Genomic DNA, 118,017 nt, shown 5'->3' with positions numbered 1-118,017 from the left:
ATTATATATACAGATATAAATTCCTGTTATTTATTTTCTACGTCTTTTTAACCACTTGTCATACTTCTTGTTACAACTAATTTTAGAAGACTGTACTTCATCAGCAAATGACATTCGTTGCTTCATGAATCATACCACATTATTCATTCGCTATGTTCTGCTGATGTGAAGGTGATTTTGTTTTCAGGATGTAAATGTTCCAATCCAGTGGTGCCTGTCACGAAGTTGCGCTCCTCTTCAAAACATGATTAGAAATCAGTACTAAGTATAAACAACTTTGTTTATCAATTGAAAAAGGTTTTTCTTAAGCTATCTATATTTCCAATCAAAGTCTCCAGTACAAAGTATCACTGTTAAACTTAAATATGTTTCTCGAGTCAAAAATGTCCTTTAATTTCCATCCCTCTTTTTCTGAACTCTCCAATATGGAGGTAAAATGATAACTTCAAATTGTCGTCTGCTTAATCAAGGATGTCCAAATTTGTCGTCTGCTGACAGTTAACTTAAAAAGTGAAAATGGATGTTTATGAAGAGTGAGTACATATTTCTTTTATATTTCTTACAGAAGCAAAACAACATATACTTAACTTGATTTATCTCATGAAATACCATACCAGTAATTTGGAAGATGAGATTTACTCATTGAAGCATCATCACTTAAACATTACCTTAAACATTAAAGCTAAGAATAACTTATATTGTAAATATCAATGGTTTATATAGACTTAAGCATGCACATGTATATATCAAGTATACAAGTGTTCTTTGCAGAAGGATTTTATGTATACAAGGGCATGTACTTTATTAATTGAATTCCAGGAAATGGTGTCTATTTATGACCATGGGTTAATCAGGATGTTTGTCAGTGTTTCGAATCATTCATGCATGTAGTTTTAAGCTATTTGCATACATAATTTGCATAAATTTGCATACTGTAAATAAAAGACTGTTTCAGAAGGTCATATTCCATGTTACAGTAAATGCATGATCATGTATAAGCATTTCATATTGTGGGGTTAATTAGGTCTTTATCAGTAGAGGCCGATATCTTCTACACATCCATATAATTACACCCCTTGGAATCAGATAGCATTAAGCCACCCTATTATAATATTCCTTGTTCAATAGGCTCTGCCAAGAAAATTCTTCAGCATTTATCATTGTAACTGCTCAGCCAATAGTCTTAGAAAATTCTCTTGATGTGGAACCAATAATTGGTTGGCAGCATTTATGTGATTGGTTCTCGAATTCTCTACAAGACTTTTTGATTTGCTTAGAGGTAGTGGGTTTCAATAATCAGAAAAATCTGATTGGTTTCTGGCAATGGTGATCAATAATATTGTTTTAACTTTATCTGTGGGGAAATTCCTGGCATTAAATATGAAAATATGTTATGGAAATTGTATTATTCCTATACTCTTAGGGAATTGATTGAAGAAGAAAAAAATGAGCCATGTTCTGCTTACTTTTATCAATGTCTGGTGACATATTCATTCAGAAAATGATGTAAATAATTTAAAGTGATTTAATTGTATAAATTAGCAAATGAATATGAATGAAATATATTGATTTCATGAAAGATTTTTTTTGAAAATGTTACAATTCATTATTTAAGAATGATAAAATATTTTATGTAAAGATCTTCATTATTGACTTAACTAACTGTTTAATCTTGTATTCAGATGAATGAAGAAAAACAGAAGCATTTGGGAAGGTGCAGAGATGAAAAAATGATGAATGTCCCTGGAGCTTCTAACATGCAATGACCTTGACACTGGTGAGTTAAAAACATGCGTAAGTTTTGTTTGATTATCAAAGTATTTTGGCTCAAAGCATTATCAGATGTGATAAGCGAGACCATTTTTGAAGTTTTTCGAGGAAAAAACATTGAATGTCAATGTCATAGTCTTGGTGTCACATTGACATTCAATTGGCGTCTGTGTCATGCAATTTTACTGGTGGCCTTGAAGCCAAAAAAAACTTAAGATATTTAAATTAAACTTGGTATATATGTTGACAAGAAACAATGTGCAGTTGTAATGCAAGACCCATAACTCTGACTTGAATTATTATTGAGTTATGTCTGTTCAACTGAAAAAAATGAGAGTTGATGTTTACCCCCCTGGCACCCTTGTAATATTTTCAGTTTGTGTATGTAAAAGTCATACACAAGAAATCACAACCAAATAAGCTTATTCCGAAATTATAAGCGAAAAAACCCAAACACTTTTCTCTTGTCAGTTTACCCCAAAAAGTAAAGAATAAATTACTGCTGCAGAAACTTATTCTGATTAAAATTCCAAGCCAGATCTTTCTTTAACGCATGACATGTGACGTTTTTTATTATGAAAGATCACAATCACGCTGTATAATTTCAGCAGACAGTTGATATTTGAAATAGATGGAAATAAAATTCATTTTCAGGCGGAATTTGTTTCGCTTCAGATTTCTTCCTTAAAATTAACATACTCTGGTTCCTAATTCAAATTCTATTTGACTTTCATTATGGAAAACTATTTAAATGAGAACATTTTTAGTCTTAATATTGCCAAAAATATGCAAAAGATGGTTGTTGTTTTTTTCTGTTACTTTCCCATAAGGTATTATTGTCTACATTTCTTTTGCTGTAAAATGATTTACTACTGCTTGCCTTGAGAGAAAAAAAAAGAAATAAAAAAACATCACGATGAGGACGATCCATTAGCATTTATGTTGTACACAATTCAATGCTGTTTTAAGTGATCGTTTCATGGAGTCATCTGCTTAATATAAACGGCAGGTGAACATAATATCTCTTTATGACAACCAAATATATATAGTCCTGCTTCTATATACTATATAGAATGTGCTTCATAATTTAAGGAATTTAAGGAATTAATTTTCAAATATTTGTGAAATGTTTATTTTTTTGTGAAAAATACTGAAGTCTTCACAAATTCTCTGCTACGCAACATTACATTTAATGTATTGCATTTTAGAAGCTTAATTTCTGTTTCACAGTCAGTGGAAATGTTTTCATGCTTTGTTTTTTAAATTTGAACATATTGCTTAGTTTTTTTGTTTTTTTGCTTATACATACGCATTGTGACAGCGCTTTCAAACCTTTTTTCCACTAATTACTTCTGTGGTAATATTTAAATTGATTATGTTCCAAAGTTAATTTTGGAAACATCATCGCGCGAAAGGACAAAAAAATGGTTTTAATGATTCATAATTAAATCCATAAGATAATTCATTAAAAGCATTGCAAAATTACATATTACATGAATGATGTAAAAACTTAAAAGATTAATTAAGTTCTGTTTCTCATGACGATCTTCGGGAGAAAACCACGGCTTTTAACGTTAAACAACAGTCATAAGAAACCAACAAAGACTTGTCTGATATTGGCAGATTCGATTTAAAGAGACACTCTCATATTTTATTTGTTGGAAACTGGAATTTTTATTTTGTTTGTAACATGTAGAATATACTTAGTTTAAACTATATTTATTTGAAAACGATTGTGAAGAAAGTTAAATAAACTTATATGAAATATGAATTCAGTCACTCTGGTTGGCACACTGTTTCGCGATTGTGTGGTCTTGTGCTTTTGGGGAAAACAAAAAAACTGTAGAAAACCCACTTGTCGGGCTTGGTGACCACCAACCAAATGAACCCAGGCTGGGAATTGAACCCATGTTGGCTTAGTGAGAGAAATATAGAGATATTTTGTTTATTATTGCTGAAACATATGGCAGAAAATATTTTATTTTGCTGAAAAGCTTTGGAGATATACCTTAAAATTGAATGGTTTTTAATCTTCAATTTACAAATATATGTAAAAATACATGTCTTCCTGATGATGATTGCTGTTAATTGATACAAATATAGAAAGAGCCATTATTTGTACAAATTTTGAAAACATATGTTCTATTTGTCATTATGTTTGAGAGAGTAGCTTTAATGAACACATTAGCCTTGTTTAACCGCAGTGACACGAGAGTCCTAGGCAGACATTTGCGATGTATACAGGTACGCTTTTAATTACAAACACACCTGTAGAATTTATTTCCTACAATATAGGATGAAATTTTATTCTAAGAAAGTATTCTTGTCATGAACCGAATTTTGAAATTAAGAAGTTAACAGATAAAAAGGCTGACTCATTTTGGTGTTTGTATGAATATGACTGTGCTCTTTTATAACAAACATATATTAAATAAAAAAATGAAAATGCTTAAGTTAAATCTTTATCTCAAACTACTTCTGATTTGGAAATGTAATAAGCACTTTTTAGTTCTGCCATTTATTTAGATATGATTTGTGTTATCAATATAGATTGTTTTTTCTTGTTAGTTAAAAAATAAGAAAAAAATCATTTTGAACACTGCTTTCAAATTGTGATATATCGTGAAAATATTACTTAGACATCAAAGGGCATCTTCTTTTAATGTCACGTATTTTGATGTCCCACTTGTCAATTTTCTATCTCTCATAGATCACGCTTTACTTATGGTAAATGTCTGTTTATAATAAATTATTTGTTAAAAACAAAAATAAATTTTGAAGGTTGCATTATTAGTAATTGATTAATTAAAAACATGCATGAAATTATGATGTGATTGCCTCCCTTTGGTTTTCAAAATTGTTACTTTAGCTCATTAAGGCCTGAAAAAGTGTGGAATAGAATCCGTCTGACAATTCTTTACAAAACCAGAAACTTTGACATCCTGTTATAATCACCTTCCAAACTTGGTCAAACTATTTGACGGGGTGGGATAAAAAATGTACTATCTGCTGCTTTCTTTGATGCCATATAGGACCTTACGGCTTTCAGCCTTTAAGACCTGAATAATTGAATTAGAAGAACTGAGTTTGGTTGGGGTAAAGCTTGAATAGAAATTGGGGAGAAATCTTCCCGTCTGTTACTAGGGGTGCCTTGTATTCTGAAAGAGCTTTAATTCCTTCGCTGGATTTAATGAATGCGATGGATTCTTTTACAAAAGACGTACTTGTTGAATTTTACAGCAAGCTAGAATCATTAGGGTTTTAAAAGCACATAAAAATGTGCACATCTGAAGCTAAAAATATTATACTGAAGAAAAAGAAGCATTAAAATGATAATGATTTAAATCCCCGTATTGGTACATTTTATTATGCAGAAATAGGCAACTAACTCAGAAATATGCTTATGTCATTAAGTGTAGAAAAACGTGATGGTTTTCATGCAACGTAGATAGGAGACACCTGCAGATATGCAAATTGATCGGTGGGACAATTTACGGAATAAAAATAATACCAGAATTAATATGTTCCCAAATGTAAACTTCATCTTAGAGAAATAAAATATAGCTGGTTGATGGGGCATCAGCCTATTAAGGCAGCGTGCTACAGGTGCATATAATTTATGCGAAGGCATGTAGTATGTCTGGTGATACTCTGTGTGACAGGGGTTTTGACAGAGAATTATTTTTGGCCATGAAGGAAGATATCCATTTGTTGGGATGATTTCCTTGGGGGGTGGGGGGAAATTTGATGGGTTGGATTTAGGGAAGGTGAAAAAAAGTCACAAGTTATGTTTAATTAAGAACTAGATTAATTAAACCATTTTTGGCTTTTTCCTTAAAAAAAATGCAGGGTTCATCGTTAAATCATCTTATGCTGTCTCGTGATATCAATAATTCTTAAATATTTATATACTCATCCTATATTATATTTATTATATATATATATATAAATATATTATATTACTGTTTTTGCGTTATAGATGTTTAATTTTGAACAAGTTTGGAAGTTTTTTTTACCTGGATTCTGCAAAATAGATCGTCTTTCAATAAAATGAGTAATCATGAGAAGAAAAACAAAGAGTGTAGGAAGAAATCTAATGCCTTTTGTCATTTTTTTTTTATATGATACTACCTTTAAGGTAACCTGAGTGGAGTGAGTACTTTGAATTTGATATGAATATTGTTTGCAGATTTTAGGATGTGGTAACGATGCTTAAGAAAATACAGAGTCACCTGTAGGCTGAGCCTTTTGAGACATTGTTGAGCAAATGTTCCGGTCAGGAAGGACAAAGATCTGTTCTGTTAAAATGCAAAAATTATTATCAAATATTACTTAGAATTGTTTCAGCCTTATATTCTTTCAGCCTTATATGCATTTATTATATGGAAATTAAAATTGTTTTATGTAGCTTGAGTATGCAGCATGATCTCTTTTTAAACATTTCACTACATAGCCCCCACCCACCTCCCCCACCCCCAATACCAAGCCTAAATACCCAGCCACAACTCTGATTTTATTAAAACATTCAATCGCCACCTGATTTGCAGAGTGTTTTGGCATACTAGCAGATCCTAATGTTTATTTCTATAAATATATATAAAAGCTGCTATGATAAAAGCAATGCCAGTGTCTCTTACAGAGAGTGCTTGAGCTTGCCAAGTGCCGTAAATGGCATGAAATGGCACCCCACTTCACGCAGACGTGAAAATCACATGACAGCAATGGAATTTTATGGCACTCTATAATAAATTTCCCATTTGCAGACTGGTATAGGAATCATAGCAGGTTTTGAAGGAAGTTTATTATGAAGAGTTGGTTTGTTGTGAATGTAAGTTTCAGAAATGTTAAAACTTTGAATGTTCTAGCTCTGTTTTTGGGATTGTGTCAGGGATATCTTACTTTTAGATTAAGATGTTATCATAAAAGACCATAATTATAATGTAAGTACTTCTTTTTTCATTTTCTTCATCACAAGTTTTAATTCTGCTATAATGTACTTTTAAAGAAGATAAATGCCATGAATTACAACAATGATTTATTTCCTGTTGACTCATTTTTTAATTGAACCCAAAGAAAGCCATGCTTCTTATAACCATGAGAGCTTTACATGTGATGGGAAATGGTCGCAAAATCAGTTTCACCTGAGAGAGTTCTCATTTCGAACTACAAAGAATTCTTCTGTCCAAAATTGTGTTCTATATTTAGACATAAAAGACGCTTTTATGTTTACGATCTCTCTCATGAAGCCGTTTTTGTCGTCTGCAAAAGTTAATACCTGGCGGTTTGCATCTTGGCTGTTAAGTGCCATACTTCAATTACCTTCATTAAGTGGTAAATAAACGAGCAATTGTGGCCCATTCGTGCTTGGTAGTTAAACGTGGCAATGTAGCTGTATCGCTATGTAAGCTTCTCTCCCTATATGGCATTGTCACGGCTCACAGAACAAGAGGTGATTTAAGTATTGGTTCTTTTTCGATCTCATGCAGTCTTCACGTCTTTTGGAGATCAGTAGATTGACTGTCTAGGCATTTTTTCCCACGTTTTGGGTTTGTGCCTTTTGATGCATTACTGGTAGGCTGTCTTTAGACTGAAATTTAATAAGATTTTTTAAGAGAAAGTGATGAATGGGTGAGGTTTAGCAGATTTCTATGGTGATATAGATTGCTGATGGGTTTTGAAATTGCTCCTTTGATGGAAAGTCTCAAAATATGTAGTTATGACAAATTTATTATGATTTTATGTTGAATATATTTGGGATGATTGAACTCCATATTTGGTAAGATATTTTGGATTGTTTAAAATGTACTTTCCCTGGATGATGATGATAATGATGATGGTGGTCACAGATAATATATACAGTAAAACTGCGGTCATTCGAACAAGCGGTCATTCGAGAACCGGCGTTCCCTCGAGGTCGGAGCTTGGTCCAAAACTTTTTTCCTTCTATTTTCATATAAAATATACCTACGCTGCATCGAAACCTAATTATGTCGAAGAGTCAAGCAATATTCTCGGTCCCAAGTACACAAATCATGCACAAAACCTTATGGCTCCCTTATTATTAAGGTAATAATTTCACACTTTTTCCCCCCGAACACAAACAATTGCTAGGTATTAAGATTTTCGCAAGTTGTTCAAATTGCAATGACAGTTGAAAGGCAATTGCTAAGGTGTGAAAAGCCGTTAAACACTGTTAACGCATGACCGATATCAGTTCATATAGGCATTTTAGAAGATAATTATGAGAAGTAAATGACGAGCAGTTAATTGTGAGAAATGCAAACGAGTAATAAAAATATGAATAAACACTACCATATCGATCCAACATCGGGATCTCTAAAATAATTCCTTTTTGTCACTTTGCTTTGCATTATGGCCATTTTGTAAAAATAAAATCGATTTATTGATATATTTATATTTCTGTAACATTTCATATTTATTCTACATATAGTAAACGACAGCCTTTGAACATATGAGCGATTTTTACAATGCAATGCATAATCGGTGTCTTAGTAAACAGACCATTTCATACTTGAAATACACATAAATATATTTCATAACAGACTGGAGAAAATTGAAAATCGGGTCGTTCGAAACATCGGTTCCCTCGAGGTTAAGGCTAGGTCCCCGGCGACCTCGAGCGATCACAGTTTTACTGTACCTTATTAATTACGTTGATGATGGCAGTGCTAGTATTATTAAGATAAGGATGAATTTTAGTGTGGGGTGTAGCTAGCAATGCCCACATATGAATATCAGATTTAAAAGTGAAAAAAAAAAACTATTTCCAAAAATTGCATAACTATGGAATGAGGGCTGTAGGGGAGAGGGTTAAATGGTGGTAGAGTCTCTGTGTGACCAGAAAAAAAACAAAAAAAACAAGCATAGTAGCCCATGAGTGATGAAATTTACAGAAATGATTTCAACTGGAAACTTGGTAGTTGTACCTTTAAATACCCCCTCCCCCCCCCCCCCATTTGATGTATTAGCAATTGATATTTTTAGACGTGCTGTATTTTGAAGACAAAGTATTCTGATACTCACTGCCACCTTGGTGTCACCAATTTCATCACTTTAACCTCGGCCATAAGTAAAAAAACATTCAGGATATTCAAATGAAACTTGGTATACATGTTTCCAAAGACAATACATGTATGACTGTTTAGGAAGGCCCATAACTCAGGCTTTGATACTTGTTGAGTTATGACCCTCGTTTGACTGATACAAAACAACAGGTGAGTGTTGGTATTCTCTCTGTGGTGATTTTGCTTGTAACACCTGAACTTCTGATATGACCACACTGTAGCCTAATCAGGTGAATTAAGATATTGGAGACCTTCCAAGAGATATCTCTTAAGACTTGCAGAATTAACATGACACTGGTTGTCAGTCAATCTTTCAATTGAGCAATAAACAGATCATATTTTGTCAATAAATAACAGCACATGATGTGTAATCTAACGAATTACTTTGACCACATGGACAAACAAAGTACAACAAGTTGAGCAGGTAGAGCTAGTCTCCCACTTCCATCATGTTATTTGCAGAACTTGTGCCTGATTATTCTTCGAAGCTGTAAATAATCATTAAATAATTTGTTTAAATTACAACAACTCCTCAGAATTGTGTCTCTTCAGTTTCTTTAAATGTATGCATAATGTGCGTTATGTCTGGGGTTGATGTCTGATGTGGCCAACTGACTGCTGATTTCAGATGGCAGCGAAAATGTCAATGTCCTAATCTATCAGAATAATAACTTGGAAAGGTTTTGCACTGCCCCTCATTAACAGCTCACTTGTTGCAGACAATTCCAGCCAAGCTGCCACACAGACAATAACTGTTTGTCTCATAATTATGTAAAATCGCATTCATTTTTCAAGGACTTTGAAAGTGCAAAATGTGGACAGCCCAATTCCCATGATGCCAAAAGAGAGGAAACTCGCAGGACCTGTGAACAATCATTTATCAGAGAAGGCAATGTAAATTGTTCCCAATTGCCAGTAATAGACCTTTTATCCCACCTAAGACGTGCAGGCAGCGTGAGGATGCTATTGGAACAAAATGTCAGTCAAATGTCACATTGTCATTTGTCCTGGAATTATGGGTCAGTAAATGGCCCAAGAATTGCCTGAATTGTTCACTCTCTCAGGAAATAATGACCCCCAGGGCTGGGAAAGTTCTCACTGCTGGGTTATTGATGTGGAAAGTTTATAAAACAATTTAGGCATTTTTTTTTTTAACACAGTTTGCTTTGTGAAACTATTATGAGATAAGGATTTGTGCAGAAATTGGTCATGAGGCATTCCTAGTTACCGACCATACAGCATCCCCGAGGGGAGGGGGAGGTCTTTTCTATCTGGACTGGAAATGCACAGATTCATCTTTTCACTGGTGAAGTAAAAAGGAGCAATTAGCCAAATAATAACCTGTAAAGTAAAAGCTATAAAGAAACTGTAGCACCCCCCTCCGCCCCCTCACCCTTATAATGTTCTTCCTACACAGCACTAATGATTTATATATCTCGTTTTGTAATCCATTTTCTTTTGTAAGAAATATTTTTTAAGTTTCCACTATTGAAATGCCATAATTTATGTTTCATAAACTTAATAATAAAAGAAATAAAAAGTGCTGTGTTATTATGCCTCACTCATCTGGCATGGATTTAATTGAATTTTCAAGCCCGGCAATATTCATCGAAAAGGCCTATCCAGTGTGCAAAAAGAACTGTTGGCAAAAATGATTGTTTTCCTAATCATTTTAAAGTTTACTGAAATTAGTACCATGCATTGATTGGATTCTGACAGCCAGTTAGAAGACGTTATTAAAATGATGTTGAATGTTTTTGTTGCAACACAATTTACTTTCCCATCCAGATCTTGGAAAAGATCCTATTTACATCTTGGAAAAAACTCTGAGGTTACATTATGTGTACATAAATCGGGTAGAGATCTAGCAGTCTCTCTGATAATATGACCCCCGCATACTTATGGCGAACCTCTCTGATATACATTCCCATTGTAAAGAAGCGCTATCAGTCTCCTATCATGATCTGGGCAGATTTGTGAAATTTGTCAACGGTTTCAACCCTTATCTCGAGGTTATAAACTCAAATCTGGCACAGAGGCTTACATTCCTTGGTCCAAACTCCGAACTCCGAGGATGGTTACAGGTACTGGTCTGATAAGGGTCGTCCCTCCTGATAGCCTGGGTTTGAATCTCGGGCACCTACAGATAGGTCTCGCACCTAACACAGATAGGTATCGTCATGTGACTTCCAAGGTCTACGAGGCATGTGATGGACTGTCGTCAGCATGTTTAAACACATTTGTTTTTAGAAAACTGAGGAGTGCTACAAGAGTTCTTGTTTTGGTCACTTATTCATTTTTATCTGCTTGTTTGATGAAATGTTGGATACATGGCCTATAATAATGATCAGTCATTCCGTAGGATTTTCTATTTGGGAAAATCAACATGAATCTTCGTTCTGTTAGTGTATATATTTGCTAGTGTTCCATTTGATTTTGGGCTGCAGCAGCCAATATTTTCCCAGCAGTCAATTATAGAAAACTTGGTTTAAAAATTTCTAGCTAATTTGCTGGTTTTTGCTTCTAAAGGTGAAAGTTATGAGTTTGAGAAAACTTTTTGATCTATCTATGCCCCGACAACAGTTCTGTAGACCCCTCCCCCCTAGCTGCTAGGGTGGAATATAACGAAAATATATATTTGATCTTGCTTTGCCCAGGCAACAGTAACTGTAGACCACCCTTCGCCCTAGCTGCCAGGGTGGAGTTTAAAAAAAACATTATTTTTTTTAATTTTAGCTATGCCAAGACAGTTGTAGACCTCCCCCCCCCCCCCCCCCCCCCCCTCCTTAGCTGCCAGGGTGGACATTAACGAAAATGTATTTTGATCAAAGTTGGTCCAGACAACATTTATTGTTGACCCCCCTCCCCCCTAGCACAGCCAGGGCGTACCTTCCAGAACCCCATCTCCACTAGCTGCCTGGGCAAACTTTCAAGAATGTATTCTGTCTGATCTAGTATTGCCTAGACACCTGTAGACCCTCCCTCCCCTCCTCACTATAGCTGCCAGGGCAAACCTTCTAGAATACATTCCGCCTGATCTAGTTATGCCTAGACACCTGTAGACCCCCCTCCTCACTTGCTGCCAGGACGTTCCTTCTAGAATACATTCTGTCTGATCTAGTTTTGCCTAGACAACTGTACTTTTGAAACTAAATTATATAATTACTCGACTTCCTTGTATTTCTATATCTAGCAACTATTAAGTGTTACAAGTTTTACTGCATTTATAATTTGCGCACATTTCATTTCTTAAAAATGATAATATTATTGTACCTGTCCCTCGCCATTGTTTTCATTAAATGGGTCTAAGTAATCAGTTTATGATAGCTGTTAATCAGCATGCTGACAATTAAATGATAGTTATCTGCCTGGGTATCTTATTAACATCAGTTATGCCCAGGTAATAGGCAACTTAAGGGTCTGCTGTCATCTTCTGCAAGTGGCTTATTTGCTGCCAGCATTCTTCTTGGACACAGTGGTTTATGGGCGCTTAGGTTCTTGAAATGTTTATTGCTTTATGAATTATAGTCCTGCAAGTGATTGCTAAAATGATCTATATGAGCATTAATTAAGAAATCTGATAAGCCCATGTGGCTCTCAATTGGTGATTTGATAATTAAGCTGGTGCCTATTTTGCTCCTCTCTCCTGAAGAAAGATGAATTAGCAGCTGGGTGAATAACATTTACCATTCTGACCTCCTTTATTCTGTATTTGGTGAAAATGACTTGTACCCACAAAATTGACAATGAGAAATTGTTTTGATAATTTTTGATAATATTTTTTTTTGTATTATACTGAAAAAAGATCTTAAGTGTAAAGAATACCTGAAATATGACTTGTATGCAACATTTTTACTGAGCATTCGTGCCATGTGTCTTGTATTAGCCAATTATACCGGGAATCAAGTTTGTTTTTTGTGCAAGAAAATTTCTCAAAACTTAAATATGATAAGACCTCTATTACAGAACATCTCCATTTCCCTTCCCCATCCCATGTTTGCATTTCAAGTTAATCCTTGTCAGTTCTATTGAAGTACCCAGATACAAAGAACCAGCCCTAATCAGGATGTCCCAAATTGTTTGACAAATATTCCTTTAAATCTGGACAAGTTTGAAAATCAGAATAAAATCTGCAGACATTATGCAGAAACCAACTATATTCCATTCAAAGTATGTGACTTTAATTCATGTTCGCTCTGATCGAAGTTTATAGAAGATAAGGTACCAACATCAAGTACCTATGGAAGAAGGGAAAAACCTCTTATCTATAATCAAGTACCCATATATCTGATGGTTTTAGGGTTTTGCCAACTTGTAATGAACCCAGATTATGTTTGCATTCCAGCCCTGTGTCAACTCACAGAGATGTCATCCGGCAAGCCAGTGTCTGATTCATTCCTTAAGCTGCTGAAGTCCGTGGGAACGAAACTATTTTCAAGGTAACATCCTTACGAAGATTGCTGCTTCCAAATGTTAAAACTGCTTTTTTGCTTGTTGGTACAATAGGTTGATTATCATCTTTTACTTCATCAGATTTTTTTTTGTCTTGAAACTCATGTATGATTTTGAAACCAATGCATTGCAACTGAGGAAAAAATATATTTCTCCCTCCATCCTTTAGCTTTGGAAATATGAAATCTAGGATATAAAATATATATAAAAAAAGTTGTTTTAAGTATTTGCTGAAATCTAGGATATAAAATATATATAAAAAAAGTTGTTTTAACTATTTGCTGAAATTTTGTGTTAATAATTTGCTTTTCATTACTTTATTATAAATACATAAATTTAAAGAAAATAGTATTTATATATATATATATATACATATGGTCAGTTAAATGATGCCTGCATTTTTTTTTAACTCATTGCTTTGAACAATAATTTTTTCAAAACATTGTTCAGAATGAATTTTCAGAAAAGACTGATACATTCGATGAAAACAGTTTACGTCTGCCCTTTCCAAGAAAATGTTTGTCCGGACTTGTTGCAGACAAATTTTGGACTTTCATTATTCTTGTCAGTTTTAGCACTGAATTCAAATCAAGTACCCGTAATTATCTACCTGAGCTTAGCCCAATTATGATTGTACAAACACGTTTATCAGTTGGAGACTGCCGTCACATGAGCCACGTTATCTTGGAAATCAGCAATTATTTAAGAGACAAGTTCCATACTTGCGAGAGAATGCCTCTTCTACAATTCTTTGCCAATGTTTTTTACCTCCATGGCGGTGCTGGCACATAGTTGAGATTCTTTCGTATGACAAGAGAGCTGAGCCTCGGGTTTGGTCTTGGAAAAACCATAAAAGTCCGGAGTGTCAATAAGGTGATTTCTATCTAACACCTCTGGGCTTATTATTTCTTATTTTGGGAATGGAAGTAAAAAATGTATGTATTGCATGCATTTAAATTGCCTTAAAATTCATTTAATGATTTCAGTATAGCATAAATCATGCTTAAAATTATAATATATGATGTTGTATTAATATCTCTTCTTGTTTTAAAGTATATAAATTCAGTGCAAGTTTTAAAATCAGTGCATGTTTACTGTTTGTTTTTTTGGTTATGACAAACAAATGAAAAACAATGATGTTGACAGTTTGCAGTGACAAATTGTACAAGTGATAAAATTATGTTGATAATTGTTGCAATTGACATTTTATTATCTGATGAACAAGATAGTAATTATTATATCTGATTGTTATTTTGGGGCATTGATGACTTGACATAAAAAATTAGTGTTCAAATTATTTTTTGTCTGATGGGAAAGCAGTGTTTTTTCATTTATTTTGTAAGTCATCAGTTTGCTGTTATTGATTTTAATCAGGTGAATTGGTACATTTAAACTGAGGCTGGGAGAGTAGATAAAATATAATATCAATCACTAAGCTGGTTAAATGGTTATAAGTATGCATTTAGCCAAATGAATAAGCCAAGTGTCTGAGACAGTCAGTTGTCCGCCTCTCAAGGTTGTGCGTTCAAGCCCACAGCTTTTCCTAGCTTTTAAATAAAAGGAGCCACACCCATAGAAAGAAAACTGATTGTGTCATAATTGATCACATTAACTTATAAATAGCATTCTTCAGAATTAAGGTAAAATATTTGTATCAGCTATCATTATTAGTGTTTAGCTGGGAACTTATGAATGATAAAGGTCATGACCAATCCATCAAGGTCAAAGTCACAGGCAACCAGACTACTTCTTCATTCTGTCATTCTGAAGTGATATGTCCTTTAGATTTTTACTAAAGATCACCAAGTACTCAAATATGAACCTTATCATGTATACTTTCAAAAATCTTTAAACATAATGCCTAATACTACATGTCAAGCGAAACCCAACAATCTGTCATGGTTGTCACTGGCACAAATAGCTGGTAACTTCGGTACTTCGTCTTTATTTTTTTAAAAGGAATTATGTTAGATATCAACATATCTACCCTTGTAAATATGTTTAGGGTATAGATCATGTACAGCGACTAAAAATATGTATGCTGTTAAAGAGAACGAGTATCAGGGATTTTAGGAATAAGTTAGTTTAATTTTTTATACAAGAACTAATTATAAATGATATAAATTGTATATTATATCAATGAAACTTGGGTTTAAAAATAGATTAATCAAGTATAAGGTCAAGCTCCATTAGACAAACCAACTCGGTCATGTACATAATAAACAAAATAGAGTGCACAAAAAAACTTGGCTCTCAGATTGGCTTTTTTTTTAATTGATGCACTATAATAAACCACCGTACAGTACATTAAACTCCGCCATAAGTGATACTGCATGGTACAATATAAAAGTTTTGCAATCCGCTTTGAAATTAAAACTGTTCGATCTTGGTGTATATTAAATGTTCACCTTCTTTGCACTATTTTAACGGAAAATATGATTTAATAAATCAGAAAAAAAAATAGAAGAATGAGTTGGAAAAGACCTTGAAACATAAAAGACTGAATTAACACATTAAACAATTATATCTGCAGGGGTGCTTTATACAATGGCAATTGATGGAATTACCATTTGAGGAACTGTCAAAATCTTTTTCTAGCTGTCTGTTTTTCTCATGGTTATCTTGGCTGAAGGTGCTACCCTCCCTCTGAGGTATTTCGCATATTTGTTCCAGTTATTTTTTACAGTTATGTGATAATCTGTTGAAAATGTGTAATTCTTCCTGTGACAAATACCTTCAGAATAATTGTGCTAATTTCATAGAAAGAGCTTTTATGGGTATTATATTGGTTTTCCGTAAATGTGTTAACTGCTCTTCAGGATGAGATTGTTTATTTTTTTCCTTTTATTCTGGTCTCTAAGCAACCGTTAATAATTTTTGATAACATTTCACATTTTGATGTCTGTTCAGAATCCCATGCTGGGTGTCATCAGCTTTTATGAAAATAGAAAATAAAGATGAGATTATTTTACATATGTTATCAGCGGAACTTTTGATTCTTCCCTTAAATTGTTGCAAAACTTTCCTCCTGTTATAGAAATCTCGAGTGAATCTGCTTCAATATTGGTTTTGAATGGGGGGACAAAACTTCCTGTATTAGCTGGAGATAGCTACAAAATTGAAAGAAAATCTTGAAGACACTTTCGGTGTCCTAGGCAGCGATGTTGGGATGCTGATATGGTGAAAGTTTTTTTTGACGGCTTCCTCATTTCCTATGTAGGAAGTTAAAAATTTATGCCTGAACAAAGCTTCGTTGTTGCATAATGTAAATACTTTTATAAGTTGACAGTTAATGGTTGCAGTTCAGTATTTTTATATCGGGTGAATAATAGAATTGAATTGTCTGTGTGCTGGTTAAAGAAACAAAGTGTCAACGTTGACCAGAGTGTCGATCCCCACCCCCTAAAATTGTCCCAAGTGAACAATACAGGCCAGGGGATACAAACTATGCATAAATTTCTCCACACTGCACCATTTTAGGCTAAAACATAGCCAAAAGTTTTCCAAACAATTAAGATCTGTTCTATTGATAGTTAGCGTATATGAATGAATAGAATGCATTGATACCAAAATCAGCTGATTCAGAGACAAAAAATGAAAATTAATGTCAAAACTGTCAATCTGTGAGAGTGTAGCTTTAAATAAGATTGGTAGAATCACTCCAAACCAATAATTATTTTGAGATGCCTGATCTGAGATTCATTATTTGTCCTGCCATAAAAGGTTCCGGCATTCCCATTATTATAATATAATATGTCTATGTATTGTATTGGTGACAAATGAATGTATACTTCTTTTATTGTAAAAATAGAAAGAAAGCAACAATTTCTGTAAAGAGAAACAGTTAAACGCTTAAACAAACCCCTTCACAAATTTTTCGGAAGAATTTATTAACATTGATGAAATTGATTAGCATACAATGCAACTTCCTATTTTGGAAAATACTTTGTAGCAGTCAGAGATCTTAAGTTCCAAAATCAAACGAGGTCTTTTCCTTTATGTTTAAAAGATTAAAATCAAGCCAGTTTGAAACTGTATCCTTTTTCCGCTTTCAGGATGTTTTTTGCATTCTTCAACCTTAAGGCAGCATTATATTGTAATTAGGCTGCTTCAACAGAATTTACTTTGTTCTAGCTTTGAGAAAGGGAAGTTTAATAAAAAAAGGAACTAAAACTCATAACATGGACATTGTTCTGTGTTAGACTTGTAACAGACTCCGATTGTTGCCTTTAAGTTTTATTGTTAAAAATCTACAAGAAAAAATGTTTGGGAAAATTCAACGAACAAAGTGTTAAAAGATCATACCCTAAAATTATGGAGGCCCAAATTTCTCGAAATTTTTTAAGCATAACAAGCCATAGCTAAAGGCATTCAGCCAAATATCTATCGTAATTTTGATTTTAATTAAAAAAAAAAGTGTAATTATTGTCAAGATAATTTCCTGTTGAAGTCAAAACCTCTTCAAAATCTAAGTATACTAGTAAGGTTGGCTTAATCCTGTTATATTACGGACTTCAGATGGTTCAAGAAATTGGAGCCTGCTCTTTAATGGTCAAGAGAAAAACAATAGATACATTTTTACTATCCTGATTTTTTTAAAAAATGGAGATTTTTTTAATTGAAGTGTATATTAGGTATTTATGTTTAAATTTTAGCCACTTTTTTTTCTCTTTTTTCATATTAAACTTTTTGCTGAATCCATTTATTTTGGCAAATAGTAATAAGTTTTATTTAGGAGGTTTCCGATATCAAAGCTGGTTGATATCAAAGCTGGTTCGGGACAAATCAATCTTTCTGCGGTACCATAGAAACTGGAGATCCTTTGGACACATACATTCCTGTGGACCCTCTGATAATGCAATCGTCATCTCTAAATGATCAAAGTCCAGAATTGATGGTGATTAGGGGTATTAATAAAGGGGCTAATAGGGAGCTTCAGGATCCATCAGAATTGGTTAGATAAGGCACTTTGAAGCTGAGAGGATAAGTAAATTAGAGAATAATTAAAGATAAGTAATCACTGGTCTCAATTCTACAATTAGAGAGGCATGTTTCCCTAATTTGGAACCAATTAGTACGCAGATAGGGATTTAATTGGGATGTGCCTTCATTCCGAAATGCTAGAAGGTCATTCTGTTAGATTTTCAATAATAATACATCTAAACAAACCATAACTGTATATTCACATCGTGTGAAAATATATTGTTTTTTCTTCCGTTAATACAGAACAAACAGAATATTCGTCCTGAAAATGATTCTTTGGTAATTGGCATGACCCCCCCCCCCCCCACCCACCCACCCCAGAACACAAATATAAATGTGAAACCATTGATGGAAAGATTTACTAGTCTTATGATATCCCTGGACAACCAATGAATGTGGACTTGGATTTGATACATCCTGTTGTAAAGCAATTTTTTCTTAGAAGGCAATAATCGACTGGGCCGTCTTAATCCCATTTCAGTCATGTCAATTATTATTAACACAGAAAATGACCACTTATCAAATGTTCTTTAAAATCTCAATACAACAGGCCGATTTTTCAAAACTTTTTTTAAAGTTAACAACGTTGTTAACATGATTGTTGTTTAACTTTTAAAGCTTTACTGCTCTGTAAGTTTCAAGACAATTACCTGTGATATGCAGTATTTTTAACAGTATTTGTGGTCAGCCACAGTGCTTGTTTTTTTAGAAACATATCGTCACCTTAGTGCAAGAACTCAATATCTGCTTCTATTTCTATATGCAGTTATTGCACTAAGGTAACAATATGCACTAGCGGTTCCAGGGGCGTGGAGAGGGGGCACATGTGGCGTGTGCCACCCCTTAACTCATCCAAGTATATTTTTTTTAATATAGGAGAAAGCAAGTTATGAAATACGACCTAAATGCACAATTTCAGACTGGAAGTCACCTAAATTTTCTTGGGGGAGTACCCCCCCAAAAAAAACATACCAAACATTTCGGTTCAGAGATCGGAGCGCAAGGTTACGCCCGCTATGTTCGCCCCCTCTTATGTTGAATCATGAATCCGCCCCTGATATGTGTATAGGATAAAAAAATCATCTTTAACAAAGATGTGATGCCATAAACGTTAACTTTATCATCCTTCAGAACAAACAGCTCAATGTTTGTCTATAATGGGATAATGCATTTTCAGGCTAAGTTATTATAGGAGGTTTCTTTTTTGAAGATGAGCCAAAAAGCACAGCTACATCTTATTATCAGCATTTAAATTGCCCCCACGATCACCTGTAGCACTCTTTCTTCTTGACAGATGCTTATAAAATGTAAATGACAAAATGTCTCTTAGATGAATTAATGAAAATAAATTGGCTTCAAAAGATGAATCACCATGGAAAATGTCACGGTTTAGTAAGTTTTGGTGAAGATCTTGCCAATTTTTCCACAGGTATTTTAAACATCGCCAAGCACCATAAATTGCAATTATTGACAGGTATTTCGGTAATATGGTCGTCCCTATAAGGAAACAGTTCGAGATTGTTTATTCTGATGGTAAACTCCCGTGCTATTACATGAAATTATTCCTCGGGGCTATACTTAATTACTGTGCCTGTGATCTTATAGTGGAGTCGCCAGTCAAATATGTTTGCGTTTGGTTTCAGGGGCCGTGATTCTGTCAGTTGGTGAAAAATGATTGAGTGCCTATGGGCGGCACGTCAGTTTATAGGAGTCATTCCTTACTCATAACGAGTGCTTACATATGTATGGGACTCTCTGTGGCTTTTTGATACGTAGCGTATCTTTATGGTCACTGAATATTTAATGCATGATGCAGGAATATGTAGCTGTTTTTAAATAAATTTCTTACAATTTATGAGTACTGGTCCTTTATATACTGCCCGAAAGGTCATTATAAAGTAGAAATAAATGCAGTCAATTTCTTTAATGAATGTTATATATACATGTAGCAATCTGATCAACACTATACTTAAAATATTCCCTTTATTTATAAATATTTGATCAATCTGTTTTTAGTTTAAAAAATGGCTAATTAAAGTTATCATTTTATTTAATTATTATTGTATTTATCTACTGACAGTATTTGATGGTGAACTATGCATTTACTGCTTATATAATCTACATTTTATACAGTCATTTCAGCATATTCTTCGAATCTCTTTAAAATGAATGGGAAACATGATTTGTTTATGAACCTATTAATAAAATAACAAATGCCTCAAATATACTTCCTACTAAGTTCCAATTATAATGAAAACTTAAAACCATAACAGTTTTTTAATACGAACAAATACTGAAGTTTTCCATTAAATGGGTAGGGCTGCAGCCAGTGAGTGAGGCTGAGTGACATCAGAAGACGGAAGGATTCTTGCATTGTTTTTAACTGCTTCCTCTTCTGGTGTTATATGTAATAAAGAGTTCTATTTTAACAATGACACCACTATGACACTGAAAAATTGTGGAGAAATTTCAGTCCTAGTGGCCAGAAGAAGATGAAAGTACATGAAGACGAAGGACTCTGTTATCTGCCAGTTTCCAGCCATCTGTAACCATTTCGTCTCCAGGTGTTATATATGTTAGCTTTAAGAGTTCTAATTTAAACTAAGACATTTCTATGACACTGAAAAAAAGTGGAGAAATTTCTCTTAGTGGCCACACAGCAGAAGATATTAAAGTACATGAAGACAAGGATCCTGTTATCTGCCAGTTTCCAGCCGTCTGTATCCATTTCCTTTCCTGGTGTTATACTGTTTAAACAATGACACCACTATGACACTGAAAAATTGTGGAGAAATTTCTCTTAGTGGCCACGCAGCAGAAGATATAAGTACATGAAGACAAGGACTCTGTTATCTGCCAGTTTCCAGCCGTCTGTAACCATTTCCTTTCCATATCCGCAACATTATTGTTCTCCACAATGGCATCATTGAGTTTACAATTGTCCCCTTCTAGTGCTAAACACTTGAAGCGCTGGTCCCCAAGTGCCCAGGAGGCTGTACTTGTTGCTTTACAGATTCCCGGATTCCAGCTTGGTGATTGTAGTAAAAGATCCTGTATAGATATTGACACTTCTTAAGAGTTGTAGAGGAACTTACAAGTTAAGAGTTGCTACTTGATATTGATGTTTTGATTTAAGCTTTGATAGTACTTTATGTAGAGCATCAATCAATCTGGTCGCTGTAGATTAGGAAATCTGACCCTTGAAGTTCTTACGGTTTGGACTTTTGTCTATATTTGGAAGTGCGAAAGATGTGCCAAATACATGATGATTAATGTGTGACGGACGTAAGAAGCTGAACAGATAATAGATGTATAGATCATGTATTGAGTGGTTTATTGTGTTGCCTGCTTAGCTTTGCAGAAAGATAGGGATCATGTTTACTAGCATTTATATCATCTACGTCAATGTTAGCATCCCAGCCTCTCTGTTTCCGTGTATTTCCACTCTCCAACTGAAAACAATTTTTCTCCAATCTTTTCAAAACTTGTTAGCAATGCTTGACATAATCTGAGCTTGATTACTAGCAAGATCGCCATTGTTGTTTATTGACATTATAGCTCATCTAAGTTTAATAAGCGTCATCTAGTTTTATGGAACCTGCATTGTCAAAATAATGGGTGGTCCCGCGGACATACTTCTGATTCATGGGATTCTAGTATGAGTATGAGAAAAAATCAAGATTTTAAGAAATTATTAAGTGTTAGAAGTATCATGGATACTTTAAGACTGACATATTTTCCTTAAAATTTTCCAACACCCAACCAATTAGATACATGGTCATCAACAATCAGACGCGACACACAACGCAGCCTATACGCGATATACGCGGCTGAACCCACATGATTCTGACAAAAAAAATCAAAAAAATCAGCCTAAGTTGCAGTATGCGTACTAGACTACATGATCCTAAAATTTTCCGTTTTCCAGAAACAGATTGCATCATGGGTTTCAAAATGTTCTGAGGGGGCATCCCCCGAACCCCCCTAGCAAAATTATGCTACGCCCCTGACAATCATTGTGATATTTAACTGTTTTATATTAAATTAATTTGTAGCCATTTGTGGTAGTGTCTGAGTTTTAAAATATTACAATAATATTTAAATTAAGCTCACTGGCACAATGTTACATAAGAATATGTGTGATATTGTGTTTTGTGGAAATAACTGCCAATCAAACCTGGCCCCCTTAATCATACCCCAGACACCTTATTTAGAAGTAATTATTGTGCTTTCTGTAGTCATTGAGTGCCCCTTAGTTGACCAACCAAAATTCTTCTTTTTGCTATTGCCTCAGATTTCGCAGAAAGACTTTAGTAGACAATAGGATAATGAAGAGTCTAACGGTACTTATAATTACTTAACAGGAACTTAATTCCAATTACTATGGTATTATGGTAATCCCAGCACTCTTGGGACAGTTGCATTGTGGGACAGCTTTATATATAGTACCTTGTTAGACAAGATTCTCTCTTTATGATTCAAGAACTGTTGATTCCAGCAGAAGATTGGAAAAGATCGAAACTCTAATTTGGACTGTGCAGCTTATAATTTAATTTGTGATGGATTTGGATTTGCTGTTTATGAGGTGTCAATGTAAGTAAACTTATTAAAATTATTGTCAATTTAATTTTTATAGTTATATGTAGATTCTTTCATTTTGGAGCGTCTTGTGACCATAATGTCTTTCATTACCTGCAGGTGCGCCAATGCTTTTGAAAAACATTCAACTTGGCCCCATAACTTAAAAAAACAAAACTATTAAATATTTAAGCATGAAACTGTTTACATGTTCGCTTGACTATGACGAAAAGGCACACTTAAAGTTAAAGTCCCATAACTCTGGCACAGTTAATTTTTGTTGATTAATGCTGCTGGCCGAATGAAAAAAATGGTTGCGTGTGATTCCCTTGGTCAGAGAAAAGTGTTTGAGCTATTGACTTCTTTTAAGGAGAATTTATATCTTTTAATGTAAATAAAAATAATTAAATTAATCATAAACCAATAAACTATAATTGACTGCAGGCATAATACCATTAATTCGTATTGAATCCCTCATAAAGAAAAGAAGAAAAATGGTATTGAAAACAAATGGTTATAAAAGCAAATTGTTTTTAAGTATAACAGGATACAAATAGAGCTTCCAAGAATTGAATGGGTTTCTTCAGTGACTAGAAGAGATAAGTGACAGTGACGAATGTTTTTAAGTAGCTTGCATCTTTGCTACTAGTATTTATCACTTCCAAAGTATTTTAGGAAGTTGCAGATTATATGTTATTGTCAGTATCAGTTAATAAACAGTGTGGAATCCAGAACGCAGTTCTGTTGTTTACTAATATTATGTTGTTATGCACCAGTCAATTGTAACCACAGCCCCACCAGGTCCGGTGAATAGCGGGGACTATGACTTTCGGTCAAGCCAATCCCAGGTAAAATTCCCGTCCTGCGGGGACAAACTGCTGGTAAAATCCCCGCCAAATGTCCCCGCACCCCGGGGACATCCTAGGTAATGCCTATTCCCCGCTTATAATGTAATGTTTGGCGCAAAAGCAAAACCACTGCATTCACTCAGCACTGCAGGGCCACCTCGAAAGTAAAAACATGGCCCATTTCCCCTGCTATCCCCGATATACCCCTGGGCCGGGGGGGGGGGGGGGGGGAAATTGGGGCGTAGTTACAATTGACTGGTGCATTACATCAGATGGATTTTATTATTTTTAAATGTTACCAAAAACATACATTAAAATAAATGAAAATGGTTGTCATGTCATAAATGCCAGTATCAGCTTATTTAGATAGTTATTAAACTCATAGATCCCCTCCCGACACAACACCTGCTCATCCCCCCATCCCCCATCCCTTCCCCCAAACAGTATTGATATTGAATTTAGCCAAAAAGTAACAGTTAGATAATCAAAATTGTAATGTATGTTTTAAGGCTAGTATTTATGTATATATATAAAAGGAAATAGAATATCTGTTTTCATGATGGTAGCGGCCAATAGAAAGCCATAAAGTAAAGACATCAACATCTCAACCTGCCTGAAGGCGAAATCCGGCTTCCAAATTGTGATCTATGAATCAAATCTGGGAAGGTCCGAGCTTCCGTATTGTCACCAATGTTTGGAAATTGAACAGCCTTGAGGCGAAACATGTGTTGTCATGGTAAATTTAAGATGTGTGCGTTGATAGACGTTGACTGATTGTATCGCTAACAGTTCAAGAAGTGACTGTATTGTACATGGATTGTGTATTGGTGTTTTTAAAAGAACTCAGGCCCCAGATTCTTGAAAAATTCTCAAGTTTTTAAACATTTCAGTCCACTATTTAAATTCTGTGTGTATTGTAAATGGAAATCCAATAAAAACCTTGTTCTTTAAATTAGATTTTATTTTTTATTTCTCAATATTTAAAGGGACTAGACACCAGAAGATACAATTGTAAGAAAAAAGAGAATAGTTAAAAACTTAAATTTACATTGTTGTGTACAAAGCATTGAATCTTACTTACTGATGTATCATATTGGTTACATCACATGCATCTTTCACGCTTTGTGCATTTTTCCAAATTGAAATTCACCTGTTTTCAAATACAGTATTTCCTCTAAACAAGCCTAGAATTGTTAATGCGGGCTAGTGTGAGGCCGATAAATTTTACATGATGAAAATAGTGAACAGCACCATCATGTTACTGTCTCATTTGTGTTTCCTCCTTTAAAAATAGTGCATAATGATTTCCCAGTTTATATCATATCTGTTTTGTTATGAGTGCAGATAAATATTATATGTAACTGACGCTATTTTTAAACTTACTGGGATTTGCATATTCTTAACCTTCTAAAAAAAATCAGGAAAACAAACCATTAATTATTTGTGGCCTTAATTAGATATTAAGGAACATATTGTAATAAAGAGGCCCAGTAATTGCATATGGGAAATACAAAAAGTCTAATTAACCAGACCACACAAAAAAACTATTTAAGGAAGAAAGATCATTTTAAAAGAAGTTCAATTGCTTTATTTTTGTGAACAGACAGGTTACATATCGTATAACCGGTTACATATCGTATAACCGGTTACATATCGTATAACCGGTTACATGAATGTTTCCGAGAATGTAGACAATGTTGAGTTGACAAGGCAGCACAAGACTGGTAGGTCACTGGACACCTCGGAACTTTTACAGTTTTGATAGCGGTTCGTGTCAGCTCCAAATCTTTGTCATTCATGGTGGGATTTTGAAATAATTTCGCAATACGGCCACCATAAGATTATACAATATGTAGCCTGCAAGACCTGGGCCTCTGGCTTTAAGGTCAAGGTCATAGCCATTAACTGGTGAACAATAAGAAATTTAGTATTTATTTTAAGTCTTTTAAACAATAAGTCAGAGCGGAGCTGTGCCGGGCTTGCAAATGTAATCGCTCAGAAGACCAAAATTAAACTCCAACTTTTTCTTCATAGTCATAATAGACCTTGACCCTGGACCGCCTGGTACCTCAGTCTTTGCCTAAACATTACTTGCATAATCATTTTTAGCCAGCTTATTCATTAAAAAATTATTTGTTATAGAATGGTGATAGCGGGGCGGGTGGATGGTCAGGTGGGCTGTCGATGTAGTTATCAACTTAGGGTTAAAGGTTTTACTCAATGTTGTCATAAATTCATTTTTATCCAATTATTATGAAACTTGGTCAGTCAAATTCTTTTTCTATTTTTAACAATGACCTATGAAAAGGTTTTTTGACACTTGAACCATGAATGACAAACTAATTTAATTTTATGAAAAAGACAATTATGAAACGATGTTGACCCACAGTCTTCCAGCTCTTTCGCCAAAATTGAAATTGAAATTTGAAAATTCCTTTGCTGCCACTGGCCCGTTAGTAAGTTTGAACACCAAGTGAATATCATATGATAAAAAAACGTCTTAATTCTATAGTAAAAGAAAAAATGAACTAGCTCTCTTGTTATTGAAAGTAATGTATGCGGCAATTACATGTTTATATTTTAAGTAACCAAGCAGTATAATGAAAAATGATTATGCCTTCAAAGTTAGTTTCCTTTTCCTTAAACAGAAATGTCGGTTTAGCGAATCTTTCTCACCTGAGATTGGTACTCTGATTAAATTACCAGGTTTGGTGGCATAGCGTGTTCTATTTTGGCCTCAGGTGTCATGAACAAGGATGAGATCTAAGATAAATTACCTGTGGAATCTGTGGTCCAAAGACAACCCAGCCATACAAATGTTTACACATGAAGAATTTCAAGTTGAAGAGGTATTAGGATGCCTGGTTTTGTCAACATGAGGTCCAACAAGTTTTATATTAGGATGGGTAAATGTCTGAGTCACTTAATTCAGCTGGATTTTAAATACTTGGCACCAAATAATTATGGGCCCAATTCATCATTATCTTTGTCTCCAATGGCACCTTATATATGAAATTTTAGGTGCATTTTTTTAGCAGTTTTTTTCCAAATAAATATTTTGATAATTTTATTAAAGCAAACATTCTCCAGTTTTAATGCTCTAGGTTTTCTAAAAATGAATATGGAATTTCTTGGAATCAATTGTATTCTTTTTAAAAAGGGGGGGAGTGCACTTTGTGAACTTGAAATTTACTAGGGTTGTCTACCACGTAAATCCCAATAAGTTAAAAAATAAAGCGTTTGTATTATTATCTGTACTCATAAACAGGTATGATTTAAACTGGGAAACCATTATGCGCTATTTTTAAATGGGGAAACACAGATGAGACAGCAACATGATTGTTGTGTTTATTATTTGAACCATGTTAAATGATGTATTTTCAACAATGATGTATTATTTGACAATTCTAGGCTTGTTTTGAGGAAATACTGTATTTGCTGATTTTTGGACCATCTGGTGTCTAGCCCCTTTAATAGATCTAAAAACATTGATCCACTCCATAATTGATAAAAGTAAGGAAAATTGACCTTATAGAATGAATGTAAAGTTGTATCACCTATTTCCCATCCCCCTTGACCTCCCTCTCCCATCCCCTCACCATTTCCAAGTTGCCACACCCCTGTTTTGGAGGCTGCTATATCACGATGGAGAATCGAGCCTTAATATTCACCATCATAATCGAGTAAGTCCGCTCAATTTGAAGTAAATTATAAAAAAAACAACGTCCTTGACCTCCCTCTCCGATCCCCTCACCATTTCCAAGTTGCCACACCCCTGTTTTGGAGGCTGCTATATCACGATGGAGAATCGAGCCTTAATATTCACAAACATAATCGAGTAAGTCCGCTCAATTTGAAGTAAATTATAAAAAAAAACGACATATTTTTTATCTAAAAAGCATGATCAATGTTCACAAAATGTGCCTCAATTAACCATTCAATCACTAGAACCATTCAATCACTAGAACCATTCAATCACTAGCTTTTTTGATGCTCAGAATGGTGTCGCTCAGGTCCTGAAAGTCAAAAATGGTGTCTTAATATTAATAAATTGAAGTCACAATTCTTTAACCGACAGTCAAGAATTTACCTTTGATTTTCAGGACCTAATGACACAATTCCAGCGACAAAAAAAACAAAACTATTAACTTTAATGGTTTTAATAATGCACATTTGGGTGCACAACATATTGTTAAGATTATTAAAGAATATATATTTTAAAATACTAATCTTCATTTCAAACTTGAACGTGCCTGCTCCATTATATTCCGTAGTTAGACTACGGCTCGATTCTCCATTTTGTATAATATTATGATTATGTCTGGAACTCGCTAGCATGATCTTGCGTACAGCTCCTCTTAAACTGCAGACGTTTTTAAAGACGCTGTCACTATGCCCATTTTTGAATGATTTTATATTTTTTCCTGCTTTTGGAAGGCCTTGAGTTTTGAAAGTCGAAATTACAGAATGGTGGAAGTGAATTCTTCAAAACACTCTAATAATAATAGCAGATAGTCACAGATGGTTGAATTATAAAGGCATTTTTCTAACCTTGAGGCAGAAATCTTCCTTGTTGCATCTTCATGTTTTTGGTGTCTGAAATATGAGTGTTTATCTTTTTTCCTCTACCTGCCAAAGTTAAACCTGACTTTATAAGGAACTGTAGTCTGCTGTCATTTTGTATACACTATGCAAACTCAGGTGTATAAGATAGTTGGGATGGAATTCACAGGTAAATTGTGTCTATAAATAGCTGGTGCTTTGGACTGTCACTTGCTGTTACCTGAGCTCTATAATTTGGCACCCCAGGCAAAAGTGGTGGAATTTTTCACGACACTTGAATACAGGACACTGTCTTTAGCAGTTTAGCAGCCAGCATTGAATACAATAGTTGAGATTAATTCTTAGAGATTGAATTGAAGAATTGTAAATCTGATTATTGAAAAAAGGACAGGATTTTTCAAGACTTGAGTCTGATAAGAGACAATTTTGGGGTTTTAAGAGCCCAGGAGTGGAAAAGGCAGATAAAAGAAAACTGCAGGCATGCAGATATGTGACATTTCCTTCACGACTTCAGATTTCTCAAGTTTGTGTTTTCTTCTTTTAGCAGGTAAGGGATGCTTTTTTCGTAGATAATTGGTTTTGGGATTATTTTTTGGAAAGATATTTATATTTGAGAAGTCTTTAGAAATCCACAATATCTTTTATGATTTATTTGTAGTGGAAGTGAATATTCTTTTCTGATATGGTCATTCATGCATTTTATACATGATATGGGTTTACGTAGTAATTGAGGTAATTATGTTGAGATGTTTATACCTTCGACTTTGACTTAGAACTTTGAACCAGGATGATGTATATACGTTTCAATTTATGTATAAGTTGATATCTTCCGTGTGGAATTTGCCATTTGATATATAGGCTTTTAATTACTTACTCTGAGGTCGTATGAATCCAAAGGTAGCTCTTGTTTTGTTAAAGATACTTGTTCATAAAACCTTAAAGGATTGTATGCAAATTCATTTTAAGTGGGGTTTTTGCAGCTAAATAACTTATCTGCATTATTTTTTTATCTTAAACATGACAATATAAAGTTACAAGTTTCTGTCGTTTAATTCAGATCCAGTTTTCCATTTAATATATTAAATTATGAAGTATTAAAGTTAATGTTCCAAAGTGTCAAAATTTAAGTCTGCTATACTTATGTTATAGCAGTTTTTATTAGCCAGAGTGAAAATCTTATATCAAGTTTCTGTGGATGGTTCAAGTTTAAAGAGAATCTGAGATTGGGTGTTGGTCGTCTGGTTTAAGATACTCTATACTTGTTGCATGCTGTCAGATGAAGCACATGATCATATACGTTACCATGGCAACATTTAAATTTAATCAGAACTTTGCATAATAAGAGACTAAATACAATCTTGGGCATAAAGTTATAAAGAATTAATAAAATTTTAGACCGTGACATCAGCAGATTGAGTCCTTCCTGATTTTGACTATATGTTTCTTATCTCGAAAGCTTGCCATTTGTGGAAACGTAGAAAGACAAAGTTTATTTTAATACCATTGTTCTTTTAAACCTGACAACCGCCTCCTCTACCCTCGTTGGTCCTGTATGGAATGCCTGATTCTCCATGCGTTTACCAGCCTAAAGGATGGCAGACCACAGGATATTTTTCTTCTTCTCATAAAATCTTATCTCTTCCACATATTTGTCATGTTATTTACTTTAGAATGAATGACACTCTTAGAAACCACCCTATTCGATATTCCGCCTAAATAAACGTGACTGGCTTTACCAGTGGTGCCTACAGGCACTTTCAGTGTATTAGAACTACATTTCCAAATTTATTGTCCCCTATAAACCGAAAGGCTTTGCTTCGCTCTAAACACAGCCAATTATGGCTAAAACCATTCCAAACTTTATTCCACCGAAATGTAAATAAATCAGAGACACCTTGGACAGCTGATGCAATAAAACTTTACAAGAATGATATAACTTTTAACAGATAAGACAGTTTTGATGTTGGTCTTATTAGGCAGATTATAAAAATGCAGGTATATCTTAAGAACTTCTGCTAATATGTCTCAAAGATCTAGGAATTGCAGAAAATTGGCTTAAAGATTTTGAAAGGCATGCTTTGTTGTGCTGTCTTTTGTGCCTTTGGGCAAAATCAATGTTTGGAAAGTTTGACATCAGCTTTTGTGTATAATTCGGGCTAATTTAGATTTTGTTTTTGGCTTTACTTCAGACCCTGCGGAATTATCAGTCATAGAAAAAAAGCTTAATTTATTGCAAATGCGTATATTATCAATCAATTTGGCCACAGTAAGGAAGTCTAACAATTTTATGTTGTGCCCACAAGCAAAAGGTAAGAACTGTATGTGAATGACAGAGATTTATGTATCATGAGTAAATTATCATTTAGCAGGTGGTTAAATATGTCCGTACAACATAAAATTATACAATTTTGATTTTTTGGCAGACTGAACTTTTATGTGATGTGATTAGTAATTTTAGCTTAATCTTAAAGTGCACGTTCATCTTTAAGTACATATGTACAATGTTTCAAATTAAAGCATTTTTTAAGTCTAAGAACAGAACAGTATTTTATTCAGGAAAACGAGACAATTTCTTGTGATAAATACAGAAATTTCAAGGGACTGGCTCATGGTTTTGTAAAATGCATTTTTTTTTGTATGACAAACTCAAGTGTGGCAAAGCATTAAGGAGTGTTAAATCGAAGACTGGAACCCTTCAGCAAATGTTGATATTTGCTCAAATATTGTCTTTGAAGACCACAATTTTCATAAGCATTAATAGGCGCCATAAGCATTATCACATGATGTTATCAATGTATTATTTTAAGGTCAAAATATCCATCACTTTAATATAAGTCCTGGTGGGGCAGTGGTTATGGCGTCTGTTTGGTAAATACTGTTTATTACTATAATTTATTTTTTTCTGCAATTTCATATCATAGAGTAAAAAAATAATGTAACAAATGTTTTCAGATGCATTCAGATAAACTAATTTTTTGGCCCAAAACATGAGTGAGTCCCTTTTAAAGCGTTATTTCCATTTATGTTTCTTCCAATGCCTACAATTGAATGGTGTTTGTTTTGTCATACATGGTTTTAATTGGCTTTTAATGTACACTACAAGTCATGCACGCATATTATCAATTAGAAATGATGAATCCATTTTGAGTGGTATTTCTGTTTACTGCATGCATGGTTTCATCAAAATAATGTTGTTCTTTTACATATTTCCCGTTCCTCGTCTAATTTGGTAATAAATTCAACTCTTGTCTTTACATCATGTTTTAATATAAATAGTTTGATAATCTGAAATTTAAGAAAAGAACCAGAAGACATTTAAGACATTCCGAAGATATATGGAAAATATTTTTGTTGTTGAATGTCTGAAGATTCCTTTTCAGAAAAAAGGTTTTGAGTGATGAATTATGTGTCACATGTTTGCCAGGAGGGCTTGGACCCTGAAGTGACATAAAGAGAACATTCTTTTAAAGTAATTAATTTGGCAGCTACCAGATGAACTTCATGGCAGTATAAAGCAAATATTTTGAATAATTCTACAAAATGTATTCTATATATTTCCGCAAAGTCATGGCTGAGGAGTGAAATCTTACTGATGAGTCGTCTGAGATGTACAAAGATTGTCAACACCAAAACATAACGATGTGGTCCATTAGACAAACCTTCGTTGACGTTTAATAGTTCTTTGATTGTGTGAACCGGTGCTTAACGGACATCACAAACTCTTACTGGCAATTTTCTTCTGAAATATTTGCCTGACATACTAAACAATGAACAAAGAAACATTTTATGACTTTTTTGGCAATAAACAAGCATACTACATCAATTTTGGCCAGCTATTGCTCCCAATGAACGAGGCATTTACCTTGTTTGTACAAAAATGCCATCATGTTTTTACGCGGTTTCCACTTGTTCGATGTCTGAGGATATTGACTGTGTTGTCTTTGAAGTTCGTGCCATTTTACATTTACTCCCAAGGTCTAGATTCCAATGTTAACACAAACAGCCAGACAAAGTGTCCGCCTCGGATGTTTGCTTTGAACTCTTAGATTTATTTGAGAACATTTGGACAAATTCTTCTATAAAGCTCCATATAAAACTTGTAATTGATTTTAATTTTCTAACAGAAAGTTGCACTGCTTAAAGAGTTGTTTATTAGTTACATGTACATATAGTATATGTATACATTTGAATATTTTTTTTTGTCAGAACATAACCATCTTGTAGAAAGAATGCCATAAAAGAGTGACAACACATAAAGTACATAGCAATAAGAATATGAAGTTATATATACTAAAATTGATGAACAAAAATTTGTGAACATTTTTTATCATATTTAGGATCAAAACTTGATTGAGCGGACTCAGGACTATAGGACTAATAAATGTTAAGTATGGTTCTTTTTTTCATCACTTTTTCAGACATTCTTATTCTTGACTATTAATGGCATTATGGCATACATGGGGCTATAGACCTAATAAAAGTTAGCACAGGACATTAAATGCCAACTTGTACCTGTCAAACTCCATAGTGTACATTTAATGGCTGTGGTGTGAGCTACATAAATGACCAATAAAACGCTCCACTATTGGTCTACAGGCCCTGTCTAAAATGAGGTAATATTGACAGACAAATGCCTGCTGGCAAATATGATTTCTTATCATTTATTTGATCTATGACATTTCCTGCAAAGGTAAAGATCCGAGCTGTCTTTGAAGATGTTTTACAGGCCAGGTAAATCAACAGATGTCAGGAAATGCAAGCCTTATTTGAAAAGAACCATTCACTGAATATAACACCTACATAGCATATTTTTTTGTGACATACATTAGGCCGATTTTTCAGAACTTCGTTAAAGTCAACAACATTGTTAACGACACTATTGCTATTTATTAAAGGTGAATTAATTTATGATGTGCTGATAATATTTAAGTAAAACATGCATAGCTGAATCTGTTGTCTGTATATATATTAAGAGTATTGCAGATTAATTAGATGTGTGTACAAGAAACATTCAGAGTATTAAAGATTTGAAAGTTAACAACGATCAAGTTAACAATGCTGTTAACATTAACAATGTTCTGAACAAACAGCCCATTGTTGCTCTTAATTCAGTAGTTGTTGCTGATGATTCCAATGTAGCATAATGAAACGAAATTGAAATTGAACAAAAAGGAGGATAATCCACTCTTATATTCCTAAATTTTGGTGGGTGTTTTTTCAGTCAGCACATTCAAGTCATGGGGTAAATGGCAGAACTTAAATGTACCAAGAGACATTCAGATATAAAAAGTTTGGGTACCTTATGGTATTAACTCTGCAAAATCATAAACCAAATCAATTGCTGCTTTTAAACTAAATATTTATATTCAAAAGCAACTGTTCTGTTATATTAAATGCCTTTTTAACATTATGAATTATTAGGGGGCTTTACTCTGCAAATATGGCAGGGCCAGTTGGCAGAGAATATTTCCATAGTTATTTAAAAAAATGTTTAGCTTTGCCTCTTTTAAAAAACATTAAACCTTATAATTTGTTTTCCTTTAGTTTCAATCAAATTATTAATTCGTGTCACTGCATAAACACTTTCACTAAGTTTAGTCACTGCAGGCAATATTTGTCAATTTTCCAAAACAACTCACAAAAAAACAATATGAAAAATATAAATGAATGAAATCCATAAGCATTTTCTGAACTCAACTTTTAGATTTTCAGATTTATTATTTTCAAGATTTAAGAATTTTATCAAGTTCTGACAATAACAATCTTAACAGTTATTATCTTGGGTTCCATCTCACAAAGTGATGGCACCTTAATTGAATTAGGGAGGAAATTGATGCTTTAATTGTTAGGCCCCAAACTTGATATAATTGTTCCTTAATTGATGAAAATCTGAGGAAATAATTATCTTAAAGACAATCACCCTGAGTAGATAGTTAGACACCCCTATGGCATTTTAAGAGTATATATAACTGGACAGGTCCATTCAGTGGTCACTTCATTTCTAAAACAGAATCAGAATTGAGAAGTTGAACATTGAGCTCTTAGCTATCTGTGGTGAACAGATTCTAATGGAACTTGGCATAATTTATTCAAGTCACAAACTTCAATTGTGATTGTGCTCTTGTGACAGGCTAATTTGAATGTGTTCAGTCAGGATTTCATGGGAAATATTCAGAACTGAGAGACTTAGAAGAGGAATATCAGTATCTTCATTTGCATAAAACATTTCAACTCAGTCATGGATTCACAGGTGGGGGAGATTTGGTTTTCTTTCTATGACTCTCTGTTTAATATTGTTCTTCAGTTGTCCGAGTTATAATCTCCTTGTCTGAGGTTCCAAGATTATACATGTGCATGATAATGCATATATTACCTTTTTATTAGGGAATATTTTGATTATTGAGTAAATCTTCAGTAAAATAATATGAAGCATTTTAATTTGTTCAATTTATAAATGGCATGGGTACTGTAAACATTTTAAAGTTTAAATGCATAGAAGTCTTTATACGTCTTCATTTTCAAGTTTTTGATAAATTTCATAAATAAACATATAGTGTTTTGGTAAATTAGATACATGTATGCCTTAAAATAGTATTTTCTTGGATACTTCCTGTATAGGCAATTAATTTTATATATATTTAAGGAAGCATTAGTTAATTATCTAAATAAAATAGCTTCAAGTCTTTTCAATTTATTGAATGTCATTATGATGGATGTGTTAAGCATCATCATTGGTTAAGATGGAATATCTTTATAACCTGTGGGCATTTTGAGATTCGAATCTGTCAAAAATAAAGATATGATTTGATACTGATGCTCTTTAGATAGAGCAAAAAAAAACTTCTTCCATTTCTTCAGATATTGCAAGATTTTATCTAAAAATAAATTGTCTCCAAAACAAGTTAACCAGCTCACCCAAGTTTCCTGTTTTGAAAAATCTGGGAACAAAAGGACACAACCTGTGGCTATTTTTAATCTCTAAATCCGCCCGAAAAATCTGGTCTTTTATGTGTCGTCTGCTTTAAAAAGATGAATGCCAGAGCACCTGAGAGCCACAGGTAAACCTAGCATGCCACTTTTATGTTCAAAAGATTAATGGAATTTTCCTTAGGGGGACTTGAACGCTGAGATTCAAGTTTTGTGACTTTGCCCATGTGGAATGGACATTGCGTTTACGTATTTGATTGATCGCTCTCCGTCTGCTAGCCGTGACTGTCACCACAAAGCTAATTACAGGTGTATCAAAAGAAATTCTCCCTTGTAAATTGTGCACACTTGTAGACGTGGGCTGAAAGCTGCGTAGCAAGACATACTTGGCATGCTTCCTTGTTTTATCATCGTAATGCGGAATCCAAAAACTGATATCATCAAACATCTTGTCTCTAAGGCTTTTAGCGTACCTTGTTTGGTAAAAGAAGTTACAGAATATTTCTCCTAGGAGTATAAAGAATCTTGAATTGGTTTCGTTACAAACTTCCCTCCAAAGTTTTTTCCTCCCACAGAGCTTATCTTCTGGCCTCTCAAAATTGGAATTTAAGATTCAGAAGTTTTCAAAGAGATTATAAATGATCATGTTTGTACTGCAGACTATTTTAAACGTATTTTTTTTTTTTAAACTCTTCTTACTTTCTAAATTTCACAATTAAATTATGTTTTATTTTATTTAAAACAAGACAATTTAGAATCAAAGTTAATGTTATATTTTACTGTTGTTGGCGTAATATTTTTTACATGTTCAAAGAAAGAATTCTTTTCTTTATAATTGTGACGCATATTGCCTGTCAAACAAGATACTTCACTTAAAACATAATGTATGGCCACAATAATTCTACGCCTTGCCAGTGAAAGGAATAAATTGAGAGAAAAGCGCCTCGAGGCATTGATGTATTTAGACGTAGACAATTATTTTCCTGAAGTAGCGAACATTAAGGCAATGTCTCGGGACTGTCATTTTCTACAACACCGTTTACCTGTGCTGTCATTAAGTTTGCCAATCCCACAATCCTTTAGTCCCATGTCGTCTCGTACAAGACGATTTCTTCCGACCCTGCAGGCAATCCTTACCTGTCACATAATGTGTCATTGGCAATGATGGGACGGGGAACTTGGAATAATATTAGATGACCATAGGCATTTATGGCGGCCAAAAATGAATGACTTGCACGATTTTGTGTTATGGGGATTCTTGGCCTTTATAGAAATATATTCCTTTTTTTGGCATTAACACTTTTGTCCCATTAAGTATTAAAAGTATTGCTCCAAAGATTGTAATTAAGCGAAATTTCATACAAGGGTTGCTGTATTTTTCTAGATCATTGTAAAGATAAGGTGAAATGATCCCTCGGATTTTTAAGAACAGTATGGGGTATCACGTGTAATTACATGCGTCTTTGGCAACAATAACTCTAGATCTCATTCCATTATTCACCTCCGATGCTTGAGTGGCCATCTATTAAATAAAAAGTAGCAGGAACAGAAAATGGAAACATTAGAAACCTTAAACCCCCCAAGGGCACCTCAGTAATTTTGGCAGTGAAGGTCCACGATGCTATTTATTATTGTCCCAGCTTGACAGAATAATGGAATTTCAGACAGGTCGTTTAGATTTACAATGACAGATAGTGGCCACGTTAAATGACCAATGTCCCACAGGTGACATGTACATTGGTTGGACATTCTACCTGTCCATAATATACAGGAGGTGCTCTGAGCTAGCTGAAGAAGAGGCCTTTCTTTAAAATGGTTTCTATTCCTTATTGATGCTCTTTTATTTAGACAATTAAGATTTTCTGCATATAATTGTATTGTTGCTGTAAATGTCTCAGGTTTTGGTGACTGACCTTGTTTTTCAAGTTCGTGCTGTGTTAAAGTTTAAAATAACAGCGTTACTTCCAAATGATGCTTTTGATACATATTCTACAAACTTAGCAGGCTATTGTTAAGGAAATGAATCTAGATGTTTATATTTGATCCAGTAGAAACCATTCGGCCACCCAGTTACATAAATGGAAGCTTTCAATTTTAGCGACCACTGCCAAATTTGCTGCTGGCATTTTATGGTTTTACATCTAATTGCACTCGAGCACCTTACAGAAATTACAAAGAACCGATTTATAAATATCAATTTCTTGTACCTGATATCAGAAAACAATTAAGCCACCTTCTTTTAACGTTGAAGACTGAAATTGAAAACCGGTTTCATGACGGTAGAATATTTTTCATTTCGTTCTGATCATAAATTCCACATTTGGGGTTGAATTAGCTCTTTTAGGAATGTATGGTCTTCGAGCCTTGAAACGTAAAACTTGAAAACTCAGTCAGAGCGAACACAAATGTTCACTGTTTTTTTGAAAAGATGTATTGTATAGCTGCCGTGATGGTATTGATGTGGAATAATTCATGCTTACAATGGCCGAGCCTTAATTCGGGGATGAATAACCAATGGGGACGCTTTCTGTCACAGATTAAAGTGCCAAAGTTTCCATCGACATGCACTGTAGCAGTGCTGTATTCAAATTCGTGTTTCTACAGTGCCTGACTGGGTTTGGTTTAAAGGATAAGACCCAATATTTTAAGACCCTCCAATGCAGAGGAATTACCCCCATGGCATTTTGTATTGGATGGTGACACTTGATGCATCCGCTATCGGCTTTCAGAGTTACCGCTGAATTCTAAAGTTTGATGCTTTTAAAGGATTCTTATGCAGAAATTATTGGACTATATATGGCAAGTTTTTGTTTTATTTGGTAATAATTATGCAAATGGATGAGTTTATTAAAGAACATTCTACGCAGGCTTAAAAATAAATTTCAAGAAAGATAATGCAACGAATGCTGTTAACTAGCCTCTATAGATTAGTTTTCTCAATATGAAGTTAAACATATTTTATAAAAACAGTTTATAGAATCAGTACCATCGAGGGAGCCCATTATATTTAGTTCTAGATTAGATTGTAGCAGTCAAAGGTAATGTCTAAATGATAATGATTCTGATAATGCATTTGTATAAACCTGTTAACATTATTATCTCCCTGATTTTCAGACCTAGCCCTGTACTTTGAACATTTAAGGTGTTTAAAGCCCATCATTTCTTAGCCTCTCTTTAACCTATTTATCAATTGAAGTATAGTATTTCATTTACATGAACTTACAAAAAGTGATGAGGCTTTAATAAGATATTTTATTTATACAACGATTAGTATTCTAACCCGCAGAAAACTCGTACATTTTCATCCTAATCAGTCTCTTTAGTGGAAATGATGTTTTTGTTGTAGATTTAGAAAGTTACGAAAAAAACTTAAGTATGCTTAATTTCCATATACAGACTCATTTAAGTAATAAACAGCAACGCGCGCTCACATCTCTATTAGTTCATTCTTTTCTGACGATATTTGCATGCCCGAGTTCACAAGATGAAGATAAAAGTCGTGATTTGGCAGTGTTTAAACGATTCCTGAACGCAGATCTTGCCTGAGGCTAGCTCGGTTTTGCAATCATCGCCTATATCTCTAGCCAGCTTTAATGTTCTTAAATTGATGGCCACGATTCTTTAAAAGTGGAGTCGGAAAGTCGTACAATTTGTCTTTTAAAGGCAAAGAAATGTAAACATGGATGATATTTACCAGAGCGATCTGTTTTCAGGCATGGAGCAATGATTTTTATTAACAAATCAACAAGTTTTGATATTAGAATACATGTACCTGTTGATTGGCAATTAATGTCTGTACCTTCCTGAATTATATAATAGATAATGTTTTTAGGATTAGAGGAAAAGATTTTCAAGTGCAACCGCAAATAACATGTATAGGTGAATGTTAAACATGCTTTTTCTGCTAGTTAACAATTGTTACTAAAATCCGCAAACTGTCGTCTAAGATAACATCTCTATTATCTTCCATCCGTCAACTATAAAAACATCGGCTGCTTTTGGCACAGATTTCTTTTGTCAGCCGAAGTTTACCTAAATAGTCAAGTTTGAAAGATGGCTCCTTAACTGATGGAATTTTATCACTGTGGTTGCAAGAAAGAATCAGAATAGCAAGCCTGTGTTTCGAAGCAAGTAAAGCGTGACCGAATCCATCTTTACAGAAGAAACGAGATGTCACCAGTTATAGAATACTTATTGCTTCAGGGGACATTCATTTATTTCTGTGTTCTCCATAGGAACGTATAGGACAATTTCTTATTGACAGTTAGCGAGAAAAAAATATACTTCAGAGAATGGATGTTATTGTTGGCTCGTTATGGGAGGGCGTTGCCATTTACTGAAGGTGTTTGTGAAGTTTTGAGGAAATTTAGAACATTGTCACTTCTTTTCTCACAGGTATTCTATTTTTGTGTTGCTTAGTGGTCATTTCTATTAATTTCATTTTATCTGTTTTGTCTTCATTGTGTTAAAGGTATCAGTTGTGGAATGTGGTTTTCAATTATCTGATTGTTCTATGAACATAAGTACAATGACAAGGGGAGTAAATAATATTATTATAGTAATTATATAATAGTAAAATATATTAGTAAATTTATTTTTATTGAGAATTCTTATTAAAGATCAATATAACATAACTTGTTTCTATATGATGCTTTAAAGTGTGAAATAATTTAAGTGGTACACTAAGACGGCCCATATGTTTTTACTGAAAACTTCTTAATGCATCGCCAGAGGAACGTATTTTACGATATCCTTTTAGATGGCTGTGATAGAGCGCCTGGCATATCGCGCATGAATAATTATTGTTGACAAAAATGATGTACGTAGAAAGGTGCTTCTACGCTCTAATGATCTTACATATCACGAAAATTAGAACCAATTTCATAGAGTCACTGATTTATGAAAAGGCGTTGATTGCCACTGGTGACTAAGCGTGGAAAACAAAATTACACTCCCTTTTTACGTCTGATGGAAAGCATGCCTTATTTTTAAGCTCGTTCAGATTTTTTTGGATACACATCTACAGGTAAAATCAATTAAGTCGGAGAGAACTTTTTGGTGACAGTTTAAAGGTAGTAGCAACAGGCTGGAGGGCTATTGGGTAAATGCTGGGCCATGATTGGTCGAATTTGACAGTTCTGTAAAAAGGTTGTCTGCTACAGTCATTTATGATTGGATGAATTTCATTTCACAATATACTGGTGCAGAAAGCGAATATTGGAGCATATTGTTTTTATCATTGAGAATTTGATTAGTAGGAGAAGTGTGATTGGACTGCTTGCTAAGTGATGGGGAGTTTGACATGTGATAGAAAGTTACCACTGTGTTGATAGTAATTAGATAAGAGATATTAAGAGGGATACTTAAAACTTGTCAAAATTTAATGACAGTCAACAATTGATGATCATTAGTTACTGAGTGAGACTCTGTTATGGACACTTAGTAATATTTATTATACTGGAATATTTATATACCATTGGAATTTTGTGATCAGTCATATTACTATAATAATTCACCATTGGAATATTATAAATCATAAATATGGTAAGATAGTTCAAGAATTTAATTAATAAATTATTTATATACCAATAAAGGGTTTAATAAAGAACTTAAAAAGAAAGATGAAAGTAAAATTGAAAGTAGTTAAATGCATCTATATTTGATTGACTTATTAACTTGAAGGTTTATGTTCTTATTTTTAATTTGTTTGCTTTTTTCTATTTATTTTTTTTTAAATAGATAAAGTGAATAAACTTTAATAATCAATTCATTCATTAATATTTATTGTATTGTTAAAATATAGATACATATTTGAAAATATATTTCAAAGGAAATTATGAGGTATGGATAAAGGGGGCTAACTAGAAGATAGTTGAAATTTATAAATAGTAGATACAGAGTTGTCTTTCTTTTTTCTTCTCAGAAGCAAAGCTTTAAAGTTTAAAAGTTTATGAAACCCAAAAAGTATTTGAATATTGAAAGCAATTAGAATTGATACAATTTCTCAAGTACAAAAAAGTGCAATGGAATTAACACTGGCTTCAGTATTTTTTTTTATTTTTTTTCAAAGACATACTTAAACATTTAAATAAATTCAATAAATTAATTTAATAAGAAATATACAAGTGACTAATTGCAATATTCTGAACTGAAAATATCTTTATTCATTTAAGATATATTAATGATAATTATGCATACTTAAAAGTTTAACTTAATTCTCAAAATGTTTATCTTTTGCATGATTCCTAAAATGCCTCTTTATTTGTTTTCAGGCGGGGCCTAGCTGTATAATCATCGCAACATGTCTGATGGTGCCACAAAACTTGATGATGATGGCAGTGTGCAGTCAGGCATAAAACGAGCAGGACGCACCAGAATCTGCAAACAGTGCAAATACACCACTACTGATGTGCGTGAATTTTCTAATCATCGACTTCACGCTCATGCTGATGAAAATAACGACGAAAGTAAGACTGTGACTCGTAAAACCAATTTGAGGAGAAAATCGTCTGCTGCAAGTGAAAAATCTATCGTGACACCTACCGAAGTTGACTTTGAAAAGGATTTATTGAAAGAGGATAATAAATCCACAAAAACTGACTTTGACATATCAGTTGAACAAAAACAAACAATGGCTAGTGAACAAATTTCACCAGAATTACTGAGCAGTTTAGCGTTAGCTCCACGAAAGACCTCTGTAAATGACTCGAATAATGAGTCAATGGAGCGAGCCACTATTGAGAATATGAATGGAGTTGGAGAAGAAGTCTTGATGGAGAAAGACGATGATCAAGACGATGAGCCTAGACTCATTATTGCAGACGCAAGTGAAAATGGTGACATTGCCGAAAGTGAACTGAACAATTCAGATGGACTTGCCCCTAGTCGTAGTGGAAATATTCAAAACAGAAATTACCTCTGCGGAAATTGTGATTATAGCACTACTAGTGCTAAAACATTTCTTCACCATCAGCGTGATGTTCACAATTCTGGAATAGCTATTTACGAATGTGACTTTTGTGACTACGCCACAAAATATAAGCAGAAACTTCCACGTCATCGCCGCCTGCATTTCTTTGGCAAAGATGGCTTACAGGAGTCTGACTTAGAAAGCAGTCTAACTGATAGAGAACTTAGAGAACATATGAACAATACTAGTGTTAACATGGAACTGTTGAATGGTGAAGAAGACTTAGATGATGATGCTGAGATGTATGATGAAGATGATGAGGATATGGTTACATTGTCATCTCGTGAAGAACAGGTTGCAACCCCTGGTGGGTCCATTGTGGGTGATGTTAAGAAAAAGAGGATCAGACAGGAAGTTGATCCATTAAAATACTATGAAGTTGTTGACGACGTTGGCGTGAAGTATGCCTGTTCTAAATGTGGCAATGTGTACAAATGGCGAAAGTCCTTGAACAAACACTGGAAAGAGAAGCATTGTGGGGAGACGCCAGATCTCACAAAACCTCCTGCAACTCTGCAGAATTACACACTATATTCCCGCTACAAGGCCAAGTATGGGGGCCAGCCACCCCCACCTGCAGCCCCAAATGTTGTGTATGGGGCAGCAGCAGCACCCCCTGCCAACCAGATCAAACACCGGGGAACACCAACATCCAGTCACAGTGGTTCGAGTCGCCTTGACGAGGATCAACTCCAATCATTTCAGTCAGTCTCTAGTCTGTCCAATGTTGTCATGCCTCGAAAGATTGGTCCATTCATTGGAGGTACCAACTCCAACAACAATTCCATGTTCAACCCAGCAGTCACTCTTGCCAGTCTTGCCAAGGGCTCGCCAAGGACTGCTGAAAGCCACCACGATGTTCGACACATGATGCATGAATCCATGGAAGCCAGCCGAGAGAAGGCGAAACTCATCGAAAGAGCTCGAGAGATGTTTAGCCAGCAAAGTAAATCAATGACAGCAGGAGATGCCCAACAGATGGAACCCCTAGATTTTTCCAAGAAGTCATCAGACTCCAGCAGCAAATCCGAGACAAGCGCTAGGTCTGAGCATTCCTGGGGCGATAACAATAGTGAGAGCGACAGTCTAACAGAGATGCCTATATCAATGATGGTATCTCAGGCCAACAATCAGATTGCTGCTGCCATGAAGCAAAGCCAAGCTATGGAAGTTGATTCTTCAGTTCTGCAATGTGGAAAGTGCAACTTCACTGCTAAGACACTCACTGATTATAGTTCACACATGACCCTGCATCTGAACAAACGTGCATTCAAGTGTGCTGAATGCCATGCTCATTTTACGGGTATTGAAGAGCTGAACCAGCATTTCCTTGACAGCCATTCTGAGAAGATTCAGGAACACAAGGAAGCCATTCAGAAGATTCCCCATGGACTACAGCAGACATACCATTTGCTGAGAATGCCACTAGACTCCATCTCCAATCTTTCTTCACAAGAACTGGCATCCAATGAACCGAAGCAGCTTAAATGCAACATGTGCAGCTTTGTCGCTAAATGGCCAGCAGAGCTTCAGAAGCACGCTGTCTCACACTCAGAAGAGCGTCCGTTTGTTTGCATGGTCTGCGGGTCAACATACAAATGGAAATGGGACTTGGTAAAACACTTTGAGAAAAGCCACAGTTCCCTACCTAATCCCTACAAGCGGCGCGAAGGCGGTGGGGTAATGGCTGCCAACTCACCAGCCACCCCTCCCCCAGATATGATGTCTACCCCAAAGCAGGAACCACCCATGATGATTGACATAGCTGCAATGCAGGCTGGGTATGCTGATAATGAAATGCCCCCTGCTAAGAAACGCCGTCTCTCAGAGTCTGAGATGCAACAAGGTACTGAACATTACTTCAGAGAACTTGTGGAGAGGCAGATGCAAGCTAGGCATGAACTTGGTCAGCTTGAGCTACCTCCTCATCTTAAAATGCATATGCAAAACAGAGGTGCGTTTTCCGACCCCATGCCCAAGCTGAGGAATGAAGTGATGAGAGATGAGCTTGAAAACCAGACGCCTAAGAGGAATGTTCATGAAGCCCTGAAACAGAGACTTAACAACGGCAACAACAAGATGGACATTATAACTCCTTCCCCGCCTTCTTCACTCAAAGTTGAAAAGAAGACTGACAGTAAGGGCAACGAGGTGATGCTGCCGTATAAATGTACAGTTTGCGAGTATCGAGCCAGGTGGCCATCTGAGATCTCCCAGCACATGAAGAACCATTCTAATGAGAAGCCATTCCATTGCCCACGCTGTAGCTACAAGAGCAAGTGGAAGTGGGATGTTGTTAAACACCTTCGTCGATGCGGGGGCGGGACTGTGCATGATGTCATCGACACAACCAAGGTCAAGAAGATGGCTCCACCCAATGTTATGGTTATGCCCGCCTCTTCTGGCCACCAGCAGCAAAGTCCATCAATGAATTCTCACTCAATGAAGAAGCCAAGTCCAAACCAGCCAGTCTTCCCAACATACAGCATGAATCTGCCCATATCTCTACCATCTTCAGTCAGCAAGAGCCTTGCAGCAAACTTTAGCATGGTCAAGAATGGCCTGGACAATAGAGAGAATATGGACATCGATGGCAATAACAGGTCGGCCTTCCGCAGTCTCACCTCTCCCAGTATTCATGGCTGCCCTGAGTGTCCATTTGTTGGCAACAGTCCAACAGAACTGAAGCGCCACGCCTTGCTTCACTCCGAGGCGAAGCCATTTAGCTGCCACACATGTGGTTATAGCACACGCTGGAAATGTGACCTAAAAAAGCATATGAAGAATTACGGCCATGCCAATACCACAATAACACTTGACAGTGGTGACGATGAGATGGAAAACAACCATGACGAATTCACAGAGATGTCCGATTTAGACAGTGATGAGGACCAGTCCACCCTATACATGTGTCCTCAATGCCCATACAATTCATACAAGAAAAAGGCGTATGAGCATCACCTCAAAATCCACGGCGGATGGAACAGTATGAATGATGATACCCCTGATAAGATGTCAAAGCAGAAAGAAAGTTCTTCCAAGTATAAGTGCTCTAAATGCAGTTTTCATGGCAATGACTTGTCGTCATTCCTCCAGCACAAGCGATCTCACCAGGCTGAAGAAAATGAAGCTCAAGACAGGAGCGTTACACCAGTCAGTGATGTTTCAAACAGAACTATTCAGTTGAAACATCGCAGAAAGCCAGTGAAGCAGTTGAAATGTAGCCAGTGTCCCTATGTCTGTTTCAAACAAGCCAGTCTAGACATTCACGATGCCATGCATATCATCCGAGGCTCAGAGACCTGTCTGTGTCTTTATTGCACTTATAATGTGTTCAACAAGTCCCTGCTCTTGAAGCATATGAGACTACATCCAGAGTACAACCCAGCTGAGTGTTCCGAAGCTGAGGGCAAGGTCACTGCTGCTGAACTGATGGAGATGGAAGACCTCGAAGAAAAGGAGATCAACGGTGATGATTCTGAAAGCTCTGACGAGAATAACTTTGGTGACTCTCAGAATGAAGATGACATCCTGGATTTCTCAGCAAATGCTTCACGAACATCTACACCCGTCAGTTTACCTAATGGTAGTGGTAACGGTAAGCAACAACCTTCACCTACCAATAACAATTCCATCCTCAGCAACATGAATAACAATGAGAAGACTAGTCCCAGTTCAGGCATGAATCTGCCCTGTGAGTGGTGTTCAGCAACATTCCCGAATGTGGTTGCACTTTATCACCACAGTCAGAGCTTGCACCCGAACCAGTTGCAAGCCCAAGAGGCTGGTGATGTCGCAGCCCGACAGGCTCCCAGCAAGGAGTCCCCGCTGGAACAGATTGTAAGGGAGAGGCAGCGGGAGTACCAGGTGTACCATCAGTTTATGGCCCGTCAACAGCCCCAGATTGCCCTCCAGATCCAGAGCCAGCTGCAGTCTGGAGCCCAGGGCTCTTCTGATCTCCTCCGCAAGCTGGTCCCCCTCGCCCCCAAGCCCCAGACGTCCACCACACAAAGCCCTGGAGGACAGACGCAGCCACTGGATGTCAACATTCCGATGGATGTCTCGAGCCAAGGTGAGCAGCTTTCACCTAATCAACTAGCAGCTCTTCGAGCAAGAAAAAGTGTCAGTCTTCAGAAGAAAGCTAGATCATTTCAATGTACAAAATGCACATTTACAGCTCCAAATGCAGTCACTTATCTTCGTCATATTGAACGCCATGGTAGCAACTGTAAACATACCTGTCTTTACTGTGATTACAGCATAGATCGCCTGAACCTGTTGTACCAGCACATGAAGGGAACGCACCCATCCAAGTGGTCTGGCACTACCGAGGAGAAGATCAGTCTGAGTGTAAACGCAGAGGACGGCAACAATAACTTCATTGAGGAAGCTGAGGACAATGCTGCAGAAGATCCGGACGCTGATGCCAGTGCAGAATATCTCAATGGCAGAGAGGCTGCTATCACTGAAGGTGGCGCACTGTTCGATTTCCAGACACAAGGGCTCAAGCCGACCTTGGTGTTACTAGATGAGACCACTTGGAGAGGTGTGCAAATTCAGGTGTGTAGTCTCGATGGTAGGAGACATTTCAAGTGCCTTAAGTGTATGTACATAAATTCAAATGCAGCAAACACTGCCAACCATTCCCAGCAGCATGGACTGTTTGCATAAATTTGCATACTGTAAATAAAAGACTGTTTCAGAAGGTCATATTCCATGTTACAGTAAATGCATGATCATGTATAAGCATTTCATATTGTGGGGTTAATTAGGTCTTTATCAGTAGAGGCCGATATCTTCTACACATCCATATAATTACACCCCTTGGAATCAGATAGCATTAAGCCACCCTATTATAATATTCCTTGTTCAATAGGCTCTGCCAAGAAAATTCTTCAGCATTTATCATTGTAACTGCTCAGCCAATAGTCTTAGAAAATTCTCTTGATGTGGAACCAATAATTGGTTGGCAGCATTTATGTGATTGGTTCTCGAATTCTCTACAAGACTTTTTGATTTGCTTAGAGGTAGTGGGTTTCAATAATCAGAAAAATCTGATTGGTTTCTGGCAATGGTGATCAATAATATTGTTTTAACTTTATCTGTGGGGAAATTCCTGGCATTAAATATGAAAATATGTTATGGAAATTGTATTATTCCTATACTCTTAGGGAATTGATTGAAGAAGAAAAAAATGAGCCATGTTCTGCTTACTTTTATCAATGTCTGGTGACATATTCATTCAGAAAATGATGTAAATAATTTAAAGTGATTTAATTGTATAAATTAGCAAATGAATATGAATGAAATATATTGATTTCATGAAAGATTTTTTTTGAAAATGTTACAATTCATTATTTAAGAATGATAAAATATTTTATGTAAAGATCTTCATTATTGACTTAACTAACTGTTTAATCTTGTATTCAGATGAATGAAGAAAAACAGAAGCATTTGGGAAGGTGCAGAGATGAAAAAATGATGAATGTCCCTGGAGCTTCTAACATGCAATGACCTTGACACTGGTGAGTTAAAAACATGCGTAAGTTTTGTTTGATTATCAAAGTATTTTGGCTCAAAGCATTATCAGATGTGATAAGCGAGACCATTTTTGAAGTTTTTCGAGGAAAAAACATTGAATGTCAATGTCATAGTCTTGGTGTCACATTGACATTCAATTGGCGTCTGTGTCATGCAATTTTACTGGTGGCCTTGAAGCCAAAAAAAACTTAAGATATTTAAATTAAACTTGGTATATATGTTGACAAGAAACAATGTGCAGTTGTAATGCAAGACCCATAACTCTGACTTGAATTATTATTGAGTTATGTCTGTTCAACTGAAAAAAATGAGAGTTGATGTTTACCCCCCTGGCACCCTTGTAATATTTTCAGTTTGTGTATGTAAAAGTCATACACAAGAAATCACAACCAAATAAGCTTATTCCGAAATTATAAGCGAAAAAACCCAAACACTTTTCTCTTGTCAGTTTACCCCAAAAAGTAAAGAATAAATTACTGCTGCAGAAACTTATTCTGATTAAAATTCCAAGCCAGATCTTTCTTTAACGCATGACATGTGACGTTTTTTATTATGAAAGATCACAATCACGCTGTATAATTTCAGCAGACAGTTGATATTTGAAATAGATGGAAATAAAATTCATTTTCAGGCGGAATTTGTTTCGCTTCAGATTTCTTCCTTAAAATTAACATACTCTGGTTCCTAATTCAAATTCTATTTGACTTTCATTATGGAAAACTATTTAAATGAGAACATTTTTAGTCTTAATATTGCCAAAAATATGCAAAAGATGGTTGTTGTTTTTTTCTGTTACTTTCCCATAAGGTATTATTGTCTACATTTCTTTTGCTGTAAAATGATTTACTACTGCTTGCCTTGAGAGAAAAAAAAAGAAATAAAAAAACATCACGATGAGGACGATCCATTAGCATTTATGTTGTACACAATTCAATGCTGTTTTAAGTGATCGTTTCATGGAGTCATCTGCTTAATATAAACGGCAGGTGAACATAATATCTCTTTATGACAACCAAATATATATAGTCCTGCTTCTATATACTATATAGAATGTGCTTCATAATTTAAGGAATTTAAGGAATTAATTTTCAAATATTTGTGAAATGTTTATTTTTTTGTGAAAAATACTGAAGTCTTCACAAATTCTCTGCTACGCAACATTACATTTAATGTATTGCATTTTAGAAGCTTAATTTCTGTTTCACAGTCAGTGGAAATGTTTTCATGCTTTGTTTTTTAAATTTGAACATATTGCTTAGTTTTTTTGTTTTTTTGCTTATACATACGCATTGTGACAGCGCTTTCAAACCTTTTTTCCACTAATTACTTCTGTGGTAATATTTAAATTGATTATGTTCCAAAGTTAATTTTGGAAACATCATCGCGCGAAAGGACAAAAAAATGGTTTTAATGATTCATAATTAAATCCATAAGATAATTCATTAAAAGCATTGCAAAATTACATATTACATGAATGATGTAAAAACTTAAAAGATTAATTAAGTTCTGTTTCTCATGACGATCTTCGGGAGAAAACCACGGCTTTTAACGTTAAACAACAGTCATAAGAAACCAACAAAGACTTGTCTGATATTGGCAGATTCGATTTAAAGAGACACTCTCATATTTTATTTGTTGGAAACTGGAATTTTTATTTTGTTTGTAACATGTAGAATATACTTAGTTTAAACTATATTTATTTGAAAACGATTGTGAAGAAAGTTAAATAAACTTATATGAAATATGAATTCAGTCACTCTGGTTGGCACACTGTTTCGCGATTGTGTGGTCTTGTGCTTTTGGGGAAAACAAAAAAACTGTAGAAAACCCACTTGTCGGGCTTGGTGACCACCAACCAAATGAACCCAGGCTGGGAATTGAACCCATGTTGGCTTAGTGAGAGAAATATAGAGATATTTTGTTTATTATTGCTGAAACATATGGCAGAAAATATTTTATTTTGCTGAAAAGCTTTGGAGATATACCTTAAAATTGAATGGTTTTTAATCTTCAATTTACAAATATATGTAAAAATACATGTCTTCCTGATGATGATTGCTGTTAATTGATACAAATATAGAAAGAGCCATTATTTGTACAAATTTTGAAAACATATGTTCTATTTGTCATTATGTTTGAGAGAGTAGCTTTAATGAACACATTAGCCTTGTTTAACCGCAGTGACACGAGAGTCCTAGGCAGACATTTGCGATGTATACAGGTACGCTTTTAATTACAAACACACCTGTAGAATTTATTTCCTACAATATAGGATGAAATTTTATTCTAAGAAAGTATTCTTGTCATGAACCGAATTTTGAAATTAAGAAGTTAACAGATAAAAAGGCTGACTCATTTTGGTGTTTGTATGAATATGACTGTGCTCTTTTATAACAAACATATATTAAATAAAAAAATGAAAATGCTTAAGTTAAATCTTTATCTCAAACTACTTCTGATTTGGAAATGTAATAAGCACTTTTTAGTTCTGCCATTTATTTAGATATGATTTGTGTTATCAATATAGATTGTTTTTTCTTGTTAGTTAAAAAATAAGAAAAAAATCATTTTGAACACTGCTTTCAAATTGTGATATATCGTGAAAATATTACTTAGACATCAAAGGGCATCTTCTTTTAATGTCACGTATTTTGATGTCCCACTTGTCAATTTTCTATCTCTCATAGATCACGCTTTACTTATGGTAAATGTCTGTTTATAATAAATTATTTGTTAAAAACAAAAATAAATTTTGAAGGTTGCATTATTAGTAATTGATTAATTAAAAACATGCATGAAATTATGATGTGATTGCCTCCCTTTGGTTTTCAAAATTGTTACTTTAGCTCATTAAGGCCTGAAAAAGTGTGGAATAGAATCCGTCTGACAATTCTTTACAAAACCAGAAACTTTGACATCCTGTTATAATCACCTTCCAAACTTGGTCAAACTATTTGACGGGGTGGGATAAAAAATGTACTATCTGCTGCTTTCTTTGATGCCATATAGGACCTTACGGCTTTCAGCCTTTAAGACCTGAATAATTGAATTAGAAGAACTGAGTTTGGTTGGGGTAAAGCTTGAATAGAAATTGGGGAGAAATCTTCCCGTCTGTTACTAGGGGTGCCTTGTATTCTGAAAGAGCTTTAATTCCTTCGCTGGATTTAATGAATGCGATGGATTCTTTTACAAAAGACGTACTTGTTGAATTTTACAGCAAGCTAGAATCATTAGGGTTTTAAAAGCACATAAAAATGTGCACATCTGAAGCTAAAAATATTATACTGAAGAAAAAGAAGCATTAAAATGATAATGATTTAAATCCCCGTATTGGTACATTTTATTATGCAGAAATAGGCAACTAACTCAGAAATATGCTTATGTCATTAAGTGTAGAAAAACGTGATGGTTTTCATGCAACGTAGATAGGAGACACCTGCAGATATGCAAATTGATCGGTGGGACAATTTACGGAATAAAAATAATACCAGAATTAATATGTTCCCAAATGTAAACTTCATCTTAGAGAAATAAAATATAGCTGGTTGATGGGGCATCAGCCTATTAAGGCAGCGTGCTACAGGTGCATATAATTTATGCGAAGGCATGTAGTATGTCTGGTGATACTCTGTGTGACAGGGGTTTTGACAGAGAATTATTTTTGGCCATGAAGGAAGATATCCATTTGTTGGGATGATTTCCTTGGGGGGTGGGGGGAAATTTGATGGGTTGGATTTAGGGAAGGTGAAAAAAAGTCACAAGTTATGTTTAATTAAGAACTAGATTAATTAAACCATTTTTGGCTTTTTCCTTAAAAAAAATGCAGGGTTCATCGTTAAATCATCTTATGCTGTCTCGTGATATCAATAATTCTTAAATATTTATATACTCATCCTATATTATATTTATTATATATATATATATAAATATATTATATTACTGTTTTTGCGTTATAGATGTTTAATTTTGAACAAGTTTGGAAGTTTTTTTTACCTGGATTCTGCAAAATAGATCGTCTTTCAATAAAATGAGTAATCATGAGAAGAAAAACAAAGAGTGTAGGAAGAAATCTAATGCCTTTTGTCATTTTTTTTTTATATGATACTACCTTTAAGGTAACCTGAGTGGAGTGAGTACTTTGAATTTGATATGAATATTGTTTGCAGATTTTAGGATGTGGTAACGATGCTTAAGAAAATACAGAGTCACCTGTAGGCTGAGCCTTTTGAGACATTGTTGAGCAAATGTTCCGGTCAGGAAGGACAAAGATCTGTTCTGTTAAAATGCAAAAATTATTATCAAATATTACTTAGAATTGTTTCAGCCTTATATTCTTTCAGCCTTATATGCATTTATTATATGGAAATTAAAATTGTTTTATGTAGCTTGAGTATGCAGCATGATCTCTTTTTAAACATTTCACTACATAGCCCCCACCCACCTCCCCCACCCCCAATACCAAGCCTAAATACCCAGCCACAACTCTGATTTTATTAAAACATTCAATCGCCACCTGATTTGCAGAGTGTTTTGGCATACTAGCAGATCCTAATGTTTATTTCTATAAATATATATAAAAGCTGCTATGATAAAAGCAATGCCAGTGTCTCTTACAGAGAGTGCTTGAGCTTGCCAAGTGCCGTAAATGGCATGAAATGGCACCCCACTTCACGCAGACGTGAAAATCACATGACAGCAATGGAATTTTATGGCACTCTATAATAAATTTCCCATTTGCAGACTGGTATAGGAATCATAGCAGGTTTTGAAGGAAGTTTATTATGAAGAGTTGGTTTGTTGTGAATGTAAGTTTCAGAAATGTTAAAACTTTGAATGTTCTAGCTCTGTTTTTGGGATTGTGTCAGGGATATCTTACTTTTAGATTAAGATGTTATCATAAAAGACCATAATTATAATGTAAGTACTTCTTTTTTCATTTTCTTCATCACAAGTTTTAATTCTGCTATAATGTACTTTTAAAGAAGATAAATGCCATGAATTACAACAATGATTTATTTCCTGTTGACTCATTTTTTAATTGAACCCAAAGAAAGCCATGCTTCTTATAACCATGAGAGCTTTACATGTGATGGGAAATGGTCGCAAAATCAGTTTCACCTGAGAGAGTTCTCATTTCGAACTACAAAGAATTCTTCTGTCCAAAATTGTGTTCTATATTTAGACATAAAAGACGCTTTTATGTTTACGATCTCTCTCATGAAGCCGTTTTTGTCGTCTGCAAAAGTTAATACCTGGCGGTTTGCATCTTGGCTGTTAAGTGCCATACTTCAATTACCTTCATTAAGTGGTAAATAAACGAGCAATTGTGGCCCATTCGTGCTTGGTAGTTAAACGTGGCAATGTAGCTGTATCGCTATGTAAGCTTCTCTCCCTATATGGCATTGTCACGGCTCACAGAACAAGAGGTGATTTAAGTATTGGTTCTTTTTCGATCTCATGCAGTCTTCACGTCTTTTGGAGATCAGTAGATTGACTGTCTAGGCATTTTTTCCCACGTTTTGGGTTTGTGCCTTTTGATGCATTACTGGTAGGCTGTCTTTAGACTGAAATTTAATAAGATTTTTTAAGAGAAAGTGATGAATGGGTGAGGTTTAGCAGATTTCTATGGTGATATAGATTGCTGATGGGTTTTGAAATTGCTCCTTTGATGGAAAGTCTCAAAATATGTAGTTATGACAAATTTATTATGATTTTATGTTGAATATATTTGGGATGATTGAACTCCATATTTGGTAAGATATTTTGGATTGTTTAAAATGTACTTTCCCTGGATGATGATGATAATGATGATGGTGGTCACAGATAATATATACAGTAAAACTGCGGTCATTCGAACAAGCGGTCATTCGAGAACCGGCGTTCCCTCGAGGTCGGAGCTTGGTCCAAAACTTTTTTCCTTCTATTTTCATATAAAATATACCTACGCTGCATCGAAACCTAATTATGTCGAAGAGTCAAGCAATATTCTCGGTCCCAAGTACACAAATCATGCACAAAACCTTATGGCTCCCTTATTATTAAGGTAATAATTTCACACTTTTTCCCCCCGAACACAAACAATTGCTAGGTATTAAGATTTTCGCAAGTTGTTCAAATTGCAATGACAGTTGAAAGGCAATTGCTAAGGTGTGAAAAGCCGTTAAACACTGTTAACGCATGACCGATATCAGTTCATATAGGCATTTTAGAAGATAATTATGAGAAGTAAATGACGAGCAGTTAATTGTGAGAAATGCAAACGAGTAATAAAAATATGAATAAACACTACCATATCGATCCAACATCGGGATCTCTAAAATAATTCCTTTTTGTCACTTTGCTTTGCATTATGGCCATTTTGTAAAAATAAAATCGATTTATTGATATATTTATATTTCTGTAACATTTCATATTTATTCTACATATAGTAAACGACAGCCTTTGAACATATGAGCGATTTTTACAATGCAATGCATAATCGGTGTCTTAGTAAACAGACCATTTCATACTTGAAATACACATAAATATATTTCATAACAGACTGGAGAAAATTGAAAATCGGGTCGTTCGAAACATCGGTTCCCTCGAGGTTAAGGCTAGGTCCCCGGCGACCTCGAGCGATCACAGTTTTACTGTACCTTATTAATTACGTTGATGATGGCAGTGCTAGTATTATTAAGATAAGGATGAATTTTAGTGTGGGGTGTAGCTAGCAATGCCCACATATGAATATCAGATTTAAAAGTGAAAAAAAAAAACTATTTCCAAAAATTGCATAACTATGGAATGAGGGCTGTAGGGGAGAGGGTTAAATGGTGGTAGAGTCTCTGTGTGACCAGAAAAAAAACAAAAAAAACAAGCATAGTAGCCCATGAGTGATGAAATTTACAGAAATGATTTCAACTGGAAACTTGGTAGTTGTACCTTTAAATACCCCCTCCCCCCCCCCCCCATTTGATGTATTAGCAATTGATATTTTTAGACGTGCTGTATTTTGAAGACAAAGTATTCTGATACTCACTGCCACCTTGGTGTCACCAATTTCATCACTTTAACCTCGGCCATAAGTAAAAAAACATTCAGGATATTCAAATGAAACTTGGTATACATGTTTCCAAAGACAATACATGTATGACTGTTTAGGAAGGCCCATAACTCAGGCTTTGATACTTGTTGAGTTATGACCCTCGTTTGACTGATACAAAACAACAGGTGAGTGTTGGTATTCTCTCTGTGGTGATTTTGCTTGTAACACCTGAACTTCTGATATGACCACACTGTAGCCTAATCAGGTGAATTAAGATATTGGAGACCTTCCAAGAGATATCTCTTAAGACTTGCAGAATTAACATGACACTGGTTGTCAGTCAATCTTTCAATTGAGCAATAAACAGATCATATTTTGTCAATAAATAACAGCACATGATGTGTAATCTAACGAATTACTTTGACCACATGGACAAACAAAGTACAACAAGTTGAGCAGGTAGAGCTAGTCTCCCACTTCCATCATGTTATTTGCAGAACTTGTGCCTGATTATTCTTCGAAGCTGTAAATAATCATTAAATAATTTGTTTAAATTACAACAACTCCTCAGAATTGTGTCTCTTCAGTTTCTTTAAATGTATGCATAATGTGCGTTATGTCTGGGGTTGATGTCTGATGTGGCCAACTGACTGCTGATTTCAGATGGCAGCGAAAATGTCAATGTCCTAATCTATCAGAATAATAACTTGGAAAGGTTTTGCACTGCCCCTCATTAACAGCTCACTTGTTGCAGACAATTCCAGCCAAGCTGCCACACAGACAATAACTGTTTGTCTCATAATTATGTAAAATCGCATTCATTTTTCAAGGACTTTGAAAGTGCAAAATGTGGACAGCCCAATTCCCATGATGCCAAAAGAGAGGAAACTCGCAGGACCTGTGAACAATCATTTATCAGAGAAGGCAATGTAAATTGTTCCCAATTGCCAGTAATAGACCTTTTATCCCACCTAAGACGTGCAGGCAGCGTGAGGATGCTATTGGAACAAAATGTCAGTCAAATGTCACATTGTCATTTGTCCTGGAATTATGGGTCAGTAAATGGCCCAAGAATTGCCTGAATTGTTCACTCTCTCAGGAAATAATGACCCCCAGGGCTGGGAAAGTTCTCACTGCTGGGTTATTGATGTGGAAAGTTTATAAAACAATTTAGGCATTTTTTTTTTTAACACAGTTTGCTTTGTGAAACTATTATGAGATAAGGATTTGTGCAGAAATTGGTCATGAGGCATTCCTAGTTACCGACCATACAGCATCCCCGAGGGGAGGGGGAGGTCTTTTCTATCTGGACTGGAAATGCACAGATTCATCTTTTCACTGGTGAAGTAAAAAGGAGCAATTAGCCAAATAATAACCTGTAAAGTAAAAGCTATAAAGAAACTGTAGCACCCCCCTCCGCCCCCTCACCCTTATAATGTTCTTCCTACACAGCACTAATGATTTATATATCTCGTTTTGTAATCCATTTTCTTTTGTAAGAAATATTTTTTAAGTTTCCACTATTGAAATGCCATAATTTATGTTTCATAAACTTAATAATAAAAGAAATAAAAAGTGCTGTGTTATTATGCCTCACTCATCTGGCATGGATTTAATTGAATTTTCAAGCCCGGCAATATTCATCGAAAAGGCCTATCCAGTGTGCAAAAAGAACTGTTGGCAAAAATGATTGTTTTCCTAATCATTTTAAAGTTTACTGAAATTAGTACCATGCATTGATTGGATTCTGACAGCCAGTTAGAAGACGTTATTAAAATGATGTTGAATGTTTTTGTTGCAACACAATTTACTTTCCCATCCAGATCTTGGAAAAGATCCTATTTACATCTTGGAAAAAACTCTGAGGTTACATTATGTGTACATAAATCGGGTAGAGATCTAGCAGTCTCTCTGATAATATGACCCCCGCATACTTATGGCGAACCTCTCTGATATACATTCCCATTGTAAAGAAGCGCTATCAGTCTCCTATCATGATCTGGGCAGATTTGTGAAATTTGTCAACGGTTTCAACCCTTATCTCGAGGTTATAAACTCAAATCTGGCACAGAGGCTTACATTCCTTGGTCCAAACTCCGAACTCCGAGGATGGTTACAGGTACTGGTCTGATAAGGGTCGTCCCTCCTGATAGCCTGGGTTTGAATCTCGGGCACCTACAGATAGGTCTCGCACCTAACACAGATAGGTATCGTCATGTGACTTCCAAGGTCTACGAGGCATGTGATGGACTGTCGTCAGCATGTTTAAACACATTTGTTTTTAGAAAACTGAGGAGTGCTACAAGAGTTCTTGTTTTGGTCACTTATTCATTTTTATCTGCTTGTTTGATGAAATGTTGGATACATGGCCTATAATAATGATCAGTCATTCCGTAGGATTTTCTATTTGGGAAAATCAACATGAATCTTCGTTCTGTTAGTGTATATATTTGCTAGTGTTCCATTTGATTTTGGGCTGCAGCAGCCAATATTTTCCCAGCAGTCAATTATAGAAAACTTGGTTTAAAAATTTCTAGCTAATTTGCTGGTTTTTGCTTCTAAAGGTGAAAGTTATGAGTTTGAGAAAACTTTTTGATCTATCTATGCCCCGACAACAGTTCTGTAGACCCCTCCCCCCTAGCTGCTAGGGTGGAATATAACGAAAATATATATTTGATCTTGCTTTGCCCAGGCAACAGTAACTGTAGACCACCCTTCGCCCTAGCTGCCAGGGTGGAGTTTAAAAAAAACATTATTTTTTTTAATTTTAGCTATGCCAAGACAGTTGTAGACCTCCCCCCCCCCCCCCCCCCCCCCCTCCTTAGCTGCCAGGGTGGACATTAACGAAAATGTATTTTGATCAAAGTTGGTCCAGACAACATTTATTGTTGACCCCCCTCCCCCCTAGCACAGCCAGGGCGTACCTTCCAGAACCCCATCTCCACTAGCTGCCTGGGCAAACTTTCAAGAATGTATTCTGTCTGATCTAGTATTGCCTAGACACCTGTAGACCCTCCCTCCCCTCCTCACTATAGCTGCCAGGGCAAACCTTCTAGAATACATTCCGCCTGATCTAGTTATGCCTAGACACCTGTAGACCCCCCTCCTCACTTGCTGCCAGGACGTTCCTTCTAGAATACATTCTGTCTGATCTAGTTTTGCCTAGACAACTGTACTTTTGAAACTAAATTATATAATTACTCGACTTCCTTGTATTTCTATATCTAGCAACTATTAAGTGTTACAAGTTTTACTGCATTTATAATTTGCGCACATTTCATTTCTTAAAAATGATAATATTATTGTACCTGTCCCTCGCCATTGTTTTCATTAAATGGGTCTAAGTAATCAGTTTATGATAGCTGTTAATCAGCATGCTGACAATTAAATGATAGTTATCTGCCTGGGTATCTTATTAACATCAGTTATGCCCAGGTAATAGGCAACTTAAGGGTCTGCTGTCATCTTCTGCAAGTGGCTTATTTGCTGCCAGCATTCTTCTTGGACACAGTGGTTTATGGGCGCTTAGGTTCTTGAAATGTTTATTGCTTTATGAATTATAGTCCTGCAAGTGATTGCTAAAATGATCTATATGAGCATTAATTAAGAAATCTGATAAGCCCATGTGGCTCTCAATTGGTGATTTGATAATTAAGCTGGTGCCTATTTTGCTCCTCTCTCCTGAAGAAAGATGAATTAGCAGCTGGGTGAATAACATTTACCATTCTGACCTCCTTTATTCTGTATTTGGTGAAAATGACTTGTACCCACAAAATTGACAATGAGAAATTGTTTTGATAATTTTTGATAATATTTTTTTTTGTATTATACTGAAAAAAGATCTTAAGTGTAAAGAATACCTGAAATATGACTTGTATGCAACATTTTTACTGAGCATTCGTGCCATGTGTCTTGTATTAGCCAATTATACCGGGAATCAAGTTTGTTTTTTGTGCAAGAAAATTTCTCAAAACTTAAATATGATAAGACCTCTATTACAGAACATCTCCATTTCCCTTCCCCATCCCATGTTTGCATTTCAAGTTAATCCTTGTCAGTTCTATTGAAGTACCCAGATACAAAGAACCAGCCCTAATCAGGATGTCCCAAATTGTTTGACAAATATTCCTTTAAATCTGGACAAGTTTGAAAATCAGAATAAAATCTGCAGACATTATGCAGAAACCAACTATATTCCATTCAAAGTATGTGACTTTAATTCATGTTCGCTCTGATCGAAGTTTATAGAAGATAAGGTACCAACATCAAGTACCTATGGAAGAAGGGAAAAACCTCTTATCTATAATCAAGTACCCATATATCTGATGGTTTTAGGGTTTTGCCAACTTGTAATGAACCCAGATTATGTTTGCATTCCAGCCCTGTGTCAACTCACAGAGATGTCATCCGGCAAGCCAGTGTCTGATTCATTCCTTAAGCTGCTGAAGTCCGTGGGAACGAAACTATTTTCAAGGTAACATCCTTACGAAGATTGCTGCTTCCAAATGTTAAAACTGCTTTTTTGCTTGTTGGTACAATAGGTTGATTATCATCTTTTACTTCATCAGATTTTTTTTTGTCTTGAAACTCATGTATGATTTTGAAACCAATGCATTGCAACTGAGGAAAAAATATATTTCTCCCTCCATCCTTTAGCTTTGGAAATATGAAATCTAGGATATAAAATATATATAAAAAAAGTTGTTTTAAGTATTTGCTGAAATCTAGGATATAAAATATATATAAAAAAAGTTGTTTTAACTATTTGCTGAAATTTTGTGTTAATAATTTGCTTTTCATTACTTTATTATAAATACATAAATTTAAAGAAAATAGTATTTATATATATATATATATACATATGGTCAGTTAAATGATGCCTGCATTTTTTTTTAACTCATTGCTTTGAACAATAATTTTTTCAAAACATTGTTCAGAATGAATTTTCAGAAAAGACTGATACATTCGATGAAAACAGTTTACGTCTGCCCTTTCCAAGAAAATGTTTGTCCGGACTTGTTGCAGACAAATTTTGGACTTTCATTATTCTTGTCAGTTTTAGCACTGAATTCAAATCAAGTACCCGTAATTATCTACCTGAGCTTAGCCCAATTATGATTGTACAAACACGTTTATCAGTTGGAGACTGCCGTCACATGAGCCACGTTATCTTGGAAATCAGCAATTATTTAAGAGACAAGTTCCATACTTGCGAGAGAATGCCTCTTCTACAATTCTTTGCCAATGTTTTTTACCTCCATGGCGGTGCTGGCACATAGTTGAGATTCTTTCGTATGACAAGAGAGCTGAGCCTCGGGTTTGGTCTTGGAAAAACCATAAAAGTCCGGAGTGTCAATAAGGTGATTTCTATCTAACACCTCTGGGCTTATTATTTCTTATTTTGGGAATGGAAGTAAAAAATGTATGTATTGCATGCATTTAAATTGCCTTAAAATTCATTTAATGATTTCAGTATAGCATAAATCATGCTTAAAATTATAATATATGATGTTGTATTAATATCTCTTCTTGTTTTAAAGTATATAAATTCAGTGCAAGTTTTAAAATCAGTGCATGTTTACTGTTTGTTTTTTTGGTTATGACAAACAAATGAAAAACAATGATGTTGACAGTTTGCAGTGACAAATTGTACAAGTGATAAAATTATGTTGATAATTGTTGCAATTGACATTTTATTATCTGATGAACAAGATAGTAATTATTATATCTGATTGTTATTTTGGGGCATTGATGACTTGACATAAAAAATTAGTGTTCAAATTATTTTTTGTCTGATGGGAAAGCAGTGTTTTTTCATTTATTTTGTAAGTCATCAGTTTGCTGTTATTGATTTTAATCAGGTGAATTGGTACATTTAAACTGAGGCTGGGAGAGTAGATAAAATATAATATCAATCACTAAGCTGGTTAAATGGTTATAAGTATGCATTTAGCCAAATGAATAAGCCAAGTGTCTGAGACAGTCAGTTGTCCGCCTCTCAAGGTTGTGCGTTCAAGCCCACAGCTTTTCCTAGCTTTTAAATAAAAGGAGCCACACCCATAGAAAGAAAACTGATTGTGTCATAATTGATCACATTAACTTATAAATAGCATTCTTCAGAATTAAGGTAAAATATTTGTATCAGCTATCATTATTAGTGTTTAGCTGGGAACTTATGAATGATAAAGGTCATGACCAATCCATCAAGGTCAAAGTCACAGGCAACCAGACTACTTCTTCATTCTGTCATTCTGAAGTGATATGTCCTTTAGATTTTTACTAAAGATCACCAAGTACTCAAATATGAACCTTATCATGTATACTTTCAAAAATCTTTAAACATAATGCCTAATACTACATGTCAAGCGAAACCCAACAATCTGTCATGGTTGTCACTGGCACAAATAGCTGGTAACTTCGGTACTTCGTCTTTATTTTTTTAAAAGGAATTATGTTAGATATCAACATATCTACCCTTGTAAATATGTTTAGGGTATAGATCATGTACAGCGACTAAAAATATGTATGCTGTTAAAGAGAACGAGTATCAGGGATTTTAGGAATAAGTTAGTTTAATTTTTTATACAAGAACTAATTATAAATGATATAAATTGTATATTATATCAATGAAACTTGGGTTTAAAAATAGATTAATCAAGTATAAGGTCAAGCTCCATTAGACAAACCAACTCGGTCATGTACATAATAAACAAAATAGAGTGCACAAAAAAACTTGGCTCTCAGATTGGCTTTTTTTTTAATTGATGCACTATAATAAACCACCGTACAGTACATTAAACTCCGCCATAAGTGATACTGCATGGTACAATATAAAAGTTTTGCAATCCGCTTTGAAATTAAAACTGTTCGATCTTGGTGTATATTAAATGTTCACCTTCTTTGCACTATTTTAACGGAAAATATGATTTAATAAATCAGAAAAAAAAATAGAAGAATGAGTTGGAAAAGACCTTGAAACATAAAAGACTGAATTAACACATTAAACAATTATATCTGCAGGGGTGCTTTATACAATGGCAATTGATGGAATTACCATTTGAGGAACTGTCAAAATCTTTTTCTAGCTGTCTGTTTTTCTCATGGTTATCTTGGCTGAAGGTGCTACCCTCCCTCTGAGGTATTTCGCATATTTGTTCCAGTTATTTTTTACAGTTATGTGATAATCTGTTGAAAATGTGTAATTCTTCCTGTGACAAATACCTTCAGAATAATTGTGCTAATTTCATAGAAAGAGCTTTTATGGGTATTATATTGGTTTTCCGTAAATGTGTTAACTGCTCTTCAGGATGAGATTGTTTATTTTTTTCCTTTTATTCTGGTCTCTAAGCAACCGTTAATAATTTTTGATAACATTTCACATTTTGATGTCTGTTCAGAATCCCATGCTGGGTGTCATCAGCTTTTATGAAAATAGAAAATAAAGATGAGATTATTTTACATATGTTATCAGCGGAACTTTTGATTCTTCCCTTAAATTGTTGCAAAACTTTCCTCCTGTTATAGAAATCTCGAGTGAATCTGCTTCAATATTGGTTTTGAATGGGGGGACAAAACTTCCTGTATTAGCTGGAGATAGCTACAAAATTGAAAGAAAATCTTGAAGACACTTTCGGTGTCCTAGGCAGCGATGTTGGGATGCTGATATGGTGAAAGTTTTTTTTGACGGCTTCCTCATTTCCTATGTAGGAAGTTAAAAATTTATGCCTGAACAAAGCTTCGTTGTTGCATAATGTAAATACTTTTATAAGTTGACAGTTAATGGTTGCAGTTCAGTATTTTTATATCGGGTGAATAATAGAATTGAATTGTCTGTGTGCTGGTTAAAGAAACAAAGTGTCAACGTTGACCAGAGTGTCGATCCCCACCCCCTAAAATTGTCCCAAGTGAACAATACAGGCCAGGGGATACAAACTATGCATAAATTTCTCCACACTGCACCATTTTAGGCTAAAACATAGCCAAAAGTTTTCCAAACAATTAAGATCTGTTCTATTGATAGTTAGCGTATATGAATGAATAGAATGCATTGATACCAAAATCAGCTGATTCAGAGACAAAAAATGAAAATTAATGTCAAAACTGTCAATCTGTGAGAGTGTAGCTTTAAATAAGATTGGTAGAATCACTCCAAACCAATAATTATTTTGAGATGCCTGATCTGAGATTCATTATTTGTCCTGCCATAAAAGGTTCCGGCATTCCCATTATTATAATATAATATGTCTATGTATTGTATTGGTGACAAATGAATGTATACTTCTTTTATTGTAAAAATAGAAAGAAAGCAACAATTTCTGTAAAGAGAAACAGTTAAACGCTTAAACAAACCCCTTCACAAATTTTTCGGAAGAATTTATTAACATTGATGAAATTGATTAGCATACAATGCAACTTCCTATTTTGGAAAATACTTTGTAGCAGTCAGAGATCTTAAGTTCCAAAATCAAACGAGGTCTTTTCCTTTATGTTTAAAAGATTAAAATCAAGCCAGTTTGAAACTGTATCCTTTTTCCGCTTTCAGGATGTTTTTTGCATTCTTCAACCTTAAGGCAGCATTATATTGTAATTAGGCTGCTTCAACAGAATTTACTTTGTTCTAGCTTTGAGAAAGGGAAGTTTAATAAAAAAAGGAACTAAAACTCATAACATGGACATTGTTCTGTGTTAGACTTGTAACAGACTCCGATTGTTGCCTTTAAGTTTTATTGTTAAAAATCTACAAGAAAAAATGTTTGGGAAAATTCAACGAACAAAGTGTTAAAAGATCATACCCTAAAATTATGGAGGCCCAAATTTCTCGAAATTTTTTAAGCATAACAAGCCATAGCTAAAGGCATTCAGCCAAATATCTATCGTAATTTTGATTTTAATTAAAAAAAAAAGTGTAATTATTGTCAAGATAATTTCCTGTTGAAGTCAAAACCTCTTCAAAATCTAAGTATACTAGTAAGGTTGGCTTAATCCTGTTATATTACGGACTTCAGATGGTTCAAGAAATTGGAGCCTGCTCTTTAATGGTCAAGAGAAAAACAATAGATACATTTTTACTATCCTGATTTTTTTAAAAAATGGAGATTTTTTTAATTGAAGTGTATATTAGGTATTTATGTTTAAATTTTAGCCACTTTTTTTTCTCTTTTTTCATATTAAACTTTTTGCTGAATCCATTTATTTTGGCAAATAGTAATAAGTTTTATTTAGGAGGTTTCCGATATCAAAGCTGGTTGATATCAAAGCTGGTTCGGGACAAATCAATCTTTCTGCGGTACCATAGAAACTGGAGATCCTTTGGACACATACATTCCTGTGGACCCTCTGATAATGCAATCGTCATCTCTAAATGATCAAAGTCCAGAATTGATGGTGATTAGGGGTATTAATAAAGGGGCTAATAGGGAGCTTCAGGATCCATCAGAATTGGTTAGATAAGGCACTTTGAAGCTGAGAGGATAAGTAAATTAGAGAATAATTAAAGATAAGTAATCACTGGTCTCAATTCTACAATTAGAGAGGCATGTTTCCCTAATTTGGAACCAATTAGTACGCAGATAGGGATTTAATTGGGATGTGCCTTCATTCCGAAATGCTAGAAGGTCATTCTGTTAGATTTTCAATAATAATACATCTAAACAAACCATAACTGTATATTCACATCGTGTGAAAATATATTGTTTTTTCTTCCGTTAATACAGAACAAACAGAATATTCGTCCTGAAAATGATTCTTTGGTAATTGGCATGACCCCCCCCCCCCCCACCCACCCACCCCAGAACACAAATATAAATGTGAAACCATTGATGGAAAGATTTACTAGTCTTATGATATCCCTGGACAACCAATGAATGTGGACTTGGATTTGATACATCCTGTTGTAAAGCAATTTTTTCTTAGAAGGCAATAATCGACTGGGCCGTCTTAATCCCATTTCAGTCATGTCAATTATTATTAACACAGAAAATGACCACTTATCAAATGTTCTTTAAAATCTCAATACAACAGGCCGATTTTTCAAAACTTTTTTTAAAGTTAACAACGTTGTTAACATGATTGTTGTTTAACTTTTAAAGCTTTACTGCTCTGTAAGTTTCAAGACAATTACCTGTGATATGCAGTATTTTTAACAGTATTTGTGGTCAGCCACAGTGCTTGTTTTTTTAGAAACATATCGTCACCTTAGTGCAAGAACTCAATATCTGCTTCTATTTCTATATGCAGTTATTGCACTAAGGTAACAATATGCACTAGCGGTTCCAGGGGCGTGGAGAGGGGGCACATGTGGCGTGTGCCACCCCTTAACTCATCCAAGTATATTTTTTTTAATATAGGAGAAAGCAAGTTATGAAATACGACCTAAATGCACAATTTCAGACTGGAAGTCACCTAAATTTTCTTGGGGGAGTACCCCCCCAAAAAAAACATACCAAACATTTCGGTTCAGAGATCGGAGCGCAAGGTTACGCCCGCTATGTTCGCCCCCTCTTATGTTGAATCATGAATCCGCCCCTGATATGTGTATAGGATAAAAAAATCATCTTTAACAAAGATGTGATGCCATAAACGTTAACTTTATCATCCTTCAGAACAAACAGCTCAATGTTTGTCTATAATGGGATAATGCATTTTCAGGCTAAGTTATTATAGGAGGTTTCTTTTTTGAAGATGAGCCAAAAAGCACAGCTACATCTTATTATCAGCATTTAAATTGCCCCCACGATCACCTGTAGCACTCTTTCTTCTTGACAGATGCTTATAAAATGTAAATGACAAAATGTCTCTTAGATGAATTAATGAAAATAAATTGGCTTCAAAAGATGAATCACCATGGAAAATGTCACGGTTTAGTAAGTTTTGGTGAAGATCTTGCCAATTTTTCCACAGGTATTTTAAACATCGCCAAGCACCATAAATTGCAATTATTGACAGGTATTTCGGTAATATGGTCGTCCCTATAAGGAAACAGTTCGAGATTGTTTATTCTGATGGTAAACTCCCGTGCTATTACATGAAATTATTCCTCGGGGCTATACTTAATTACTGTGCCTGTGATCTTATAGTGGAGTCGCCAGTCAAATATGTTTGCGTTTGGTTTCAGGGGCCGTGATTCTGTCAGTTGGTGAAAAATGATTGAGTGCCTATGGGCGGCACGTCAGTTTATAGGAGTCATTCCTTACTCATAACGAGTGCTTACATATGTATGGGACTCTCTGTGGCTTTTTGATACGTAGCGTATCTTTATGGTCACTGAATATTTAATGCATGATGCAGGAATATGTAGCTGTTTTTAAATAAATTTCTTACAATTTATGAGTACTGGTCCTTTATATACTGCCCGAAAGGTCATTATAAAGTAGAAATAAATGCAGTCAATTTCTTTAATGAATGTTATATATACATGTAGCAATCTGATCAACACTATACTTAAAATATTCCCTTTATTTATAAATATTTGATCAATCTGTTTTTAGTTTAAAAAATGGCTAATTAAAGTTATCATTTTATTTAATTATTATTGTATTTATCTACTGACAGTATTTGATGGTGAACTATGCATTTACTGCTTATATAATCTACATTTTATACAGTCATTTCAGCATATTCTTCGAATCTCTTTAAAATGAATGGGAAACATGATTTGTTTATGAACCTATTAATAAAATAACAAATGCCTCAAATATACTTCCTACTAAGTTCCAATTATAATGAAAACTTAAAACCATAACAGTTTTTTAATACGAACAAATACTGAAGTTTTCCATTAAATGGGTAGGGCTGCAGCCAGTGAGTGAGGCTGAGTGACATCAGAAGACGGAAGGATTCTTGCATTGTTTTTAACTGCTTCCTCTTCTGGTGTTATATGTAATAAAGAGTTCTATTTTAACAATGACACCACTATGACACTGAAAAATTGTGGAGAAATTTCAGTCCTAGTGGCCAGAAGAAGATGAAAGTACATGAAGACGAAGGACTCTGTTATCTGCCAGTTTCCAGCCATCTGTAACCATTTCGTCTCCAGGTGTTATATATGTTAGCTTTAAGAGTTCTAATTTAAACTAAGACATTTCTATGACACTGAAAAAAAGTGGAGAAATTTCTCTTAGTGGCCACACAGCAGAAGATATTAAAGTACATGAAGACAAGGATCCTGTTATCTGCCAGTTTCCAGCCGTCTGTATCCATTTCCTTTCCTGGTGTTATACTGTTTAAACAATGACACCACTATGACACTGAAAAATTGTGGAGAAATTTCTCTTAGTGGCCACGCAGCAGAAGATATAAGTACATGAAGACAAGGACTCTGTTATCTGCCAGTTTCCAGCCGTCTGTAACCATTTCCTTTCCATATCCGCAACATTATTGTTCTCCACAATGGCATCATTGAGTTTACAATTGTCCCCTTCTAGTGCTAAACACTTGAAGCGCTGGTCCCCAAGTGCCCAGGAGGCTGTACTTGTTGCTTTACAGATTCCCGGATTCCAGCTTGGTGATTGTAGTAAAAGATCCTGTATAGATATTGACACTTCTTAAGAGTTGTAGAGGAACTTACAAGTTAAGAGTTGCTACTTGATATTGATGTTTTGATTTAAGCTTTGATAGTACTTTATGTAGAGCATCAATCAATCTGGTCGCTGTAGATTAGGAAATCTGACCCTTGAAGTTCTTACGGTTTGGACTTTTGTCTATATTTGGAAGTGCGAAAGATGTGCCAAATACATGATGATTAATGTGTGACGGACGTAAGAAGCTGAACAGATAATAGATGTATAGATCATGTATTGAGTGGTTTATTGTGTTGCCTGCTTAGCTTTGCAGAAAGATAGGGATCATGTTTACTAGCATTTATATCATCTACGTCAATGTTAGCATCCCAGCCTCTCTGTTTCCGTGTATTTCCACTCTCCAACTGAAAACAATTTTTCTCCAATCTTTTCAAAACTTGTTAGCAATGCTTGACATAATCTGAGCTTGATTACTAGCAAGATCGCCATTGTTGTTTATTGACATTATAGCTCATCTAAGTTTAATAAGCGTCATCTAGTTTTATGGAACCTGCATTGTCAAAATAATGGGTGGTCCCGCGGACATACTTCTGATTCATGGGATTCTAGTATGAGTATGAGAAAAAATCAAGATTTTAAGAAATTATTAAGTGTTAGAAGTATCATGGATACTTTAAGACTGACATATTTTCCTTAAAATTTTCCAACACCCAACCAATTAGATACATGGTCATCAACAATCAGACGCGACACACAACGCAGCCTATACGCGATATACGCGGCTGAACCCACATGATTCTGACAAAAAAAATCAAAAAAATCAGCCTAAGTTGCAGTATGCGTACTAGACTACATGATCCTAAAATTTTCCGTTTTCCAGAAACAGATTGCATCATGGGTTTCAAAATGTTCTGAGGGGGCATCCCCCGAACCCCCCTAGCAAAATTATGCTACGCCCCTGACAATCATTGTGATATTTAACTGTTTTATATTAAATTAATTTGTAGCCATTTGTGGTAGTGTCTGAGTTTTAAAATATTACAATAATATTTAAATTAAGCTCACTGGCACAATGTTACATAAGAATATGTGTGATATTGTGTTTTGTGGAAATAACTGCCAATCAAACCTGGCCCCCTTAATCATACCCCAGACACCTTATTTAGAAGTAATTATTGTGCTTTCTGTAGTCATTGAGTGCCCCTTAGTTGACCAACCAAAATTCTTCTTTTTGCTATTGCCTCAGATTTCGCAGAAAGACTTTAGTAGACAATAGGATAATGAAGAGTCTAACGGTACTTATAATTACTTAACAGGAACTTAATTCCAATTACTATGGTATTATGGTAATCCCAGCACTCTTGGGACAGTTGCATTGTGGGACAGCTTTATATATAGTACCTTGTTAGACAAGATTCTCTCTTTATGATTCAAGAACTGTTGATTCCAGCAGAAGATTGGAAAAGATCGAAACTCTAATTTGGACTGTGCAGCTTATAATTTAATTTGTGATGGATTTGGATTTGCTGTTTATGAGGTGTCAATGTAAGTAAACTTATTAAAATTATTGTCAATTTAATTTTTATAGTTATATGTAGATTCTTTCATTTTGGAGCGTCTTGTGACCATAATGTCTTTCATTACCTGCAGGTGCGCCAATGCTTTTGAAAAACATTCAACTTGGCCCCATAACTTAAAAAAACAAAACTATTAAATATTTAAGCATGAAACTGTTTACATGTTCGCTTGACTATGACGAAAAGGCACACTTAAAGTTAAAGTCCCATAACTCTGGCACAGTTAATTTTTGTTGATTAATGCTGCTGGCCGAATGAAAAAAATGGTTGCGTGTGATTCCCTTGGTCAGAGAAAAGTGTTTGAGCTATTGACTTCTTTTAAGGAGAATTTATATCTTTTAATGTAAATAAAAATAATTAAATTAATCATAAACCAATAAACTATAATTGACTGCAGGCATAATACCATTAATTCGTATTGAATCCCTCATAAAGAAAAGAAGAAAAATGGTATTGAAAACAAATGGTTATAAAAGCAAATTGTTTTTAAGTATAACAGGATACAAATAGAGCTTCCAAGAATTGAATGGGTTTCTTCAGTGACTAGAAGAGATAAGTGACAGTGACGAATGTTTTTAAGTAGCTTGCATCTTTGCTACTAGTATTTATCACTTCCAAAGTATTTTAGGAAGTTGCAGATTATATGTTATTGTCAGTATCAGTTAATAAACAGTGTGGAATCCAGAACGCAGTTCTGTTGTTTACTAATATTATGTTGTTATGCACCAGTCAATTGTAACCACAGCCCCACCAGGTCCGGTGAATAGCGGGGACTATGACTTTCGGTCAAGCCAATCCCAGGTAAAATTCCCGTCCTGCGGGGACAAACTGCTGGTAAAATCCCCGCCAAATGTCCCCGCACCCCGGGGACATCCTAGGTAATGCCTATTCCCCGCTTATAATGTAATGTTTGGCGCAAAAGCAAAACCACTGCATTCACTCAGCACTGCAGGGCCACCTCGAAAGTAAAAACATGGCCCATTTCCCCTGCTATCCCCGATATACCCCTGGGCCGGGGGGGGGGGGGGGGGGAAATTGGGGCGTAGTTACAATTGACTGGTGCATTACATCAGATGGATTTTATTATTTTTAAATGTTACCAAAAACATACATTAAAATAAATGAAAATGGTTGTCATGTCATAAATGCCAGTATCAGCTTATTTAGATAGTTATTAAACTCATAGATCCCCTCCCGACACAACACCTGCTCATCCCCCCATCCCCCATCCCTTCCCCCAAACAGTATTGATATTGAATTTAGCCAAAAAGTAACAGTTAGATAATCAAAATTGTAATGTATGTTTTAAGGCTAGTATTTATGTATATATATAAAAGGAAATAGAATATCTGTTTTCATGATGGTAGCGGCCAATAGAAAGCCATAAAGTAAAGACATCAACATCTCAACCTGCCTGAAGGCGAAATCCGGCTTCCAAATTGTGATCTATGAATCAAATCTGGGAAGGTCCGAGCTTCCGTATTGTCACCAATGTTTGGAAATTGAACAGCCTTGAGGCGAAACATGTGTTGTCATGGTAAATTTAAGATGTGTGCGTTGATAGACGTTGACTGATTGTATCGCTAACAGTTCAAGAAGTGACTGTATTGTACATGGATTGTGTATTGGTGTTTTTAAAAGAACTCAGGCCCCAGATTCTTGAAAAATTCTCAAGTTTTTAAACATTTCAGTCCACTATTTAAATTCTGTGTGTATTGTAAATGGAAATCCAATAAAAACCTTGTTCTTTAAATTAGATTTTATTTTTTATTTCTCAATATTTAAAGGGACTAGACACCAGAAGATACAATTGTAAGAAAAAAGAGAATAGTTAAAAACTTAAATTTACATTGTTGTGTACAAAGCATTGAATCTTACTTACTGATGTATCATATTGGTTACATCACATGCATCTTTCACGCTTTGTGCATTTTTCCAAATTGAAATTCACCTGTTTTCAAATACAGTATTTCCTCTAAACAAGCCTAGAATTGTTAATGCGGGCTAGTGTGAGGCCGATAAATTTTACATGATGAAAATAGTGAACAGCACCATCATGTTACTGTCTCATTTGTGTTTCCTCCTTTAAAAATAGTGCATAATGATTTCCCAGTTTATATCATATCTGTTTTGTTATGAGTGCAGATAAATATTATATGTAACTGACGCTATTTTTAAACTTACTGGGATTTGCATATTCTTAACCTTCTAAAAAAAATCAGGAAAACAAACCATTAATTATTTGTGGCCTTAATTAGATATTAAGGAACATATTGTAATAAAGAGGCCCAGTAATTGCATATGGGAAATACAAAAAGTCTAATTAACCAGACCACACAAAAAAACTATTTAAGGAAGAAAGATCATTTTAAAAGAAGTTCAATTGCTTTATTTTTGTGAACAGACAGGTTACATATCGTATAACCGGTTACATATCGTATAACCGGTTACATATCGTATAACCGGTTACATGAATGTTTCCGAGAATGTAGACAATGTTGAGTTGACAAGGCAGCACAAGACTGGTAGGTCACTGGACACCTCGGAACTTTTACAGTTTTGATAGCGGTTCGTGTCAGCTCCAAATCTTTGTCATTCATGGTGGGATTTTGAAATAATTTCGCAATACGGCCACCATAAGATTATACAATATGTAGCCTGCAAGACCTGGGCCTCTGGCTTTAAGGTCAAGGTCATAGCCATTAACTGGTGAACAATAAGAAATTTAGTATTTATTTTAAGTCTTTTAAACAATAAGTCAGAGCGGAGCTGTGCCGGGCTTGCAAATGTAATCGCTCAGAAGACCAAAATTAAACTCCAACTTTTTCTTCATAGTCATAATAGACCTTGACCCTGGACCGCCTGGTACCTCAGTCTTTGCCTAAACATTACTTGCATAATCATTTTTAGCCAGCTTATTCATTAAAAAATTATTTGTTATAGAATGGTGATAGCGGGGCGGGTGGATGGTCAGGTGGGCTGTCGATGTAGTTATCAACTTAGGGTTAAAGGTTTTACTCAATGTTGTCATAAATTCATTTTTATCCAATTATTATGAAACTTGGTCAGTCAAATTCTTTTTCTATTTTTAACAATGACCTATGAAAAGGTTTTTTGACACTTGAACCATGAATGACAAACTAATTTAATTTTATGAAAAAGACAATTATGAAACGATGTTGACCCACAGTCTTCCAGCTCTTTCGCCAAAATTGAAATTGAAATTTGAAAATTCCTTTGCTGCCACTGGCCCGTTAGTAAGTTTGAACACCAAGTGAATATCATATGATAAAAAAACGTCTTAATTCTATAGTAAAAGAAAAAATGAACTAGCTCTCTTGTTATTGAAAGTAATGTATGCGGCAATTACATGTTTATATTTTAAGTAACCAAGCAGTATAATGAAAAATGATTATGCCTTCAAAGTTAGTTTCCTTTTCCTTAAACAGAAATGTCGGTTTAGCGAATCTTTCTCACCTGAGATTGGTACTCTGATTAAATTACCAGGTTTGGTGGCATAGCGTGTTCTATTTTGGCCTCAGGTGTCATGAACAAGGATGAGATCTAAGATAAATTACCTGTGGAATCTGTGGTCCAAAGACAACCCAGCCATACAAATGTTTACACATGAAGAATTTCAAGTTGAAGAGGTATTAGGATGCCTGGTTTTGTCAACATGAGGTCCAACAAGTTTTATATTAGGATGGGTAAATGTCTGAGTCACTTAATTCAGCTGGATTTTAAATACTTGGCACCAAATAATTATGGGCCCAATTCATCATTATCTTTGTCTCCAATGGCACCTTATATATGAAATTTTAGGTGCATTTTTTTAGCAGTTTTTTTCCAAATAAATATTTTGATAATTTTATTAAAGCAAACATTCTCCAGTTTTAATGCTCTAGGTTTTCTAAAAATGAATATGGAATTTCTTGGAATCAATTGTATTCTTTTTAAAAAGGGGGGGAGTGCACTTTGTGAACTTGAAATTTACTAGGGTTGTCTACCACGTAAATCCCAATAAGTTAAAAAATAAAGCGTTTGTATTATTATCTGTACTCATAAACAGGTATGATTTAAACTGGGAAACCATTATGCGCTATTTTTAAATGGGGAAACACAGATGAGACAGCAACATGATTGTTGTGTTTATTATTTGAACCATGTTAAATGATGTATTTTCAACAATGATGTATTATTTGACAATTCTAGGCTTGTTTTGAGGAAATACTGTATTTGCTGATTTTTGGACCATCTGGTGTCTAGCCCCTTTAATAGATCTAAAAACATTGATCCACTCCATAATTGATAAAAGTAAGGAAAATTGACCTTATAGAATGAATGTAAAGTTGTATCACCTATTTCCCATCCCCCTTGACCTCCCTCTCCCATCCCCTCACCATTTCCAAGTTGCCACACCCCTGTTTTGGAGGCTGCTATATCACGATGGAGAATCGAGCCTTAATATTCACCATCATAATCGAGTAAGTCCGCTCAATTTGAAGTAAATTATAAAAAAAACAACGTCCTTGACCTCCCTCTCCGATCCCCTCACCATTTCCAAGTTGCCACACCCCTGTTTTGGAGGCTGCTATATCACGATGGAGAATCGAGCCTTAATATTCACAAACATAATCGAGTAAGTCCGCTCAATTTGAAGTAAATTATAAAAAAAAACGACATATTTTTTATCTAAAAAGCATGATCAATGTTCACAAAATGTGCCTCAATTAACCATTCAATCACTAGAACCATTCAATCACTAGAACCATTCAATCACTAGCTTTTTTGATGCTCAGAATGGTGTCGCTCAGGTCCTGAAAGTCAAAAATGGTGTCTTAATATTAATAAATTGAAGTCACAATTCTTTAACCGACAGTCAAGAATTTACCTTTGATTTTCAGGACCTAATGACACAATTCCAGCGACAAAAAAAACAAAACTATTAACTTTAATGGTTTTAATAATGCACATTTGGGTGCACAACATATTGTTAAGATTATTAAAGAATATATATTTTAAAATACTAATCTTCATTTCAAACTTGAACGTGCCTGCTCCATTATATTCCGTAGTTAGACTACGGCTCGATTCTCCATTTTGTATAATATTATGATTATGTCTGGAACTCGCTAGCATGATCTTGCGTACAGCTCCTCTTAAACTGCAGACGTTTTTAAAGACGCTGTCACTATGCCCATTTTTGAATGATTTTATATTTTTTCCTGCTTTTGGAAGGCCTTGAGTTTTGAAAGTCGAAATTACAGAATGGTGGAAGTGAATTCTTCAAAACACTCTAATAATAATAGCAGATAGTCACAGATGGTTGAATTATAAAGGCATTTTTCTAACCTTGAGGCAGAAATCTTCCTTGTTGCATCTTCATGTTTTTGGTGTCTGAAATATGAGTGTTTATCTTTTTTCCTCTACCTGCCAAAGTTAAACCTGACTTTATAAGGAACTGTAGTCTGCTGTCATTTTGTATACACTATGCAAACTCAGGTGTATAAGATAGTTGGGATGGAATTCACAGGTAAATTGTGTCTATAAATAGCTGGTGCTTTGGACTGTCACTTGCTGTTACCTGAGCTCTATAATTTGGCACCCCAGGCAAAAGTGGTGGAATTTTTCACGACACTTGAATACAGGACACTGTCTTTAGCAGTTTAGCAGCCAGCATTGAATACAATAGTTGAGATTAATTCTTAGAGATTGAATTGAAGAATTGTAAATCTGATTATTGAAAAAAGGACAGGATTTTTCAAGACTTGAGTCTGATAAGAGACAATTTTGGGGTTTTAAGAGCCCAGGAGTGGAAAAGGCAGATAAAAGAAAACTGCAGGCATGCAGATATGTGACATTTCCTTCACGACTTCAGATTTCTCAAGTTTGTGTTTTCTTCTTTTAGCAGGTAAGGGATGCTTTTTTCGTAGATAATTGGTTTTGGGATTATTTTTTGGAAAGATATTTATATTTGAGAAGTCTTTAGAAATCCACAATATCTTTTATGATTTATTTGTAGTGGAAGTGAATATTCTTTTCTGATATGGTCATTCATGCATTTTATACATGATATGGGTTTACGTAGTAATTGAGGTAATTATGTTGAGATGTTTATACCTTCGACTTTGACTTAGAACTTTGAACCAGGATGATGTATATACGTTTCAATTTATGTATAAGTTGATATCTTCCGTGTGGAATTTGCCATTTGATATATAGGCTTTTAATTACTTACTCTGAGGTCGTATGAATCCAAAGGTAGCTCTTGTTTTGTTAAAGATACTTGTTCATAAAACCTTAAAGGATTGTATGCAAATTCATTTTAAGTGGGGTTTTTGCAGCTAAATAACTTATCTGCATTATTTTTTTATCTTAAACATGACAATATAAAGTTACAAGTTTCTGTCGTTTAATTCAGATCCAGTTTTCCATTTAATATATTAAATTATGAAGTATTAAAGTTAATGTTCCAAAGTGTCAAAATTTAAGTCTGCTATACTTATGTTATAGCAGTTTTTATTAGCCAGAGTGAAAATCTTATATCAAGTTTCTGTGGATGGTTCAAGTTTAAAGAGAATCTGAGATTGGGTGTTGGTCGTCTGGTTTAAGATACTCTATACTTGTTGCATGCTGTCAGATGAAGCACATGATCATATACGTTACCATGGCAACATTTAAATTTAATCAGAACTTTGCATAATAAGAGACTAAATACAATCTTGGGCATAAAGTTATAAAGAATTAATAAAATTTTAGACCGTGACATCAGCAGATTGAGTCCTTCCTGATTTTGACTATATGTTTCTTATCTCGAAAGCTTGCCATTTGTGGAAACGTAGAAAGACAAAGTTTATTTTAATACCATTGTTCTTTTAAACCTGACAACCGCCTCCTCTACCCTCGTTGGTCCTGTATGGAATGCCTGATTCTCCATGCGTTTACCAGCCTAAAGGATGGCAGACCACAGGATATTTTTCTTCTTCTCATAAAATCTTATCTCTTCCACATATTTGTCATGTTATTTACTTTAGAATGAATGACACTCTTAGAAACCACCCTATTCGATATTCCGCCTAAATAAACGTGACTGGCTTTACCAGTGGTGCCTACAGGCACTTTCAGTGTATTAGAACTACATTTCCAAATTTATTGTCCCCTATAAACCGAAAGGCTTTGCTTCGCTCTAAACACAGCCAATTATGGCTAAAACCATTCCAAACTTTATTCCACCGAAATGTAAATAAATCAGAGACACCTTGGACAGCTGATGCAATAAAACTTTACAAGAATGATATAACTTTTAACAGATAAGACAGTTTTGATGTTGGTCTTATTAGGCAGATTATAAAAATGCAGGTATATCTTAAGAACTTCTGCTAATATGTCTCAAAGATCTAGGAATTGCAGAAAATTGGCTTAAAGATTTTGAAAGGCATGCTTTGTTGTGCTGTCTTTTGTGCCTTTGGGCAAAATCAATGTTTGGAAAGTTTGACATCAGCTTTTGTGTATAATTCGGGCTAATTTAGATTTTGTTTTTGGCTTTACTTCAGACCCTGCGGAATTATCAGTCATAGAAAAAAAGCTTAATTTATTGCAAATGCGTATATTATCAATCAATTTGGCCACAGTAAGGAAGTCTAACAATTTTATGTTGTGCCCACAAGCAAAAGGTAAGAACTGTATGTGAATGACAGAGATTTATGTATCATGAGTAAATTATCATTTAGCAGGTGGTTAAATATGTCCGTACAACATAAAATTATACAATTTTGATTTTTTGGCAGACTGAACTTTTATGTGATGTGATTAGTAATTTTAGCTTAATCTTAAAGTGCACGTTCATCTTTAAGTACATATGTACAATGTTTCAAATTAAAGCATTTTTTAAGTCTAAGAACAGAACAGTATTTTATTCAGGAAAACGAGACAATTTCTTGTGATAAATACAGAAATTTCAAGGGACTGGCTCATGGTTTTGTAAAATGCATTTTTTTTTGTATGACAAACTCAAGTGTGGCAAAGCATTAAGGAGTGTTAAATCGAAGACTGGAACCCTTCAGCAAATGTTGATATTTGCTCAAATATTGTCTTTGAAGACCACAATTTTCATAAGCATTAATAGGCGCCATAAGCATTATCACATGATGTTATCAATGTATTATTTTAAGGTCAAAATATCCATCACTTTAATATAAGTCCTGGTGGGGCAGTGGTTATGGCGTCTGTTTGGTAAATACTGTTTATTACTATAATTTATTTTTTTCTGCAATTTCATATCATAGAGTAAAAAAATAATGTAACAAATGTTTTCAGATGCATTCAGATAAACTAATTTTTTGGCCCAAAACATGAGTGAGTCCCTTTTAAAGCGTTATTTCCATTTATGTTTCTTCCAATGCCTACAATTGAATGGTGTTTGTTTTGTCATACATGGTTTTAATTGGCTTTTAATGTACACTACAAGTCATGCACGCATATTATCAATTAGAAATGATGAATCCATTTTGAGTGGTATTTCTGTTTACTGCATGCATGGTTTCATCAAAATAATGTTGTTCTTTTACATATTTCCCGTTCCTCGTCTAATTTGGTAATAAATTCAACTCTTGTCTTTACATCATGTTTTAATATAAATAGTTTGATAATCTGAAATTTAAGAAAAGAACCAGAAGACATTTAAGACATTCCGAAGATATATGGAAAATATTTTTGTTGTTGAATGTCTGAAGATTCCTTTTCAGAAAAAAGGTTTTGAGTGATGAATTATGTGTCACATGTTTGCCAGGAGGGCTTGGACCCTGAAGTGACATAAAGAGAACATTCTTTTAAAGTAATTAATTTGGCAGCTACCAGATGAACTTCATGGCAGTATAAAGCAAATATTTTGAATAATTCTACAAAATGTATTCTATATATTTCCGCAAAGTCATGGCTGAGGAGTGAAATCTTACTGATGAGTCGTCTGAGATGTACAAAGATTGTCAACACCAAAACATAACGATGTGGTCCATTAGACAAACCTTCGTTGACGTTTAATAGTTCTTTGATTGTGTGAACCGGTGCTTAACGGACATCACAAACTCTTACTGGCAATTTTCTTCTGAAATATTTGCCTGACATACTAAACAATGAACAAAGAAACATTTTATGACTTTTTTGGCAATAAACAAGCATACTACATCAATTTTGGCCAGCTATTGCTCCCAATGAACGAGGCATTTACCTTGTTTGTACAAAAATGCCATCATGTTTTTACGCGGTTTCCACTTGTTCGATGTCTGAGGATATTGACTGTGTTGTCTTTGAAGTTCGTGCCATTTTACATTTACTCCCAAGGTCTAGATTCCAATGTTAACACAAACAGCCAGACAAAGTGTCCGCCTCGGATGTTTGCTTTGAACTCTTAGATTTATTTGAGAACATTTGGACAAATTCTTCTATAAAGCTCCATATAAAACTTGTAATTGATTTTAATTTTCTAACAGAAAGTTGCACTGCTTAAAGAGTTGTTTATTAGTTACATGTACATATAGTATATGTATACATTTGAATATTTTTTTTTGTCAGAACATAACCATCTTGTAGAAAGAATGCCATAAAAGAGTGACAACACATAAAGTACATAGCAATAAGAATATGAAGTTATATATACTAAAATTGATGAACAAAAATTTGTGAACATTTTTTATCATATTTAGGATCAAAACTTGATTGAGCGGACTCAGGACTATAGGACTAATAAATGTTAAGTATGGTTCTTTTTTTCATCACTTTTTCAGACATTCTTATTCTTGACTATTAATGGCATTATGGCATACATGGGGCTATAGACCTAATAAAAGTTAGCACAGGACATTAAATGCCAACTTGTACCTGTCAAACTCCATAGTGTACATTTAATGGCTGTGGTGTGAGCTACATAAATGACCAATAAAACGCTCCACTATTGGTCTACAGGCCCTGTCTAAAATGAGGTAATATTGACAGACAAATGCCTGCTGGCAAATATGATTTCTTATCATTTATTTGATCTATGACATTTCCTGCAAAGGTAAAGATCCGAGCTGTCTTTGAAGATGTTTTACAGGCCAGGTAAATCAACAGATGTCAGGAAATGCAAGCCTTATTTGAAAAGAACCATTCACTGAATATAACACCTACATAGCATATTTTTTTGTGACATACATTAGGCCGATTTTTCAGAACTTCGTTAAAGTCAACAACATTGTTAACGACACTATTGCTATTTATTAAAGGTGAATTAATTTATGATGTGCTGATAATATTTAAGTAAAACATGCATAGCTGAATCTGTTGTCTGTATATATATTAAGAGTATTGCAGATTAATTAGATGTGTGTACAAGAAACATTCAGAGTATTAAAGATTTGAAAGTTAACAACGATCAAGTTAACAATGCTGTTAACATTAACAATGTTCTGAACAAACAGCCCATTGTTGCTCTTAATTCAGTAGTTGTTGCTGATGATTCCAATGTAGCATAATGAAACGAAATTGAAATTGAACAAAAAGGAGGATAATCCACTCTTATATTCCTAAATTTTGGTGGGTGTTTTTTCAGTCAGCACATTCAAGTCATGGGGTAAATGGCAGAACTTAAATGTACCAAGAGACATTCAGATATAAAAAGTTTGGGTACCTTATGGTATTAACTCTGCAAAATCATAAACCAAATCAATTGCTGCTTTTAAACTAAATATTTATATTCAAAAGCAACTGTTCTGTTATATTAAATGCCTTTTTAACATTATGAATTATTAGGGGGCTTTACTCTGCAAATATGGCAGGGCCAGTTGGCAGAGAATATTTCCATAGTTATTTAAAAAAATGTTTAGCTTTGCCTCTTTTAAAAAACATTAAACCTTATAATTTGTTTTCCTTTAGTTTCAATCAAATTATTAATTCGTGTCACTGCATAAACACTTTCACTAAGTTTAGTCACTGCAGGCAATATTTGTCAATTTTCCAAAACAACTCACAAAAAAACAATATGAAAAATATAAATGAATGAAATCCATAAGCATTTTCTGAACTCAACTTTTAGATTTTCAGATTTATTATTTTCAAGATTTAAGAATTTTATCAAGTTCTGACAATAACAATCTTAACAGTTATTATCTTGGGTTCCATCTCACAAAGTGATGGCACCTTAATTGAATTAGGGAGGAAATTGATGCTTTAATTGTTAGGCCCCAAACTTGATATAATTGTTCCTTAATTGATGAAAATCTGAGGAAATAATTATCTTAAAGACAATCACCCTGAGTAGATAGTTAGACACCCCTATGGCATTTTAAGAGTATATATAACTGGACAGGTCCATTCAGTGGTCACTTCATTTCTAAAACAGAATCAGAATTGAGAAGTTGAACATTGAGCTCTTAGCTATCTGTGGTGAACAGATTCTAATGGAACTTGGCATAATTTATTCAAGTCACAAACTTCAATTGTGATTGTGCTCTTGTGACAGGCTAATTTGAATGTGTTCAGTCAGGATTTCATGGGAAATATTCAGAACTGAGAGACTTAGAAGAGGAATATCAGTATCTTCATTTGCATAAAACATTTCAACTCAGTCATGGATTCACAGGTGGGGGAGATTTGGTTTTCTTTCTATGACTCTCTGTTTAATATTGTTCTTCAGTTGTCCGAGTTATAATCTCCTTGTCTGAGGTTCCAAGATTATACATGTGCATGATAATGCATATATTACCTTTTTATTAGGGAATATTTTGATTATTGAGTAAATCTTCAGTAAAATAATATGAAGCATTTTAATTTGTTCAATTTATAAATGGCATGGGTACTGTAAACATTTTAAAGTTTAAATGCATAGAAGTCTTTATACGTCTTCATTTTCAAGTTTTTGATAAATTTCATAAATAAACATATAGTGTTTTGGTAAATTAGATACATGTATGCCTTAAAATAGTATTTTCTTGGATACTTCCTGTATAGGCAATTAATTTTATATATATTTAAGGAAGCATTAGTTAATTATCTAAATAAAATAGCTTCAAGTCTTTTCAATTTATTGAATGTCATTATGATGGATGTGTTAAGCATCATCATTGGTTAAGATGGAATATCTTTATAACCTGTGGGCATTTTGAGATTCGAATCTGTCAAAAATAAAGATATGATTTGATACTGATGCTCTTTAGATAGAGCAAAAAAAAACTTCTTCCATTTCTTCAGATATTGCAAGATTTTATCTAAAAATAAATTGTCTCCAAAACAAGTTAACCAGCTCACCCAAGTTTCCTGTTTTGAAAAATCTGGGAACAAAAGGACACAACCTGTGGCTATTTTTAATCTCTAAATCCGCCCGAAAAATCTGGTCTTTTATGTGTCGTCTGCTTTAAAAAGATGAATGCCAGAGCACCTGAGAGCCACAGGTAAACCTAGCATGCCACTTTTATGTTCAAAAGATTAATGGAATTTTCCTTAGGGGGACTTGAACGCTGAGATTCAAGTTTTGTGACTTTGCCCATGTGGAATGGACATTGCGTTTACGTATTTGATTGATCGCTCTCCGTCTGCTAGCCGTGACTGTCACCACAAAGCTAATTACAGGTGTATCAAAAGAAATTCTCCCTTGTAAATTGTGCACACTTGTAGACGTGGGCTGAAAGCTGCGTAGCAAGACATACTTGGCATGCTTCCTTGTTTTATCATCGTAATGCGGAATCCAAAAACTGATATCATCAAACATCTTGTCTCTAAGGCTTTTAGCGTACCTTGTTTGGTAAAAGAAGTTACAGAATATTTCTCCTAGGAGTATAAAGAATCTTGAATTGGTTTCGTTACAAACTTCCCTCCAAAGTTTTTTCCTCCCACAGAGCTTATCTTCTGGCCTCTCAAAATTGGAATTTAAGATTCAGAAGTTTTCAAAGAGATTATAAATGATCATGTTTGTACTGCAGACTATTTTAAACGTATTTTTTTTTTTTAAACTCTTCTTACTTTCTAAATTTCACAATTAAATTATGTTTTATTTTATTTAAAACAAGACAATTTAGAATCAAAGTTAATGTTATATTTTACTGTTGTTGGCGTAATATTTTTTACATGTTCAAAGAAAGAATTCTTTTCTTTATAATTGTGACGCATATTGCCTGTCAAACAAGATACTTCACTTAAAACATAATGTATGGCCACAATAATTCTACGCCTTGCCAGTGAAAGGAATAAATTGAGAGAAAAGCGCCTCGAGGCATTGATGTATTTAGACGTAGACAATTATTTTCCTGAAGTAGCGAACATTAAGGCAATGTCTCGGGACTGTCATTTTCTACAACACCGTTTACCTGTGCTGTCATTAAGTTTGCCAATCCCACAATCCTTTAGTCCCATGTCGTCTCGTACAAGACGATTTCTTCCGACCCTGCAGGCAATCCTTACCTGTCACATAATGTGTCATTGGCAATGATGGGACGGGGAACTTGGAATAATATTAGATGACCATAGGCATTTATGGCGGCCAAAAATGAATGACTTGCACGATTTTGTGTTATGGGGATTCTTGGCCTTTATAGAAATATATTCCTTTTTTTGGCATTAACACTTTTGTCCCATTAAGTATTAAAAGTATTGCTCCAAAGATTGTAATTAAGCGAAATTTCATACAAGGGTTGCTGTATTTTTCTAGATCATTGTAAAGATAAGGTGAAATGATCCCTCGGATTTTTAAGAACAGTATGGGGTATCACGTGTAATTACATGCGTCTTTGGCAACAATAACTCTAGATCTCATTCCATTATTCACCTCCGATGCTTGAGTGGCCATCTATTAAATAAAAAGTAGCAGGAACAGAAAATGGAAACATTAGAAACCTTAAACCCCCCAAGGGCACCTCAGTAATTTTGGCAGTGAAGGTCCACGATGCTATTTATTATTGTCCCAGCTTGACAGAATAATGGAATTTCAGACAGGTCGTTTAGATTTACAATGACAGATAGTGGCCACGTTAAATGACCAATGTCCCACAGGTGACATGTACATTGGTTGGACATTCTACCTGTCCATAATATACAGGAGGTGCTCTGAGCTAGCTGAAGAAGAGGCCTTTCTTTAAAATGGTTTCTATTCCTTATTGATGCTCTTTTATTTAGACAATTAAGATTTTCTGCATATAATTGTATTGTTGCTGTAAATGTCTCAGGTTTTGGTGACTGACCTTGTTTTTCAAGTTCGTGCTGTGTTAAAGTTTAAAATAACAGCGTTACTTCCAAATGATGCTTTTGATACATATTCTACAAACTTAGCAGGCTATTGTTAAGGAAATGAATCTAGATGTTTATATTTGATCCAGTAGAAACCATTCGGCCACCCAGTTACATAAATGGAAGCTTTCAATTTTAGCGACCACTGCCAAATTTGCTGCTGGCATTTTATGGTTTTACATCTAATTGCACTCGAGCACCTTACAGAAATTACAAAGAACCGATTTATAAATATCAATTTCTTGTACCTGATATCAGAAAACAATTAAGCCACCTTCTTTTAACGTTGAAGACTGAAATTGAAAACCGGTTTCATGACGGTAGAATATTTTTCATTTCGTTCTGATCATAAATTCCACATTTGGGGTTGAATTAGCTCTTTTAGGAATGTATGGTCTTCGAGCCTTGAAACGTAAAACTTGAAAACTCAGTCAGAGCGAACACAAATGTTCACTGTTTTTTTGAAAAGATGTATTGTATAGCTGCCGTGATGGTATTGATGTGGAATAATTCATGCTTACAATGGCCGAGCCTTAATTCGGGGATGAATAACCAATGGGGACGCTTTCTGTCACAGATTAAAGTGCCAAAGTTTCCATCGACATGCACTGTAGCAGTGCTGTATTCAAATTCGTGTTTCTACAGTGCCTGACTGGGTTTGGTTTAAAGGATAAGACCCAATATTTTAAGACCCTCCAATGCAGAGGAATTACCCCCATGGCATTTTGTATTGGATGGTGACACTTGATGCATCCGCTATCGGCTTTCAGAGTTACCGCTGAATTCTAAAGTTTGATGCTTTTAAAGGATTCTTATGCAGAAATTATTGGACTATATATGGCAAGTTTTTGTTTTATTTGGTAATAATTATGCAAATGGATGAGTTTATTAAAGAACATTCTACGCAGGCTTAAAAATAAATTTCAAGAAAGATAATGCAACGAATGCTGTTAACTAGCCTCTATAGATTAGTTTTCTCAATATGAAGTTAAACATATTTTATAAAAACAGTTTATAGAATCAGTACCATCGAGGGAGCCCATTATATTTAGTTCTAGATTAGATTGTAGCAGTCAAAGGTAATGTCTAAATGATAATGATTCTGATAATGCATTTGTATAAACCTGTTAACATTATTATCTCCCTGATTTTCAGACCTAGCCCTGTACTTTGAACATTTAAGGTGTTTAAAGCCCATCATTTCTTAGCCTCTCTTTAACCTATTTATCAATTGAAGTATAGTATTTCATTTACATGAACTTACAAAAAGTGATGAGGCTTTAATAAGATATTTTATTTATACAACGATTAGTATTCTAACCCGCAGAAAACTCGTACATTTTCATCCTAATCAGTCTCTTTAGTGGAAATGATGTTTTTGTTGTAGATTTAGAAAGTTACGAAAAAAACTTAAGTATGCTTAATTTCCATATACAGACTCATTTAAGTAATAAACAGCAACGCGCGCTCACATCTCTATTAGTTCATTCTTTTCTGACGATATTTGCATGCCCGAGTTCACAAGATGAAGATAAAAGTCGTGATTTGGCAGTGTTTAAACGATTCCTGAACGCAGATCTTGCCTGAGGCTAGCTCGGTTTTGCAATCATCGCCTATATCTCTAGCCAGCTTTAATGTTCTTAAATTGATGGCCACGATTCTTTAAAAGTGGAGTCGGAAAGTCGTACAATTTGTCTTTTAAAGGCAAAGAAATGTAAACATGGATGATATTTACCAGAGCGATCTGTTTTCAGGCATGGAGCAATGATTTTTATTAACAAATCAACAAGTTTTGATATTAGAATACATGTACCTGTTGATTGGCAATTAATGTCTGTACCTTCCTGAATTATATAATAGATAATGTTTTTAGGATTAGAGGAAAAGATTTTCAAGTGCAACCGCAAATAACATGTATAGGTGAATGTTAAACATGCTTTTTCTGCTAGTTAACAATTGTTACTAAAATCCGCAAACTGTCGTCTAAGATAACATCTCTATTATCTTCCATCCGTCAACTATAAAAACATCGGCTGCTTTTGGCACAGATTTCTTTTGTCAGCCGAAGTTTACCTAAATAGTCAAGTTTGAAAGATGGCTCCTTAACTGATGGAATTTTATCACTGTGGTTGCAAGAAAGAATCAGAATAGCAAGCCTGTGTTTCGAAGCAAGTAAAGCGTGACCGAATCCATCTTTACAGAAGAAACGAGATGTCACCAGTTATAGAATACTTATTGCTTCAGGGGACATTCATTTATTTCTGTGTTCTCCATAGGAACGTATAGGACAATTTCTTATTGACAGTTAGCGAGAAAAAAATATACTTCAGAGAATGGATGTTATTGTTGGCTCGTTATGGGAGGGCGTTGCCATTTACTGAAGGTGTTTGTGAAGTTTTGAGGAAATTTAGAACATTGTCACTTCTTTTCTCACAGGTATTCTATTTTTGTGTTGCTTAGTGGTCATTTCTATTAATTTCATTTTATCTGTTTTGTCTTCATTGTGTTAAAGGTATCAGTTGTGGAATGTGGTTTTCAATTATCTGATTGTTCTATGAACATAAGTACAATGACAAGGGGAGTAAATAATATTATTATAGTAATTATATAATAGTAAAATATATTAGTAAATTTATTTTTATTGAGAATTCTTATTAAAGATCAATATAACATAACTTGTTTCTATATGATGCTTTAAAGTGTGAAATAATTTAAGTGGTACACTAAGACGGCCCATATGTTTTTACTGAAAACTTCTTAATGCATCGCCAGAGGAACGTATTTTACGATATCCTTTTAGATGGCTGTGATAGAGCGCCTGGCATATCGCGCATGAATAATTATTGTTGACAAAAATGATGTACGTAGAAAGGTGCTTCTACGCTCTAATGATCTTACATATCACGAAAATTAGAACCAATTTCATAGAGTCACTGATTTATGAAAAGGCGTTGATTGCCACTGGTGACTAAGCGTGGAAAACAAAATTACACTCCCTTTTTACGTCTGATGGAAAGCATGCCTTATTTTTAAGCTCGTTCAGATTTTTTTGGATACACATCTACAGGTAAAATCAATTAAGTCGGAGAGAACTTTTTGGTGACAGTTTAAAGGTAGTAGCAACAGGCTGGAGGGCTATTGGGTAAATGCTGGGCCATGATTGGTCGAATTTGACAGTTCTGTAAAAAGGTTGTCTGCTACAGTCATTTATGATTGGATGAATTTCATTTCACAATATACTGGTGCAGAAAGCGAATATTGGAGCATATTGTTTTTATCATTGAGAATTTGATTAGTAGGAGAAGTGTGATTGGACTGCTTGCTAAGTGATGGGGAGTTTGACATGTGATAGAAAGTTACCACTGTGTTGATAGTAATTAGATAAGAGATATTAAGAGGGATACTTAAAACTTGTCAAAATTTAATGACAGTCAACAATTGATGATCATTAGTTACTGAGTGAGACTCTGTTATGGACACTTAGTAATATTTATTATACTGGAATATTTATATACCATTGGAATTTTGTGATCAGTCATATTACTATAATAATTCACCATTGGAATATTATAAATCATAAATATGGTAAGATAGTTCAAGAATTTAATTAATAAATTATTTATATACCAATAAAGGGTTTAATAAAGAACTTAAAAAGAAAGATGAAAGTAAAATTGAAAGTAGTTAAATGCATCTATATTTGATTGACTTATTAACTTGAAGGTTTATGTTCTTATTTTTAATTTGTTTGCTTTTTTCTATTTATTTTTTTTTAAATAGATAAAGTGAATAAACTTTAATAATCAATTCATTCATTAATATTTATTGTATTGTTAAAATATAGATACATATTTGAAAATATATTTCAAAGGAAATTATGAGGTATGGATAAAGGGGGCTAACTAGAAGATAGTTGAAATTTATAAATAGTAGATACAGAGTTGTCTTTCTTTTTTCTTCTCAGAAGCAAAGCTTTAAAGTTTAAAAGTTTATGAAACCCAAAAAGTATTTGAATATTGAAAGCAATTAGAATTGATACAATTTCTCAAGTACAAAAAAGTGCAATGGAATTAACACTGGCTTCAGTATTTTTTTTTATTTTTTTTCAAAGACATACTTAAACATTTAAATAAATTCAATAAATTAATTTAATAAGAAATATACAAGTGACTAATTGCAATATTCTGAACTGAAAATATCTTTATTCATTTAAGATATATTAATGATAATTATGCATACTTAAAAGTTTAACTTAATTCTCAAAATGTTTATCTTTTGCATGATTCCTAAAATGCCTCTTTATTTGTTTTCAGGCGGGGCCTAGCTGTATAATCATCGCAACATGTCTGATGGTGCCACAAAACTTGATGATGATGGCAGTGTGCAGTCAGGCATAAAACGAGCAGGACGCACCAGAATCTGCAAACAGTGCAAATACACCACTACTGATGTGCGTGAATTTTCTAATCATCGACTTCACGCTCATGCTGATGAAAATAACGACGAAAGTAAGACTGTGACTCGTAAAACCAATTTGAGGAGAAAATCGTCTGCTGCAAGTGAAAAATCTATCGTGACACCTACCGAAGTTGACTTTGAAAAGGATTTATTGAAAGAGGATAATAAATCCACAAAAACTGACTTTGACATATCAGTTGAACAAAAACAAACAATGGCTAGTGAACAAATTTCACCAGAATTACTGAGCAGTTTAGCGTTAGCTCCACGAAAGACCTCTGTAAATGACTCGAATAATGAGTCAATGGAGCGAGCCACTATTGAGAATATGAATGGAGTTGGAGAAGAAGTCTTGATGGAGAAAGACGATGATCAAGACGATGAGCCTAGACTCATTATTGCAGACGCAAGTGAAAATGGTGACATTGCCGAAAGTGAACTGAACAATTCAGATGGACTTGCCCCTAGTCGTAGTGGAAATATTCAAAACAGAAATTACCTCTGCGGAAATTGTGATTATAGCACTACTAGTGCTAAAACATTTCTTCACCATCAGCGTGATGTTCACAATTCTGGAATAGCTATTTACGAATGTGACTTTTGTGACTACGCCACAAAATATAAGCAGAAACTTCCACGTCATCGCCGCCTGCATTTCTTTGGCAAAGATGGCTTACAGGAGTCTGACTTAGAAAGCAGTCTAACTGATAGAGAACTTAGAGAACATATGAACAATACTAGTGTTAACATGGAACTGTTGAATGGTGAAGAAGACTTAGATGATGATGCTGAGATGTATGATGAAGATGATGAGGATATGGTTACATTGTCATCTCGTGAAGAACAGGTTGCAACCCCTGGTGGGTCCATTGTGGGTGATGTTAAGAAAAAGAGGATCAGACAGGAAGTTGATCCATTAAAATACTATGAAGTTGTTGACGACGTTGGCGTGAAGTATGCCTGTTCTAAATGTGGCAATGTGTACAAATGGCGAAAGTCCTTGAACAAACACTGGAAAGAGAAGCATTGTGGGGAGACGCCAGATCTCACAAAACCTCCTGCAACTCTGCAGAATTACACACTATATTCCCGCTACAAGGCCAAGTATGGGGGCCAGCCACCCCCACCTGCAGCCCCAAATGTTGTGTATGGGGCAGCAGCAGCACCCCCTGCCAACCAGATCAAACACCGGGGAACACCAACATCCAGTCACAGTGGTTCGAGTCGCCTTGACGAGGATCAACTCCAATCATTTCAGTCAGTCTCTAGTCTGTCCAATGTTGTCATGCCTCGAAAGATTGGTCCATTCATTGGAGGTACCAACTCCAACAACAATTCCATGTTCAACCCAGCAGTCACTCTTGCCAGTCTTGCCAAGGGCTCGCCAAGGACTGCTGAAAGCCACCACGATGTTCGACACATGATGCATGAATCCATGGAAGCCAGCCGAGAGAAGGCGAAACTCATCGAAAGAGCTCGAGAGATGTTTAGCCAGCAAAGTAAATCAATGACAGCAGGAGATGCCCAACAGATGGAACCCCTAGATTTTTCCAAGAAGTCATCAGACTCCAGCAGCAAATCCGAGACAAGCGCTAGGTCTGAGCATTCCTGGGGCGATAACAATAGTGAGAGCGACAGTCTAACAGAGATGCCTATATCAATGATGGTATCTCAGGCCAACAATCAGATTGCTGCTGCCATGAAGCAAAGCCAAGCTATGGAAGTTGATTCTTCAGTTCTGCAATGTGGAAAGTGCAACTTCACTGCTAAGACACTCACTGATTATAGTTCACACATGACCCTGCATCTGAACAAACGTGCATTCAAGTGTGCTGAATGCCATGCTCATTTTACGGGTATTGAAGAGCTGAACCAGCATTTCCTTGACAGCCATTCTGAGAAGATTCAGGAACACAAGGAAGCCATTCAGAAGATTCCCCATGGACTACAGCAGACATACCATTTGCTGAGAATGCCACTAGACTCCATCTCCAATCTTTCTTCACAAGAACTGGCATCCAATGAACCGAAGCAGCTTAAATGCAACATGTGCAGCTTTGTCGCTAAATGGCCAGCAGAGCTTCAGAAGCACGCTGTCTCACACTCAGAAGAGCGTCCGTTTGTTTGCATGGTCTGCGGGTCAACATACAAATGGAAATGGGACTTGGTAAAACACTTTGAGAAAAGCCACAGTTCCCTACCTAATCCCTACAAGCGGCGCGAAGGCGGTGGGGTAATGGCTGCCAACTCACCAGCCACCCCTCCCCCAGATATGATGTCTACCCCAAAGCAGGAACCACCCATGATGATTGACATAGCTGCAATGCAGGCTGGGTATGCTGATAATGAAATGCCCCCTGCTAAGAAACGCCGTCTCTCAGAGTCTGAGATGCAACAAGGTACTGAACATTACTTCAGAGAACTTGTGGAGAGGCAGATGCAAGCTAGGCATGAACTTGGTCAGCTTGAGCTACCTCCTCATCTTAAAATGCATATGCAAAACAGAGGTGCGTTTTCCGACCCCATGCCCAAGCTGAGGAATGAAGTGATGAGAGATGAGCTTGAAAACCAGACGCCTAAGAGGAATGTTCATGAAGCCCTGAAACAGAGACTTAACAACGGCAACAACAAGATGGACATTATAACTCCTTCCCCGCCTTCTTCACTCAAAGTTGAAAAGAAGACTGACAGTAAGGGCAACGAGGTGATGCTGCCGTATAAATGTACAGTTTGCGAGTATCGAGCCAGGTGGCCATCTGAGATCTCCCAGCACATGAAGAACCATTCTAATGAGAAGCCATTCCATTGCCCACGCTGTAGCTACAAGAGCAAGTGGAAGTGGGATGTTGTTAAACACCTTCGTCGATGCGGGGGCGGGACTGTGCATGATGTCATCGACACAACCAAGGTCAAGAAGATGGCTCCACCCAATGTTATGGTTATGCCCGCCTCTTCTGGCCACCAGCAGCAAAGTCCATCAATGAATTCTCACTCAATGAAGAAGCCAAGTCCAAACCAGCCAGTCTTCCCAACATACAGCATGAATCTGCCCATATCTCTACCATCTTCAGTCAGCAAGAGCCTTGCAGCAAACTTTAGCATGGTCAAGAATGGCCTGGACAATAGAGAGAATATGGACATCGATGGCAATAACAGGTCGGCCTTCCGCAGTCTCACCTCTCCCAGTATTCATGGCTGCCCTGAGTGTCCATTTGTTGGCAACAGTCCAACAGAACTGAAGCGCCACGCCTTGCTTCACTCCGAGGCGAAGCCATTTAGCTGCCACACATGTGGTTATAGCACACGCTGGAAATGTGACCTAAAAAAGCATATGAAGAATTACGGCCATGCCAATACCACAATAACACTTGACAGTGGTGACGATGAGATGGAAAACAACCATGACGAATTCACAGAGATGTCCGATTTAGACAGTGATGAGGACCAGTCCACCCTATACATGTGTCCTCAATGCCCATACAATTCATACAAGAAAAAGGCGTATGAGCATCACCTCAAAATCCACGGCGGATGGAACAGTATGAATGATGATACCCCTGATAAGATGTCAAAGCAGAAAGAAAGTTCTTCCAAGTATAAGTGCTCTAAATGCAGTTTTCATGGCAATGACTTGTCGTCATTCCTCCAGCACAAGCGATCTCACCAGGCTGAAGAAAATGAAGCTCAAGACAGGAGCGTTACACCAGTCAGTGATGTTTCAAACAGAACTATTCAGTTGAAACATCGCAGAAAGCCAGTGAAGCAGTTGAAATGTAGCCAGTGTCCCTATGTCTGTTTCAAACAAGCCAGTCTAGACATTCACGATGCCATGCATATCATCCGAGGCTCAGAGACCTGTCTGTGTCTTTATTGCACTTATAATGTGTTCAACAAGTCCCTGCTCTTGAAGCATATGAGACTACATCCAGAGTACAACCCAGCTGAGTGTTCCGAAGCTGAGGGCAAGGTCACTGCTGCTGAACTGATGGAGATGGAAGACCTCGAAGAAAAGGAGATCAACGGTGATGATTCTGAAAGCTCTGACGAGAATAACTTTGGTGACTCTCAGAATGAAGATGACATCCTGGATTTCTCAGCAAATGCTTCACGAACATCTACACCCGTCAGTTTACCTAATGGTAGTGGTAACGGTAAGCAACAACCTTCACCTACCAATAACAATTCCATCCTCAGCAACATGAATAACAATGAGAAGACTAGTCCCAGTTCAGGCATGAATCTGCCCTGTGAGTGGTGTTCAGCAACATTCCCGAATGTGGTTGCACTTTATCACCACAGTCAGAGCTTGCACCCGAACCAGTTGCAAGCCCAAGAGGCTGGTGATGTCGCAGCCCGACAGGCTCCCAGCAAGGAGTCCCCGCTGGAACAGATTGTAAGGGAGAGGCAGCGGGAGTACCAGGTGTACCATCAGTTTATGGCCCGTCAACAGCCCCAGATTGCCCTCCAGATCCAGAGCCAGCTGCAGTCTGGAGCCCAGGGCTCTTCTGATCTCCTCCGCAAGCTGGTCCCCCTCGCCCCCAAGCCCCAGACGTCCACCACACAAAGCCCTGGAGGACAGACGCAGCCACTGGATGTCAACATTCCGATGGATGTCTCGAGCCAAGGTGAGCAGCTTTCACCTAATCAACTAGCAGCTCTTCGAGCAAGAAAAAGTGTCAGTCTTCAGAAGAAAGCTAGATCATTTCAATGTACAAAATGCACATTTACAGCTCCAAATGCAGTCACTTATCTTCGTCATATTGAACGCCATGGTAGCAACTGTAAACATACCTGTCTTTACTGTGATTACAGCATAGATCGCCTGAACCTGTTGTACCAGCACATGAAGGGAACGCACCCATCCAAGTGGTCTGGCACTACCGAGGAGAAGATCAGTCTGAGTGTAAACGCAGAGGACGGCAACAATAACTTCATTGAGGAAGCTGAGGACAATGCTGCAGAAGATCCGGACGCTGATGCCAGTGCAGAATATCTCAATGGCAGAGAGGCTGCTATCACTGAAGGTGGCGCACTGTTCGATTTCCAGACACAAGGGCTCAAGCCGACCTTGGTGTTACTAGATGAGACCACTTGGAGAGGTGTGCAAATTCAGGTGTGTAGTCTCGATGGTAGGAGACATTTCAAGTGCCTTAAGTGTATGTACATAAATTCAAATGCAGCAAACACTGCCAACCATTCCCAGCAGCATGGACTGAATCGAAAATTTAAGTGTCACCAATGTGACTACAGTGTGGACAACCCAAAGCACATGCAGCATCATTTGGAGAGCATTCACCCACGTGAGCCCAACTTTTCAATGGTGAATCCCCAGCGAAATACGGTTCTTGTTGATGATTTCCCAGAAGAAATAAACAACAAAAGTGAGTCAGGCAAGACTTCTACCAAGCAAAGCATAGAAACAAGTCCCTATCCTCTGCATTCCTGCCCCAAATGTCCATACAAGACTACAGAGAATGCCAAACTGCAGATACACATTGAGCGGCATTCTGGTCAGGGCCGATATGAATGCCAGCTGTGCGATTATGCTGTCGATGAGTATTCACATCTCCGTCATCACGCCAGGCTTCACAACAAGCTTTTATTGTCACCAGGTCAGTTGGTCGATTCTTCACACTCTGGAAGTATGTATTCTTATGAAGATCAGGAATTTGCTAAAAGATGGAGCGCTAACAACCCCATTGAAAAGGCATCCAGAAACGAGGTGTGTTTTAAATGTAGACGTTGTCCATATTTCACTACCAAGAAAGCTGCCATTCTAAAGCATCGTCTACATCATATTAACAAAGGTCCATTTGCCTGCCAGAAATGTTCCTTCAGTACAAACCTCACAATTCAGCTTGAAGAGCATGTTAAATGCCATGAAAACATTCAACAGCCTCAGCCAGGAAATTCTATTGAGTTTCTGCTCGATCCATTTAGTGAGATGTACAAAGTACTGGAGAAATTCCCTGATGATTTAGATGCACCTGAATTTGAAGGAGAAGACAATATGGATGAAATGGAAGAACTGATGGATGATGAAAGCTTGGAAGATGACGTTGAAGCAGCTATGATGGAAGAAGAATTAAGGGAAACGATAAGGTCAGATGGGGATGTTAGATCAGGCGTTGAAAGGAATCTTAACAATGATGGTTCCTTCGACAATGAGCTTCAGTTCCGAAACTACAAGTGTCAAGACTGTCCCTACAGCAGTAACAGCAATTCTGAGTACACAAAACATTTACGACTTCACGGTGGCGATAAGAAATTCAAATGCGACTACTGCACATACAGTCTGGATCGCGTTAATCTCATCTCTCAACATCGGAAACTGCATTTCCAAGAAAAGGATTTTGAAACAGCACCGTTGATGTCAAAACTACTAAATAATTGTCATGAAGAGTTTACAGCAATGTTTGCCAAGGTTGGCAATGAGATTGCCTATCCACCCGCAGAAAGTAACTCAAAGGTTGATGACAATTTGGATTTGTATATGTACCAAAAGCTTGGTGATGAGAAGAATAGGTACGCCTGTAACAAGTGCCCCTACCGATGTCAGGCCTTGAAGAGTTTCAAGTGTCACATGCAAATGCATGGGCTAAACAGGAAGTACCGATGTGACTACTGCGACTGGAGTGCAGAGAGACTCAATCTCATGATTCAGCACCGCAGGGTTCATTCAGGGGAGAAGGGCTTCCACGCAACACTGGGAGAGATTAACTTCCTTAACCGGGAATTCGTACTTGAAGGTGACAGTAATGCTGAATCTGTTGTTGGTGTGGCTCTGGCTGATTATCCGGAAGCACCAGTCATGATGTGTGATCCAAAGTCTTCACCAAAAAAAAATGAGCTGGGGCAGAAAATATACTACTGCAAGCTTTGTCCATTCAACTCAGAAAATTTGAATACTTTTTCATATCATAAACGACTGCATTGTCTTCAGGCAAAGTACAGCTGCTCTGAATGCTCATTCAGCATTGACAACATTACCTCATTAAAGGAGCATATCAGTCTTCACAAGAAAGAACGAGAACTTATCTTGGCTTCCATCAATGAAGGGGGAAATAAATTGAGGTGTCCCAAGTGTCCATACAACACGTCAAACAAAAATCTTCTTGTCAGTCACACCGCGATGCATGCCTCTGGCAGAAAACATGAATGTAGCGAGTGTGACTTTAGTACTGACAATTCAGCTCTTCTGACACTTCATTTGAAGGTGCACAAGGGAGGTTACTCTGAAAAAGACTCGTTAGAGGAAGTGGAATTACTCATGAAGCAAGGTCCAGATGTAATCGGTCCCCAGTTTTATCTGTCCAGCGCTGGTTCCCTGGATTTGGACAGCGAATGCAGCAACAGTTCTGATCCAGATCACAAGTGCGATAAATGTCCGTACAGTACGCCATCAAAAGACGAACTCGGGAGTCACAACCTTGGTCATGACTCTAGCAGCAAGCATTCCTGCATGTACTGTACCTTCAGCTGTGCGAAAGACGACGATCTTTTAACTCACGTGCAGGTTCACTTCCCCTGCACTGCTGTGGACAAGGAACTTTTGCGATCTTTAAAACGACAAAGCTACAAACGAAACATCATGAAAGAACTTTCCAATAATGATGACAAAACAAACAAAAGTGAAAACATCGGGGATGAAGAACCAGATTCCACAACTGTTAATGAAACATTGAGCACTGAGGTTGAGAACGTTGGGGAAGTCGTAAAAACCACCGAGGGTCGTGACATCGAGAAAACAAAGGTTTATGTGTGCCAGTACTGCGAACGGGAATATGATGACAAGGCTAGCATGCTGCAGCATGAGAAACACCATCTCGTGGGGTCAAAATTTTAGATCAAACATTCTACCAGTTCGTAGAAATATTTAGACTATAAATAGACAAAATAAGCTTTTATGATAATTCTGATTAATTACCGATTGATGGTTAGTTTTATATCATAATATTTTTATGTTGTTAAAAGACTAGTGCTACTGATTTTAACAAAACACATAGTGCTTTGAGTAAATTGAGGAAAATGAGCAAATAACAGAGTTTTAAAGGTCTCTGAAAACTGTGATAAAATATATATGTTAGGGGACCTATGTCCAACATCTTCCAAGTGAAATCAGGGACCAGTATATAAAAGGGGCCATACAATGTTTATTCTTGTAAATGTTGTGTAACTGTATATCATTCCATTGATTTTGTATAAGCGTTCACAATAATTTTATACACACTTTTTGAACAAGTCTTCCATTTTGGAAAAAAATGTGTTCAATTCTATTTGTGCCTTAAAATATTTACATTTGTTGTAAGAACTCGTTTTGTAAAATGACGTTTTTATTGAACAAATTAAAAAGTAACAATTTGAAAGTATTTTGACATTTTACCATTAGTATAGGTTTTGACTTTGTATTTTAACTAAGGATACAACTGTTTTATTTATCATATTATAATGATTGTTGTATATTTTGAATGTAACTGTGTATATAGTTAATAATGTCAGAAAACATATTCAATAATTAAACTATGACCATATCATGATTATTATGTACAAATATTTAAAAAGTGCAATTTTTCATAATACTGTTTCTCTAGTGAACAACCGATGTGTTCTGTAGCTACACATGTAGCTACACATGTTGTGTAGTTTGTATTTTTTGTTTACATAAATTATATGATGTGTAAAGATAATAATGTTATATTGAATAAATGATAGGATTTCGTTCAGTATGTATTATTTTTTATTTTTTCTTGGCATTTTAAGAAAAATGTGCAATTAACTGTGTTGTAAATATTGAATGAATGTTTTTAAATTGACTCGTTCACGTCTTATGGGGTTAGATGTTTCAAAACAAAATCGTCCTTTAAATAATAAACATCAAAAGTTTAATAAGAGCTTTATTGTTAAAATCTATTTCAAAATATGAGGGAAAAAAGTCTATTTTGCCAAAAAGTGTTTGTATGGCTATTGAAATTTGAATGAATTTAGACAAAAAAATGCAAATATCTATTCAAATGAGTGTTTGTTACTTGGGGGTTGGTGTTCGTTCATATAAGTTTGTGAATAAGGAATTTAAACAAATTTCAACATATTCTGTCAAAGAGTCAGTTTAAAACCTTCTTCAAATGGATAGCTATAAGTGTACTTTAGTTAGGTAAAATGTTTTGCCAAAATTGGACCAAATTGTGGAAAAAAACTAAATTAAAAGTTAAAAAAAGACATTGTACAAAATGAAATTCTCTTGAATTTTTTTTTATTTTTTTAAATTAGATGAAACTTATAGGTCAATTCCTGAATATAAAAAAAAATTTGATATGATTTAGATTTTTTCTGGAGAGTGGTCCAAATACGGAACATAGAAATCATTGTCTTCCATGATTTGTACAGAAAAATGTATATACATGTACATACATATATCTTCCATATATTTAGTTGCTAGTAGATTATTGAATAATGTCTGAATGTAAGCTATTATCTATTGCGCATATAGGAATTATTATCCTCAAAGGAAATACCGTTACTTAATAAGAAATGAAACTAACATTAATTGAAAAAAACATTGGAAATATTCCAATGAAACACATGTTGCCTAATACCATACCCACATGCATAGCAAGGCCCATAATACTTGCTTTAGTATTTGTTGAGTTTAGCCCCTCTATTACCGAAATTACTCATCTACTCAATAAATTAAAAACTTGGGCTAGTAAATAAGGAAGTAAAATTTATTTTTAAATCAATAAAAAATCTTTTAAGTACACGAGAAGTATAGATTTATTTATTTGTTTCTAAATAAGATTTATTAATTTGTTTTTAAATAGCTAAGTGACCTTTAGGGGATGTGACACATTTGTTTATGTTTTAGTTAAAATATTTCCTAGTAACTGCCTGAAGCATTATTTAAATTACATTGCCCTTTGAAACTTACCTAAGTAACGGTGTCTGGTAGTATGTTGCTTCATTAGTTCACATGAAAGTAGCTTCGATAATGTCATGTAATGATTTCTGGATAAGCAAAATTGATGTAATAATTTGAGACATGTTGTCTTCTTACATTTCAGTCATGCAGTCTTGCCGAAACTGTTGCGCATATTTGATTTTGCATTTTTCATGGTAATTTGCCATTTGAGGCATTAACTATTTGCCCTAACTGGCAAATAGACATGAAAAGAGCCAAATACCATAATAGTCTTTTGGTGTTTTTTTAAGAACTGTGTCAGTTATAAACCCTATATATTCGGCTGTTTAAGCCTTATGCATACAAAACATTCCAATATGAGGCCTTTGAGAACAACTTCGTTGTTCTGTTTATCGCCTTAACTGTTTTTTGTGTGTTTTTTTTTTATAATTATTGTCATCACATACTATGTCTGTTCCATTGTTTATAGTTAAAAATTGTTACAATGCACATTTTCACCTCAGAATGGAGTACATTGTTGGACTTTGTAACGGTGCTGTGGACCTACAAAGAAATAAACTGTTGTCTGTTTATATTTTCTTTATACATATATATATTACCATGTTATATACTGATAATTGAGTTTATGATCAAGATTATTATTTTGAATTACTAAGATAAGTCGATTATAAGTATCCTAGTACAATTAATTCAAATTTTTTGGGGAAATAATTATTCGATATAATTTTTTTTTGGAAATTTATAAAGTCTTAAGTTTTTTGGCTCTTTTTGGTTGCTTTTTAATGAGACATTTCAGTTCCCTTACACAAATTCTGTTTCGACTTTTTGCTTCTAAAACAAATTATGAACAGTGAATAAAATATATTTAAAATTTTGTTTCATAACTTCCTCATTTATTGCATTAACTTTGTAGAATATTTAACTAGTCTTAATTTTTCCTTTCATTTATGTTTCTTGTACAGTTCGACTTATTATGTTTCGTTTTATTTGCAAGTTTCAAAATGACATGAGATTTGTTTTGACTTGCGATCACTTTCATATATCTATGCAATATTATACCAATTGTCAATAATAAAAATAATATGTCGATCTTGTTCCTCTTTTATACACCTAAGGGTATCACCACACATATCCTACACCGTTTTTTCTGATTTGGTAGTAAAAAACTGTCACAACCTACAAATATTAATCATTTATTTGGAAACAAACACATTTATTGGTCATGAAAAGTACAGCTAACTGGAACACAAGTAGTGACTTTAAAGCTGCACTCTCACAGATTTGACCACTTTTTTATTTTCTGTCTTGGAAAAATCTCCACTTCTTAAAGATGTCTTATGCTGCTTTTTAGCAGGATGGTTGTTAAAAGTCTTAATGTTCTCAGAATAGTTGTGCAAATTCTTTGCCTTCGTTGTAACTCAAAAAAATGTCCACGAAACTTGGTACAAATGCTACCAGTGACAATAATTGTATGCATAATTATGTAGCAATCTTAAAAAATTGACGAATTAATCGAATTATATAAACAGATAAGGGTTGCCAGCTTGTTATTGCGCTCTGTGAAAAATGTGGTCAAATAAAAATTAAATAAAACACTGATTATGATGAGCAATGTCTGAAATATTTATAATGATGCTGAACTTAAGTAATTAGCAAGTTTAAAAATGAATGACAAATAAGCAAACAAGGGGAGCTAATAAATGTCTTCGGGCCTTAGTATGTCTCCAAACTGTCACAACCTTGAAAGTGTTGCTAGAAGTGCGCATAAGATCCAATAATCAAGAGCATGGTAATAACAAGAAGCAAATTTAATGGCGTATGAAAAAAAAGCCCAATAGTCATCAGTTTAATGCACAGCAGTGGTTAAACGCAGGAAAGTTGTATACTGTGTATCAGTGCTTTACAATGAGTATGATAAAGGGACTCACTCATGTTTTTGAAAAATGCACTTAAATGCAAGATGAAATAAAGTGTTGCAAATCACTAAGAGTGTTAAACTATTAAAGGTACCAAAAGGAACCCTTCAGCGAATGTTAATATTTGCTAAAATATCGTCCTTTAAGACCACAATTTTCATTAGTCACTTAATTATGGCTTTGTTGTTGTGTGATTGGTTGATTGACATTATCAAATGGACATAGTGGTGGCAAAGTGGTGATGGTTTTCTAATTATTTATTGACATATCTGTGAAAAACCAAGATGTCTCTTCACAAATAGCTAGGGATGCACCTGGATCTATCGTCTTTAAGTCTTCTTATATCTGGATTGGTTGTCCCGTTAGCGCAGTGATTGGCGCACTTGTTTCTCAAATAGGCGACCCGGGTTTGATTCCTGGCCTGGGCATCTGTGAGTTTGGTTTGTGGTCACCAAGCCGGACAAGTGGGTACTTCGGTTTCCCCCACAAGACAAAACCACACTCTCGCATAACAAAAAGCCAACGAGAATAATTAATATAATGTAATAACTTGTTTCACAATTGTTGTAAAATAATAAGTTTAAACTATGTCTTGATTGAATAGTTAACATAATGTTATAACTTGTCTCACAACTGTTGTAAAATATTTTATAATAAGTTTAAACTATGTCTTCATTCAAATGGGAATTGCAGTCTCTTCTACCACTCAAATTACATATGGGATTTAAAGTCAAATTAAGTCTTGATGTAGTCACAGTGGGGTAAAGCCTTAATGCAGCCAATTGGCACGGGCAGACCTTGATAAACTCAAAAATGTTATCTCTAATAAATAAACTGTGAGACACACCAACGGACACAGATTATTTTATAGTTATTAAGAAATTGTTATTAATAAAGTTTGATTAACCACTGCCTTAGAACTGTAATTGAACAAAACATGGAGCCAATATGTCAGAAAGATTTTTTTTTAGTAGGTTGAGTCCCCTTTGTTGTATATGCCATGAATGAACATTCCCTGATTATAACTTAAATGCATATTGCAATTTAGCACAAATGTTCAATACATTTAGACATTATTGTGCCAATATAAGTCAGTTTAAGGTCTGGTCAAGAGTATACTTGTGGCATGTATCAAAGTTCAGATTAGCATTTTATGACTGCTCTTAACATTTGAATCACTAAAGAAATTTGAAATTCATATCTAATAAAATCAAATCACCACATTGCATGAAGCTCACAAGCTGGAGCATTTATAAATCAGAAACATTGGTTAAAGGTCAAGGTCAATCTTTTAAAAGGTCATATAATAATAATTAAGAGCAAGCTAGTGTGCTGGTAAATTGAGTGTTGCTACACAGAAATATCGCTAGCCAGAATGCTCACTAGAAAAGTGAATACATTGACCATAGTCCAGCGTCAACTACATTTTTCTAAAACTTGTCATTTTGAATTTTCAAAATGTGTTGCAGAAAGTTCTTGTTAATGATCATTACATGCACAAAATACATGATTACTAAAGTTTATTCAATGTATGATTAACTATTTGGTAAGAAATGCATATTAATGTATGGTAAGAAAATTATGTTACAAAATGAACTGAATCACAATAACTGAAGAAGGGGCCATTACTCAAATTGATGATGTGTTGCTAAAAATAAACTGTAGTATGAAGAGTATTGCACCTTGTTCTTAGCTATATATCATTATAATGACTATAAAGGTGTTTCATGGCATACTTGGCAGTTGTCGGCATCAATCTATGCAAGATTGGAAAAATCTCTTAGCCTGACTTTGACATTGAACCTGCTGGGGACCCAGGGGCAGATATATTAATGATTTCTAGTCTGAAATGGTGCATTTTGAATGTGGTAGCTCAGTCGGTAGAGCACTCGCCCTGATAGTGAGGGGGTCCCAGGTTCGAGCCCCGGTCTGGCTGCACACTTTTCTCACCCTGTGACATTTGGTGCCCAACAAGGGACTGTGGTGGCACTGTTTTGCAGCATAATGCACTCTCAGTGTTAATATGTATATTCCTTATCACTGGTGTTCATCAAATTCAAAGACAAATTTCCAGTTTGCGGGGAAGTATGTCACGGTACTGATACCCACATATGTGGTGAGGAGGTATGTAAGCGGTCCAGTAGCTCAGTCGGTTGAGCACTCGCCCTGAAACTGAAGTGTCCTGGGTTCAAGCCCCGTTCTGGCTGCACACTTTACTCACCCTGTGACATTTAGGCCATTGATGGGGGCTAATATATAAAACCGGTCGGCTTATTAAAGTAAAGGATACCCATGTGATGTTACTTTTTTATTTGCTTATAGTAGATTCTTGAATCGGCACTTTACTATTTTATTTACATATATATATATATACTGGTTAGAGACCCCTTTACGCGCAATGGAGGTCTTTCTTGAATAACTTGAGAAATACTGAATATTATTGAAGTAAATTTCACAGAAACAAAGTTTAAAGGCTCCTGATCTAAAAATCAGCATGATCATATTGAAAGTGTATGGTTATTTTCACTATGAACTCTTGTGCCAAACATACTCAATAAAATCTGTGCCAAACATACTCAATAAAATCCACTTAAATGACTGTGTACAGTACTAATAATTCACCCACTTTAAAAAAAGGTAATCATTTAAAGAAATCTCAAAAAAATATTCCTGATTGGCAACAAAATTGTTTATTTCTTTTGATTTTCTATAAAAACATGCTCTGTTGAAGCGAGTATTTTTGGGTTAAATATTTTCTATTTTGTTGAGTGGTAAAAGTCTGTAATTCCCCACAGTAACAAATATGGTGCAATTTCAAAATTGCTGATAATTAGCTAATTTTTCTGATTTTTTTTATTAGTTTCCTATTTTATAGTTTCATTTGAACACAAAGTATCATTTGTATGAAAAACTTCATACTTAAATTGGGGAACAATGATTTTACATGGTGGGCGAATAATTGGAATAGGCAAAAAGTGGTCGCTAACCACTAACCAGTATATAATTTATATAAAAAAGAGAAATGAGTATTTGTTATATAAAGAATAAGATATTTTAGGATTTGGTGTTTTCATCCCTCAAAGCAGCATTTCTTGGATTGATTCATTACCCTAACCCTATATTATACATTTGCCTTTTTTAGTTTATTAAAAGATACTGGAAACAGATTAAATTAATGGCCCAGTGGTTTAGGCATCCGCCTACGGAGCTGGAGGTCGTGGGTTCGATCCCTGACCGCGTCATACCAAAAGACTTTAAAAGTTGGTACAGGTAGCTCCCTTGCCTGGCGCTCGGCATTTATAGGGTAGTGCTTGGAAAAATGGTGTACTCAGTACTGGTTTAACCCAGGAAAGTTGTAACCCGTGTACAAGTGCTTTACACCGAGCACATAAAAGAACCACGGGGTCTCTTAGAAGAAGAGCTAGGGTATCGCAACCGGACTTCCTTGAATCCCACCACTGTCTCTTCTGCGTGCTGTCCCTTCAGCAAAAACAAAACGACCCCATTGGAAATAGGTGCTTGCACTTTCACAGGTTATCCTTGACTGCAAGGTCTAAAAGAAATACATACATACATACATTTTTCCATGGATACAGCACAGACTCCTTTCTCATAAAGTTTATGATAAGCATTTAATTTTGTCAAAAGCACCAATTAATGATTTTTAAGCTATGTACTTTCTTGTTCTTTTATCAGACATGACTGCTTTACCAAAAAAGTGTTCTTAAGTGTTTAACAAATTATTGAAAAAGGCAATTTATTGTAGTCAAAGGGAGGCAATCATGCATTTAAATTATGAGACAAGAGTATCCTCCCTTGTTACCGTTCTTATCTAGCTCGAGTTCCGTCCCTTGGTTACAAAAAGTAGTACGACAAAAATAAGTTCACTCGTGTTTTGAGTTCAGTTTCAAATATAATAAGCTAAACTGGCAAATATATGTAACATTATCAAAAATTATAGTTTTATTATTAAACTGTGTAAATTAATTATAATGTCATGTCTCAAATCTGAAACGAGCTTGAATTTGTCCTCACGCGCAGGAACACAATATTATTTATTGACATAATCACCTTGGAATCCATCAGTATGTCTTCTGCTTCCGTTAAGAACAGTTGAATTCGAAAGATTTTCGATTTTTCGCTATAAACAGCAATCTGCTTCGCCAAAAATGATTTTAATCGATCAGAATGTTGGAACATATATATTAAGGTAATGCTTATTCTATTTTTAAGACGATTTTAAGTAGTTTTTCATATTTACACGGATTTTTGATTGTTGATTCCATGTTTGTCTCGATTCTGGAACAGTTTACAACTTCATGATGTTGTTTTGTGTTTCAGTGTATGTTTAATGTTTATGTTAGATTCCTATCCTGTAAGATTGTTTAGGGAAGGCCATTTCATGATGAGCTGCTGTTAAATAAGCCTGAGGTCAGGTTTAAGTGATTTTGGTTGGACCCAAACTTGTAAAAAGTTGCAAACAATTATTACCCTTTAACTTATTTAAGATTGAGATATTGATTAGTATAAGATGATTTTTTTTGTGTTTGGTACTGTTGCCAATGAGAATTTGATTTAATAAGAGTTGGGAATGTGTCAAACACTAGTTTGTGTAGTTCGGTTAGCATATCAGAGTCTGGATCAAGGCCCAATTTCTCGAAAAATCTTAAGTGTGACAAGCTGAAGTATCTGATTTCATTATGTTTAATGTTATTCTTCAACTTGATTTTCAAAACAAACAATAGTTAAACTTGATAATCTCAAATAAATTTTCCTATTTTAGTCTTAAACTCAAAAAGGGATACTATTTCACAATTTATACGGAAACAATTGTGGTTTGCTTAGCTTAAACATGTAATTACTGAGACATAGGAGCTAGAGGTCCTGGGTTTGATCATTGACCTGAGACTTGTCAATAAGTCTTGGATGAGTAGAGGCTAGGCCAAAAAAATAAATATGTTTTCTCTTACGGGCACAAAAAAATCTTGGTCAGTATGTAGGGAATTTTTTTTGGGCGGAGGGGTGGGGGGAAGAGGAATATAGCGGGGTTGGATGCTGTAAGATGATTGTCCAAATATTCAATTTGATTTCACTGTATTATTGATAGACACTGGGATAGGGTTGGATTACTGATGGTCTTGCTGTGTGGAATAAGCTTTTAGCTTCATGATGGCAGTACATTTATTAGTTTAATGCAAATTAAATAACATTGCAATGCCATTTAAACCGGAAACAGAAGTCATAGTTGGTAAGCTACGGTTTAGTTTAAGCCTTGAAAATATTGTCTTCATCAACTTTTTATTTCCACAGCGAAAAAAAAATAATTTGGTCGGGGGCTTTTTATGATAGTGGTGGGGTAACAGGAAACATAACTATATTGTTTAGGCCTTTATCTCCCAGGAATGGTAAATGTTTCTCCATCACATGATAATAGTAAATTTAGACACTATGTATCATATTCATTGCTATGGAAGCTCTTGTTATTTATGATTGGGAATGAATTAATAAAACCTTGATTATCTTTAGATGAGGGATGTGGAGGCTGGAAGTATAGAGTCTAGCCGCAAAAATGGCTGGACTTTGCCTCTCAATTCCCTTCAGGTGATTGCCTGGGTGGTGATAGTAGTGTACGCAATCCTACACTTCACCACTTTAGTGCCAGCAATCCACTCTTCATGGCAACCTGCAGCTTACATTGTATCCTTTTTACATAATGATTGTATATACTATATTACAATATATATATATATATATAGTTATATTCATGTGTTTCATATGATCAGATTTGTTAGATTTTATCCATTAAGAAGCACACAAATAAAATAACAATTATGATTTAATAGTAAAACAGTCTTAAATTATTTGCATGTAACATTATAAGATTTGTTGTAAAATTTTAATTATCTTTTTTTATTATTGTTGCCAGACAAATTGATGTTGTTGTTTTTTAAGTCTGTTTTAGATGCTGTGTAAAATTTTATAATTATACATTTACATGTATTTGTATCATAATAATATCAATTACTTATTATCATTTATGTTACAAACATACAATCCTTTTAAAGCCAATATTGTACTGCTAGTGATCCTTAACTCCAAGCTAAGGTGCCTGGGTTGAGTCTTGTTGTACACTTGATTTGTCACATTGTGTCCATTTCCATCGACCCTTCCGATCCTTCCGTGCTCGCCAAGAAATACCCGAAACTCAAGTTTGACAGGTCCAGACACAAACATGTGATTGAAGAATGCCACTGTCACATCTGTCAAGTTGATGTGTAAGTACTTGTACCTTCTCACATATCAGGGTTCTCAATAAAGACGGGCTGCCGCCCAAGACAGACGGCTCATACAGTTGTAGTATAACTTACAATTATAGATAGATCTTAGTCTATTTCAGCAAATCCATGACCGTTTTTCTCTTGTCATGAATATATAATAAATGTTTGTAGGAGAACATTTACATGTAGTTTTCAAATCAACAATTAATTATTTCAATACTTTTAAGTCTCTGATACATGCATTTACAACTTACCAAATTATGTATGTTTATGTTTATAAGGTGGTAACCCAACATCTCTTTCAGTGGAGGCAAATCAAAGCACTGTGGGGTTTGCAACAAGTGTATAAGCAACTTTGACCACCATTGCAAATGGCTCAACAACTGCATCGGAGGACGTAACTACCGGTGAGTTTTACGTTGTAATGAAATATTGAGAAATGGAACATTTTAACAGTTCAACAATTGCTGGATAGTGCGAGGTCTGTTGACTGTCATGCTTGACAAATAAGGGGTATCTTCTAATTATATGGGTTTGAACTCTCGGAAATGTTTTTCTGGGGGTCCAAGCAATGCATTTAGTTCAAAAGGGGAGTCCCTAGCATGAAAATTGTGGGAGGGACTACACGCCTTAAGTTTGAGTTTGGTTGTTCACAAAGCCGGATAAGTGGGTTTTCTCCAGTCACTCTGGTGACCCCACATCACAAGCCCACACTTTCATGCATCAACGGGCCTGAGACTGTGTGACTAATATTAAAACTTATTGTCACTTTCTTCAGACTTTTTGAATTTATAAATAAAGTTTACTCTTCATCCATTAGTTTTGAAATAGTTATTCCTTTAACTCAATCGACAGAAAAATCAATTTGAAAATTATATTTTGTAACACATGTTTGTTTGTTGATATCACTGGCACCAGTGTATATGATATCTGCAAAAGTGTTAATGAAGCTATGAATAACACACCCATTGATCCAGACAAATGTCAGCTTTGCTTCATTGAGGATTGATTTTCTTGTCTATATGACAGAGGTTCTTAAGTTCGGTATTAATCCTGAAATCATGTTTTAAGAGCTTTTAATTTCAGACTATTGTAAAGTTGTTATGATTGTTTTGTGCTCACCATTGCGTAGATATTTGCATCAAAACCAGTAGGAAACTTCTTGAAATGAGTTTTATATATAAATAAGCTTGTTCAAGAAAATCTGATCTTTGTTGATTGTATTGTTCTGTATAACTATTCATCTCTATAAACTTTGAGATATCATATTAAAATAAACACTTCATTGTTGAGAATTGAGTAATCATAGATTACTTGAAAACTTCTACACTTAAGTTTGAATATCAAGATCATTTATTTTCATTATTAAGCTCAAGTGTTTGATTCAAGAATGTTACCAGAATATATTTCCGTTTAATTTTAAAGGGGCACAATAAAAGTTAATGCATTTTTTTTTTTTTCACACATTATAATGTTTAACAATGTTAGCCTTCATATGGTAAATGATTTTTTTTAAATAAAAGCTATTTGGCAACAAATTCTCGAGTTGAAAAAGTGCCAAAATATTGCTATTATTTTTTTATCTGTTTACAAATCATATGCTTTTTTGGTTTTGATCATTTTGTCAAATGCATTAAACATAATAATGTATAAAAAAAAATTGTTCTGCATTCCCTAGTTGAAAAAGTGCCAAAATATTGCTGCTTTTTTATCGGTTTACAAATCATATGCTTTTTTTTGTTTTGATCATTTAGTGAAATGTGTTAAACATAATAATGTATAAAAAATGTTTTTCATCAGCCTATATTGTGCTCCTTTAAGGCTGATCTACCACTTATATTTTGATGAATCATAAACTGAGTGATAAAATCATTTAACTACAGAATATAAATAATGCATTGATCAGTACTTGTTTATCAGTTTTGTACATTTTCTTACTTATATTAGGCCTGTGATGTTCAAGCAGGATAACGTCAAGGATTTGTAAAATGCATCATAGATTAAGCAAAAAAATACTTTAAAAAAGTGATACAGATATCAATTGGTAGACATTGAAATACTTTGCAGGTATCTTGAACAATCTTTTAATGAATAGCAAAGTTTAAATACCCCTCTTCCAGTGGTCGAAATTAGCACAAGCCCGCAAGCCCTGCACTGGTAAAATGTCTTCCAGGCTTGCTAAAATTCTGAATTTTAATTTATATAGCAGGGCTTGTTCATCCAAAAGTCTTATTTCAATGGCTGCTCTTCCTTAAAAGAATGTCAAAGAAGGGAAAGAAAAAAAATACCAAAAACTAAGGTTTTAAAATGGAATTGTTGATACACTTATTAATAACAGTAATAAGTGTATGTCCCTAGAATCAGGCATGTACATGTTAGGGGATTTTGACTATTTCTGACTAAGCATGTTTGACTGTACCCGGTTAGCGGAATTAAGTTCCATTCGGAACACCTGACCATTTTCCGTCGAAAACAGCTTCGTATGTACGCTGGTGCATAAGTTAAAGCAGTTAATGAAATTAATAATACTGTTTTTAAGTATTTGTAGTATTTATTTGTGTGATTTGTATTACTTAGTTCAAATTGATTCCCAGGGAAGTTTATTATTGCATGAACAATTGAGATTCATGAGAGCCAGGTTCAAAGGTTTATCTGCTAAATTGAAATTGCTATGCTATCTCCTTGCAGCATTGTTGAAATCAAAGAATTTTGTCTAAACCGTCCATATACATCTGGGGTTTAAAATTTCAATAGAAATGGCTGAAGTGCTCCGATCAATTGTAGTTGTAAAGTTTTGATGGGTTGTCTCCCTTTGTCACTTAGGTGGTTTATTGCAACCCTGGTGACAGCGATTGTGGCCCTTCTTCTGGTGTCTGTCCTTGCCATGGTGGAGTTTATCGTCTACTTCACGGACCAAGATGATCGCACAATCCTGCAGCCTTTCAGAGGTAGGCTGTTCAACAACCTTATTCAACTTCCTCAATTGTATGCATATAATTCATGTGCTTCTTCATGAACTAATGGTTTTAACCTAGGTTATTTTTATTTCTTAGCACCATCCAAGTTAAATTTGTTTGGCAGAATCTTCATTTAATGTTCAAAGTTAAATGCTTTTCTTGCGTTTAAAACTTGTTTGATTAAAAATAAATACATGCATGTACCGTATTTAATTCTTACTGCATCTACATAATTCCAGAGCTGAACAGCACCCTGCCCCATACAGATGCAGATATCCAAATCTTTTATCAGTCTGTAATGCACGAGGGCTGGCTCGCACTTTTGGCTATTTACTTCGTCCTTGGCTATATTGCTGTTGCCTTGGTTGGGCATCTGTTTGGCTTCCATGTCTATCTCAGTAAGTTATATGTCCATATATTGAAAAACAAGTTTTTTTCATTAACTGTAAACAAATTATTTATTGGCATTGAATTTGTGCTTCCACATTTCATATGTTGTATTATGCTTTTGCTTGTTAACATGAACATGAGGTTGTATCCTATACAAGACTTGTGTCTGGTTAAACATGCTTATCCTGATGTATACATGCTTAAAAGTAATAGCCCTTTGGGAAATTCCTAGTTTGGGGAATAACATTTTGCCTAAATCTCAACAGATTATGACTGTGTGATTGTGTACTTTTCAGTTTGCAAGAACACCAACACGTATGACTACATCATTGCTCAGAGGGACATGGAAGAACGCAAAGAGGATGAAAAACTTGCCAAGGATCGCAAGAGCAAGCGGGTATGTGGAGATGAATATTTCTTGTCTTTTTTAATCAGCAGCATCATGTGAAAAAAGTCATTTTGTAATATGTTCTCAAAATATTACAATTTTGTTTACTTGTTCGGAATTTAGTAAGTGTATTACGCAAAAATATTTATGAACTTATGATAAACTAGGGTAAAATCTAAGAGAAATAAAGTTGGTGCAGAAAACTTCTTATTATGCAAAAAAACTGTGAACTTATGTCTACAAATTATAATTCCTTAACATTTTCAACTTAGAACCAGGTTAAGCCTAGCACAGGCAGTCGTGCCAGTAAGGATTCTGAGCGTGATGGGATGCCGACAAAGGATTATCAGAAAATCCTTGAGGAAGCTGAACAAGAGGGCCGCTCCTCTGGTGAGACTCCACCTCCCTCTACATTGCCCTACCACACAGAGAAGAATAACAACAACAACAACACCAATCTGATGATGGAGGATGAGAAGAACAAGGTTAAGAGGCTGAGGAAGAAGAAGAGATCTTCCAGCCAGTCTGGTTCACAGGCCATCTCCACTGTTGGTGAGTATCTACGTGCACTTTATGTTTTAAACTTAATAATGTTGTATACTGTATTGAGAGATTGATACAGTGGTTGAAATTAACACAAGCCCGGTAGCCCTGCACTGGTGAAATGGCTTCCAGGTTTCTCAAATTTTAAATTCTATATAGCAGGGCTTGTATAAAAAGGTTGATGCTAAGCAATAGAAAAATTCCAGCTTATCCATCCAAAAATCAAATTTCGATGACTATTGATATTACGTTTAGTTAATGTTTGATTTTAACAATGTATTTTAATCCTGTTTTCTATTGGGTGTGATACTTTAAAATTCAAGATGCTTTTACTTGTTCATTTTAACAACGTGGCAGTATACTTTGGTTGTTCAAAAATATATACGTAAACAGAATCTGTGTATTAATAAATCCTTGTATTCATTGCAGACAATCCTCGCATGTACAAAAACAAGGGCTACACAATATCCAGTGTTGACATCCCAGACGCCATGGAGGCTCCCCACATTGTGCCTATCCGCGAGCCGACCCCCCGGGGCACTGGACCTGCCCCTGAGTACCACACTGACTCTGCCGACTCTCTCCTTGAAGTGCCAACTGACAAGTCTTTCAGCATGTCTCTGATCAGTGGCGCAAGGACCACTGACAAGTCATTCAATGCTGCCTCTGCAATCGGAGGCACTGGGGTCAGAAAGAGCAAAAAGAAAAAGAGGCGGAAAGATTCCATTGTTCACAGCGACGATGATGATGAGCTCAACACCACCACCCTGTTTACGGTGAACAACAGCGCCAAGTACAACCCAGACGGCTCTCTTCAGTATGCTGACTTCAGGTGAGAGCAGTGGATTACATCTGCATCATTTCAAACCATAAAAACATTTGTACTATGGTTTGTAGCAAAATTTTACGAATGATACCACTTGTTTCAATCTAATACACAAAAAGAAATAGAAGTAAAAAAATAAATAATAATAAACAAACTGTGTATTTTATAGGTGTCACCACTATTGGCCAGAATAGAGAATGTTTATCATACCTAGCATTTTCTTGTATCATTATAGAGATGACTTTAAACTTGATAATCTGAATCAATAATACTCTGTTCATTTCATATTTCTGGATTTACTATTGCCAAACTATGTTTAACCTTTTTGTTTTAGGGCCCTGCCCCTCACCCCCACCTCGTTGCGCAGGCAGCAACAGCAGCAGCAGTCTGCTAAAAACGCCCTGGAAGTGCCGCCTCTCGACTTTACCACGCTGCGAGGTAGCCATGAGAGTGTGACCTTCCAGCCTTACACAGCCACTATGCGCTCCACCGACACCGTGCTCACTACGGATCGCCTCCTACCGCCCCTTAAGGAGGAGAAGCGACGGACAAATTTGCAGCCCGTCACAGACACTGAAGTGTAGAGTGACCTAGCTGCTTTTCACGCATGTGCCTTTCTTCAGACAACATAGATGACACAGATTTTTAATTTAATAGACTTGAATAGACTATACTTCAGACAGTTTTTTTGAGGCAACACTGACAAAACAGAAGTTCTTCAATTTTACTCGACATCAGACAGAAAAAAACAACATTTTTTGTAATGAAATGGATTTTCTTGGAAGAAAATTGATCACCCAAGTTCAGGAGACTGGTCAACATGTACAGACAATGCCCTTCATTGGAACTCTTTTCTCTATCTCTCTTTCTTCTCTTTTCTCTTGTTTTTGGAACGTTTTCTAAAATTTGGCTTGGTTTTGTAAAATTTGTGGATTTTTCAGAGTCCATTTGATATGGCGTGCACCCTGCTTTTAAAGCAGGAAAGAAAAATACAAAAAAAAAATTACAAATTTTTGAAAATAACCAAAAAAAATACATAATTTTAAAAAATACAAAAAAATATACAAAATTTGTAGAAAAAAAAAACAGAAACAGTTTTTTTTTATTTTACTTTAAGCTGTTTTGGAACGTTTTCAAAAACTTTCTATTTTTTCAAATAAAATCTGTTTCTACACTCCTGTCTTTCTGTATTTTGTTCAAAATCCAAGCATATTAGATGAAGCCTTTGCTAACGATATTTGCAAGTAAATATTCTTTTGAGGTAGCAGTACTTTTCAATTTATGGATAACATACAAATAATGGAAGCAATCATAAGCTAAAAAGATATTTGAATTTTATTTCACATCTTAAAATTTAGTGATAGTTCAAAATAATACGTAGCTTGCTTCCTCACCATTTTATTTTTTTTGAGAAATTTATTTTACTCATCAAGTTTTAACATACTTTTTTTTCTTCTGTTTCTCTAATTATTTAACTCTCCTATTTCTCACCTTTCCTTTGAGGCATTGGAATTATTTTGGTACATGTATATTTTTATGCTATTTAAGGTTGACTATTTTTCCAAGAGAAAAGTCCAGTCATCAAAAGTAGATGAATCATTTTAAATGAGCAACCATTTATCCTTAGACAAATGCTTGTCATAAATTTGAGCAACCCCTGATTAACCTTTTTTAATGTATACATATTCTTAATTTGACAATACGCACCTGTATATCACATAACTCCCACTAAAAGAGTTATTCCCCTTGGTGAAATTAAAAAATAACCGTCAAGAACTGGTATTGCCTTGAGGAGCTCTAGGATTATACCATGTTCTGTTCTGAAGTGTCAGGAGAAAGGCATTATGTGGTTTTAAAGATGTGAAAGCCGTGTGAAACAAATCGTGCAGGGAGACAGAACTGTTACTGTTTGGGGCAATGGTGCTTTATTTATTAACACAACTGTACATTAACCTGTGTCATATCTTAATTTATTCATTTATCATTCCAGACTTTCATTTCATTTGACTGTAAAGATGTGATATGTGGATCTTTAGAGCTATGACCAGCAGGAATGGGTCTTCTCGTAACAATCATGACATATAGAAAGAAATTGGATGTCTTAGGAAAGTTGCCATTTTTCTAATTTGAATATAAAGAAAACTAACAATATTTTTACACCAAATATATCAAAATAAGGAAGAAAATGGTCTATACAATATATGCATATGAATATATTTGAAGAAAAGTAGAGGGTATTCTAAACAATTGTCAAAAATTATGAAATTTCACTTAGTTGAAAAAAATCACTAAGACAATGAAAACAGCATCTGTACTTAAACTATGAAAAAGAGTGTCTTTTACGAGACATAGTTTTAATATGGTGATTTGTGTTTAGATATATATTGTTTTTGAGATTTACACTACTAGATCTATCTTTCCTTGGTGTGATTCCCTGCAAAGTGTTCGATTTTTTACAGAAAGGATGTATTGTTGATTTAAGTGCTCTGTAATTTTGTGATAAACTGGATTTAACTCCAAGATGATGATGATGATGATAATGATGATATTTTCGGAATATATTCAATGGTAAGAAGTGAAGTTTTGAAAATACTATTTGAATGGTTAGTTTAAGTTGATACTATCAAATGCATGCGAATGTTTTCAAGATTAAAATGTGCATTTTAGTTTATAATATGTCAAAGATGAAGCAAAAGAGTGCTGTGGATGAAATGAGATAGTGATGTTTCCATTTTAGCGAGGTTTCGTGCACCATAAGGCAATCAAAGTATTTTTATATATTTTTCGAAATGTTCTTTCCTTCTCATTATTGTTATGACATACGTCTTTTGTTATCCTATCTCCTGGGTAAAATTTGTTTTTTCTGTGAACATAGATACCTCAGCATAATATAATTTCCCAGACAACGTCACATACAAAATGTTAAAATGATGAAATTAGAATGAAAGTGCTACTGAGACCGTCATTTAAATTTGACTTTTGATGAACGTCAATGAATCCGAATTTTTATACTATTGCTCAGTATCTTTGTTTTAACAAGCCCTGCTATATAGAATTCAAAATTTGAGCAGGCCTGGAATACATTTTACTAGTGCAGGGCTTGCGGGCTTGTGTTAATTTCGAACACTGCTAAGGCCCTTAATTACAAAATATTTTCACTTTCGAACACTGCTAAGGCCCTTAATTACAAAATATTTTCACTTACATAATTGACATAGGATGTTTAATGGTTGGATGCCAGAAAAATGGTTGGTTATATCGATAGTTGAAATCATGCAAAACAATGAACAAATGCTGCTCTATATAGATTGTTGTTGAAGAATATTCAATTATTGTTATATATTTAAATAGTTTGAGTGTGGGACCAGTTTTTGATGTTTTGTCATTATATTAACTTCTTGGGTATGTATCATTGACAAGTTGAATCTCAAGGATTTTCTGATATGTCTTAATAATTACATCTGTGTCATACAAACTTACAAAACATGACAATAGTAGTGACAATACTTTATGGTAGATATTTGTCACGTCACATGATTTTGTTTTGAAAGAAATATTCCCTGTTTCATACAAAATCCATTTCGCAAGCAGATAACAATTTGTTGAGCACTAATTTTCGTAAAAAATTTCAAAACAAATTTTCCTGTGAAACAACACAAAATGCATTGTCCTTGCCAATTGCTTTAAACATGACTAAGATTCCTAGAAGTAGATTTTTTCTCTTGATTATCAAGAAAACTTACTTATTTTTTTCATAGTCATTGGCTATTAAAGATAGGTGAAACTAAAAGAAGAGCAGTTTTATGAAATACTATATTAAAGGGTTTAGTCACCAGACAATAAAATTGCAAGAAGAAAGAAAAATGTCAAAACTTATATTGTTTTGTACAATGCATTGAACCTTACAACCTACGACACATATGCATCTTTCACAGTTCTTGAGCATTTTTCCAATTCGAAATTTACTGAGGTTGTCTACCATGTTAACCCAAGTAAGTTAAAAAATTCATCAGTATATTTATCTGTACTCGTAAACATATATGATTATAACTCGGAAACCATTTTGTGCTATGTTTTTTTAAACAGAAAAACATAGATGAGACAGCAACATGATTCTTATATTTTTATATATTTTCTTCTGATCATGTAAAATGATGTATTATCGGCCTCCTAATAGCTCGCATTAACCATTATAGGCTTGTTTTGAGGAAATACTGTATTTGATGATTTTGAGAACATCTGGTGTCTAGTCCCTTTAAAATATCATTGTTACATTTTTAGGGCATTTGATACCGAAAATAATTATGTTTATTGAGAGTTATCATGTGAACATGAATGCCAAATTTGTTGAGTTTTTGACATTTGTTTTGTTTCCTAGCTACTGTGATAAATAGTGAAGTAGTATTAGTTTATTAAAGATAGATCTGTACATAGAATGTTTTTAAATGATTTTAAAAAAAAAATAATTAAATTTGATCATACCATTTTTGACTGCTTTTAAAGATTGCTTTATTTAGAATTAATTTTTAACTCATCTGATTATCAAAAAAAAGAAGTTGATGTATTGTCATAGCCTTTGTGTTGATGTTGAGGTCGTATTAAGTGCAACAACTTGGCCAGAACTGTAAAACCTTCAAATGAAACTTGGTATAAATGATGCCAGAGACAGAACACACATGTTAAACAAGGCCCATAACTCTGATTTTAATAATTGTTGTGTCATGCCCTTGTATAACTAAAAAAAGAAAAACAGACAAGAGTTGATATTATCTTGGTTGGCTTTAATATTTTATCGTTGGGTTTTGACTTCTTTTATAAATGAAATTACTTCAATTAATTTGTTTTAATAATAAAAGCTCCTAATTAGGTTTGTTCCATGAAAGACCTTTTTAGTGACCTAAAATGACATTAAAATTGACTTGCAGATTTTTGAAATTAGCATTATTTTATTTTAAGCTAAATTTATGTTATTGTCAGTCAGTGTTTTAACAGATGATATTTTGTTCATATTTTAGGGGCTTACTTACTTTCCGTCCACTGTATTTACCAGACTAGTCCCTTTTTTAAAAAGATTTATCATTGACATATGCACTTTATATTGTATATAGCTATATATTATTGTGATATTCATAGTTTGCACAGTTTTCTTTTGATTTGAGTGGGGATATACAAAAGCAATTTTTTGTAAGTTGAAAATTTCATTGCAATTACCTGTGATTTTTCAAGTGGGCTGCATAGTTTCAGCCCTATTGTCAGAAGTTTCAAAATGAGTACACAACTGATTAAATTTAACTATGTTAGAGAATTTTCAACATGGATTTTAAAGAATTATGATGAACAATTTGCTTATTATTCCAGTGTTTTTTTTCATACTAATTAGGGGACAAAATTTGGCCCCACTTCCAATGGTCGATCATATTATTTTTTTGCAAACGAGAAAATTAATTTAAAATTTCTGTTTTAAAAATGTTTTAAACTGTTTTTAGAAAATGGTGAAAAAACATATGGTTATTTAACAATGAATAATAAAAGTCTTGCCTTAAAAACAAATATTTTAACATTTTTTTATATTTTTATTTGGTTAATAGTTGTCAGCATTAATGTGTAAAAATATGGAAATGAAATTTTTCATATCATCTTTAAATGTCACTGCACTCATGTTCTTCAAACACTTCTAAATCATGTCATTTTAAGGTATCGGAAATACAATTGTGTGGTTTTTGGACGCCTGATGACGCCCGATATCATTTGAAAAGGTTTAATGTGTAGAGAAAGTATTAATGTATATTAACAATTAAAACAAGTATTCATGTATATCAATTATGAACACCATTTATATTTTTACAAAAACATTTATTTTGATCTTGAAAAACTGCCAGCTCAAGAAATATTTCAATTAACAGAAAGGATGTAAAAACAACTGCAGTACTTTATCACCAATGTATTTTCAGTGATTTAGTTTTCAGATTAAGTCCATCAGCAAGCAATACCCTTTTTAATGATACCAATATTAAATGGGGTCACCAGACAATGTAACATAATTGCTTATGGCTGGATGAAATGACCATTGTATTTGTACTTTTAATTCATTCAGAATTTGGCTGTTTTTCTACAACAACATTCCAATGCGTTACGATATTTTTTATCTTTGAGACTGGTATGGTAGTATTCAATATACAAGTTAACCTTATTGTCATGCATCATTGACTTCATTCACACTATAGGTCAGTTATAAATAACAAGTAATCCGATTAGCTACATCATTCTAAGAGTAATTAAGACCAATATTGAATACCATTCCTGGTTTCTTATTAATTTCACTGAATCGAAAGAGATTTTATAGTTTTAAAAGTTCATTTTATCTCTCTCTCAAATTCTTAGATTTTTATAGACTCTAAATAGGGCATTTTATAAGAATATTTGTGCCTGGAAACCTTCCCGTCCCTATGGCTACCATAAGAAGAGCTCAATTCATATTTGACTATGGTTATGTTCATGACTATTAAGTTCGGTTCTCGTCCTATTTCAAACAACTGTTTAGGTCTTATCATTCTCTTCATGAGTACATTGAATGTACACATTATTTTAAGGAACTGTGTTTAATCATTGTTATGAAGACTTGTTGTGATGTTCATGTTTCTTGTCATAGTAATCAGGTCACTGTAAATGTCCATTAAGTTTTTATTGTGTTTTATATTTTCTGGTTCAAAACCAGAACGGATAGTAGAAAAAAATAAATGGAGAAAACTTGAGAACTTGGTCCATTCCATATTATTTTCTTTTCAGATATTAATTCATTTTAGCGTGTCTAACCCTTAAACTGGTTTATGCATGTTGGTGGATATCAAAAATACTTGAAACAAATGTTCAGGATGCATGGTGATACAGTGAAAGAACTCAGTTGGTCTGTATGTGATAGGTCATGATAGGTCAAGGTCACATCTAGTGGTCAATGGTCAAAATAAATAGTAATTGTGTAGCAGTGAACCAATATAAGTTCTATGAAAGAAGGCAGTCTGAAAAGGAACTATAACAATTCCCTGTATATTGAAGGTTTTTTTAAACTTTGTAGAAATGTTGACAGGGTCAGAACACTCATATAAAGAGTAGCCCATAACTTGAGATAAAGTAATTCTCAAGTTATTACCCTTGTTTGAAATAAGAAACTTAAACACAAAGTTTTGTCTTAATATTCAACCTCGTGACATAGTTTTTTACCAGAGATGACCCATATTCACATCAATCTTTAATATCAT

The 118,017-nt window shown here is 34.9% G+C and overlaps 3 protein-coding genes across 10 annotated transcripts; all 3 read left to right on the top strand.

The window, feature by feature from the left end:
• Window positions 1-344: 344 nt before the first annotated feature.
• On the top strand, window positions 345-46,847 carry LOC128244203 (uncharacterized). The gene is made up of 4 exons (XM_052962220.1): window positions 345-533; window positions 1,683-1,777; window positions 13,201-13,294; window positions 41,479-46,847. Exon 4 carries the CDS (start codon window positions 41,508-41,510, stop codon window positions 46,845-46,847), a length of 5,340 nt encoding a protein of 1,779 aa, XP_052818180.1. The 5' UTR covers window positions 345-533; window positions 1,683-1,777; window positions 13,201-13,294; window positions 41,479-41,507.
• A 745-nt stretch (window positions 46,848-47,592) lies between these two features.
• Window positions 47,593-98,550, top strand: LOC128242565 (uncharacterized). Of its 8 annotated transcripts, none has more exons than XM_052959760.1 (3): window positions 47,593-47,701; window positions 59,125-59,218; window positions 87,403-98,550. In XM_052959760.1, exon 3 carries the CDS (start codon window positions 87,432-87,434, stop codon window positions 95,391-95,393), a length of 7,962 nt encoding a protein of 2,653 aa, XP_052815720.1. In that variant the 5' UTR covers window positions 47,593-47,701; window positions 59,125-59,218; window positions 87,403-87,431; the 3' UTR covers window positions 95,394-98,550. The 8 variants fall into 8 exon arrangements, with proteins under 8 accessions (XP_052815720.1, XP_052815722.1, XP_052815723.1 ...); XM_052959762.1 differs by lacking the exon at window positions 47,593-47,701 and adding an exon at window positions 47,704-47,718; XM_052959763.1 differs by lacking the exons at window positions 47,593-47,701; window positions 59,125-59,218 and adding an exon at window positions 68,693-68,807.
• A 4,922-nt stretch (window positions 98,551-103,472) lies between these two features.
• Window positions 103,473-117,516, top strand: LOC128243299 (palmitoyltransferase ZDHHC1-like). The gene is made up of 10 exons (XM_052960983.1): window positions 103,473-103,589; window positions 104,906-105,076; window positions 105,485-105,654; window positions 105,963-106,064; window positions 108,481-108,605; window positions 108,854-109,012; window positions 109,301-109,401; window positions 109,665-109,944; window positions 110,365-110,767; window positions 111,096-117,516. Exons 2-10 carry the CDS (start codon window positions 104,906-104,908, stop codon window positions 111,343-111,345), a joined length of 1,761 nt encoding a protein of 586 aa, XP_052816943.1. The 5' UTR covers window positions 103,473-103,589; the 3' UTR covers window positions 111,346-117,516.
• Window positions 117,517-118,017: the final 501 nt, after the last annotated feature.

This window comes from Mya arenaria, chromosome 8 (genome assembly GCF_026914265.1).
Source record: "Mya arenaria isolate MELC-2E11 chromosome 8, ASM2691426v1".
In the NCBI taxonomy this organism is placed as follows: domain Eukaryota; kingdom Metazoa; phylum Mollusca; class Bivalvia; order Myida; family Myidae; genus Mya; species Mya arenaria.
Note: the sequence above shows the minus strand (reverse complement) of the source record. Positions and strands in the feature narration are given on the sequence as shown.

What these genes read in the sequence shown, in the direction of transcription:
- LOC128244203 (XM_052962220.1), top strand. Translation starts at nt 41,508, where the DNA reads ATGTCTGATGGTGCCACAAAACTTGATGATGATGGCAGTGTGCAGTCA.
- LOC128242565 (XM_052959760.1), top strand. Translation starts at nt 87,432, where the DNA reads ATGTCTGATGGTGCCACAAAACTTGATGATGATGGCAGTGTGCAGTCA.
- LOC128243299 (XM_052960983.1), top strand. Translation starts at nt 104,906, where the DNA reads ATGAGGGATGTGGAGGCTGGAAGTATAGAGTCTAGCCGCAAAAATGGC. An exon ending in AGGATCGCAAGAGCAAGCGG is followed by an intron (nt 109,402 to 109,664) that starts GTATGTGGAGAT and finishes TTTTCAACTTAG; the next exon opens with AACCAGGTTAAGCCTAGCAC. An exon ending in ACAGGCCATCTCCACTGTTG is followed by an intron (nt 109,945 to 110,364) that starts GTGAGTATCTAC and finishes TATTCATTGCAG; the next exon opens with ACAATCCTCGCATGTACAAA.